The sequence below is a fragment of the Oculina patagonica genome, chromosome 10, assembly GCF_052425735.1.
Source record: "Oculina patagonica isolate OP01 chromosome 10, crgOcupat, whole genome shotgun sequence".
Classification (NCBI taxonomy): Eukaryota; Metazoa; Cnidaria; class Anthozoa; order Scleractinia; family Oculinidae; genus Oculina; species Oculina patagonica.
This window is the reverse complement of record NC_135767.1, coordinates 19,812,263-19,934,158: the sequence shown is the minus strand read 5'-3', so window position 1 is coordinate 19,934,158 and position 121,896 is coordinate 19,812,263. Positions and strand designations below refer to the sequence as shown.

At 38.8% G+C, this 121,896-nt stretch overlaps 6 protein-coding genes and 2 long non-coding RNA genes across 8 annotated transcripts; 2 read left to right on the top strand and 6 right to left on the bottom strand.

The window, feature by feature from the left end:
* Positions 1-8,957: 8,957 nt before the first annotated feature.
* Positions 8,958-23,697, bottom strand: LOC144628777 (uncharacterized). Its single transcript, XM_078486894.1, has 8 exons — positions 23,639-23,697; positions 20,536-20,662; positions 19,843-20,004; positions 16,737-16,814; positions 16,169-16,236; positions 15,161-15,289; positions 10,903-13,892; positions 8,958-10,366 (listed from the first exon to the last, which is right to left on the bottom strand). The coding sequence occupies exons 2-7, from the start codon at positions 20,627-20,629 to the stop codon at positions 10,935-10,937; spliced, it is 3,489 nt and encodes a 1,162-aa protein (XP_078343020.1). The 5' UTR covers positions 20,630-20,662; positions 23,639-23,697; the 3' UTR covers positions 8,958-10,366; positions 10,903-10,934.
* Positions 23,698-25,665: 1,968 nt separating this feature from the next.
* Positions 25,666-34,645, bottom strand: LOC144629247 (uncharacterized). Its single transcript, XR_013566320.1, has 4 exons — positions 34,574-34,645; positions 29,075-29,190; positions 27,177-27,306; positions 25,666-25,802 (listed from the first exon to the last, which is right to left on the bottom strand). It is a non-coding gene; the product is annotated as an uncharacterized LOC144629247 (long non-coding RNA).
* A 2,087-nt stretch (positions 34,646-36,732) lies between these two features.
* LOC144628774 (uncharacterized) lies at positions 36,733-64,944 on the top strand. Its single transcript, XM_078486893.1, has 11 exons — positions 36,733-36,902; positions 37,284-37,335; positions 37,551-37,649; positions 48,445-48,605; positions 48,748-48,769; positions 52,436-52,550; positions 58,609-58,965; positions 59,530-60,934; positions 61,339-61,594; positions 62,203-62,239; positions 62,890-64,944. The coding sequence occupies exons 1-11, from the start codon at positions 36,733-36,735 to the stop codon at positions 62,949-62,951; spliced, it is 2,736 nt and encodes a 911-aa protein (XP_078343019.1). The 3' UTR covers positions 62,952-64,944.
* A 17,184-nt stretch (positions 64,945-82,128) lies between these two features.
* Positions 82,129-83,695, bottom strand: LOC144628096 (carbohydrate sulfotransferase 1-like). The gene has a single exon (XM_078486154.1). It carries the CDS (start codon positions 83,650-83,652, stop codon positions 82,318-82,320), a length of 1,335 nt encoding a protein of 444 aa, XP_078342280.1. The 5' UTR covers positions 83,653-83,695; the 3' UTR covers positions 82,129-82,317.
* A 1,672-nt stretch (positions 83,696-85,367) lies between these two features.
* On the bottom strand, positions 85,368-97,844 carry LOC144667484 (transmembrane protein 209-like). The gene is made up of 18 exons (XM_078528905.1): positions 97,629-97,844; positions 96,927-96,985; positions 95,634-95,765; positions 94,544-94,689; positions 93,657-93,742; positions 93,032-93,063; positions 92,418-92,504; positions 91,792-91,894; positions 91,507-91,573; positions 90,744-90,806; positions 90,101-90,197; positions 88,875-89,000; positions 87,816-87,913; positions 87,349-87,463; positions 86,762-86,820; positions 86,232-86,267; positions 85,933-86,006; positions 85,368-85,448 (listed from the first exon to the last, which is right to left on the bottom strand). Exons 1-18 carry the CDS (start codon positions 97,766-97,768, stop codon positions 85,391-85,393), a joined length of 1,578 nt encoding a protein of 525 aa, XP_078385031.1. The 5' UTR covers positions 97,769-97,844; the 3' UTR covers positions 85,368-85,390.
* A 6,884-nt stretch (positions 97,845-104,728) lies between these two features.
* Positions 104,729-105,319, bottom strand: LOC144628773 (BTB and MATH domain-containing protein 36-like). The gene has a single exon (XM_078486892.1). It carries the CDS (start codon positions 105,317-105,319, stop codon positions 104,729-104,731), a length of 591 nt encoding a protein of 196 aa, XP_078343018.1.
* A 1,704-nt stretch (positions 105,320-107,023) lies between these two features.
* Positions 107,024-111,768, bottom strand: LOC144629194 (bcl-2-like protein 1). Its single transcript, XM_078487413.1, has 3 exons — positions 111,595-111,768; positions 110,821-111,457; positions 107,024-109,158 (listed from the first exon to the last, which is right to left on the bottom strand). Exons 2-3 carry the CDS (start codon positions 111,337-111,339, stop codon positions 109,042-109,044), a joined length of 636 nt encoding a protein of 211 aa, XP_078343539.1. The 5' UTR covers positions 111,340-111,457; positions 111,595-111,768; the 3' UTR covers positions 107,024-109,041.
* An 862-nt stretch (positions 111,769-112,630) lies between these two features.
* On the top strand, positions 112,631-113,839 carry LOC144629264 (uncharacterized). The gene is made up of 2 exons (XR_013566332.1): positions 112,631-112,911; positions 113,270-113,839. It is a non-coding gene; the product is annotated as an uncharacterized LOC144629264 (long non-coding RNA).
* The last annotated feature ends 8,057 nt before the right edge of the window (positions 113,840-121,896 follow it).

The following is a 121,896-nucleotide window of genomic DNA, read 5'->3' as shown; positions in this document are numbered from 1 at the left end:
GCTCCTCTGACCAATTTAACGCTGGACTACCCGACGCTCTCGTCGTGCACACAGACCACCCAGAGCTCCTCTCTCGAGCACAGGCTTCACAAACGCTCTTGTAACTGTCACGTACGCTGTTTCCCAGACGGTGCTGTCACGTACACAAGCCTCTTACACGCTCCTTTCACTTCTACTGGAGATGCTGAAGATACTCCGAGATGCTGCTACCACCAACACAAAACTCCAGGAAGATCCCATCCCATTCACAGAACTCACCCGCAGCTGTCGTGAATACAGGACTCGCAAACGCTCCTGTCACGAGCACAGGACTCGCAACCGCTCCAGTCTCGAGCACAGGACTCGCAACCGCTCCTGTCACGAGCACAGGACTCGCAAACGCTCCTGTCACGAGCACAGGACTCGCAAACACTTCTGTCGTGAGCACAGGAATCGCAACCGCTCCAGTCATGAGCACAGGACTCTCAAACGCTCCTGTCACGAGCACAGGACTCGCAAACGCTCCTGTCACGAGCACAGGACTCGCAACCGCTGCAGTCTCGAGCACAGGACTCGCAACCGCTCCTGTCACGAGCACAGGACTCGCAAACGCTCCTGTCACGAGCACAGGACTCGCAACCGCTCCAGTCTCGAGCACAGGACTCGCAACCGCTCCAGTCACGAGCACAGGACTCTCAAACGCTCCTGTTACGAGCACAGGACTCGCTAAAGCTCCTGTCACAGGCACAGGACTCGAAAACACTCCCGTTGCGGGCACAGGACTCGCAAACGCTCCTGTCACGAGCACAGGACTCGCAAACGCTCCAGTCTCGAGCACAGGACTCGCAATCGCTCCAGCCTCGAGCACAGGACTCTCAAACGCTCCTGTCACGAGCACAGGACTCGCTAAAGCTCCTGTCACAGGCATAGGACTCGAAAACACTCCCGTTGCGGGCACAGGACTCGCAAACGCTCCTGTCACGAGCACAGGTCTCGCAACGCTCCTGTCACGTACAGAGGTCGCATAATCACTCCCGGCAAGTAAACTGCCGCTCCCGTTTCGAACACATCACGTACGCTGTCTCGTAGACGATGCCGTCTCCCACACAGGACTTTCAGACGTTCCTCTCTTTTTTACTGGACTCCGAGATGCTGCTGGCTCCACCACAGGACTCCAGTAAGCTCCCTTCGCATACACAAAACTCTCAGCCACAGCTGTCGCAAACGCTCCTGTCACGAAAACAGGACTCGCACCCGCTCCTGTCCAGCACACAGGATTCGCACCTGCTCCTGTCACGAATCCAGGTCTCGCACACGCTCCTGTCACGAACATAAGTCTCGCAAACGCTTCTCTGTGGCTCACAGGATTCGCAAACGCTCATGTCACGAACACAGGTCACACAATCGTCCCCGTCGCGTACGTCGGACTTTCAGACGCTCCCATTCCGAGCACGGATCTCGACCTTGCTCCTATCTCCTACGTTGGCCTCTCAGGGCACCGAACTCACAAGCGCTCTAGTAATGAGCACGAGTCTCGCAATCGCCCCTGTCGTTACGCACGACTTCCTACGAGGTTGGCACGCACACAGAACTCTCAGATGCTGATTCGAACACTTCTACTGTACTTGCTTGCTGTCGCGCACGCAGGAGTCACAGACACATCCTTAGCCAACACAGAACTCAAAAACGCTCCTTTCGCGTACAAAGGACCCGCAGTCGCTCCCGTCACGAACACAGGTGCACACCCATCTATTACGAACACGGGACTCGCAAACTTACGTTATCGTACGTTTGTCTCTCAGATGCTGTGGTCGCATACCTAACTTGCAATCGCTCCTTTTACGAGCACAGGACTCGCAAACGCCTCTCACAAACACAGGACTAGCACACGTAACTGTCACGTACGCTGGGCTCTCAGTCGCTCCCGTTACGATCTCGGCCCTCGCAAATACGCCCCCAACGAGCACAACACTTGCAAATGCACTGGTCACAAATTTAGCACAGGCAATCTCTCCTGTCGTCTACGCGGGACTCTCCGACGCTGACGTCCCGCTCACTGGACTCTCAGGCGCGGAGATTCGAACACAGGACCCACAGGCCTTGCAGCCGCTCCTGTCACGTAGTCACGTACTACTCGCGTACACAGGGCTCATAATCGCCCTTGTCACGTACACAAGACCCGTGATCACGGCGCTCCCATCACGTCCGCAGAATTACCAAACAGGTTTTGCAACTGCAGTTGTTTCTTGTTGGAGTCGTAGTCGCTGCAGTCACGTACACTCGACTCGCGGGCGCTTTTGTCACAAATACAGGGCTCGCAAACGCTCGCGTCGAGTGCGCCGGACTCAGACGCTCTTGTTACAAACAGGACTCGTAGAAAACACTCGCGTTTGCAGATGCGCTTGTCACGGACACACGACTCACAAACGCTGCTGTCAAGATCTCGTCTCGCAGTCACCACCGTCACGAACACAGGACTCAGCGATGCTGGTACCCAGTTCAATAGGCGCACGCGTCACGAACACGACCTTTCGCAGTCGGAGTCGCAGACGCCTCTGTCACGCTTAGTGGCTTGGCAGACGCTCCTGTCACTCAAGCGGAACTTGCAGACGCTTTGGTCACGTAATCGAGACTCCTAGGTGCTCGCGCTACGAAAATGGACTTCATTTGCACAGACGCTCCGCTCGTCACCTTCACTAGATTCGCAGACTGATCATCGCCGCGGTCGCAAATACTGCACTTAATTACAATGGTCTCGCAGACGCTACGGTGAGGACTACTGCACTCGAATATCGCAGCTACGCACTCTGGACTCGCACGCTGTAATGTCGACTACCGCTCTCCGCCGTTGCGAACACCAGGGCGGCTGCAGTGTTGTTCACTGCACTGGTAGTCGTCGCAGTCACAAACACGGGATTCGCATGCGCTGCATTAACGAATGCTGTTCTCGTAAACGCCACAGCACGAATACCGGACTCGCACATGCCGTACTTGTAGTGATGATTACCGCCCTCCCACACCCCCCAGTTACGAACACTGGTCTCACACGCTCCGTAGTGATCAACGCCGCACTGATAAACGCTGCAGCTACGAACACTCGCACGCGCCGCTATGACGAGTGACAGCCGGCGGCTGCTTATCGCTACAATCAGGATCACTCAAAGACTTCACCAGACAGCTCGGCAGCGTGTCTGGCCGCCGTGGCTGCTGTCGTCGCCTCGGAATACCATTAAAGTTGTTGTTATCTTACGCCCGCCTCTGTCGCCGATTCTACTTGCGTTTCCGTTGCGCGCTCTCGCTCCGCGGGGAATGCAAATCCCGGGCACCAGGTCCTACCCCCTTTGTGCTGCTTGGAGCCTTCCTCTCCTTCGGTTCGTCAGTTTGGAGTCGGTTTCCATAGCAACCGTCCAAGCACCTACCTCTCAGTCGGGTCCCCGCCTTCGCTTCGGGGGCTACTCCGCTGGTGCCTCGTCCCTTTGCATTCCCGGCCAAACCCCGCTCGCTGCGTAGCGTAACAGACATTAATTGGAGTCAAGCTTTGATTGGCATAAGTTAATGGCGTGTAGCGTAACCTCAACCTGGCGCAGCCTCGCCCTCGCGCACCACGTCTTTCGCGCGCTGTCGTTTCGCTGACGCGTACATTCGCAGTTTGCTCCCTCGCTGCAAGTAGTTAGTTTTCCGTCTCCCACCCTCCCATATAGACCCCCTTTTCCTGTGTCCTTTCTCCACTGGCTTCGGCCAGTGTGACTTATGCAAAGGGCCTCGCTGTGGAGTCGGTTTCCATAGCAACCGTCCAAGCACCTACCTCTCAGTCGGGTCCCCGCCTTCGCTTCGGGGGCTACTCCGCTGGTGCCTCGTCCCTTTGCATTCCCGGCCAAACCCCGCTCGCTGCGTAGCGTAACAGACATTAATTGGGGATTTTGGGATCGCATTCTTGGGGAGCTTGGAAACCACGCTTGATTTGGTAGCCGTGCCTTCTCCTCACAATATGAGCTCGTTTACAGAAATTAAAAACAGCGAAATTTTCGCAGAATATCCACTGAAACTTCTTGAGAGTATCAGATGTTTGTTTAGAAATGTCAAGCGATTCCAAAAATTATATTTGTTTTCTAGTTGACGAAATATCCGAACTTCGGTATACCATAAAATCGCAATGTTCTCGACACTTAGAAAAATTTTGGCTCTGACAGCCGGGAAGCAAGAAATATTGAAACAGCAAACCTCACGCAAACGAATGAATAGATGAATATCAGCCTCGTCCCCAGTCGTCCCCGGCGAATTTGGATGTGACGTCACCCGCCAAGCTTGTCGGGGAAGTTCGCCTAGGACGCCTGGCAATAAACGGCAAATCCAATATGGCGGAGCCTGTCCAACGATTGAACTTCAGTCAACTTCTTGAAGAACTTAAAAACGCGTCAGAATTAGGCTGGGATTCCTTCATCCATGTCTGCCAGCAAACTCGTGAAGTAATTGGAGATTTTTTATTTAAGGTAGAAAAATTAAATGACGATTTTTATGCGCAGCAAATTGTACCATCTAAAGAGCACTAACTGTAACTGGCGATGGGAGCTGTCTCTATCGATCGATTTCTCTGTTGGTGTCTTGGTGAACGGAGATAGAATGGTGGTCGTTCGTGGAAAGTTGTGATGAGTATTTTTGCTTCTCGCTAACACAACAACAACAGCGGTGAAAATAAAAGGCTCAAAGCTGATCAATCCATCAGTGCTATCAACTGTGCTTTCGTGTGTGCTTTGTTTGTTCCTTTGCCTTCGCTTTTTTCGAATATTTTTCGCAGTTTTATCCAAGGTAAGTGAAGTTGTAACTATTTATTCGAAGTATCAGTAGCGAAATATATGGCTAAAGCTACTTATCAGAAAATTAGAAAGCTGTGTAGTGGTTTGTTTTCTGGGAAACAAACGCTGCAATTCGCCTACTGTTGGTGACGATACCGAGTTGTAATGTGTCAACTCAGCTGCTTAACAGATTCAACTTCTCTCTTGTGAACTTCAGACTTGTGAGACTCTATAACATACCAAATTCCCTTCGGCCACTAAGCATTGACAAGATTATGATTGTAAGGAAACAAAAAACTGTTCTGAATGGACTGGTATCAAAATGTTAAGAATGGCTTCATTTCAGTTTAAAAGTCGTTTGTTACTGTTAGTTAATGTTATATTTATATTGTTACTATACAAACATTATCCAGAGTATCTTCTAGATATACAATGTACTCTATTTGGATTCATTAAAGACCTTTAGCCACTTAGCTTGGCACAATCAATCAAAAGGCTTTATTCTTCTCTTATGCTTTAGAAAGATGGGTTGGTACAAGCAGATCAGGTTTCATCAGCTGGCAATGTCATACATTTTCTATGGGCTGACCTCAAATATCAAGAGAATATGAAAACATAATATAACACTTTCCACTGCCTACAGCTTTCCCTGCCTCCTCCCCAAATCACCCCACCCTACCAAATGCACTCCCCTAAATTCCAATAACTACTAGTTTTAGTATATATTGCAAGAGTCGAATACATGTAAATACTTTTGTATACTGTACTGTGTTTATGTGTGTGTGTCAGTCAAGCTCAGTTTAATATCTCTGCAAGTAGGAGTTAAAAAGGTGGTAGTTTAAGGAATGGGAAAAATAGCCAGTGTACCCATGTGAGGAAAAATACAAATATTTTTGGGCTATCAAAAATGCAGAATGGGGCTCACAAATTAAAAGGAAACTGGTCCAAAAGCCCCAGTAACCAGCTTTTTTGGAGCGGTTCAAACAATATTTAAACATATATTTTGATATTTTAATTTATTTGCAAATAAACATATAAACACAGTATATATATATATATATTGTGTTTATATGTTTCTTTGCAAGTAAATGTCAGAGAGAATAGCAGAAGAATCATACTTTGTTAAACGAGCTATGTCTACAATGATGCAGTATGTACCTTGTCTAAAGGGGAAAGCAGTGCACTTCTGTTTCTTTTTGATCTCAGCAGGTAAATTTGTCAAAACTACACGAAAATTGGCAGCAAAATATATAAACTTCAGCTGAAATGCTAACTCTGCAACTGAGGGAAATTGAAATAAATTTCCACACCTTTTGGGCTGACAAGAACTGTTGGCTATTTAGTGGTACTACACAATGGAAATGTTATCAATTCACACTTGGAATCTGCAATAAGTCACGACCAGCTGTAATTTTTATTTAATAAGCTCATTGAATTGACGAAAATGATTGAAGCATACTTGTTATATATAACCTGAACAGGGCCCAGGATTTGGATTAACATCTCCTGCTAATGAAATGAGCCAGAGTATACAAGAAAAAGACAGGCTCAGACAGGCTACATCAAGATCAAATAAAGTTTTGGTTTACGAGAGTTGGATTTTTTTTTCTTTCTCTAAAAAGCTAAATAAAAAATTACAGGTAATCAATCACAAGCTTTAATACATGCATCGGGGGATTAGTCCTCTTCTCTCAAGTAAGCTGAATTGTTTCTTTGTTTTCGCACATAAATTTGTAAACAACAAAGGTCGAAAATCCCGACCCTAGCTCTATAAACATTGAGATCGACGCCTTTCAGGTTTAAATAAAACTAACACAGTTACTAGTACCTGGCGAACGTAATTTGCTTACCACTAAGAACTTCTAGATACATGTAGACCCATGTATCACTACGAGTAGTGAACGAAAACAATGATAACAGAATAATTTTCTTAACTCTATTAAATACGACCAATACCATTCTGCAAGGCAGGAAAAAACGGCATTACAGTTCGTCTCCGCCATCTAAAATAGTCCACAAATGTTCAAAAGGGATGCAGTTTCCTCATGAACCAGAAATATTTTCTTTTCCTCGCAGAAAAACGTATATTTTCGTCGAGCTATATCTGGGACTTTTTCTCGCTAAACTGGGACTTTTTTGCCATTTTGTGCCAGGCCTCGCGCTATCGCGCTCGGTTCCAGTCCTCCTCCGCTCACTCGCATAGCGCGGTATGGCCTGGGGACGAGGCTGCATGAATATCTATATTCACTTTAATAACCCAATGAGAATCTCGATGTTTGTCTAGAAATGCCAAGCGATTCTTAAAATTATTTTGGTTTCGAAGTGGACGAATTTTTCGAGGTTGTGCATCTTTCGATGTGCTATAAACACGAGACGGATCGAAATCCGCCAATCACAGCCCACTAGCATGACCTTCTGAACTTGTGGGCTCATTTGCATGAAACCAACACCAGTTTTCAAGCGATTCTTTTCGCTGTTGTCTGTAAACATGCCACGCGATTCTTAAAATTATTTTGGTTCCCAAGTGGACGAATTTTGCAAGCTTGTGCATTCCATAAAATCGCTTCGTTTTTGACACTTAAAAACCGGTGTTGGTTTCATGCAAATGAGCCCACAAGTTCAGAAGGTCATGCTAGTGGGCTGTGATTGGCGGATTTCGATCCGTCTCGTGTTTATAGCACATCGAAAGATGAGCGGGTGTAAGTGTCATGAACGAAGCGATTTCATGGTATGCACAACCTCGAAAAATTCGTCCACTTCGAAACCAAAATAATTTTAAGAATCGCTTGGCATTTCTAGGCAAACATCGAGATTCTCATTGGGTTATTAAAGTATCTATTCATTCGTTTGCGTGAGGTTTGCTGTTTCAATATTTCTTACTTCCGGGCTGAGCCAAAATTTTTTTAAGTGTCGAGAACATTGCGATTTTATGGTATACCGAAGTTCGGATATTTCGTCAACTAGAAAACAAATATAATTTTTGGAATCGCTTGACATTTCTAAACAAACATCTGATACTCTCAAGAAGTTTCAGTGGATATTCTGCGAAAATTTCGCTGTTTTTAATTTCTGTAAACGAGCTCATAGTGTGAGGAGAAGGCTCGGCTACCAAATCAAGCGTGGTTTCCAAGCTCCCCAAGAATGTGATCCCAAAAAAAAAATTTTGCTTGGGGATAGGGGAGTAGGAGTGAGGCTGAACCAAACCCCTCTACGCCCTAATCCAATTAATCCAACATGGCGGTGAATCAACTCGATCGCGAGCTTATACTGCTAATACTCTCGCGCGCCCACGGAAAACACCTCCACTGAATTAAGTCAAGAGGTGAGAGTTCACGCGCTTGAAATCTCTCTTTTAAGTTTCCATATTTCTTTTAATGTTAGTTCTAAGAATTTAGTGGTTCATCAGGATGATGACTTACTAGTTAATGATTTTCTTTATTCTCATCACCCAGATCACCTGTATGCTTGACAAGGTATTCTTGGTTTTCATGTTACGTCATAAAATTCTGAAATCAAAATTCACTAGGCCTGCTAAATTTCCGTTGTCATTAGGCGAAAGATAAACAAAAAATATATATTTTTGCAAATTTCCAGATCGATAGTGTCATTCGTTTTAAAACAGAGCATTTTGAATATTTGAGTTCTCCGTCGTATGTGACATCAAGCTGAGTGCCGTGACAAAGCTGTTTTGTTAAAAAAAAGGCCTTTCCTTCCCATTTTATGCAGATTGAACATTTCAGATATAATAAGTGGTGTTTATGTAAAAGTGTACTGCAAGGTACTAACCGTGAAACGACCAATGGTTGTAAGTATTGTAAAAGGAATTGCACGATTCCTATGTTTCATGATTTTTACTAGGACATTTCCGAGTTGCCTATAAATTTGCCTCTGTTTCAAAAAGAAGTCCTTGTGCAAATTTTTTATATGGAAATGAGTTTGTTTCAAAGTGCGTGCAGGTAAGACATATTTTCATATGAATGGTTTCGCAGAAAGACTCGATTTGATACAGAGGCAATTGGTTTATCTTCAACCAGCCACTCTGAGGTTTTCTTTGCGCGCTTTTCGTCTCCTATCGTGGGCAATCGGCCGAGTGCCGACTGGAACCAGAAGAGCGCGTAAAAAGCCCCTGGCAGTCTGGGTATAATCACACAAACCAGTTAACTTCGAACTATAATGCACCACAACTTTTTAAACAAACTTGTTTTGCTTTATTCGAAAACAAAACTTGCTATTTCCCAAATGGTTTTACTACACGTATTTCGTCGGAACAAGATGGTCGGAACTAACAAACTATACCATCATTGCCGTAGTTTCGTGCACACTTGAATTCTTTTTCTTAAAACTAACCCAGTAAACGCAGTGAGTTGTATTTCCTTTTTAAGTGCAATGAATACATTCTACTATAAGCTTTACAGCAGTCTAGCCCATTACATATGAGGTCAATTTGAACTATAACAACTTTTATCTTATTGTGAACAATTAGACTACAAGCCTGAGTTTTCTATGAGCGATCAGTACCTTTAAAGGATAACAGTCTAAAATCTGCAATATTATATTTTTTTAAAGCCTGAAAACTGTAAAATCAGATTCCCTTACAGGGTAAATCAGGTGTTGTCGTGTGGCTGTCAGCGATAGACAACGACAAGGGAACCAAAGAAATTCGCGGGTTTATGATCGATCAGTTGCGTGACATCAATTAAATAACATTTCAAATCCTAGCATTAATAACTTATCTATCATAAAGTTACTGTGTAAAATGGCTTAAACTAACCTTCGAAAATACTATATATTGCCACGCTTATTAGATATCTTGTAATTAGCTTAATTGGTTTTGCGTTCAATTAATATTATATGCATATGTAAAGAACAGGCTACCAAACACACTGGCAAGTACAGTGGAACCTCTCCTTTCGGAAACGTTCATAATACTATATTACGGACAGTTCAGTTGGTCCAAGAAAAAAAAAATAGGATTCATACAATCGCTTCCTCTATGAAAAGGACACCTCCATAACACGCTTTGCCCCTTTAGCGTCCGTATTAAAGAAGTTTTACTGTACCTGAAAATGCTCAGCACAGCCAGGGAACAATACAATGCGTTTTACTACATTTTCAGCGAAGTACTGAATGAGTCTCGATCCGATTCTTTTCCTGTGCGAATATAATACACGCGAGAACTAAAAAAAAAATGCACACAAATATGGTACAACTGGGATACTTCATGTTGCTTTAGCAACGCTGGTGACGAACAAGGCACGTTACGAGTCAATCCTCGTGGTTCTATTTCCCTAAGTGGACAGGCGTCAAAAAAGTAACGACAAAACGCGGATGACGCTTGAACGCTTCTCTAAAAATTGCTCTGACAAGAACTACACTCGACTTTTGAAGTTTCAACGCTCCTATTGATGCTTTAAAACATACAATATATATTTACAGTCTTTCTGATGAGGATCCAAAACATTTGGGCTTTTCTTGGAGTCTTCTTGGGTAAAGACTGTGATTTCCACCAACAATTAGGCGAAAAGCTTTTGAACACTGACTCAAAACGCAGCAATGGGTTCCCTTCAACTGCAAACAATTCTTCAGTTCATCATCTACAAGACAGAAACGGTATTCAAAATGTGAGAAACACCTACGAACTAGCCAATGCTTTTTCCAATTAATTACGCGGTATTCAAACAGGATAAATAAATTGAAATAATGTCATCAATGAAATACTGGATTACAAAGTAATATCCCACTGGTTCACAGTCTCGTTTCTTTATATGCAGGCTGCTGCAAAAGAGGCAAAACATAAAATAACTGATGAAATAAAATGCTTTATAAATGTACTTTTAGAAAAAATATAATTTCAAAATATGCAGACCTATTTTTATAGTCTTTAAAGCCCGTATCTCAAAATGACCTACGCCGTTGATTGGTCAGAATTGTTTTAACAATTAAAAAGACATGTGTGACGGGATTAAGTCTTTGTTGTTTCAAAATGAATTCGGCTTGTTGTTAAGTGATTATTCCGTATATACGTCATATCTTACTTTACAGCCACCTTTCAATGGATAAGAGCCCAACTCTTTCAGTACATCTGAAAAGCCTAGCTATAAAATCAACTACACTAACTATAAACTCTTACCACAGGCCTACGGTAAAGATCTTGGAATTTATCTACTCGGCTCCACCAAACTCCAGCGTGACGTCATCTCCAATGAGAACAAACGGAGCCCAGTGTTTAACTTCACTGAATAATTCATTTTCAGATTCTCTCATACATTTCATGGCGAGCCTCAGAGCCTCACTGGCCTTTCTTCCATCCAACAAATGTTGATAAAAGAACTTCATGAACTCCAGAGTGGCCTCGTCATCAATCGCCCACAGGGAAACCAAAACAGAACGGGCACCCGCACCAAGAAAAGCACGCGCGATTCCAACCACACCCTCAGCTTTAATCTTTCCACGAGCACTATGACAGCAGCTCAGCACAACCAGTCTTGCTCGTAGCTTAATTTTCAACACATCTTCCATTGTCAAAAGATAGTCTTCCTCCTGCACCTGTGCGGATTCTGGTACAAGGTTTGGTGCCAAGACAATTTCTCCTGTTTCCATACGACCATGTGCCGCAATGTGTACTAATGCAACAGAGGAGATTCGTTCCAACACTTTATTCTTTGTTGCCTCCTTCCCAGTCAGGGGAGCACAGTTGATTATTCGTCCAATCATTTCTACTTCCTTTATGGCGCTCGGCAGCTGATTTAGCTTTTTACCATCTACGTTGGAAAGTTCTTTTACACAGGGATCTCCAACAAGCAGCGCCCCACTCTTACAGTGGTGATTTTCTGGGCAATCAGTGATCAATTTCAAACTGCTGAGAGATGGAATCACTCGGATTCTGAAAGACTCCCCCAGATACTTCGATCTTGGGTCCATTAAGGCAGCATAAGGAACCAAACACAATGGACCATCAGGAGCAATGGTAAGCTCGTCACTTCCACGAATCAAGTCTTCAATAGGGCCAATGACTACGTCATACAATGTTCTTAAGGCGCTTGTCCGAATTTCCAAAGAATAGCAAGCTGTCTGACCAGACCTCTCGTGTGACTGCATGTCATATTTCAGCTTATCCAGCGAGCGATCCTCGAATCTTACACCAGCTCTTACACCAAGCTTCTCGCAAGCATTCTCTATTAAAGACTGAAGGAAAGTGGTCGCATCTACCGCGGAGTTATCGTCGATTTCTTGTCTCCTCACCTCAACATCTTTTTCTTTTTGAATGACCCAGTAAACGATTTCTCGCTCGTGAACTGCCATAAAAACTGTATTTGACGGAAGGCAGCTAAGTATCGCATTCATACTTTTTTCCTCTGGACTTGATCCAACGCAAGGCCTTTCATTCCCGAAGTAATTTAATTCCAGAAGATCAATCAGAGCTTGTGCACGTCCTTGTTCAGCAGCAGACAGGGCCTCCACTACTTTGCCTTGTTCTAACAATAGACTCCATAGACTATTGTACACAGCTTGGTACATATGGCGTAAGCTGATTTTCCACTCATCTTTACTCTGAAGACGAGCTCTTAAAGCATTGAATATTTCTACACTGGACTGAAAAAACTCAAGAGCATAAGAAAGAAAGCCTAGTGCTGCACAGCTACACCCAAGGTTGTAACTAGTTCTTGCTTCTCCATCCTTGTCTCCCACTTCTTTGGCAATTTGTAAACTTAGTGCATAGTACTCAATGGCTTTATTGAAATTCCCGAGACTCTGATAAGCGACTGCAAGATGGCCATAGGCGTATCCTTCTTCAGCCCTATTTTGCAATTCTTGGGCATCTTTTAAATGCATTTCATGACACGCTATGGCTTTTTTAAAATCTCCAAGAGAATGATAGACATTGCCAAGATTGCCATACGCGACACCCTCTGCGGACTTGTCGCCCAGTTCCTTATGAATTTCCAGACCACGTTCAAGGTTGTCTTTGGCTTTTTCAAAATTTCTGAGATTGTGATAGGCAATGCCAAGATTACCATATGCCTTGCCTTCTCCAGCTCTGTTTCTTATTTCTTGGTCAATTTTCAGTCGTCGTTCATTGTAATCTATGGCTTTTGTAAAATTTCCGAGAGTGATATATGCGTTGCCAAGATTACCATATGCGTTGCCTTCTCCAGCTCTGTTTCTTATTTCTTGGGCAATTTTCAGTTGTCGTTCATAGTAATCTATGGCTTTTGTGAAATTTTTGAGACTGATATATGCGTTGCCAAGACTACGATATGCGCTTCCTTCCCCGCCCCTATCTCCTACTTCTTGAGCAATTTTTAGAAGACGGTCGTAGTAGTCTATGGCTGTTTCGGTTTCCCCGAGGTCTTGATAACAGCCGCCAAGATTACAGTACGCGTCTAACATTCCAGCCTTGTTTCCCAATTTTTCGACAATTTTAAGATGTTGCTGATGGCAGTCAATGGCTTTCTTTAAATTTCTGAGTTTGGAATAATCGTTGCCAAGGATGGCATACGCGACTCCTTCAGATACTCTGTCTCCAATTTCTTTGGCAATTTTCAAAGCACATTCATGGTATTCAAGGGCTTTTGCGAAATTTCCCTGCCTTAAGTCAATGTTACCCAAACTGAAATACGCATTTGCTTCTCCAGCTCGGTCTCCTAATTCTTTGACAATTTTAAGATGGAGTTCATGGTAGTCAATAGCTTTCTCAAAATCTCCTAGATGTTGATAAGCAATGCCAAGATTGGCACGCGAGTTTCCCTCCATAACTCTGTCTCCCACTTTCTGGGCAATGTTTATAGAATTTTCATAGTAATGTACGGCTCTTGTTACATCTCCGAGACTGTAATAAGCAATGCCGATATTTCCAAGTGCGCGTCCTTCTCCTTTCCTGTCTCTCATTTCTACAGCAATTTCTAGATCACGTTCATGGTGGCGAATGGCTGCTTTGAAATTTCCGAGATCAAAATAAGCATTGCCAAGGTTAGAATATGCCCGTCCTTGTCCAGCCCTATCTCCCAGTTGTTCGGCAATTTTAAGATAACGTAAATAGTAGTGTATGGCGGCTTTGTAATCCCTGGAGTGGATAAAAATGTTTCCAATTACTTCATAGACATTGGAGTCTTCACTTTCCTGTGAAGCGAAAAAGAAAAGTTGGTATTTTTCTTGTTTCTCTCTACGTGTTTATACTATTGCATAAATATTGAGCTGTTTTAAAGCCTTGTTACACGAGGCAACGATGATGGCTGATAAACATTGCAGGTTGCAAAGGTGGTGTTACACCTCCGCAATTTTTGTTTGCAACTTGCAACGCGAGCGAAGGATGCGCTCTGTTTGACTCATGTTAATAAAATTCCATTGCAAGTTGCGCTTGACTAATCAAGAGTACACATTGCAACATTGCGAAAAGTAACGAATAGTTATACAGGATTCAAATGTTGGGTGTTACACATAAATTATGTAATTATTGAATTTATGCTTAGTATCATATTGTTGCTCCTAGTTTAAATCTATTATTCTTGAGGTTTGTTGGATCGAGTACGTTCCTAACGCTGAAGCTGTACAGAAAGTCCCTCACCCTTTCTCTCGGAGACTATAAAAGCCGTTGTAATCAGTTGCACCATGGTACATAACATGCCTGGCGAGACCAAACGAGATTTACGAACCACTGAAAGCTAGCTAAGAACACAGTTTAATGTAATTTATTTCCAACACTTTATGATCTTAAAATCGAAACCTTAAACTAATCTGCACTGCGGACAAGTGAGGAATTTTGGCTCACCGACCCCAGCCACCACTAGCTAGAACTCTACGCACGACTTGATTGCAAGTTCGTATTATTGACTTGCGAAGTTGTAAAGTTAAAGTCTGCGTTCGAGCCTAGTGGCCCATCAGGCGGGAACTTATCCCAGTTTCTGTAGCACGCAGCCACTAGGAGTATTTCTACCCCCCCCCCCCCCACCCGGATGGGATGCTAGTCCGTCGCCAGGTTACCCCCAGCAGTAAATTTGTCGATACCCATTTATACACCTGGGTGGAGAGAGGCACTATAAGAGTAAAGTGTCTTGCCTAAGAACACAACGCAGTGCCCCGTTCAGGGCTTGAACCAAGACTGCTCCATTCAGAGTCCAGCACACTAACCATTAGGCCACCTCACCTCTCACTAGCGAAGCTCTTTGCCTTTATATTATTTTTTGCTTTTTGAAACTTTACGAATTTTAAAGCTTTACAGGTAGAGAATAAACGCACCGGCGTTCTTCTACGGTATTTATTTTGCTTTTAGTGAAAGTTATTTTTTCCTGTACTTATGAAAAGAGACTAGGAAGCCCCGTTGCAGGGAAAGTGTTAACGGATTACAGCGCTGCATAGTCTCTAATACAAGTAAATTTAATAAACCTTACCTCTCTTTCGGCAGTCTCCCTTTCGGAATTGCTGTTTGCTTTTTCTTGGTCTGTCAGCTCCGGGAATTTCCTAACTACATCAACAGACCTCTTCCTTAAATCCAACAAAGTCCTGTTATCCTTGCTGATCTTTTTAGGGTCAAGTTAGTAACACATAGTTGACAAAGGTTACTTAAGTAAATGCTGAATTATCTCGAGTCCAACACAACATTAAAGAAACCAGAGAGCCTTGCACGATCTTATGAAAATACAGTATAACCTCGGTAACTCGAACTCGGATAACTCGAAAACCCCGCTAACTCGAACTAAATTTCGTTTCCCTTGATCAAAATTTACCCTGGCCAATAACTTCAATTCCGGTTCTTGCAACTTGCCACGGTTGCTCATTGATTAGAGCAACGAACAGATCACGTATTTGACAGCCATTTCCACTCATATCATAAGGATTACTGAAAAGAGAAATACTGAAAAATCAGTTCAAACTATTCGCACTGCATAAATTATGGATATAGCATATAAGTGACACAGATTATGAATAAATTGGCATTGCTCAAGTGCAACGCCGAAGGAAATATACCAAGTGCGATAAGTAACCAGCTAGTTGTTTGTAGAATGTTGTTGGGAGTCTGTTAGGGGGTGTTCATTCCGCTTGAGGGTGTTATGGCAGGTTCAACATTACCCACCCACCCACCCATAATGTACTTAGCTTGCGCTGCGACTCTTGTCGCGTCGCTGAATTTTATCCCCAATCTTAATCCAAACTTAATGCGATGCGATAATTGTTGCAGTGCAGAATAGTATACTATCAATTATTAACTTGGCAAATTAAATACTCAATCGACCCCGATAACTCGAAACCCCGCTAACGCGAACTGTTTTCGTTTTCCTTCAGAGTTCGAGTAACCCGGGTTCTACTGTATCTATACTTGAATCCTTAATGTTGGGATTTTTTTCTGCCTTGTTAAAAAAAACACGAAAAGCAGGTGTGTGTATCAGTTAAAAGGATACTGCTAACCCCTTGTCACACCAAGTGATGGCCTCCTCATAAAGATGCAGCTCTACACAAGAACTCGCAGCTAAGAAACAATGAAAATGCTTCAAAACACATTACATCACAGCATTGTGAAAGCAACAACTTTTACATTGTATAGTGCGGTGGGGGCTGGGCTTCGGATCGAGCGGTCTGGGTTCGAGCCCTGGCCGGGGTCACCGTGTTTTATTCTTGGGCAAGATACTTTACTCTCACAGTGCCCCTCTCCTAGCAGAAGTATAAATGGGTACCGACGAATTTAACGCAGGGTTAGGGAATGGGGGATGGGTGAGTAAGAAGCCCTGTTTTATATTAGCATCTCATCCACGGGGGGTAGAAATTATCCTAGTTGCTTAATGCTACAGAAACCGGGATAAGCTCCGCCGGTATGGGCCACTAGGTTAGAATGCAGACTACAGTACATATAAGTACAAAGGAGTTTTCTTTCAGTTGCCACAATTAACAGGTGTCGCTTATAGCGTTTTATGTAAGTATTGCTTCAATGTCTTGTCAGCTAGATTTAATGAAACGTTGAGCAAAACTTACCTCTGTCAATGGCTTTAACGTAAGCTGGTTGCAACTCAATGGCAGCTTTTGCATCGTCAAGTGATTCATGATAATTTCCTAACAAAAGAAAAAAGGTTTAAAGCTATAGAACGAGTAAATTAGTTTAAGAAAAACTAACGTGAAAACATTTGAATTTGAACTCCGCGAGTCATCAGGTTAGTTAAACAGTATGAAGCTCCATAACGATCCATTTAAAGTGCAAAAACGAGGTGTCCGAACGCTTAAGGTCATTACCCTGAAATAGAACTGAACATAGATTTTTAACCAAACCTCGCCTACTGGTTAATTACTTTAAGGGAACTTAAATTTTGAAATAAAAAAGGGGGGTCACCATATTCGTTTAGGAGCAGGAAGACCTTGTATATTCCATGTAATTCCTTTGTAATTCCTCTGCGAGTTCTGGCAAAGTACACGTTTTTAGCGATAATTTATTTTTCAAACATAGGAATTGATCAGTTTTCATTTTACAGAGGGAATTTTATCGCTACACCCAAAATATGAGAAAAAATTGATAGGTCACCATGCTCGTTTACGAGAAAGCGACAATTTACTTCTCTCGCGGACTAAGCCGCATAGAAAAAAGCCGCCATTTTGTTTATGTGCGCGCGCTAATTACGTGTAAAATTCTGCGCAGTAAGGATGCGCAATGCAATACAGGGCAATGACCTTTAATGACTAAGGGTAGTTTTAGTGACCTATAGTTAATTATTGAACTCATTATTATTCTTTTGTCATCATCATCAACATCATCATCATCATCATCATCATCATCATCATCATATGGATTCCTTTATTTAAACACGATAAGGATTTTAAGCACAATGCTTAAAATCTGGTCGTGTGCTAACTATAATATATTACTAAATACTGCTACTAATAATTATTACTAAATACTTATATATTACATTGGATCATAATCACTATAAAAATAAACAATTTTATAACAATTAGTAACATTAAAAGTCGTGGTAATGTCTGGGGTGCGACTGAACTGACTGGGCATTACAATTAAGCTCCTCAACATAATTAACCTTCTTCACTTTACGATAGAAGGCAGGAAATTGGAGAGAGGTGCAGTATTGCGTATTATCATTATATCAGGACTAATAATCAATTATGATATATCACGTTTTTTTCTATATGTTTCTTTTAAAGGATAGTGCTATTATCATGATATATCTTTGGTGATATAAGGGGTTGATTTTTTGATATTCCGCAATGGGGTTTTCTCTGATTATAAAGATATGTTATCATGATATTATCAGAATACTTAAATAAGAAACTATATTTCTTTTCCCTGTGATACAGTGATTTATCATGATATTATCCGAATATATAATTAAGTGGTTTTTTCTTCTCCTCCCAGTGATAGAGTGATAAATCATGATATTATCAGAATATTTAATTAACTAACTTTATTTCTCCTCCCAGTGATATAGTGATAAATCATGATATTATCAGAATATTTAATTAAGTAGTATTTCTTCTCCTCCCAGTGATAGAGTGATTTATCATGATATTATCAGAATTTTTAATTAAGTAGTATTTCTTCTCCTCCCAGTGATAGAGTGATTTATCATGATATTATCAGAATTTTTAATTAAGTAGTATTTCTTCTCCTCCCAGTGATAGAGTGATTTATCATGATATTATCAGAATATTTAATGAAGTAGTATTTCTTCTCCTCCCAGTGATAGAGTGATTTATCATGATATTATCAGAATATTTAATGAAGTAGTATTTCTTCTCCTCCCAGTGATAGAGTGATTTATCATGATATTATCAGAATATTTAATGAAGTAGTATTTCTTCTCCTCCCAGTGTAAGAGTGATTTATCATGATATTATCAGAATATTTAATGAAGTAGTATTTCTTCTCCTCCCAGTGATAGAGTGATAAATCATGATATTATCAGAATATTTAATTAACTAACTTTTCTTCTCCTCTCAGTGATAAAATGATAAATCATGATTTTATCAGAATACTGCACTTACCCTAAACCCTAACCCTAACCCTAACCTAACTTAACCTAACCTAACCCTATTCCTAACTCTAACCTAACCTAACCCTAACCCTAACCCTAACCCTAACCTAGCCTAACCTAACCCTAACCCTAACCTAACCTAACCCTAACCCTTACTCAAACGCTAACCCTGAATAACATTGCCTCTGAACTCTAACCCTAATTTTAAACGATAACTTACATTAACCCCAGACAATCCCAATACGTAAATCTTACCCGCATCTTACTAAATACGTATTTGAAAGTTGCAAGAAAAATGACGCAGTACAAACTAAATATTTTCTGGTTTGTGAATGACAGCCATTAAAATGTTTAAGAGTGAGTTAAAAAAAAGCCAAAATCGGGTGTTACGAAAGTTAATCTTGCCGTGTCTAAAAGGAGTAAGTAGCAATGTGATTATGTAGTTTTGTGGACAATTTTGATATTATCACGATATATCATAATATCATTGTGTCTGTTATTGCTTGAGTGAGATTTGAAAATGATAGTGATACATGATATGATTTTAACTTGATAATGAGACCTTGATAATGATAATTTAAAAATTTGATAACAAAAAGTATTCTAGCAACTATCGTGTAAATACGATATGATAATGATATTTTTGATATTTAAAACGGAAAAATATTTTTTGATATTATCATGCAGTTATCACCAAAATATCACTGAGATATCAAAATATCAGTTATCAAACTAATGATATTCTATCATGATATTTTGATAAACCGCAATCCTGCACCTTAGTGGGAAATTGGGAGCCCGTATTATATGAAGAAACACAGCGTTCCATAAGATAGCACCTCTATGGCCAATTGAATTTTAAACAAAGCACGAGTTAAATCTAGGGACCGTGATCTTATTGCTTCTTCTGAGACTGTAAAACACACAGGCTTTGTTCGCTAAGTGAGACAACGCAGCTGGTGCTTCACCGTTAACCACCCTGTAAAATAGTTTAATTACCGGAGTTTGTATATAGTTTAGTGTGCTCCATTTCGTATACTGAAAGACTTTTTCCGCCTGAAATTCTATAAGTAAACTTAAAAGAACAGATAAGAACCAACCTAAATAGAAATGAGCTGTTGCCCTGTTGCTGTACAGTTTGGCATTCAGGTCGTCATCCTTGCAGTTAATCTTGATTCCTTCCGTGTACAGTTTCTCGGCGTTGCTGAATTCTTTCTTTCTGTATTCATCGTTACCTTTATTCTTGTACTCCTCTGCTTTTGCTTAACCCCAAACACAGACAAAATAGTTATTAACTACTATGCATATGTATAGTCTTCTCAGGTAGTGACTGTTCATTTGTGATTATAGGCAAGCCAAGGGAGGTCGAAATTGAAATTGTGGCTTCAAAGAATTAAGGGGGCGTAGTATTTAAACAGAAAATTGCGGCAATAAATTTGTGTAAATGACCCCACAAAAGTATGGAAAAAATTCCTAAAGCGGTAATTTTAGGTTTGTAGTTTTAAATTGTTTCATGCCAAAAGATCGTTTCAGCTTCAGGTTTGTTTATCAATAACAATATTACCAACGTGCGTGCTATGACATTTTTCAGTATTGTTAATTAGGGTGTGTTTACATGTAAAACCTTGTACCCGTGGAGTGAAGTTCCATGCTTTTGTTATTTCCTACCGTGGTCACGTTAACGATTTTTTGCTCATTTCTGATTGGCTGACGAAAACTGCTCTCGGCGCTACCTGTTTTCTCAGTCTACCAGGAGAAACGCGTGTATAATCATCTATTCATGTTTTTCTTACCTCTTAATAATGCGTCTTCATCAAAATCAAGACTTTCTTCAACGCGTGGTGTAACGTCGCTCTCCTTTTTGGCTTTGATTGGACTTCTCGCCATGAATGATGGGAAGTGGCCTAAGGAGGCCGCCGTCTAAATTTTTTAGGAGAAATGTGAAATAGGCTATTTGATAATTGAGTGTAACGTTTGTAAGGTTTCATCAATTTTTTTCTGCATGGGCTTTTGATTGCAGTTTGCACATCACAAACAGACCTCAAATATTAAGAGAATATTAAAACATAATATGGTACTTGCCACTCCTTGCACCTCATTACCTCTAGCTTTCACTCCACCCCCCCCCCCCCTCCCTTATTACCCCTCCCTGCCAAACGCACTCATCTGCAATAATTACTACTATTTACAGCATATTTTCCCTCCTTATACAGCGAATGCATACGCTTGCTCTTAAAGTTTTCCTCAGTTGCCTTAGCAAGGTTTTTGAGTAAAACCGAAATATAGGCATTTGTGGAAAATGGCCCGATGATAATTTTGAACGAGTCTTAAATATTATTTTACGGACAAAGAGTTCAATGAATTGACCTTCTGTAGTTCAAAAACAGGATTTCAGCGACAGTGTCTGATTCGGTTGAAATACAAATACAAAGGATTGTTTCGATTGTACAACTGTCTAAAGTATCACTTCAGATCATGATGTTTGCACGCAAACATCATGGGACATTTTTTTTTCCTATAGCGGGTTCCCCAAATTCCCAGAACACAGACATGTCTCGTGACCTTAAATAAAGTTGCGTGAAAAATGCAGTTGACTTAAACTTGAACAAGAACTGCAAGCAGTTTATAATCGTGCGGGTAATTTTTGACCACCTGACCTCTTTCAGTGCTTTGGCTTAAAGGCACGGCACCGCACAGTAAAATCTTTAGAAAAGCAGTCACTTGAGAAACACACAAGTCGTGTTTGCGTTAGTCACGGAGTGAACGTGACATGAATTTCCTTTACCACGTCATAGCCACATGCCTAGCCGGAAAAATGCCTGCTTACGCATGCAAATATTTATTTTGTTCCGAATGTTCAATAAAATAAACCCAAACCAGTTCATTTAAAAGAAAGCCAAATCACGCCAAAATAAAGAGTAGACTAAGGCCATCCCATTGTGTTTCTCCTTTTAGCGTCTTCCGACAAGCTTTTGGTAATTCCCCTGGCGCGATGACGTGTACCCCGTGCTTTGGCACATTCTTGCTGAGCTTGCAACTTACGTTTCGATAACGTTTCGATTCTCAAAATACCGTAAACTCAAAACGAAAATTGGGCTATCCAGAAAATAAGTCGTCGTTTTGCAATATTTAACACATTCCGGGTAAATTGTACGACTTGTACTCGCTCCGAGCCAAACGCTTGAGTAACACAACAATAAATATTTCACACAAACAGAGCGCAGAGTATTTAAACAGAAAATAGGTGAATGATTATTTATAGCTACAAGCGAGAGATCGCGTGACAGGGGTCTGACGTAGTGGTAGTTTCAAATAGCTTGGACATGTCCAAGCGGTCTTGGTTTTCGCTATGTGATTATATTCAGCCTTCTCTTCTTGTAAAATATGGTATGAAACAAAATTATACATTTCAGAGAGCAGAGTGTTCGTGTTAAACGCGAGTGATCGGCTGATCGCTATTAAATATTAAATCTTGCGTGACCGTGACAGAAGAGCCGGCTGGGCCGCGTGGGTCTGGATCGATTTACCGACAAAAAAAAATAAAATTCCGTGCAGATTATGAATCGGGCCCAGGCCCCGCCCGATTAAAAAATGGAAACTGATACCATAGAGTATTTATAAGTCGATGTTAGGCAGCATGTCTGTTCATAACGACAGAAAATTTACCGCTTTTTGACAAAAGGATTATTTGGGTGTAAAAGAGATAAACGACTTTTGTTTTGATACAAAACATGTACTCGACAAATGTAAGGAACATGTTTCCTTTCATTTATACTTTCCAACATTTCAATGAACTAAACTTATCAAAGTTGAAAGCCTACTGCCGTGAAATTATAGCACAAACGTTGACTACAAAATTAATTTGGATCGTAGCATGACTGCCGCTTTCATTTAGTCTCTATTTGGAATGTCACGCAACGCTCCCCCAAAGCGTTGCGTGACTTTTCAAATAACAGCTGCGAAGGAGACTTGCTTTCATTTCGCTGCCATCAGACTATCACAACTGAGTCACCACATTTTAAGAGCCTCAACGTACATCCTTAGAACACGCGGATACAATGTTACAGTAGATATATCAGAGACGAAAACGTTACACTTTATAACAGTAACTCGTACCTCATGTTCAATCTTGATCTCACATTTGCTTCTTGACGATCACTTTATTTTACCTACAGAAAAACATCTTTCTCAAAACAAGACTGTCCATTGCATTAAGATTTACACTCACTGACAGTTCTCTAAATATAACTTAAAAAATCCAGGGCGCGCCTATCAACTGGGGGAATTCCCTTATTATCCCTGGAATGGAATGAAATGTCACAGCAATGATTCTAAAAATTTACGCCTCTTTCTTTGCTATAAGTCATAATGACAACAACTTTTACATGTGACGACCTAAAAATATAGTTTTCAACTGATTTATTGTATTTACACTACGCGATCTCAAAGATGGAACTTTGTTGCACGTCACAATTTAGTTATAACACACACGCCTACTGCGAGTCTACTGATTATGGCGTGTTCACAAAACGAAACTGAAACTTTTATTTCCCCCTTTCATATGACAGTGTTCGCAATACAGTTTTGTTGTCAGAGATCATGTTTCTCCACTCACACCTAATGTCATTCAAGGGCAACTATATCTTGGACTAAATTTCGCAATCACTTTTGCTGGGGTGCTTCGCTTATAACGATAAGTTGGTTTGCATAATAAATAAGATCCATTGGCGATAAAGACCATCCCCAGCGAAAGAACCCCAACGCGCTGTTGAAGGCTGCCGGTCTACGCTGGCCAAACACGACTACTGTTCGCAGTGTAATTTTTCGGGTGCAACGATGCCCAGCATAAATACTACTAGTTGAAATATATTCACGCAAACATCCACCAACACATACCTGAACGGCTGAATTCCGGCTACATTTCCGGTTGTTTTGCTATGTTTGGCCGCCACATTAACCCACAAGTAGCACACTATCCTTAAAATGAGTTGCACATTTAACCACAGTAAACCTGCAACAGCAACAGCAACAACTAACTGTCCACTGTACGTTTACGTGGCACTAAAATGAACCTGATTGGTGTGAGTTTAAATATATTTGTCAGAAATTTAGGGGGTTCCCCTCATTCCTGAACACCAGACATGTCTCGTGACCTTACAAAAATAGCGTGAAAATTCGTGTGGTCGATCACGCAACATTTGAAAACCGTTAAGTCAGCAGTTTATTAAGAAAATCACTTCTCTATCTATGGTAGCGTAGCGAAGAAACTCAAGAAAGAAAATCGGAATTTAGAAGATACAGGAGCCTCCTTTTGTGTGGAAACTCTTTAGAAACTTGTTTTCTTTTTCACAGGTTCGCGTGACGTTTGCTTCCTGCAATCACAAGTCACGAAAATTTTAACTCTAAAAATCTGCACCCCGGCATTGGCATACAAGTTAACTGTTAGCCTACTAATGAAATTAGCTCAAGTTTTTAAACTAAAAAATACTGTGATCATTTGAACGCAAAGCAAGGCAGTAATGTAACAAAACTCGACAAAAACATTGCTGGTGACCTCAGAGACCGATAATACATTCACAACCAATGGCAACCAACCACCGATAATCTTCTTGGACTTACTAGAAAATATGTTGCTCGGAACAAATACACTGCCATGCCATGTAAAATTATTTATCAACGGCGAAACAACTCTCAAGAATGTGCTTTTATTCATAACAGGAAATGTCCACGAGCACACCTATTGTCTGAGGGATATTCCCCAATATTCCCCAAATATTTTCCCCTTCCGAGAATCCTCCAATTCCTGGAAAATCCTCAATTACTAAAACTATAATCAATGTCTTTCTTGATAATATTACACATCTACTCCATGAATGTGGCTACAACGACAACGCTACTCCCAACTCCTTCTCAGCCGCTGTTTGGGTCGTCACTAGCCTGACGACGTGCAAAAAATGACAATACTGCCTTACAAAGCTAAAACTGTAGCTCTAGGTACTTGAAAAAGCAAATTAATTTTCGCGCGTTCTAGACATCCGAGAGAAAAACTTTGGAATGTTCGCTGCGTATTGTTACGTTGAAGCTTAGAGTGTCAATTACCGTGTAAAGGAGGAATCTTAGGGATGCACAGGACCTCTAAGTAGCCCCTGTTTGCTCGAGAGGCCAGTTGGGATAGTAGAGGCCGGCGTTCTTTTCAATGACATAGCCATGCCAAAAATCCGCCCGTTTCTCACACGTTCCACACCCTTACCTAATCTTAAACTACACGCTTCAAATGGTTTGAAGATTGGCTGACTATGGAAACGCCAAAGAGCAAAACTTTGCATACCCGAGATATAATTTTTTTCGTATTGTTGTCAACATTTTTAATTTCATTATTATGTCCGTTGTGAGAATTTGGTCGTTCATTAAGAGAGCTGGCCTCAGTTAATTGATTATTTTCTTTATTCTCATCATTTGTTACTTAGCAATGCACTGATATTGTTCTTGGGAGGTGCGGTGGCTTAATGTTTTGTGCGCTGGACGCCGGATAGAGCGGTCCAGGTTAACGTTCGAGCCCCGTGGCCAGGGTCACTGCGTTGTGTACGTACATGTGTTCTTGGGTAAGACACTTTACTCTTACAGTGCCTCTCTCCATGCACCCAGGTGTATAAATGGGTACCGGCAAATTTACTGCTGGGGGGTAACCCTGAAATGGACTAGCATCCCGGCTAGAGGAGAAGGTGGGGGGGGGAGAAATACTCCCAGTTGCTTCATGCTACAAAAACGGGATGAGCTCTGGCCTGATGGTCCACTAGGCTCGTATGCAGACTTAACCTTCCCGAATCTGTGATAGTTGTAAGACCAGCAGTACAGATTGTAAAGTTTGATCATTAAGACCTATATGGTCGCGAACACTAGCACGAAAGCAAAGGTGACATTTTTTGCTGAATTGCCTTTATTTATATCACTGTTTACTGTTTACATTATGTGTTTTACACGCTTGCAAATTCTGCATTTACTCCGACAATTTCTTCGGCCCTTAAACTTTGCCAGGAATTCTGTTGGCACAGTCTACTCCCTGGAAAATAAAGAAATAACTGATAAATCCCTTATTACCTTATCACTGATTATGATATAGGTCGGTCGTACTTGGGAAAAGTTTGGTAGTTAATTAACTATTAATATGATTTAATAGTATGATTCAATAGTTAGTTATGTTGTATACAAGCTTATATCAGTAAATTTATTAACTTTAAAGGAGCTAAGTCACAAACAACGCATCTTGAAAAAATGGCAATTTGTTTTTCAAGTTTGTCATTCGTGATCCGTCTTAATCTTCGTCAGTTGAAATCGTCCTTGTTTATTTCCGTGTTTATTCCGTTGGTGTTTTAATTTTCTACGTGAGAAAACTATTATTTTGATCATGAGGTTCCCATCAATTTGAAAGTAATCAGAAAAAATGACTCAAAATACCGTAACATAGCTCCTTTAGGAATGTACAATATAATTTGCGCGCGGCTTGTACTACCTTCGAATTGAGGAAAAATGCAAAGATTTTTTGCAGTTTTGGTTTTTAAATTATGGAATTAATGCTTTGCCTCCGAGAATTAGAGATGAACAGGCCGAGTGATTGTATCATTCAAGCCATCACTATATGGCCCAAAGTAAGCTTTTAATGTGATATTGTTGTCAAATATTTTTCATTTTTATAAAAGTCTTATAAATTGTAAATAATTTTTGTCGACGGGTGAATGTAAATGTTTAGCGTTTTGGTTCTTAATTATGTGTTATTGGCAGATTAGTTTTATTTTCTCCTTGAAATCAGTTTTATTTAGTTTTTTACATACACGTACACGTTTTAAGAGTTTGTAGGAGCTCCTCGATGTTTATGTTTCTAAATTGTTTGATTGATTGATTGAAGGTGAATTCACTACTTGTCTTCACACTAGAGCTCGTAAGTATAATCTAAGTGCACTTGGAACCTACTTTGAGTGTGAAGGGGTAAAACGTACTTACTTAAACTTTACTTGATGACCATGGAAACTTTCGTAGTTCAAAGAAGCCGAAGTGCGCCGCCAAGTATGGTCTACACCACACTTGAGAACGCACTTGACGAATGGGAAATGGAAGCCAAATAAAAGCAGCATGCAGCATTGTCACGATAACACGATTCTGAAGATGATTGACAGCTTGTACCTCAAGTTATATACTTTGTCATCAAGTGTGAAGCCAGATTTTGTAAAATGCGACTTGAGATTCTCAAGTGCACTTGAGTCAAGTGCTTACTTGAAACTAACTTATATATTAGCTTCTAGTGTGAAGCCAAGTACTGCCGCAGTGAATTTGGAAAGCTGACGTTTCGAATATTAAATAATCATCATCCTCTTTTAGCGAGGGAATATGGAATACAGCGTCCGCAATCCCGACATTCTCCTGTTACTAGTGTTCATACCTGGGGCAGCAACACCGTCTAGCTCCTGAGGTACCAGCTGAGCAGCTATACCGCGAACTGCAATCCACAGGCCGTCTATGATGACAAGTGTAGCGTACGGGCACGCAAATAGCCGGATCTTGACATTGCGCTAGAAACGGAAGATATTGTTCATTCGTCAATTCGCGACTACTACTTATACTAAATCCACTATCACTACCACTAAGAAGCAAAAGTAATTGGACTAAGCGTACGGAGTGCAATTCAGGGAGTAATCGGGCTAGTAATTTCAAAATCGATCGAGCGCACGGCGTGAGGCAGATTTGAAATTACGAGCACGATTATTCCCTGAATTGTACAGCACAAGCTCCAATTACTAATTATTTATTGTACCAGTTACAAAATTCGGGGTACGGAGTCTTTTTTAAGGTTAAAAAAACCCTGTCAGGATTGTTTGAACTAAGGCCGAAATTGGTCTAAAATGTTTTGCGACTGATTTTAAGCTTAGTGTTTTGATTTTAATAACACATTTATGCTATTATCTATTATTTCGATGCTTTTTTTTCTTGTGTGTTTTGTGTCTATGATGAACCCGTCCGTGAGTGCAGTTCATTTTAGGGTAGCTATTTTATTCCGATTTATAAAGGAAACAACACTCTGCGATAACATCGATCATATTCACCGATCATCCAAACAGAGATTTTGTGACTCAATCTTTATGCATGGGTTTCTTTACCTGACAAAATAAAGATGATAAAATAAAAACGTTATTTGCTGGCCTTGGTCGGTTCGTATAAGGAAAAACTGTACCCTGTACCCTGGCACAGTTTTTCACTATACAGAATTCCCCCCCCCCCCCCCCGCAAATAACGTATACATCTTTTAGCCTCGGGTATTATCCTCCAGTATACTGCCGCCTAAAACCAGTGTTAAACCAAACATTATGTCTTGATAACCCGTTGGGAGGTTCCGTACCAGGTACGAAGTAAAACACTAAGATTTTAGGGCGGAGTTTGCTATGTAAAAGCATGCAGGAGCAATCGCTTAATTCGTCCTTCTATTCCTTGCCATACAAGTGTCGAGAGCTCAAAAGAGTTTATTTGCTAAATATCCCGCGGTTTTGGCTGCAAAATATGACGTGTCTAGACCAATCGCATGCGCGAAAAATATTTGAAGGGTTATACTAGTTACAACGCTTAAGACCACAGGCTTCTGATTGGCTAATTCCAAAATTGAGTAAGATAATAATAGTAACAGTTACAGCAAAGGTAATGAAAATGGAAATAGTACTAAAAACATTATTATAAGAAGTTAACGCTCCATGAAATTAACTCGAATTCTCAAAATTGGAGCGTTAATTTAAGTCGCGTTATTTTTTTGTGAGCGTTAATTTCCGCGACATTCGGAGACCTTCATTTTATTTCAAATTCTGAATACTAACCGAACACTTATAAAAACTAGACTTTTTTTGTGCACTATTTTTCAGTCTTTTCAATATAAAAGCCTTAGAGATATGTCATCTGCAATATTTCCAGTTCATTCTTGCCTTTAGAAGAGCAGTACAACAGCCAAAATATCTTTAGAGAAATCAAGAATCTCTTTAATATTATTCAAAAGAAATTCCCTTGCAATTCGCGTTAATTAACCCTTTGGCGCCGGGATTTTCTTTGATAAAAGCACATTTTTTGGACGGTATTGACATTTTCTAGTCAGATATGAGCTAAACCTGCTCCAAACAACTGGAAACGGAAATATGCCTTTCTTTTCACGAGCATCACATTTTATGACATTTCTGCTCGGGTTAAAGCCGCCTCAATTTCAAAGACCTTAATTTTCGGGAGCGTCAATTTCAATACTAATAAGGTAGTAGTATTTTAAGTAGGATCAAAGGTTGAAACTGAAAACATTTGACAACTTACGAGTGCTGCGTTTCACAAGATTCTTCATTTCGCTTTCTGCGCATGCTCCCTGCACGGTAATGGCCGTCAACATGATCACCAACAGGCACAAATAAAACTTGGTATCCATGGTTGAACTGGTGATGGAATATTTAATGTTCAGAGCATAAAATAAACTGTCTTCTTCGAAAGAAAGCAGTATTTTGTTACTTTTATTAAACAGTTAAAATGACAAATGATAAATCAGCTACTGAATAAATGTTAGAGAGGTTAATAATAATAATAATAATAATAATAATAATAATAATAACAACAACAATAATAATAATAATAATAATGATGATGATGATGATGATACTGGGCTGGAAGTCATCCGGCAAACTGAGCCAGCCCTACTCATGTAATCAATCAGGCCCTTATTAGTAGAGAGAGTGGCGCGAGGTTTTTTAAACCAATCACTAAGCGTAGTAATGCAAAAACAAAGCAAACGAGAATTACTTTCGACAGTCATGTGAAAATCGCTCGAAAGCAGTCAGATCGTTTCTAGCAATAACTGGTACTAATTGAAAAGCGTTAATCTCCGTACGCATTTACGAAAACGGGTGCCATGTATTTCACGGTTCACAGTTTTAAACACTCTTATTTTTAGTGAATATGAAATTCATATTTGTTAAATGTAAACGAAAAGGGATTGCGTAAAATTACTAAGATTTACTTTAATAAATATATTTCGAGTTCAAGAAAAAAGATTCAAACTAATTTCGAGAGAAAATTAAATAATCAAACTGTTCCCAGTTACCTATTATAGATAATTTAACCTCGTGTTTATCGACTAAAGATCAAGCGACAATAAAATAACACGAATGAAAAGGCAAAGTCGTTCAAAATAAAGAAAATTAATACTAATGAGAATATTATATTTTCTGATAAAATAAATGAGTGTATCGAAGTTATGAGTTCGAGTTAGAAATTTCGAGTTCGAGTTATGGGGTAACATTTTCCCAGTTGGTCAGGCATAGTGTCGCCCGGTGTCACCAAATGAAAGCTAACCGCAAGCAAATAAGAGTGGAACTAACCGCAAGCAAATAGGAGTGGAACTAACCGCAAGCAAACCAGAGTGGAGCTAACCGCAAGCAACTCGAACTCGATATTTTAACTCGAACTCGAAATTCTTACTCGAACTCGAACTCAACTCGAAATTCTAACTCGAACTCGAACTCATGAAGCCTTCATGAAATGGACAGACCCAAAATAAATCAATGTGAATGACAAAAGAAGCAACAGAGAACAAGAAACAAGTAGCTTAACCAGTGTGAAGTACAAAGATACCTCCGAGAGCAAGAATTCGTGTACTTTTAGAAGAAAGTTCATGCCTGGTCTATAGAACTCAAAGTTAAAATAAAATAAATTGCTTTATTTTTTTCCAAGAGGGCAGGGTAACGAATCCTGCAATCTGATTGGTTATTAGCGCGGGCAAGATTCTCCTATCTCTGCCCACGGGCCACGGTAACGCTTTCGTGAGTTTCATTTATAATTTCGCGGCGAGACGAACGAACCCATGACAGTTTTTTTTGTAGTTGCTCACCAACCGTTGTAAATTTGAAAGGGAAAATTAGCAGTGGAATTAAAGGCCTTGAAGTTCTCCAAAAGGCGAGTATTTATTCTCTTTAGTGACAAAATGAAGTTATAGTTTTATGGCCGTGGTTTGCCGATCGTTGTTTGTGCATTCGCACTGATTTTCACGCCATTGCGGTTAACTGCAAGTCGCCGGTTTACAGACTCGATTTATCCTTTCAAACACCTTGCTTCTCTGCTACTTTTCTCCAAAACCGAATACTGCTTATCGCCATTCAAGAAAATGAGATGCTTTATTAAAAACAGTCAAATTAATTCTCGCAATATTGTGCCGTCACTGTGCAGGCGACCAAACTACACATTTCAGCTTCATTCAGTTTCACTTTCGCAAACTTTTTGTCAAAACAGAAAACTGTGGGAATCAACACAGAGGTTTTTGACTCGTTAAATACAAATGTAAATAGCTAAGTGCTTTCCAGTCCGAAAAGTAAGTTTAATTCCTCGCGAAGCGAGAGCCGAAGGCCGAGCGTAGCGGGGTGTATAATTTTGTCCCTCAAAGGGCTCAGGCGGGATGAAATCTCGTGTGGAGTTTACGGTCATATATATACTAGTTATGCAACGCTTTCGAGTGGTATACTATGGAATATCCCACGAGTCACTTGTATTTTCTCGGTATACACACGAGCCTTTAGGCGAGTGTGTATACCAAGAAAATAGTGAATGTGAATGTGAAATAGTGAATGTTACACTGGAGCAGGGAAAGCCTGGATTTCTCTCTAGATGCATAGAAAATGATTGATTGTAACTCGAGAAGCTCATTCTTGGCCTTTCCGGTCACTACTATTGAATCATATGTCTGAATTTATCAAAACCAGGTCAAGGAAATTTTCACCGTTTTAAGCGAAATCGCTGTAAACGCGTTTTTTTCTCTCCAGAAACTATCTCCAAACTCGATGATATAAAAACTAAAGGGAATGCCAGTCCTTTTTTTCTCTTCTCCTCTCTCTTCTTCACCTTTCAGCGCTGTATTTCTTTTTTTTTTTTTCCCTTTCTTGTGGCGTTTTAAGCCAATTCGCGCAGTAACGTACTTGTTCAAGAATACTGACGTCACTTTTCTTTGACCCGGTTTTGATAAATTCAGACATATGATTCAATAGTATGACCGGAGAGGCTAGTGAATGTTACACTGGAGCAGGGAAAGCCTGGATTTCTCTCTAGATGCATAGAAAATGATTGATTGTAACTCGAGAAGCTCATTCTTGGCCTTTCCGGTCACTCATTCTGGAAGGTCAATGTCTCCAAACCAATGTAGTCTATCAAGCAACAGTGACAAGCGAAACTTCCACGGAATCATACGTAGGACTAGCAACAAACTTTAAAGACCGCTACAGAAACCACAACGCATCCTTTCGACACACCAACAAAAGAAATGAAACTGAACTATCAAAACACATCTGGACTCTTAAAGACGCGAAAAAAGCCTATCAAATTAAATGGAAAGTGCTAAGAAAGTGTCAGCCATACAATAATATTAGCAAGAAATGTAATCTATGTCTCCACGAAAAGTTTATTATTATCTGTAAAAAAGATCTTTGTAGCTTAAACAAGCGCAACGAATTAGCGAGTTCATGCCCCCATAGAAATAGATTTGTCCTCAAGAACTTGAAAGTAACGTAATCTACACAGCTGCTACCTAGCAACCATATTTTGTATATTTTGTATTTTGTATTTAACCGCCAGCATTCAAATTAACGGTCATTCGAAAAAATTGCCTGAAGAGTGTGGTCATCTTTTGACCATACGAAACAGAGCTGTTGCAATAAATCGATGGAATACTATTGAAGCCTGGAACCTTTTTAAATAATTTAATACCGCTCCTAAAAAGTTGAGCGCTCTCCGAAAATCGTTCCACACAAGAAATTTGAAGTTATATATATATATATATATATATATATATATATATATATATATATATACAGCTATTTCAATTAACGTTGTCCGGATCAAAGCTTAAAGACAAGACTGAAAGGCAGTATGGGTAGAAGAAGAGGGCAACTGCACGTACTGAATACTAAAATATATAATGACATGACAAACGCGAATTTGCACGTTTTCTATTTCTTCAGACATGTGAAACAAGGTGGTTTTAGCTACACTGAATTTAAGGAGAATTTTCAAAACTCAGAACCAAGCAACAGTGAAGGTAAAGCTACAGAAAGGCCTCCCGAGAGAAAAAAACAAACTCTTGAATTCTCCACGTGCGATGATGCTTAATGAAGCTTATATGCAAATTTGTAGTGAATACCCAGAACGCCACACGGTCTTGCCTTTTAGCTTTAAGCTTTGACCCGACAACGTTTATTGAAATAGCTGTATATATATATATTTGTGAGCTTGGTGTCTGGCGAAAATGGCGTCACACGGCCGCGCGATGGTGGCGTAATGGTGTGAGCGTCGAACTTTAAATCAGATCTTCGGGACTGAGGGCGGGGGTTCGAATCCGGCTAAGGTTTTTTTTTTTTCTTCTTTTTTTTATATTATTTTTTTGTGTAGGTTCGAATCCTGAGCCTTTTATTTTTATCGTTTTTCTTTTCGGATTAAAATAACACTGATTTCCACATAATACTCCCTCAACGCCTATTCAGGCTTATATAAACCTTTCATGGCCATCAGGGGCGCGCGGGCGGAGGGTTCGAATCCTCCTGCCGTTCGTTCTTCTTTTTTTTAATGCCCTGAAATAAATGTCCAAAATGCGAATATCCAATAATTTGTCGATGATTTTGAAAATAGCCTGCGCTTCCCAACGCTTTATACCTCTTTACGAGCCAGAAAGAGCCGCCATTTTCAAAGCGGAGTAGACCCTGGGAACGAGGGTGTCGCGGCCATGTCCGTTACTAGGCAACAATAACAAATCACCGGTTATCACTCCTTATTTATAACACCCCCCTCCCTCCCCAACCCAGAGCTTCGCGAGGCCCTTCGAGTCACGTATTACTAGTTAACTAAAGAACTCACAAGCCGAAATGGAGTTAAAAGTGTTTCGCAACTCGCTGATTGCTCTGTTCTACATTGTGCTTTTCTATTATTTCAGATGCTTTTTTTCTCTTTTTTTTTTCAGATGAAATTTTCCTTAAGTACTGTTCATTTTAGTGAATTTATTTTGTTTGGCAGTAAGCTCTTATAGCGACTTTATTGACTTTATCTTCAACTTGAAGATTTCAGTTCCACAGGACTACAACAGAATACACTTAATAACTAAACATTAACATTAACAAGCTAACAACTAACTCTTGGTCGTGAGGGAAAAATTCTCCTCAAGTTCTTTTAGTGATTCATTATAACAGTTTAAAATATCACAGATAAAGTGGGCGCTTAGATTCAAGATATTTTCAAATATATAGCAAACAGATCATTATTTACTCTTGCCGTAGCTCATTTATGGCGATCGACTCAACATTGGATGCGCGCGTATATAAATACAAACACATTTGGCAAGAAAGTCTTTGTAGATTTTTTAGGTGTTTTTTAATCAAACACATTAAAGTAGAAAAAAAATAAATAAGTTATTTACCGGCTTAGAGTCGGTCCGTATAGTGAAAACTGTGACCTTGGCCTTGAAAATGCTGCCCTCGGCCTGCGGCCTCGGGCAGCATTTTCAAGACCTCGGTCACAGTTTTTCACTATACGGACCTCCCAGCCGGCAAATAACATATATATATTTAGAGAAGAAGCCACATCAGCTCTTGCTGGTTTTCATCCGGGTCCTCTGTCCAGATCGAATTGGAATTTGGAAATGTTCGTTTTTCAGAAGGGAGGAAACTCGGAGTACCCAGAGATCAACCCTCGAAGCAAGGCGAGAACCAACATACTGTACTACGATAATTATCTCAGGTATGAATACTGCTAAACATCATTATGACACTACATAACTTGTATCAACCAAACCTTGGTTTTGCAATGGTTTCTAATCTCGGCCTCGCTTTTTCTTCTTCTTCAACGACTAGTGCTGAATTTACGCGTGTGACCAACAAGAATATCTCTGCCACGTCTCGATACGTCAAAGCAGTCAGATCATTTCTAGTAATAACAGGTAGTTGTTGAGAAGCTTTTAACTCAATATGCATTTGCATTATCAGGTGCCATGTCAATTTCACGGTTATGAAATTCAGTTTCTAAGTTTTGCGTAAAAAAATTGAACATTTTCATGTTTTATGTGTATTTTTCTATTCAGTTCTATTCACGAAAATAATATTTATGCCCATAAAAGTGAGACAAAGCAGAATCTTGACGAACACGACTTAGCGAGAGTACTTGCATCAACGCAAAACCACTGTTTCAGTACTTTCAGGAACACTGTTTCGGAAGAATCGTCGATGAAGACATACCAGGAATCGCGCCGAAGACAAATGGAAATACCAATGGTTTCACCGTTTTAGCGAATGTGTGGGATCGCTCATTACCAAATGCCATTCTCGAACAAGGGGCGGAAAGCATTCCACACACCCCCAATAATAACGTAGATCCATTTGGAGAAATTTCAGTTGTTCTTTTCAGAAAAGCTTTAATAAAAGATACCATTTGCATGCTTGGTCGCACTAGACCACCAACAGTCCAACATAGCGGTCTGTAAGCGCCCACCTGGAATAAGCGCCCACCCTGTAAGTAGGAAAGGTTAATAAGCGCCCAGCCTCGAACAAACGCCAACCCCTACCCCCTAAAAAATTGACATGCACGAGAGAAGTAAAATGAGAGGTGAGTAATTGGCTAAGTGCTACCAAGAGACTACCCCGAAGACCAAGCTTTCTCAATAATGTACAGAAACATTCAAGGATCATAAAAATTCGGCTTTCGGACATCTTCACGTCCTGTTATTATTAACATTTTTCTTGGAAAAAAAGCGCACTACTTGCTAAAAATGGTAAGAATTTAATAAGCGCCCAGCCTCGAATTAGCGCCCCCTCTCAAGGTCCAAAAATTTAATAAGCACCCAGGGCGCTTAAACGAATAAATACGGTATATAAGCGACTTTTGTTGACTGACCCTAAGCGAGACGACGAGCATCCCCGTTCCTCTCTCACTCGAGTCAAATTTCGTAAGACGGCGACGAACATAGTGTTCAAAAGTTCCCCGTGATGAACAATAGGAATCAGAAGCTTATAAATCACAGGAATTTTATATCTAGTCAGTCGTCATTCTATATTAAATCAGTTTAAAAATAATTTTTACTTTCCCTTTACAAGAAACGATTAAAAATTTGTATTTATAGGTATAGCACTTGTAACCCGCTTACGACTTCATTAAGGTCAAATAATGCTCTATCCCTTGGCCAGTATATAAATGCTCTGTCCTAAGAAACCAGGTAGGTCAGGTATGTAGTAGCCTGCGTTGCAGACGAACAAAACCCCGGTATAGTGCACACTTTACCGGGGTTTCGTTCGTCTGCAACGCAGGCTAGGTATGTAGAAGAGGGAGCAAGCAAGCAAGCATTGCTTGAACATCACAAAAAATACGTGTATTTGCAGGCAGGCATCACAAAACTACACGAAATAGAACGTTAAAAGGTTGTTGCCGATCTGTTATCAAAATTAATAAGCTTTTTAACAGCAAGTCCAGAAAACTGAAAAAATTGACCGTGTAGCTAGTCGAACATAGCGCGCGCAAAACATTAATTGTCCCGCGATATATCGAACCGCGATCGATACTTTTAAATTTGTTTTAAAGATTGGGCGAATTTCTCCCCTTTCCTTCCCCCTTCTTCTACTACACGTCTGTCTGTAAATCGCAAAAGCAGACTGCAGACCGATTCCAAAATGCAAATGGCATCCTCGCAAAACAATCGTATTGTAAGCACTGTGAAGCGCGAGCTGGCTTGTGACTTCCAGTCACGCTATCAGCCATTCCGCGAACGCAGACGTATTACGATTACCAACTGTCGTTTCTCTCCGCCGAAAAATAGCAAAGATAAACGACAGCCGGAAATACGTCTGTGTTCGCAGGCTATGATTGGACAAGAAATGACAGCGTATCAAATAGGATGCTTGGTCACGTATGCCGGACGCGCTTCCTGCAGTTACTGAGAAAGAGAAAGTGATTTTTGAAACAAAATGGCGGAAGGCGGAAATGTACCAGAGCTTGGCGGGTACGATTACGAGTTTACCAGTAGAGTCCCTGACGATTTGGAATGTCTTGTGTGTCATTTAACATTGAAGGATCCTGTGCAGATTGTAGAATGTGGACACAGACTTTGTAACATTTGTATGGAATCCCTGTTGAGGTAACACAGCAATACGGCAGCAGTGTTCCAGAAATCTAAAAATATCTAGAAACATCTCCGACATGCCAGTTCACCTAAGTGAGAGTGAGAAATGTCTTTAAATAATGTAATGGTCAAGAATTGATGAGCTTGCACTGCGTGTTTCAATCGGAGCAACGGATCTGTTTTGGTAATTTTGGTATTTGTTGTATGTCTTGAATCAACTTCTGCCATGTTTGTCCAACGCGTATTTAACATTTATGTGTTGTTGTTATTACTTATACTTCCAGGGTTTTCGGGCTCGCGTGTCACTCCAGCGATATTTCTTTGCATGCTTTTCATGAAAGTATACGATGGGTGTAGATTTCTATAAAATTTATATGCAAATTTTTCTTTGTTCAGACGCCCTTCACCGACATGCCCAGCAGACAGACAGCCTTTGTCACGTGAGAAGGTATTTCATTACTCTTGAGTCACGCAAACTCGTGCTAGCGTGCAGTTATCTAGTCACCAAGCCTCCGAAATGATGCAAGTGTGTCCACATATTGAATGTGTCAGCTGTTTTCGTATTTTACAAACTGTTAGGTTAGAATGACCTGTTATGTGTTTTTTCTAGTTATATTTAACTTTATAAAATAAAGTCTGCTTGCCATTCTTTTAAAACGACAGATATTTCCAGATTTCGCTTGTCATCGCCAAATTCAGGGTCTTACCGTGGAGTGTCCCCATTTTGGATGTTCGTGGACGGGAGAACTGCGTGCTGTGGAGGTATACTATACTTTTTTCTCGGACCTTCTTTTTATGTATCATGTGTATGTGCCGCCGAAATATTCCATTACTTACGACGTCATTGCTGGCACTAAATTAGCAGAGCAGCTAAGACTTGATTTACTGAAATAGTGTTCTTTTGGCGTTCGTTCTGTCTGTCACAAAATCGAATATCATACCTCCTCCTCCGTAGGCCCAACATTGTTCCCAATATTAAAATGAATTGGTGTGATTCAAAAGCATTTAATGAAGACTATATTTCAAGCAACGCTGCTCATTTCGAAACGTTTTTTTTTTTTCCTATTTTTTTTCCTTCAGCTGATGAGCCCCCCCCCCCCCCCAGATATAAGCCCTTCCTTTTAAAAGCCCATCCGAAACCAACTGGAAGAGAATTAGCAACTTTAATTACACATCCCCTGTCTGGAAATGGCCGGACAAATCGTCTGAGAAGAACAAGTCGTCTTAGTGTGAAAACGGGACGGACATGATTTTGGACGTAAAAGTCGTCTGATGAGTCGTACAAATGTGCGAGGCAGCGAGGCGTGCGAGGCAAGGCAGCGAGGCAGACGACGTTCGAATAGTATCCCATGATGCATTTCGTTTCATCTTATATTATCACTGCGTACGTGACCTACCTTATTATAGGAAATTAACGCTTGTGTTAATTAAGGTATTTGAAATTAACGCGACTTAAATTAACACGAATTGAAGGAAAAATTACTTCCCAATAAAGGAAATTAACGCGAAAGAGTGGGTAACATTTTAAAATGAAGGAAATTAACGCGACGCACACAAAGAAAAAATCTTGTTGAGACAACAGGAACAAGTTTATTTCAACACTAGGCGTATAACCCGAGACGGAGACAATGTTCATGATACTTTACCGAAACGTATGGGCTAAGCGATGGAATCTGACAGTTTCAGTGACACTGGTAGATTTCCACCCTGATGAAATAATGCTTCTTCCTAGGAGATTAGAACGTCTGGACTGTATCGAGAAATTGGGACCAAAATAATGGAAATTAAGGTCGCGGAAATTAACGCTCCACTAAATTAACGGCGCGGAAATTAACGTTAACAAAAATTAACGCGACTTAAATTAACGCGAATTTTTGAAATTCGCGTTAATTTCATGAAGCGTTAATTTCCTATAATAAGGTAATCAGTATTGTTCAGCTCTCGCGAAGTGAGAAGAAGCGTTCGCCATGGCATGTTTCCGGACTAGTTTTGATTCAAAAGCTGCTGCTTTCGAGGAAAACGACTTATTCTACGTTCACTGCGTTTCAAAGGAGAATTTCAGTGTCACATTGAAGGACTTGAAGGGATTTACCTGTGTTTCGCTAGTATACAGAGAAATACATGTTAGTGTTATTGAACAATTGGACGAACGTTGAAGAGCTCTCATTCCTGTGACAGTAAAAAATTCGGCTATAGATGAGCTTTTTGTTGCTGGAGTGTTAATAAAGAAGTCCTGTGCTGATCCGAATCGGTTTTCTTACATTTCTTCTTACATCTCTATCGATCTCTAGTCCGTCCGCTTCGCAGCCGGCGGGCTCGTTCGGCGTTGTTTACATAATCTGTGAATACATATTTGAGCTTATTATTACGGTTATTTTTCACCACTTGTAAGCATTTCACTTATTTGAAGAGTACGGATAAGATTACTTTCGAAATTAGTCATTTTGAATGTAAATATGAATGGCAATGATGACAAAGCGCTAACGAAAGAGCCCAGCGATTGTTGCCTGAAACAGACATCACACATGCTTCGCAGCACGCGGCGCTGGTTTTCGATCGAAATTTCAGTCATCTTTGATCGCTGAAAAAGTCATTAAGATGCGGGTACTTCTGGGTACTTCTTTGCAAGTACAATAATACGGCCTTCATTATGCTAGCGTGAGACCCATATTTAGTAGAAACCTGCTTATTATCCGAAGAATCGTGAATATTTATGACCTCGTTGCGGGTCAGTGAACACTTTGTGAAGGAAAGCTAATCAAAATAATCAAAATAAAGGACGTTTTTTAACAAACCACGGTCATAGGACAATTGCAAATCAATGAAAGTATGACAAACAACAAAATAATACGATTTTCTTGCTTTTGACTGGAAAAAAATACGAAATGTGCCGTAAAGAAAGCTGCGTTATTTTACGGTGGAATCCGCCATAACTTCGATATTGTGTGAAGTGCGCGGAGAATTGCACCATGGGATACTATTCGAACGTCGTCTGGCAGCGAGGCATGCTTAAAGCAGCGAGGCATAAAATCCCTACTTATAGTAATCAAAGGTCTCTATGAGTCTACGACTATTTTGCTATGGTCTATCTGTTGGCTGTCAATTGTGGTATGTAGTAGTCTTTTGCTAAAGGGTGAAAGAGGCTTTTCATGTTGTTTAGGAGTGGAAGTCTTGAAAACTGATAACTTAGCTTACCTGAATACTTTACACTTCCACATCACATTCTAAATTAAAACTGCAACCTAGAAGTCAATAACGCGCTGTTTACAAAACTCAACCGCAAATTAAGGAGCCAAAGAAAACCCAATCGAAAACACATTGAATATATATAGATTACTTCATAGAAAGTGCGCCGTACGGATTTATATTCACGAGTTGCAAAACTTTGGGAAAACGAACGAGTGAGCGTAGCGAACGAGTGAGTTTTCCAAAGTTTTGCAACGAGTGAATATAAATCCGTACAAAGCACTTTCTATGCTGTAATTTGTTTATTATATATATAATGAGAATTCAACCATTGAACACTTAAAGCCGATTTTTCAGTTTAAAACTTTTGACATCAGTACAACAGCTGCAGTTAACGGCGCGAGAAAACAAAGCTGCAAATGCACATAGCTCTACAAGCGAATTCGCTATTTCAATAATATACATGATATACATTTTTTCTCCCAGACAAAAACTTTATTTAAATAAACACACTACGTTACATTTACGTTGAAAACTTCGTATCGCATCGAGGAAACTTCGCCACAAGCGAATAAACTACTGGCGAATTGTGAACAAATTGTGGCAACACAACGAGTCGGTTAATTAAACAATAATTACCACGTAACTCAAGATTAAAAATGCAGTTTACTTAACCAAGACGATCCCAAAAGTGCCTGAATATTCTTAGAAAGTCCGCGGATGTGTTGTTAGTTCCGATGAAAGTCTTGTCTTCGCTTTCACTTATCGACACTTCGCCTTCGTCGGTCTTCACTTCGCCTTTGAAGAATGATTTTTTATCACTGCTGTATTCTTTAGGTTTTGCTTAGCGTGTTTCTGTTGGCTTGCATTTCCATAAAGTTCTTAAAAGGCAAACTTGTAAAGGAAGAAAACGTGTAGCCATGTTTTCAAAACATAAACTGACGTCGGGAGTAAACTTGTTGCTCGTTGGAAACCATTTGAATTCTCGCGCTGTGATTGGTTGAGTCGTACTACTCTAAATGCTGATTGGTTATATTTTTCACATGTGAAGAAAGCTATACGCGAAGCTGATTGGACGTATCGCTTTTTTCACATGTGAAATATAGCAAATATAGAATTCTATTTGCAAGGTTTATTGCTTAAAATTCTCGCTATATATGTGATAAGCTGTAGTACTCGTGTCGCGTATACGCTTATTCCGGCCTACTAAAGCAAACAAACAGTTCAGCGCTTCAATACATTCTTCATATATACCCACACCCCCGGCCCACACCGAAAAGAAATCCCTAGAATTGAGAACGCGAATAAATGATTATTTACTCGTGTTTAGCGAGACTAACGCAATCGATTGTCGCGAATGTGAAAGACTTGTAAAAGTACAAATTTGCGTTCTTAATCGTTTTAGGTTAAAAATTAGCGCTCCTTTAGTGTGTTAGACGCTTGTACCAGTCCAAACTTGCGTTCTTACGTTCTTGGTTACATATTAGCGTCACTTTAGTCTGTGAAAGACTTATACATTGCCTTCAAGTGTTGAATGACGCTTTGTTCACCCACACCGAAAAGAAATCCCTTGAATTGAGAACGCGAATGATTATTTACTCGCGTTAAGGTCGCGGGGGACACCTTAGGCTCATCATTATGCATTTATTTAAAGCGTATGCACGAAGTGCAACGACTGACAAAGTGACATCGACAACTTTACGAGATATTCATGACTGAATAAAAATATGCGGGTGCGTGCGCGTGATTTTTTTGAAAAAATAAATTCCTGTTTCTTTGATATTTTAACCAATTTAAAACAACACTGGCGATATACGTTTATATAGATTGTAGCTAATATTTATTCAATTTGTTTTTGTTTCTGCAACTCAGAGTAATCACAATAATATTCGGCATTAACAATCATAGCTAATCATGTCCTTCATAAAAACGCATTGTTCTCACTAAAAAAGCGTGGAATATAATTACCATAATTACATCTTTCCTTTAGTAACTGATCGTGTTTTGGTCGGGACACCTTCGGAAAACTCAAAGTTTGGACTTTTCCGACAATTTTGTGGCAGAGAATACAGCGCAGATACAGACCTTTATGACTTGCCACTGCAGATAGGTAAACTATGGACATTGTAGTGTGTCATAACAGAGGCGGAATTTTAAAAGAGCTCTTTTAGAAAGAGGTAGAAGGCATTAAATTAAAATTTGCGCATTTAAACCGCCATAACTTGCTGGCAAATTTTAAATTAAAAAATCCGCTTCTGTTATGACACTCTACAGATATCGACTGATTATTTTTTGACAAGATCACAGTGTGCTGTCTCCTGCTCGTTCCGTAAACTCTGCCACAAAATCATGTTCTTCCCAATTTGGCACTAACGTGGCTATAACATCGCCGTTAAGTAGAATCTACCAAATAAAAGACGACACACATAATCTTTTATCATTTCTTTATGTCTCTGCAAAATTTGAGCTTAATCGCATCCATACCAGCCGAGAAATAAGCGCTTAACAAGATGCAGATCAAGCAAAATTTCGCTTCATGAATTTATTCATGCTGTAGGTATCCCCCGCGACCTTAAGCGTGACTAACGCAATCGATTGTCGCGAAAACAAATCCTTTAGGTTAAATATTAGCGCGACTTATACGTTGCCTACAAGTGTTGACTGACGCTTTGTTCACCCACACCGAAAAGAAATCCCTTGAATTGAGAACGCGAATAAATGATTATTCACTCGTGTTTAGCGTGACTAACGCAATCGATTGTCGCGAAAACAAATCCTTAGTTGTGTCATATCTGATTTGAGGTACTCACGCATAAAAATAATTGTTATATAACGTTTATACATGTGACAAGTCACGTTTTTAACACGAGATCGCAAGTGTTGACGCAATACTAATGAGAGACCCTTTCATCACCCACAGCGGAAAGAAATCCCGTGTGAATTTATACATTGCCTTCAAGTGTTGACTGACGCTTTGTTCACCCACACCGAAAAGAAATCCCGTGAATTGAGAACGCGAATAAATGATTATTTACTCGTGTTTAGCGTGACTAACGCAATCGGTTGTCGCGAAAACAAATCCTTTAGGTTAAATATTAGCGCGGCTTTAGTATGCGAAAGACTTGTATTAAACAGTACAAATTTCCGTTCTTAATCATTTTAGGTTAAATATTAGCACCCCTTTAGTGTGTGAGACGCTTGTACCAGTACAAACTTACGTTCTTAATCGTTTTAGGTTAACATATTAGCGTCGCTTTAGACTTAACCTGCGATCAGGCGTTATTTTTCTCGCGGCGGAGGGGTCAACGGAAAAATGAACGCCTGATACAATTACTTGTCGAGTCGTCTGTAAAAAGTCCAGAATCTGGACTTTTTTCTGATTGGCCAGAAAACAAAAGGCAGCATTAGAACTCTATCCTGATTGGCTAATGGAGTTCAAGTCTTATTTCCGGTCCAAAAATATCGCACGTAGACAAAAACACAATGGTAGATGATTGTTATCATGGCGGGTGTTGAGCGCAGGTTGAGCGTAGCCAAACTAAAAACTACACAGACGCCTGCTACGCAGGCTAGTTGAGCGGAATGAAGTAGAAAGCGAGTTCTTCTAGGTTTTAGAAAATCTCTCAAGAGCTTTGTTCACAAAACATTTAAAGACGAACAAAGGGAGTGTATTCGACGAATAGTTTGTGAAAGAAAAGATGTTTTGGCGGTGCTTCCGATGGGATTCGGTAAGAGCGTGATCTATCACCAGTGGTGTCGAAGAGTATTACATCACACCACCAAAGACGCCAGACGATCGTGCCAGTGACGAAAACTACGACCTTTAAATGACTGACCTGAGCCTTACACAAAATCAGCCTTTGCAGAAATCAAATTTTAAAAACCATCCGATCAGCTCGTTCAAAAGGGTAATTCAAACACATGTTCGTGAAAGCCTGATCGCAGGTTACTTTAGACTGTGAAAGACTTATACGTTGCCTTCATGGGCTGAACCACTTACATTCTCGATTAGTTGTGTCATATCTGATTTGAGATACTCACGCTTAAAAATAATTGTTATATTACGTTTATACATGTGACAAGTCACGTTTTTAACACGAGATCGCAAGTGTTGACGCAATACTAATGAGAGACCCTTTCATCACACACAGCGGAAAGAAATCCCTTGAGAAATTAAAACAGTCCCTTGAGAAATTAAAAAAGTCCCTTGAGAGTTATCAAGAATGTGGTTCCAAATTTTGCCTCACATAACTGCTATTCTCCTACTTTCGCTTGTAAACAAGCAAAATAGTCGAAAAAAGGCTAACCTAACTGCAGGCTAACCGGAGTGCCATTTAGGCTAACCAAAGGGCTATGTAGGATAACCCGAATGGGTCGCATGCCTCGCTGTCTCGCACTTTGTGACGACCCGTTCGCAAATGACCCTGAAAAAAGCGAACTGGGGCCTTTACTTTAGAAACGCTGGCTCTAAAAACTGCAAATGAGAATTCAGCTGATTTAATTTGTGACCAGTTCAAAGCGAGTATGAGCGCTGAAGTTTTAGATAATTCTGCTTTCTCTGTAGACTCAAGTAGACCAGTTTAGATGGTAAGACAAATGGCACAAAGCAAGCTCGAAATTAGTTTTTACCTAAAAGAAGAACAAAATAGTTAGAATAAGGCACAAAAATACTCAAAACAATTTATGAAGATGTACATCAACAAAGATGCACATAATGAATTGTATAACACATACCAATATTAAAGCTTTCTATAATTCTCACATTTGTTGCCCCCGCAGGGTTTTGGCCCAGAGGCCAAAACCCGAGGAGGCATCATTGTAATCCGCGCGAATATAGAGTATATATGGTATTACCAGACAAAATCTCGACTTGGCCAAAGTGCGACCGCAAGTAGTATCGGTAGGTGTGATAAAATTGCCTGTACGGTGATTGGTCAATGATGACGCAAGTAAACGATGATTAGGTGATGATGACAACCCAAAGCGTGAGCACGTGCACAGATGACAACAAGTAAACAAACAAGCTTGTAAAGGTTGATTGCAGTTGGGCAGAATTTTGAAAAAGATAATTTGAGGTTTTTTTCGAGGCCTATTCATTTCACAATGTCTAAAAGCCGAAAGCAATGCAATTGTTGAAAAGACTTCGCGATAATTAACTAAGTAACTCGCAGAGAAGTAAGAAAATCCACATTTTTTACATCTGAGTGGCCGAAGAAGAAATATGTCTAGGAACACATACGAACATATCAAGCCATATCTTCAAATTTGTCTGCGATTTACGATAAGCAAGCCTTAGTCCAAAACCGCGATTTACCAAGCGCAAACTACTTGAACGGAGAAAAGCCGTGATCAGTCTATCTCCGGACGGGATTTACAAGAAATGAAAAAAAAAGATCTCGAGATATTTGTTTAAGACTCGCGGCAGGCGAAACCGGAAACCAGAAGCGAGCGACTTTTAGAAAGTCAAGCGTTTTCATTGTCAAAGGTGAGAAATTCTTTCGGTATCCTTTCCTTTTAAAAAGTTGATCGTTGTCATGAAGCGTGATTTACGATAAGAAAGCCTTTGTCTAACTGACCGTGATTTACCAGGCACAAACTACTTGAATGGAGAAAACTTCAAAAGTCTTGATCGGTCCATTTCCGGACGAAATTTTAATTTTACAAGATGATATGCGGCATCAAGAAAAGAAATTCAAAATAGATCTCGAGATGCATTGTGATTATTTAAAACTCGCGGCAGGCGTTTGCTTTGACAGAGGTAAGAAATTCTTTCGACATCCTTTTCTTTCTAAAGATTGATCATTTTCGTGTCATTCTTCATGCTTGGGCTCTCAGCCCATATATTTATAAAACAATTGGGCCGGCTCAAATGGTAATTTTAAAACGTTTTGCTGTTTCTAAAGTTTATCCTCGCTGAGATCAAGACTTTCCCACAGTGAAGTGAGTTCGATTCGAGCCCGCAGAGCGGCCCATTCAAAGCGACGAAGTCGCGAAAACGAGCCACTCAAGTCGCGATAGGTCGACCGTCCCGGCGTGTTTAATTAATAAAGACGACGGACTTTTTTTAAAGTCTAGCTTGAGTCTAGTTGAGATCCCCCACCACAGCAAAACATGACAAAATGATGCCAAGATGCTGTTGCGTTCTTGTAATTAAATGATTTACCGTATCATAATTAATAATCATCCAAAATAGAAAATTAATTTCCAATCAAATGTCTGAATTGTAGAAAAGGATGAACAGCAAAAGAAAAACCGATAAACATCGTCGAAACTTCGGGGGCAACCTAGTGTCAGCTATTTCTAGTTTTAGAATTGTGACATTGTTCAGTTTTGTCACTATTTTTCCTTGCCCCTTTCGTGGGATCAAGTCCCTTCAGGCGGCTGGTATGTTGGAAAACAAAGCCCGAAGCTGAAAGATTGTCCGAAAAATGAACAGTTGGCCGAGAAAGCAAGCTTCGAGGGCAACTGCGACGCAAAGGTGATGCGTTTTGTTCAATGAGCGCGCGCAAAAATTAATTGGTATATATGTTACAATTAACAATTATCCTGCGAAGATTCAAGCAAGCTTCGAGCTTCGAGGGCAACTGCGAATTCAAACGTCTTTCAGTTCAAGCATTTTTTTTTTATTTTCGCGAAGGAAATGCTGTATTTGTCAGTCGCGACGGCTGGGTGCTTTGCGACTCATATACTTTGGCTTGGTTAAAAATGGTAAACTTTGACGCTTGCCTTTAATCGAAATAGTTGTTTCCTTTCGAGTTAGAAAGATTTCTACTCGGCTTAAGGTTTCCCGATAAAGGTTACGCACGACAGAGTTACCTTTTGTCTCGTCACGCAATCTTAACCCCACATTGAGAAGTAAATTTTCTTTTGGATATTACCAAAAGCCGTTTCTCCTCGCGTTATTCTTTACCTTACGGCTACACATGCCATTTCTAACGTCTACATTTCCAGTAAAACAGTTGTTGTTTAATTTTCTAATGGCGATGCATTAACTTCTGAACAGAAGCAAAAACTTTTAGTGTTTACTGCTTCCACCGGAAGTAATTTCACAACAGGCTACAAAAAAAACTGTAAATATCACTTCACACCTGCATTGAATGATGCAATTCTAAATTGTGCAACTCAGCAGAAATAATCAATTGTCACGAAATGAGTTCCCTTTGGTTAACTATTAGCAACGTTTTAGTGTGTGAAAGACTTGTACCAGTACAAATTTGCGTTGTTAATCGTTTTAGGTTAAATTAATATTAAAATATAAAAAATGTTTAAAACGGATCTAAAAATATAAAAGGATACTCTAAATTTTCGATCGCCTTCTGCGGTCTTCTTCAGAGAATGATGGATTTTGCAAGGTTCGCAGAATTCTAATAAGCCCCCTGGGGAGCAACTAGCGATGCGTAAACCCTTGGGAAGGGCGCTCTTTCGTTTATAGTGTTTTTGTCGAGAAAAGAATGTAAAAACTCCAGAAACAGTCTTTTGCTCTTGCTGCTTACACCTGTTTCAAGAATTTCGGCGGAACTTGGATGTATGTCGTGGCCGATTACTGCATGATGTTTAATCGCGGAGTTGATATTTCCGTTTGTTCCGGGCTTGTGTTCGGCCCCTCGCGATTTCCAGCTTCTTTTGTTTTCCCCAACGTACGCAAATGAGCATGTCCTGCAAGTCACTTTGTATACGATTCCTTTCAACTGCTCTTTATTCGGTCGGTTCTTGGGCTTTTTGAAGATATTTCCTAACGTTCGCACTGGTTTAAACGCTGTCTTGATGTTTTCGCGGCTCAATTATAAATTAATATTAGCGCCTCAAGACTTGTACCAGGACAAATTGCGTTCTTAATCGTTTTAAACTTCGCTGCCTTCTTCACATTCTTAATTGGTTATGTCACGTAAGATTTGGGCTACTCACGCTTTTAATTGTTATATAACGTTTGTAAATTTGACAAGTCACGTTTTTTCGACAAGAACGGAAGTGCTGAAGCACAACTATAGAGTGACACTTTACAAGTCACGCGCTTTGATCACCCACAGCGGAAAGTATTCCCTTGAGAAATTAAAACAGTCCCTTGAGAGTTAACCGCTATTCTCCTTCCTTTTGCTTGTAAACGAGCAAAAAAGTCGAAAAAATGAGCGGCCTTGTGTTAAAATATTTGAAGAATAATAAACAGAGTAGCCTCCATTTGGCTTAAAAAATGTGTACTGATCGATATTTGTCCGCGGACATTATCTGTTCCTCGAAGAACACAGTTTTCCTCGAGCTTCGCGCTCTTGGAAAACTGTTTAATTCTCGGAACAGATAATGTCCGCTGACAAATATCAGTACACATTTTCGCGCCAAATTGAGGCTATTGTTTATATATTATTTTTATTTGAAGATACACCAATCGGAATGCCCATTCAAGGTGGTCAAGTGTCCACACTCAGGTTGTACAGAGAAACTCACCAACCAAGACCTGTTAGGTCACATTGTATTTGAATGTTCTTGGAGGAAAATACACTGTGAATATTGTCAAGAATCGTTCATCTTTAATCAGACGTTTATACTTTGAAAAACAATGGTTATCTGTTGCTTCCTTAGCTTTACGTTTGTATGCTGGCTTATGTCAGTCTGACTATATGACGTTATGTGGTGTGGTGTTGTGACTCTTATTCATTAACTTTTGTGTGTTTTACTTCAGGAACATTTTGATATTTGTCAAAGTCAGTCAGATATTCCACGAGAAAAGGTTTGGCTTTTATACCGTTATAAGTTTTATAATGATCGAGCCAGCTTACCCCAAAACCTTATAAACTCTTCAAATGTTTATCAGTTTTGTGACAGCTGTAAAATCCTGCCATGGACCTACCATTTGAATTCACAGAAATCATAAATATTTTAAGAGTGTATATGGTTTTGTGGGACGCACAAAAGAGACGTTTGTATGGATTTTGAACCATGTTCTAAGGTCCATAACTTCGTCTCTGTTCACAAACGTAGTTAAATGACCAATCTCACCATGATCTTTTATGTGGTGCATGCATGGTGTCATATTTTTGATAACTTGAAATTTGAAACTCGCCTCAGTTTCCTTCGCAACTTCGGAAGACATCGCTAAAGAATGCGATCGAATCCTTGACTCGGGGTTTTTGCCCGAGTAAAAAGGTGCTTAGCGCATCTTAATTAGCACCTTACGCCGTACGCCACTGGACTATCGAACTTACCGGTAAACAGCATTTTGTATACAGCTTGCAGTTATAGTATTTATAGGGCTTCATTGTGCCGTTGGTGGTAAGTATTTTCAATAATACGTTAGTGGCCTGAAGATGGTAGTTGTGTTAAGTGGTGTTGGGATAGACTTGCTCCAAGTCGACCTCGTATAAAAAGATAAGCCAGAAGCGATCAGAAGCGATCGATAGCGAGCACGGCCGCGAAGCGACGGTGCGAACGAACGAGGTTGCAAAGCGACCTAGCATTTGCAGGGCTCAAAATAATTTTTGGATACTGAACGGTCACGTTGACCGGCCAAATCAATTTTTGCTCGGTCATGTCTCGTTTTTGACCGGTCAAAATATTGAGTATTTACTTTGAAGCAATAGCCTATTCCGCCAAAAATTTCGCCTCATAAGCTAAAACACTCGTTGTTAAAGAGAATAAGCTTAAATGTTTTGATCGCTAAAAGTGTCATTTTATTATGTTCGCTTTTTGAATTTCCATTTCTTCTGCGTTCTACTCTACATAAAACAAAATGCCCAGTAGCCGTAATGTTATGTTACTCTGCATAGTTTTACATTAGTTAACGACTTACGGGTGAGGCGATCTTGGTTGTAAGCACTTTACTGGTCTTTGCTACACTAAATAGTAATAGGACATATGCCCATGCTACAAGTGAGATGACTGTGCCTTTGCTCGGCATGTAGGAAGAAAGGAAACGCCAACGGCTTCATGTCAACTGTGTCCAGTAAAAAGGATTCACGTCCTCGACTTTTAGATATCTTTCCTGTATCATGCGATACCAATATCCCATTTCAAGCTAGGGGATTAACAAAATAACCGCTGAGAAGAGATTTCACATTCGTCCACAACGCTAAGCAACCAGGCCTTTCAGTAAGGGTGTGCCGGAAGTTTAACATATCCGGGAACACGAGAAGTACTCCTAAGTGAATGCTGTTATCTGAAATGGGGAAACCTTTGCTCTATCTTAAGCCGATGCAAGAGAATTGATGTTTTTATGGCACCGTGGATCGGTCATAAGAAAGAAGTCGTTCCAGACTTCACTCAAACTTTGAAGATTGGGTACTTGCGCTATTTGGATTTGAGTCACTGCAAAGTTACGGACTCGTTGTTCATCGAGCTTCCTATAAGATGCCCTCTTTTAAAAGTTCTTTTTCTTCAAGGCTGCCAAAAGATAACCGAGAAAGCCTACGTCACTTCTTATTTCACAAATCATGGATCTCTCCAAGTTTTCAACATCGCCTACAACAGAGAAGGCCGTTCTATGCGGTGCCTGATTGAGCTGCTGAAATATACTTACGGCTCTGATACGGCAAAGTACTTTTAATCATAGATATCCGCGGAAGAAGCCTTACACAAGAAGACCGATAGAATTGGCGAGAAACACTTGAATGCCGTGGCTAGAATAAAAGATATCGAGAGTTATCGTTTTAATCTGTAGACGCCGGACGCGGAGACCATTTTGTTTATTTTGTACAGTACGAACAAACGTTTACCGGAACTCTCTTGAACAATTAAGCAACACCATTTCTTAGGTGGTCAACTTGTCAGCACACATGCGGACACGTTCAGTTGCGAAAGTGGCACAATTTAAAGAAACATTGCTGACTTAACATTCAAAGCGTTATGATTTTATTATTTTCTCATGATCTTGCTGGTAAAAAACACGCCACGAACTCGTACTTTCTAAAGGTGTATATAGTTTTTTAAATCCACTAACGAGCGCTATTTGTTTCGGCCTGCCTGACAATTGAAACCGTAATTGCGTACGCGTGTTAATAGCAGACGTTGATTGATGCGATGTTCATTGTTGTCTGTTTAGCGTATTTACAGACGTGGATGTTTGTTTAAGCAAACCGCTAACAAATCCGCAGAGCGTGACCGTCTCATCTCATCTGTAAATTTGTGACTGCAAGCTGCTATGATATTCTATAATTTTACTGTAAAATTTCAAGAAATACTGCAAATAACTTTTGTATGTGTGTTATTTATTTGAAAGCCGTGTACGTGACCGGTCAAAATGACCGCCTAACCACAATTTTGTCCGGACAAATCGTCATTTTGGCCGGACATTGTCCGTTGACCGGCCTTTATTTTGAACCCTGCATTTGAGAAAGTCGAGTGGTGTTATGTAGCAATTGTATATTGTATTTGAAAAGAAGGGTCAGATACCACAAGAACTTAATTTCTAATACCATACATGTAGATCCTAATTATTATGTGTTACATTTTAAAGCGGACTGATTATCGCTTAATGTCGGCATACGAGTTGGGGTATGTCCGGATTACAACCCCGTTCCCAGGGTCCTCTCCTTTCATTCACTGAAAAACTGGTTTATCTGCAGTTAAGTAGTATCTGTTCAGTAGTTCAGACATAAGTGCTTTTTCTGATCACAGACTAGGTAATTCACACCCCAAAAGCAACGGTCTAGTAGAGCACCACCCACGATTTCGAGCCCAAAATTTCAGCAAAAAGGTGCAGCTTATACATGTACACGAGTCTTTATGGTAACAATTATTGCAATTGCTGTTTCAAGTTATTTGTTTATGTTAGGCCATGCACATGTACCTTTGCACGTACAAAAGAAATTGATAATCTAAATTGAAAACAGCAATTTTGCATGATGGAATAATGTATAAAATGTATAATGTATAATAATATAAACACTATCAAGACATACACGGAAAGGTCCCTGAAGACCTACTGAGGCGTTTTAACGTTCTTAAGAAATGCAGAAATAAAAAATTTGATTGCTTAGTGCACGAGAGGTTAAATATTCATCAGAGAACTAAAACCAACTCTCAAAGTGCAATCAGACTCAATACGTACAAAAGTATTTCTGTAATTTGCCTCGCATGCCTTATTATGTTAATTTACGTAACAAATTTTTGAAATCGCATAATTTGTAATCTTTTTTAATCCTACCTTGACAATGGCGAACGTCGGTTACTTTCGCTTATTTTCACTTGTTTGTGTTTAATCCTATTTATATTGTTGTTGGTTTTTTTCAATCCCTACAACATTTATTGTGACTGGTACTTGTACTGCATACTTAAGTTGCTACAACAGAATCATAAATAGTTAGTAGTAATTAAGTATTGACCATTGTTACGTTTTACACTGTCTTATTGTTCTGTATTATTGTGTGTTTCAGGTGGAAGTGAAGAGAGCAGAGAAGCGTGACTCCAAGTCTAGTGGCATGGCTGGCGGCATGCCTGGCATGGGTGGCTATCCACAGCATTCTGGAGGATATCCTGCATACGGGGCAGGTGCATATCCACAACAAGGTGCCACACTTTGATTTTCTTTTAACTTTGAACCTTTTTCCTTCTTGGCTCTTGGTGTTACAATACACAGCCTGGCTTGTAAAAACTAACTATTTTATTTATCAATACGACTGAGAAAATTATATTACATGTGTACTTTAAATGACCTGTGCAGTGATTGTCTGTTATCAGGTAAATTTACCATTAAAATTATATTTGCAGACAGTCACTGTGCAAATTAACATTATTTTGTGCGTTCATAGTTTTCTCAGTCATATTATAAATGAGTAAATTAAGAATTTACATTACAAGTGACATTAGAAAAGTCTATCAAAGTGCTCCTGCAATTTGACAGAATTTTTAAATATCACTTGTAGTTTTATCCTTAATTGTACACATTTAGGCAACAGACCTCTTTGGCTTTATTTGTTTGTTGTTCCATTTCAGACCACGTGAAATGGGAAAAACAAACAAATTCACGTGGAAATGAATGAATAATTTTCAGATAGACAAAGGGACAATTCTCTGGAGAACATCACGTGATCTCAAATGGGCAATTTACATACGAATTTAAAGAGGTGTATTACCAACACAAGTTATGTGGAAAACTGTTTAATCAAGAAGGCAAGTTGTGTGTTCTACGGGAACTCGAAAATGGGTAATTTCTTTCTCATTCGAAGATACGATATATAGGTATTCAAAACCTTAACGGTGTGGACTAACCTTTTGCTTACTTTGAACATTTCTGGCTTTATACAGGTATTTCTATGACTGTTTAAGGCTGGTTCTCATATGATCGCCTCGATCGTCTCTGTCGCTTCAGTCGTTTGCAAATTCTGAGGCGATCGTAGGCGATCGAAGCGATTGGAAGCGATCAGGGGGTTCTCATATGATCGCCCCGATCGTCTGGTATATGCAAAATAGGGTTAATCAACCAAGATAACAATTCATGATTTTTTCTTTGTTTCCGCATATGAATATTCGATTTTATTCCGATCGACGCACGTGTGTTTTTTCAAAACTCCGATATCGCTTATGGTAGCCTTCGATGTAAAGGCAAAATACGTGGCCTCCTATCTTCTCATTGTTGCCGTTTTACGGCGAAGAAGCAAAAGGGAGGCCAAACGGAAAAGTAGTTCTGGGTTATACTGATGCATCATGGGACAGTTTGGATCGCTTCGATCGTCTCCCTCTGCGGCAGTAGTTCTCATATAATCGCCGCGGTCTGCGACCGATCGCCCGGATAGAACACGGGCGATCGAAGCGATCGCGATCGCCCCGATCGCCGCTGACGTCTGTGTAATGTTCTCATATGATCGCCCCGATCGCAAGCAAACTTTTTGAAGCGACAGAGGCGACAGAGACGATCGGGGCGATCATATGAGAACCAGCCTTTATGTTACACAAAAAGTATGAACTTGGTTTGTTGAATACTTAAGTTTCTACCTGGAAAAACTGGGACCTAAGAGGGCGATGGAGGGTGGATATCGTATCCCCAATACCATAACGATTGAGGAGCTATGTTTAGTATATTTATCCATAAGTCCACAAAACCTATCTAGGGTATTAGTATGAAGCAAATCGGCCGACCCCGACCTTTGGCCCCCTGTCCGGGTTTCTGAGAAAGTCGCACTTAAATAGTCAGTAAGATTTGGTCAAGAGTCAAAGTTACCTCAAATGCAAAGGACAATAAATAAAGATTTTAAGAAAAACGACAATTTTTTTAAGTTTCAAAGACATGTTTCGACAGAGCATCTGTCATCTTCAGTTGAAAGGTTTACAAAGCACAGTGAGTTGAATAATAAGTAGAAAAAATGCTAATTAAGACAAGTAGTAACAACAGAACGTGAAAATGTGTGAATTAGAAGGATAATTTTAGATTTACATGGTGTAATTGCTGATTGAGGCAAGGTAGTTCCTTTTGAATATGGATAGCCTCCTTTATCTTTATCTTATCCTTTATCTTTATCTTTATCTTATCTTTATTCTGAACGCTGTCGCTCCTTGTGTTCAACAGATTGCTTTCATATTTTAGATCACGCCTCTACCAGCTTTCAACTTAAGATAAAGGAGGCTATCCATATTCAAAAGGAACTACCTTGCCTCAATCAGCAATTACACCATGTAAATCTAAAATTATCCTTCTAATTCACACATTTTCACGTTCTGTTGTTACTACTTGTCTTAATTAGCATTTTTTCTACTTATTATTCAACTCACTGTGCTTTGTAAACCTTTCAACTGAAGATGACAGATGCTCTGTCGAAACATGTCTTTGAAACTTAAAAAAATTGTCGTTTTTCTTAAAATCTTTACGTGTCTGCTGTTCTCAAGACAATAAATAAACTAGTATACCTAAATGGTAGAAGTGCTGCCAAAGGGGAAGAACGATTTAGTAGTATGCTTGCAGTAACTGATTTAGTTAAGGCCCCTAGCAAAAATATGGTATTATGTCGAGAAAAAACAAAAGAGACAAAAACAAGAACAAATAAAGAAAAGACAAAAAGTTAAGAAACTATTTACAATTTTACATCAAATAACGCTAGCGTTCGCATTGTTTCGGGGATCAAGTTCCACGCCTTGGCAGCAGTATATCAAGGAAGTATAAACATACGGTAAAGGAGACTAATGGAAACTGATACTCTTTAATAAAAATATACTAGTAATGGTCAAAGGTTAGGAAGTGCGGGCGAGATCAATGCAAGGTGTCGTAGGATTAATAAAAGTTTAACAGACGGGTACGAATAAGAAGCGATTTTTCTAAACATTTAACTATAAAAAATTGCGTTAAAATATTTCGAAGCATATTAATCCTATTCAGACCGGGGGGGGGGGGGCTTTTGAGGCCCGCGCTGACATTGAACTCTTATAACTTTTTAAAGATTTAACCAAACGCTGCTAAACTTTCTGAGTTTTCCTAAAATTTATCTGGCAATAATTTGGTAGGGTTGGATGATGTGTCATTAACTTTACATCACCATGGCAATGGCATTTTGACAGGCATGTTTTCCCAAATTTTTTAATTTTGCGTGTTTCTGTTAATAAAAATCAACTCAAATGGAACTATTTTGACATTTTTACGGGTTAAAAGCACATTTTTATTGATTTTGAGTACTTTGCAGTAATTTTGGGTGGTTTTCTGGCATTTTGGAAAAATTTTTAAATGTAAGATGGCGGATCCAAGATGGCGGCTGTTTTGACATCATGATGTAATTGTCACGTGATGTGACGTCAGCATCCCACGCGACGTATACCAAAAGAAAGTTGTTCGGACATACAATACATCCTATAAGTTTCATTTTGATTGCTTAAATATTCTAGAAGTTACATGGGGGGGGGGGGGGGGGCTTCGCTGAATAGGGTTAAGACAGCTAAAAAGTTTGTTAACAAACGACGACGTTTCGACGTTAGGCTAACATCATTATCAAGTCAAAATGAAAGCTAAGTTGATAAAAAAATGTATAAATAGTAAGTAAAGACAATAGATGTGTTAAAATGTTTAAATCAAACAAAGACTTTCGCACGGATGGAGTCCGTTTGCGTGTTCAAGCTCGGATTCCGTTCCGGCAATCAAATTTCCCTTGGCACTTTCGGAGAATTCGAAACTGGCTTTCGTTTAGGAGGCTTTTGTCCCCGTGGGCTTCCAAAAGGTGTTTTCCAATCGCCGAGTTTTTATGTTCAGCAATACGTTGGTGAAGATGTCGGGCTGTGTAGCCGACATAATCTGCATCGCACAGATCACATGAAAATAAATAAACCACGCATTGTTGATTTACGATCGGAGGCTTGATTTCTTTGGGCTTGAGATCCTGTTCCAATTTCTTGCTAATAAATACTGGTTGTAGGGTAGTGCCAATCTTGTGACCGAGATCACGCATTTGCCTTCTAAAAGCGTTAGCTGATGTCTGGTCCTTGAAGGGGAGACTAACTCGCAAGACACGGCCGTCTTCAATTCCACTTGTTTTTCACGTACACTGGCTGAAAGGTTCTGGATAAATCTATTGTCTTTACTTACTATTAATTTATACATTTTTATCAACTTTCATTTTGACTTGATAACGATGTTAGCCTAACGTCGAAATGATGTTAGCCTTATGTGCCATTCTATCTGCACTGGAGTATTTTGCTCTTGTGTTCTACGCGGCGATTTCTTGTTAACTGAAGTTAAACTTGATTTCTGTTCGATTACGCTAAACAGACAACAGAATAAAAGATCCTGTTGATCGGTTGCCTGCATAAAGCGATGACGTCATCAGTTACACGTCATCGCTTAAAAACACACTTTGCCATATGTGGGAGTCTGATGCAGAGAACCATTAACTAATTCTCCTTTCTGAAGTGGCCTGTTAGACAAGTATCAAAGTGGCTATAAGCCACTGAACTCGGAAAATGAATAAGAAAATAAATAGGTCCGTAATGCGTACACGTGTCTAGTGCTGGCTAATTGAACCTTAGCTTTTAGTGCAGAATGCACTATTGTGACGGTTTGTTGGGGGCTGTCGGGGGCCCCGCCCTAACGCGCTAAGGTAAAAACTTTAATAGTCAATTAATTAATTAATATCAATCAATTAATTATTCCTTGTGAAGGGGGTAGGGGGTGGGCAGCACCTGACCATACGCCCTAGGTAAAACCTGGAACATATCTACGTTACTTTCATATGAAGATATCAAATGTATATATTTGTTTCAGAAAACCCTTTACTCTCCTTTTGGTACTATTCTTTCTAGAGCAAAGAACTTTGTGCAAAACGCATGCGTAGATTAGTCTACGTTATGTTCTCAGGAACATTGCGTGTATCGCGTGTTCTGCGGTAGGTCTCATGCAGACTCAGTGGAGCCAAGTTGAAACCGCAAACTAATTAAATTAGATTTTGAGACTTTCACAGCGCTTTCATAATTAAGCATGCAAAAATTTGCACCGGGCTTTTCGGCGCGAAACTCTAATAACCAGGAAACAAATATCTTAGCTGTACCGCGCTTTAAAAAAGCCTTTTGAAAACCGCAACTTAATTACATTAAAGTAAAATAGTTGGCTTTATTATTTTAAAAAGAAAAACAACTGCCATCGATGTAGCTGTGAAAAACAAAAGTATCATGTTACAGCATTTGCAAGGAAAACAAAAGTGTCTTGTTACAAGCAAATAACAATCGTGTTACGGTTGCAAAGATAAGCGCAAGGAACTCTCGGGAAGGAACACAAGTGGTGTTTGGTGGAGACATACTAAACACATTTAATGCACATTTTCCTTGGTCAGAACTGTTACAACAAATATTTTGTTTCGTTCACAACAGAAATCAGTTCATTCAAATAAAAAACAAACTAATTTAATTGTCAAATTGTCATGAAATGGCACGTTCTTATTCTGTTGCCGCTGTCGATCGTAGTTCATTCGATTTTAACCCCAAAACATACCGACATACCGATTAAAAGGTGACCTTATATCTCCCAATCTGAAAAGCTATTTCTTGGATTTATCGATAATATCTGTGTTATAATTGGTTTTATTACTTAAAACAAAACAACTTCCATCGATTGGTGGGACTTCAACGATAATGAGCTATTATCATCTTGGCATATCTGGGAAGACGTAATTGGGCATCCAGACAAATGTCACTGGTCCTATTGTGGCCTGGCATTGTTGCCTTCTCCCGGTCGGATGTAGGTTGTCGCGTGATTTAGTTGTCACGTTTGGTCTTTCAACATCTTACAAGTACACATGAAACAGCGTTTCAGACTGAAAGGTGAACTCATTTGACTTATTCTCAAGTGAAATTACCCTGGAAAATTATTATCATGCTGTCAATTGATTGGTCATATTGCATTCTGCACTGTCCTTTGAGTCTCTGAGTTTAACTGGAGAAGTAAGAAGGAAAATCCAACTCTTGTGTAATCTTTTCTATTTATATACAGTTGCTGTGGATATTTCTGTGGACAAATACTTACTGAAGTAAAATGGTCCCAGGAAAATTTAATATGACTTTTATAGGGCCCCTTGCTCTGCTCCCCTAGTCTGAATAAGGTTAAAGTTCAAATTAAATAACTTTTTACTTTATTCCTTAGCTCAACAGTATGTTTCAGCCAAAGGAGAGAAATTTGAAGCAGCATACCAAAGAGCTTTGAAGTCTGGCAAAACAACAGACAAAAGGGTGAAAGTTCAAGTTATTGGTCAAGACCGTGTTGGGAAGACAAGCCTTGTAAGATCACTGAAAGGTGAACCATTCCGGGAGGATGAGATCAGCACGGATGGAGTGGAGATGAGTCAGCCACTCAAAAATGCTGGTAAACAACCATGGAAAGATGCTGTTTTACCTGAAGATACAACTGTGTATCATCACAGAGTTGCTGAATGCATCAACAGTAATTTGTTTACTGAAATAGCACCATCAGTTGAAGAATCACCAACAGCTGCCGAAACAGGTTTGTGTTATTGCTATCTGTAGTAAGACCTTCCCCTTTTCTCCATTTTGCTTATATTACGCTACCATGCACCACGCGAAGTTCCAAGAGTCCGCACTAAATTATTATTGACCATCAAGGACGTCAGTGCTTGTTTTGGCTTTAAACAAGCAAGAAAACCAAGCAACTAGGCCAAACTAGGCCAATAAATACTTCAAGCAAACGCTACAGTGCCCTTACAGCCCGCCTGCCTATCAAAAACTTTGGTCACCCAAATAAAAGAATACCCAAAAGGTTTCTGATTGCATTTATAACAGGGTGGGGGTTGAGAGAGGGATAAACTCAAGTATATCAATTCTCAGGTATATCAATGACAACAATTACAAATGAGTGAATTTTCTGTCCATTTAAAACTGCTAGCTACTGTTTTTTGGAACAACACATACAGAAAATGCAAGCTAATGCAACTTTAACAGCATGACTTTAAAAATGTGTAAAACGTAGCCCATGGAGGTCTGCCTTTTGAAATTCAGTACATTAAGTGAAGGTTTTTTTTTGTTGTTGTTCCATGTTTCTCCAATAAAGATGTCGCCGGTCCTTCTCAGGCTTTCTTTAGGGATGACAGGGATGAGGGGGAAGAAGATCTAGAGGAGAGAAGAATTCCACCTAAAATTGCCAAACTGGTGGAAGTTCCAGAGCAAGGAAGTTCTGGTAGCTCTGATGGAATATGGCCTGTCATTTGGGATTTTGCTGGTCAAAGCGTTTTCCGTGCCATTCATCCTATCTTTATGACACTTGCCGCAGTTTATATTCTGGTGTTTGATCTAACAAAAGAGCTCTCCACCACAGCGCAGTGTCATGTAAGAGAGGAAGGTTATGATAATGTCGAGATTCCGGCCCCTGACAGTGAGGACACAAACTTAGATCACATCATGAGGTGGCTAGACTTGGTGCATTCCTTTTCTGAGAATAATCAATCTCTACCTGCTGTCATGCTTGTTGGAACACACGCTGACGGTGTTAATTGTGACCCAAAGGAAAGAATGGATGCTGTTATAAATACTTTTGTCGATAGCGCAGAAGTTTTTCACAATCATATTGAAGACACGTTTATAATAGATAACACCACTGCTGGTCAGCTCGGTGAAGAAGATCCGATTGTTCGCTTGCGTGAAGAGGTATTAAATGTGGCTGAAAAGTTGCCACACACAAAGGATGAAATTCCTTTAACATGGTTTAAAGTGGAAGATGCAATTTACGGTCAAGTTACCCAAGGAGGAAAATATATAACTACGCAAAAATTCAAGAGAGAAATTGCTGAGAAAATTTGCAAGTTTGATATGGAGAGTGACGATTTTGAAGTGCTTCTGCGATATTTGCACGATCGTGGCACAATAGTATATCATGACCGTGCCGATAATCCTGATGGGCTGGTCGTGTTGGATCCACAATGGCTAATTGAAGTGTTGTGCAAGATAGTAACAATAAAAACACAGCGAAGAGAAAAGCCACGCATTCGTCGAGACAAAGGAATTCTACGCGCAGAGCTTCTAGAGCATTCATGCAAGGACCAGCAAGTTGAGGATATCCAACAACCCCTTGTCTTCATAATGAAGAAATTCAATCTGGTTTGTGAATGGAAGCACAAAGATAAAAGTTCGGATTACGTAGTACCTTGTATGCTGACGAAGAACGCAGAAGGAGATCTGGTAGACCCAACATTAAACCAACAGGAACCTGTGTATATCATATTTAACACCAATTATGTTCCATGCGGTCTGTTTTCCAGACTCCTTGTTTTCCTTTGGGAGTGGGCAGCATCGAAGACCAACTGCGAAGAGCAACAGTTGTTTGTCAATGCAGCTCGGTTTATTATTGGAGAAAATACTTGTGCAGCTTTTGTTTGCAGCAAAACTGTCATCAAGATCTACATTTTGGTGATTGACAAATCAAAGCCGGTTGAAAAAGATGTTTCTTTAGATTTGATCCGGTTAGTATACAGTGTACGAAAATATACATGTACTGATTTAGAACATTAACATTGTGTGGATAAAAATAGATAGTTTTTAAAATTTAGGGATGAAAAGTTATTCAACGTTCAAGTTCCAGTTCGAGATTAATCAAAATAAAAAAATGAAATGCTTACAACCAATTTACAAAAATTAGTATTGACAGTTTACATGAATAAAACTGAACTGAAATTTGCCGTTTATCCTAGATTAGCTTAAGCAAGGAAACATGGCTCTAAAGTAAGCATTGTAATTCCTTCTGCAATACTATGGAAAGTAAACTTCAAAGTTATCGATTCATCATGTTTGCAATTGAGAAATCACATTACAAGCATTTGGAAACCTATAATCTTATTATACTAATAAGAACGATTCTCTCTTTAAGTGTTTTGAAATGTAGATTGAACGAACTGCGGATGGAATGTCACTGGTTGCGTTCAGTAACCTGGGAACTGTGCGGTAAATGTCCGTGTAAGAAGTGTTCAAAGCAAATGAACATCAAGACTGGGAAGTGCTTCCGGCATCAAGAACAAGGATGTTCTCAGGATGACTGTGCACACTATGTTCCTGTAAAAAGGTCACCATTCGCCTGCAATTGTGCCAAAGGCCGCGTGTTACCAGTACCTCAGACATGGGTTCAGGTCAGTGGTCAGTTCTAATTTAAAACTACACGTCATATCCTGTTTTATACCAGTACGTTACTGTGAAAAACAAATCAGTTGTTGTAATATAGAAGTCCAGGGCAGGTAATCTACCTGCAGTAAAAATTCCTATACTTTGTAATTTACAGTAGTGTTAGTGGTGCGTTCGCTAATTTGCCATGCAGTAATGTCCGTAAATAAAGCAGCTGATAGACAAATTCGGCTAACGTGCTTACATCGTTGTTGCCACCCAATTCAGACCATGTGATGATTCCTTTGGGAAGTTACAATTGTGCAATTTGTCACACGTAACTGAGCGCATGGGAGTATAAACGAACAGAACAATTGTAACCTCCGAAAGGAATCATCACATGATCTGAATTGGGTGGCAACAACGATGTAAACACGTTAGCCGAATTGGTCTATTGCCAATACACTTTGCCTGGTATCTTTCAGTGCCCGACGGTTCACCTGAATTCAGATATATCAGTTCCGATAAACAATATATTAATCAATTATTATACTGAATTAATCTAACCATAAACTTTGAAAACATAACTTTTTTCCTTGTGTTAATATTAATAGCTCCGAATTTATTTCTCATTTAGGCCCTGCAAGTGGAGACTACTTCTGAAGAAAAGAGAGGTGAGACTTCGAAATTGTTATCTCTGTTCTAGAATCCAAGTAGATCTTTCTTTTTCTCAGATTTTTTTAAAGAGAGAGATTTTGTCTATTGCGTGAAAATGTAAAGATAGGTTGAGATTTTTTTTTCAATTACCAGACAATACACGGAATCGGCTGTTACCTTTCAATTCAGACCACATGATGATTCATTTGGATAGTTACAACAGTAACTGTACAATTTCTTACGCGCAACTGCGTGGATGGGTGTACGAACGGAACAGTTGTAATCCCCCCCCCCCCCCCCTCAAGCGAATCAACACATGATCTGAATTGAGTGACAACAAGGATGTAAACACGTTAGCCGCTTTTGTCAATATCGAGTGAACGAACGAACCAATGAACGAACGAACCAATGAACGAACGAACGAACGAAAGAACGAACGAACGAACGAACGAATGATTTTATTAAAGTGTCAATAGTATTTAGCTTATAAAAACTAATTGGGGAGACTATTTCTTTAAAAATGTATCTTAGCTACATCAGGTAAGGTTCCTTAGAGTTTTTCATTTCTCATTAAATCTACTCACAAAATGGGGGCCCAACGCGTCTGTCAAGACGACCTGTCAGTTGAGGCCTTTTTCGTATAGAACATGGCTGTTTCTCGTTCCAGATGTTGTCAAGCAAGGCACTCCTTCTATGGAAGAATTGGAAAGACTCCAAGGAAATTGGTAAACACTGGATTTCTCTAGGGCGCCGACTAGAATTTACAGAGGCAGAGCTGATTGCGTTTGACAAAGAAAATGACAACTACGCTGAAAAGCCATACAAAATGTTGTTACACTGGAAACATAGAGACGGCGACAAGAAGGCAACTTACAGGGTTTTGTACGAGGCCTTGTGTCATGACCTTGTTGAATGTACACTTTTGGCTCAAAAATTTTGTTGTGTCAACACTAACCTGTCATGCACTCACTAGGTCTGTCGATTTACCTCTCTTTCATTTATTCTCTTCTTTTAAGAAGGAATTAAAAATCTTTATTGCATGATATAAATAAAGTAGCTCCCATTGCTGAAGTCTTCCAGATGTTTTCTAACACACTATTGACCTATGGATCATTTCTTGACCGCCTTTAGTTACAAATACCTTCAGCTCAAATATGAATTGTTTAATATGCTTTACATCACACTACATCACACGCTTTGTATTTGATAGAAACGGCGAGCCCTAACTGATATATCAAACACGAGAGACAGTTTTTCACAGGAGTAGGAGGCAGCGTGGCCGAATAGTTTAGGGCGCTGGTGTTGTAATCCAGAGGTTTTCGGGTTCAAGCCTTCCACCCTGCCACGATTTCCATATTATCGCCAACTGATCTGCCTCTCCCAGTTGGGATTTCAAACCATGTTATGATCATTTAAAATATTTGTTTCCTCTGTTTCAGTGGCATGCCTGGAAACTAGCTTTCTCAAAGCTAAGTGCATGACCGCTATAAACAACATTTACGTTTGTAAACGACGAGGGGGGAGTGAAAATATGACGTGCAGCGAATTTTTTTTTGACGCAATTTGAGGTCTTAGGTAACGTGATGAAGCATTGTCTCGATTGTTTGATATATTTTCTCAAACTAAAACAAAGGATAAATACCCTGCGAGCCCCGAGAAGAAAGAGAAGAAAATGTCTGTGAAGGCTTTTCTTTGGGGATGAGCGAAAGCACAAGCATGTGCGCACAAGAACAAACATACTTCTTCTGCTCACGCCGCCATCACGTGGCATAAGCATCAGTACAAAAAAAACAATACTGTTTTCTTGTGCTTGTTTTTGCGCTTGTGCTTATAACGAACAACTTGTCTTAAGAAACAAGTAGGAACCTCTGCTCGACCGCTCACCGACGAAGTTTGCACACGCACGGCAAATCGAGCGGCTGCGAGCGGAGATTCCCTTTCGTCTTTCCCCCAGAAGAGAAAGAAGGAACTCTGCCTGGCAGGTCCTTGAAAACAAGGAGTAGGACGAAAAGTGAACGAGGCGAAACCGATAGAAAATGATGGCGAGTAATCTAATTGTTTTCGTGGACGCTATAAAGTAAAGAAGTCCAGAATAAGATAATAATCAAGAGAAGTCCAAAATAAGATATTAATCAAGAATTGCTGGGGTAGAGAGTACCTATTATAGATGTATCAAAGACTGTTTTTTCCCTCCCAAAGGCTTTAAGAAAGCCAACTTCATGTAACATTTTTAAGAAAAACATGAAAACTTTGGTAAATAGTTTTTATGACATGTAGTCTTCTTATACGGTACACCATTACTAAAGTTTGTATATAGATATTTTTGAAAGTTCCTATATTTGTAACATATTAGGTTTTAGCATTTTGTACTTAGAATTTCTAGTTTCTAACATTTTTTAACTTAATATTGTCTTTTTTTATGGAGGACCGCCCCGAAAACCAAGTGTTCAGCGTGACGGGTGCTTCCTCCTATATTATTATTTATTATTTATTATTTATTATTTATCTTGCTCTATCAAATTGTGTTCACCTATAGAGATATGAAGCAAAGTGTATGGCCACTAAAACAACATTATTTTTTACATCCAAACAGTGCCGGGCTTGAATGTGCTAAAAAAAACCAGACGGACTGTCTCAACTTTGCAGTTCTGTCTAGCTAAAGAATGAGGCATTTGTTGGAATTTGTTGCATGAAATAAAAGTTACACAGCAACGTTACCTGGTATTTGTTTTCTTTGTGTTTTTATCAGACACTGACGACTTTGGGGAGACTGAGCACTAGCCATCGACACTTGGATACTGCCGGTCTCGTCCCCATAGCCCTTTCGTTTCTCTTAGCCGGTTTGGCACGAGAAAATGAGAGGCTCTGGGACGTAGAATTTTTGAATTAATTCGAATTTTTTGATTGGCTGTTTGGAACAAAGAATTCCTAAACGGAAGTCGAAAATGTAACGACTCTCATACATTCTTTTAAAACGTCATGACTGCGTACATGAAGACCGGAAGTTATAGAATCTAGGACTGGAAATCCTGTGTCCCCAGAACCCTCCGTTTTCTCGTGCCAAGGCCTCCACCGCGGTCAAACGACAGAAATATGCAAAAAATAAGAAAAGTACTGCAAAGATAAGGTTTTAATTTTCACAGTTCAAAGCTCGATACATAACCGGTATCCTAAGGGTTTACTAAGTTTTTTAAAGCTTTACTAAAAAAGTTCTACGTGTTTGAAAATAGCGATATGTGGACTTGTCGGCGCCATTTGTCAAAGCACCTTTGGTTCGGATGCGAAACATTTAAAAGTAAAAACACTGGTTTACCTGAGGGAATGGGATTATGCTTTCACTCGACAACTATTTTTATCTATCCTTGCTCGTAATAACACTTCAATTTGAACAAAAAACGGCGAAATGGAAAGAAAACCTGCCTGAGACGTTTGACCGCCGTGAAGCCAAGGCCCAGCCGGCTAAGAGAAACGAAAGGGCTATGGGGACGAGAATGGGATACTGCGTGGGAGGCTATGGGATAGCCGGCGACCAACGAGAGCTATGATTGGTCAGTGGTTTCCATTGGAAACCAACGTCCAAACTTAGCAGAAATGTAGAAGGTAACCCGCAAGCATTAGCTTAAGCACCAAAGGCAACTCATGCGGGATAGCAACTCATGCGACGCGCTATCCGCTGTCATAAGATTATTCGAAACTAAGATTATTCCAAAATTGTTATAAGCTTTAATGTTCTTATGATTTTTCATTTCCTTAATGCATTTGCCTACGAATGAAAAACTTCATCAGTTTAAAAGGTTAAAAACTTGTTTTAAAGCCGATGACAAATAACGTGACTTGCTATATGCCGCAAACCAGTGATCCTGAGGTCTAAACATCTTAAAATTTGATATTGTCGTTACAAATGTTTTGTGCTAATTTCTGAATAATAAGAAGCGGCTTTTCACACCTATTACGCCGGTTCGAATGAATTCGAAAAAAAAAGCTATTGTCTTTTCGGATAATACAAAAAGATCTGACAGACCGGACTATCATTTTAAAATTTTAAGTTAGGAAGGAATGAAAAACACTTTTCTTGTACCTTAAAGCAAAAACAACTGCTTGTGTATGCCAAATAAAACAGAAGTATCGATTTTGAACTTAATTTTTAGAAAATATCTAATTCATGATCTCTGCTAATTAAGATAAAGCGATTTTACGAAAAAGGTCGGATAACACAGTTAATTTAAAATCGTTTTTTTCTATTTCTTATATTTGAATTTTTTTTTACAAATAATAAGAGGTGAAAATTAATTGTTTTCAGTGGTCTTTCTGTCAGATGAATCGCTGATGACTATTGCTCATCTTTTTAGGAGCTGTTAAACCTTTAAAGGAAATAAAAGTATATGATTTATTGTAATTACAAATTTACGCGGATATTCTTTGAGTAAGCAAGCCGAGCCAATGAAATTTGTTCGCTTAACTGCGGACTACAATGAAAAATATACGTGCTTGATATGCTTTGTGAGAAATAATTATGAAGTAGTTTCCCCATTGGCTCTCTTTCCTTTCTGCATCCCTTTGTGATATTTTACTTATCACCTTTTCAAAAAAAGTTGTTTTCAGCTGCAGGACGACAAAATGCAAATTATTTCTGTTTTTTGGTTGTGACGCTGTTACGCGGATATAAAATTCTCTGGTTTGATCACAATTGCAAAATTTCGAACATGGCAAGTTTGATTTATATGTCTATTGCTTTGGTCAAAATGTGGATTCAACATATTAACCTGGCGAGTAAATAAGCGGTCTGCTCCATAAATAAGCGGTCTGAGTAAATAAGCGGTCTGCTCCTACTTGTTATTGGACCGGTAAGTTTATTTTTCTTTCTATTTCCTCATTATAAATCTGATCGTTCTGACAAAACTTAACCTAGTTATCATTCTCGAATATATAAATAATTCTTCAAATAAGCATAGGAATTTTAAATTAGAGCATTTAAAAAACCAAAAAATATATACACTGTATATCTTTATAGCCAAAAGCAAATATAATTACACTTCACGAATATCGATAACGTATTTTTTTTATCAAAACGTTTACGAAAAAATACATTGTTTATTCGAATTTAATATTTTTACAGTCTTTTCACGTACTCGTTCCTTTTTTATCGATAGAACTCGTTCTATTCCATTCATTTAGCAACACAACGGGCTTTGGTTTGTCCACCTAAACTCAGCGCTAATTAGATCTCATTTTGGATCACTGATCATCAATAAGATCCCTGCTTTCATAACGATCATCTGAGCATTTCCAAATTGCTTTATGTTTAAGCCTTCAGCACCGAAAGCAAAATGTCCAAGCAGCATTCCAGCGTTGCGCATGACCTGGCTTTTGCAAGTTTGGCTTCGCTGTCAGACGGTTCTTGGTATGACTGGCTCAGTTCGTCGCCGAGGATCGCAAGTTTGTTGGCGACAGATTCAATCGCTCCCATGGTTTGTTCATTTACTGAGTCCAATGCTATTGCTGATTCTTTGCAATGGGAGCTGTCAGTTGTTTGATCCATAATTTGTTCAGATTATCACAAGTTCTTCTAATGGTACGTAGATTCTGCGAAAGCAAGCATTCACATTAAATATTTAAATATTTTGCTATAAGGTTACGAGCAAATTTTTCTGGCCCAAAGGAACACGAGTGCCCATCGCAGACCTAAAGGCTTCTCCCATCCCCCGGTATCGGATTATAAGGATGCTCGACATATGTAATAAGAAGTTGATGTTGAATAACTTATTGCTTCAGGCAAAATCTGAACAAGGAATGAAATCCAGGTATTTGACCTAATTTGCAAAACAAAATATTCTGACAGAAAAGTCAGATTCTACTCATGGGTATGAAGCTTTCTGTTTATCTAAAAGGGCATATTATGATAAAAAATACATCAAACTTTCAGTAACAAATTAACATCCAGAAAGCGAACTTACCAGGCTAAGCAAGTAAATTGCGAAATTTTTTTCAATGTTCCAGTGTTTAGGCGTTCTAGTTCCTCTCCTCGCCGGAGCTGGTTATAACTGTTATGAACTTAGCGGGGTATGCTCCCTTTTATTGGCCACAACATCCAAAAATCACGAAACACGAAACAAATAGCACGAAATATCACGGAACGCCAAAGCGTGTTTGTAACCCTTAGCAACAATACCTCACGAAAGGACAGCACGGGACGACATCACGAGGGATGATTTCAATAGAAAATAAATTTAAATTATACCATTAAACCTTTCTTTATTAAAATGTTGCTTTTTATGCACAAATGTTTTAAACATGAAAGATCGATTTTCTTATTTCGTGTTTTGGGACACGCCGCGTTGTTTTGAAGTAATGAGAGGGCGCAAAGCTTGACCTCTCTTAAAAGACAAGCGACATAAATACTGGTTCATTATTACTCACGGTATGTTATGCATGAAAATATATCTGACAAATAATATGATTAGAATTCTGAGGACCACACAATTAACAAAAGCAAAACACAAAAATTGGACTGAAGTAATGTCAATATAAACTTCAAGGAATGATGCATTGTCTTTTTAGAGTAAGCACCAGTGTATATACAAATCCTACTGGAAATGTTAAAAACAAACGTGACAACTGTAATAAATCTATTTCTTTCATGTTCAAGAACGTAAAAATAAACTCCTGGTAAAGACTTATTTTTCCTGTACGAAATCAATGTAAAACAATGTACATTTTGAGAAGTTGTCAATAACAAATGGGGGTACGAGACATGGGATCTCATCACTTGCAAAGCAATCAATTTTTTATTCTGTTCAGCGGTGTTTTAATTTGCTTTGAAATCTTTTTGAGGTCAAAATTTGTCGGCAACCGACTGCTACACAAGATACAAAAATCAACTATCGCCTTTTATGTTCTACCAAAACCTAGAGTTTGGTCATTTCATTTATTAAAGACAATACAATGACTCGATGTCTTTTTATGTGTCCCTAGATTACAACTGAAATATATTCAGATTTAGAGAGAGCGGTCGAAAACCCGCTCCATTCTGTTGTTTTTTTCTCTGAGCGTACTTTGTTTCCTATTTTTTGAATCCGCCACAAAGGAGTAAGTCCATTGTTTACTTAGTTTGTTATATCGTTTACAGGCGTTTCAGTGAGAAAACAGGAAACACGAACAAAACATCACGAGATACCACGTAACACTTGTAACAATGGATCACGAGAGGACTGCACCAAGCAATTGCAACATCATGAAAGAAAAATAAAATAAATTGATCAAGTTTGGTCGCGCCGTAAATTTAAAGCTGACCTTCCAACTATAATGTTCATATTTGTTGATCGTGTTGAAGTATAATACTGAAAGAATTTCTGTACAAATTTTATTCTGTGGTCTTCGATTTGTTGTAACTGACATTGACATGTCGAAGAACCAACAACATAAAAAAAAAATTTTTTATTAGTAATGTGAAAAAAAACTGACGATTTTTTTTGATAACAACTAACACGATATTTGCAATTATAAAAATATTGAGCTGGCCGATTAAGCTCATTTTAAATTATAAAACACACAAAGTAGAAGTATACAAACTCTGGATTTACAGAAGTCATTGAAATCGTAAACGATAGTCGGTTAAAAATTTACCAATATAAATTTGTATTTAATTCAGAAAAAGTGATTAGTGAAAGTGAATTCAGGATTACGAGATACTTAAATTCTAAGTGCTTTTGTCAATTTTATCTCAACACGATAATATTCAATTTTAATTTAGATTTAAGATTCATATACGTGGTGTAAGCTACATTTTCTAAACCTTTTTTTATCTCAGTTGGGAAACATTTGTTTTTGCAGTTAATTTACGTTTCCTTAATAATTGGAGGATGGACAATTTTTAAATTTTACCGTAATGTTTTCAAACGAGATCAACATGAAAATTTACTACGAAAGATAAAAGCACTACCACAGCTAAACTTTTATCAGACATTTTGAATCAAAATAAATGCTTGAATGTTTTTCTTGTCTCTAAAAGATAAACAGTTGACTTAAAATTACTAAAAGCTTTCGTGTTCTTAAAGATTTAGCGAAATAGTGAGCTCTGCTCATCATAGTTAGTAATTATTGTCATTCATCTTGGTTTTTTGTTTGGTTACATTTAAAGAGAAAATATATTCTTTTTATTTTCCATTTTCGTAAATGCATTTGCCTTTGAATGACAAATGAACAATATTTAACAATGAGGTATAAGCGGAATTGGTTTTTCAAATATCAGCGTTTGAAAATGTTCCGTGCAACTTTTGAGATAATATAAGGAGTGTTTGTGCGCCTATTACACCAATTTGAATAGATTATTTGCCGTATTTAACACTCAGAAAAATACGGTTTTGTCTTTTCCTTCTGATCAGTAATTTTAACAGATCGAACGGACTTGACTGGCTTTTAAAATTTGAAGTTAAGAACAAGAAAAACATTTCAAAAACATCCCTTGTATATTTAAAATAATTCAGATCTATCAGTTCAGAGCTTAAAGATCAGAAAATGTATAACATTCACGCATTTATTTTGATTCAAAACGTCTGATGAAAGGTTTAGCTGTGCTTTTATTTTTCGTAGTAAATTGTCTCCCCCCCCCCTTGATCTCTTTTGAAAAAAAGTACGATGATTTGGTCTACTCAACTGGGAAATTGAAAATTGTCACAACCTCCAATTATATAGAAAATTAGAAAAACAAATATTCTTCAACAGAAAGAAAGGTTCCGGAAATGTAGCTTATATCGCGTATGTTTATTTTAAATACGAATTAACAATCAAAAATTATCGTGTTGAGATAAGAAACCTTATGAAAAAACACCGCTGACTGCAACAAAAATTGATCGCTTTGCAATTGGTGAGTTCTCGGTCTCTTGATCCAAGCCCCTGCCGTTATTCCCATTCCGCAAAGTAAAATTTATTTTTTCTGTGAACACGGAAGAAAACGATTTGTCACATTTGTTTATTGTTAACATTTCTAGTAGGATTTGAACATATGTTTTCTTTATAAAAAAAAAAAAAAACAATACATCGTCTCTTGAATTTTGTATTGACATTCTCGCCTCTTTCGGTGTATTGCTTTAGTCAGTGTGGTCCTCAGAATGCTAATCATATTATTTGTCAGATATATTTGCATGCATAACATATCGTGAGTAATAATGATCCAGTATTTATGTCTCTTGTTTTTTGAGAGAGAAGCTGCGCGGCCTTACATTACTTCAAAACAACGCGGCGCGTTAGTCCACGGTGCAAAACACGAAATCAGAAAAACGATCTTTCGTTTTAACTATAGCGCATTTTAAGCAAAATTTTATTATAGAAAGTTCAAATGGCATAAATCTTAGTCTTGATAGTATAGTTTAAATTTATTTTCTATTGAAATCATCTCTCGTGATGTCGTCCCGTGTTGTCCTTTCGTGAGGTTTTGTTGCTAAGGGTTACAAACACGATTTGGCGTTCCGTGATATTTCGTGCTATTTGTTTCGTGTTTCGTGATTTTTGGATGTTGTTGTAGCCAATAAAAGGGCGCACACCTCACTAAATTCATAACAGTTATTACCAGCTCCGGCAAGAAGAGGAACTAGAAACGCCTATAAACTGAAATATTGAAAAAAATCGGTCGCACTTCACTAGTTTAGCTTGGTAAGTTAGATTTCTGTGTTGTTACGCCCGTTTTTCGGTATTTCCTTTTAAGTAAACAAAAAGTTTCGTACCCATGAGTAAAGGCTGACTTTTTTGTCAGGATATTTTTTTTGTTTTGCAAGTTAGATCAAATGCCTACTAAAATTCATGCCTTGTTCAGATTTTGTGTAAAGCAATAAGTTTTCCAACAAGTACAACATCGACTTCTTATAACATATATTTCGAGCATCCCTATAAACCGATACCGTGATGAGACTATATGTTTACAGAAATCCACTATCCTTAGGTCTGCGATGGGCACTCATGTTCTTTCGGGCCAGCAAAATTTGCTCGTAACGTATAGCAAAACATTTGAATATGTAATAATATGAATGCTTGCTTTCGCAGAATCTACGTACCATTACAAGAACTTGTGATAATCTGAACAAATTATGGATCAAACAACTGACATCTCCCGTCGCACAGAATCAGCGATCGCTTTGAACTCAGTAAATGAACAAACCATGGAAGCGATTGAATCTGTCGCCAACAAACTGGCGATCATCGGCGATGAGCTGAGCCAGTCATACGAAGGACTGTCTGACAGCGGAGCCAAACTTGCAAAAGCCAGGCCATGCGCAGCGTTGGAAGGTTGCTTGGACATTTTGCTTTTGGTGCTGAAGGCTTAAACATAAAGCAAATTGGAAATTCACAGAGGATCGTGATGAAAGCGGGGATCTCATGGATGATCAGTGAACCAGAATGAGGTCTAATAAGCGCCGATGAGTCTTTTGGACAAACCAAAGACTGTTGTGTTGCTGTATGAATGGAATAGAACAGCTTTTATCGATAACAAAATTAGAAAAGACGAGTCAAGAAAAAGACTGTAAAAATATTAAATTCGAATAAACAATGTTTTTTTTTTCGAAAACGTTTTGATAAAAAAATTAGTTATCGATATGCGTGAAGTGTATTTATATTTACTTATGACTATAAAGATATATATTTTTTAGTTTTTGAAACACTTAAATTTAAAATGTCTACGTTTATTTGAAGAATAATTAATATATACGAGAATGATAGTTATGTTAGGTTGAATTGTATGAATGATCAGATTTGTAATGAGGAAATAGAATAGAAAAATAAACGTACCGGTCCAATAACGAGTGGTATATACTGGTCATTTGATGGAGCACACCGCTTATTTACTCGCCAGGTTAACATGGTTAAATCCACATTTTGACCAGAGCAATAAATCAGATATGAAACAAACTTTGCAATAATTTTTTGTACCCTGTTAATCGTGATAAAAACAGACAAATTTTACTTTGCGAGGAAACATCGCAACTAAAACAGACATAATTTGCATTTTGTCTCCTGGCAGCTGAAAACGATTTCTTTTGAAAAGGTGTTAAGTACTAAATATCACAAAGAGGTCAGAAAAGATAGCGAGCCAATGAGAAAACACTGCTTTTTAACTACTTTCATGATTACTTTTCACAAAGAATAAAAAAGACGTATATTTTTTTCATTTTATTCGGTTAGGGAACAAATCTTATTGGCTGGGCTTGCATATCCAAAGATTATACGTGTAAATGTGTAATTAGAATAAATAATACACCTTTATTACCTCTAGAAATTTTGCGGTAGCTAACTGAAATCAAGTCATAATTCATGCTAAAACAATACCAGTATGAACAATTTATTTTTAAACTCTTCTGATTTGTAAACATTTTTGAAATATACGGAAATGAGAAATAAAACGAAGATTTCTGTGTATTCCGGCCTTTTTCGCTTAATCGCTTGATCTTAATTAACAGGGATTGCCTCGCCTCACGAATTAAACATTTTCTGATCTTTAAGCTCTGAAATGATAGATCTGAATTGTTTTAAATATACAAGGAATGTTTTCGGAATTTTTTCTTGTTCGTATCTTCAAATTTCAAAAGCCAGTCAAGTCTGTCCGATCTCTTTAAAACTACTGATCACCTGGAAAAGACAATAACGTATTTTTCTGAGTGTTAAATACGGTAAATAAACTATTCATCTTGGTGTAATAGGCGCAAAAACACTCCTTATATTATCTCAATAGTTGCATGAAACATTTTCAAACGCTGATATTTGAAAAAACAATTCTACTTGCATGAGGAGGACTAATCGCTTTCGACTTTAAAAAGTAAATAATGTGATCCTCAAGATATTGTTCAATTTCATTCATAGTCAAATGCATTTAGGAAATGGAAAATCGCAAGAATATTGATTCTCTTTAAATGTCACCAAACAATACAAACGAGATGAATAGCAACAAATATCACCATGACGAGCAGAGCTATTTCACTTGATTGCTAACAACACGAAAGCTTACAGCAATATCAAGGCTGCTGTTTATCTTTAAAAGACTAGTACATGACATTCAAGCATTTATTTGATTCAAAAACGTCTGATAAAAGTTAAGCTGTTGCAGTGCTTTTATCTTTCGTAGTAAATTGTATCTTGTTGATCTCTTATAACAAGAGTACGAAAAAGTTTACTAGTTAGACTCGACTGGAAAATAAGATAGAAAAGACAAAAAAATATTCCTCAAAAAACCATGAAATTGCTTGAACTTCACAAGCTAAGGTTTAGAAAATGTATCTTATATTTATATTCGTATTAACAATTGAAAATTATCGTGTTGAGATAAATTGACAAAAGTACTTATGATAAATTAAAAAATATCTCGTAATCCTGAATTCACTTTTACTAATCACTTTCCTGAACAAAATGCAAATTTATTGTGGTAAATTTTTAACCGACCATCGTTCACGATTTTAATGACTGCCCTAAATCCAGATTTTGTATACTTTTACTTTAGGTCTTTTTCAATTAAAAATGAGTTTAATCGGCCAGAACACTAAATATATTGATATTTGCACAAATCGTGTTAGCTGTTATCATAAAAAAAACCGTCATTTTTTTTTTCGCATATCACTACTAAAAAAAAATGAAAATAATACCATCTAGGTCGTCTGCCCGGCCTCGTTTACAAGTCTGCTTTTGTTAATTTTTCAGCACGCCAGTTTCTAATCAGTTAAAGCAAATCACGACTTGAAAGAAAGAAACTCAGAAAGTCACGCCAGTTTAACCCTGTTTTTAAGACTAATAGATTTAGAAATAGTTTTATTGTCTCTAATGTACTTAAGTTTGGATTTTAATCACTCTTGTATAGTTCTTTAAATATTTTTACATTTTATCGTTAGTTTTTATAGCTTTATAAATTTGTAAATATGACATAATTCAACCTTTTGGGTTGCGAAGTTGTATTAATAAACTATCTATCTATCTATCTATCTATCTATCTATCTATCTATCTATCTGTCTATCGACTTGAGGATGAGGTTTGTGTAAAAAAAAAATTAGCATCGTACCAAAACACGATCGACATATATGAAACACTATAGCTGGAAAATGGACCCTTTATAGCTAACGGTCACGTGGTATAAAATAATACCTCGCTGGAGGACAAGCTACGCGCTGGAGCATCCAAAACAAGCAACTTCAACCAGTCATGTTTGACTTTCCTTTGTTTTTTAATGTCCCAGAGCGTAGCTTGCCCTCCAGCATGGCGGATTTTGTATTTTGTAAGCTGCAAAGGGCCCATTGGTCAAATTTCAATTTGCGTCGTGACCTTACTCCGACAATTTTTTTCTCGTGATGTTGTTTAGTTCTATCCTCTTGTGATCCATTGTTACTAGTGTTACGTGGGATCGCGTGATGTTTTGTTCGTGTTTCGCGTTTTCTCACTGAAAGCGAGAAAACCTCGAAAAAAAAAAAAAAAAGTAAAAGCTAGGTAGTTGCGGCGAAGGTGTGACCTCGAGCCATAGATGTGACCATCTAGAAAAATTTGAACACCTAAAAAATTCCCTGAAGAAAGGGAAGGGGCGTATCCTTAGCAAACGCTCTGAATCTGAATATATTCAAAAGAGTAAACAGCGAGACACACAAAAAAATCATTGTATTGTTTTTAAAAAGTGACCGAATTCTGGATTTTGGAAGAAAGTAAATGGCGATAGCCAATTTTTTTAATCTCATGTGACAGTCGATCACTGACAAATTTTGACCGCAGAAAGAAACCTTATGAAATCACCGCTGACAGCAACAAAAATTGATTGCTTTGCAATTGCCGAGTTCTCGGTCTCTTGTTCCCAGACTCTGCCGTTTTTCCCATTCGTTATTGACGACTTCTTAAAATCTGTACATTGTTTTACAAATATTTCGTTGAGGGAAATGATTTTATTTGCCAGGAGTCTACTTTATGTTCTTGAACATGGAAGAAATAGATTTATTTCATGTGTTAATTGTCAACATTTCTAGTTGGATTTTCACATAATGTTTCCTCTATAAAAAACAATGCATCGTCCCTTTAAGTTTTGTATTGACATTACTTGCCTATTCCGGTGTATTGCTTTAGTCAGTATGGTCCTCAGAATGCTAATCATATTATTTGTCAGATATATTTGCATGCATAACATATCGTGAGTAATAATGATCCAGTATTTATGTCGCTTGTTTTTTAAGAGAGAAGCTGCGCGCCCTCACATTACTTCAAAACAACGCCGCGCGTTAGTCCACGATGCAAAACACGAAATCAAAAACACAGTCTTTCGTGTTAACTATACCGCATTTTAAGCAAAAATTTTACATAGAAAGTTCAAAAGGAATAAATCTTAGTATTGATAATATAATGGGATTTATTTTTTATTTAAATCGTCTCTCGTGATGTCGTCCCGTGCTGTCCTTTCGTGAGGTATTGTTGCTAAGGGTTACAAACACGATTTGGCGTTCCGTGATATTTCGTGCTATTTGTTTCGTGTTTCGTGATTTTTGGATGTTGTTGTTGCCAATAAAAGGGCGCATACCTCGCTAAATTCATAACAGTTATTACCAGCTCCGACGAAATGAGGAACTAGAACACCTAAACACTGAAACATTGAAAACATTGTTTGCACTTCAAAAGCTTAGCTTGGTAAGTTAGATTTCTGAATGTTAATTTTTTACTGAACAGTTTGATTTTTTTTGTATTATAATATGACCTTCTAGGTAAACAGAACGTTTCGTACCCATTACTAAAGGCTGACTTTTTTGTCGGGATATTTTGATATTGTTTTGTTTTGCAAGTTAGGTCAAATGTGTGCTAAATTTCATGCCTTGTTCAGATTTTGCCTAAAGCAATAAGTTTTCCAACATTGACTTCTTATCACATATCTCGAGCATCCTTGTAGACCGATACGACGTGATGGGCCTCCCTTTGGTCTGCGATGCACACTCATGTTCTTTTTGGTCAGCAAAATTTCCTCGTAGCTTATAGCAAAATATATGTAATAATGTAAATGGTTGTTTTCGCAGAAACTACGTACCATAAGAAGAACTTGTGATAATCTGAACAGATTATGAATCGAACAACTGACGTCTCCTGTCGCACAGAATCAGAAATCTCTTTGGACTCAGTAAATGAACAAACCATGGAAGCGATTGAATCTGTCGCCAACAAACTGGCGATCATCGGCGACGAACTGAGCCAGTCATACGAAGAGTTATCTGACAGCGGAGTAAAACTTTCAAAAGCCAGGTCATGCGCAACGCTGGAATGTTGCTTGGACATTTTACTTTCGGTGCTGAAGGCTTAAACATGAAGCAAATTGGAAATGCAGAGAAGATCGTTATGAAACCAGGGATCTTACTGGTGATCAGTGATTCAAAATGAGATCTAATTAGCGCTGAATTTGGAGAACAAACCAAAGCCTGTTGTGTTGCTGTTTGAATGTAATAGAACCGGTTCTATGGATTAAAAAAAAGAGACGAGTACAAGAAAAAGACTATAAAAATATTGAATTGGAATAAATTTTTTTTTTCGAAAACGTTTTGATAAAAATTACGTATCGATATTCGTGAAGTGTAATTATATTTGACATATTTACCTATGGTTAAAGATATATAATATATATTTTTTAGTTTTTAAAATACTCTAATTTAAAATGTCTACGATAAGTTGTACAATGATTTATTTTTGCGAGAATGATAACTTGTCACAACGATCAGATTGTAATGAGGAAATGGAAAGAAAAATAAACTTACCGGTCCAATAACAAGTGGTATATGCTGGTCATTTGATGGAGCAGACCGCTATTTACTTGCCAGGTTATTCCCATTTTGGCCAAAGCAAAAAAATGCCATTCAAATTTACAAGTGATCAAACCAGAAAAATTTTACATCCGTGCGAAAGCGTCACAACCAAAAAACAGAAATAATTTGCATTTTGTCTCCCCGCAGCTGAAAACGACTTCTTTTGAAAAGGTGTTAAGTAAAATATCACAAAGGGGCGCAGAAAGGAAAGAGAGCCAATGGGGAAACTACTTCATAATTATTTCTCACAAAGCATTTCAAGAAGGTATATTTTTCATTGAAGCCCGCAGTTAAGCGAACAATTTTCATTGGCTCGGCTTGCTCACTCAAAGAATATCCGCGTTAATTTGTAATTAGAATAAATCATATACGTTTATTTCCTCTAGAGGTTTAACAGCTCCAAAAAAGATGAGCAATAATCATCAGCGATTCATCTGACAGAAAGACCACTGACAACAATTTATTTTCGCCTCATTTTATTTGTAAACATCTTTGAATTCATTCAAACATGAGAGATAAAGATTTTAAATCAACTATGTTATCCGGCCTTTTTCGTATAAAATCGCTTCATCTTAATTAGCAGAGATTGCCTCACGAATAAGATACTTTCTAAAATTTCAGAATCGATATTTCTGTTTTAATTGGCATACACAAGCAGTTGTTTTGGCTTTAAGGTACAAGAAAAGTGTTTTTTTTTTATTTCCTTCCTAACTAAAAATTTTAAAATTACAGTCCAGTCTGTCAGATCTTTTTGTATTATCCGAAAAGACAATACCTTATTTTTCGGAGTGTTGAATAGCAAATAATGCATTCGAACTGGCGTAATACGTGTGAAAAGCCGCTTCATATTGTTCAGACAATAGCACCAAGCATTTGAAGCGGTAATATTAAATTTTGATAAACCGATTTTGTTTAGACCTCAAAATTTTTTAAACAAAAGAACAAAATTTGTAATCTTTTAAATTGATGAAGTTTATTTTTCAGTCGTAGGCAAATGCATTAGAAATGAAAAATCCTAAAAACATTTTTTCTCTTTTGATGTCACTATATAATACAAAAAAGATGAATACAGTCAACTCTTTCTAAAACGGACAATTTCGGGATCGACTCCAGCTGTCCGTTTTAGAGAGGTGTCCGTCTTATAGAGGGTTTAGTTACAGTAAAATGACTGAAAAACCGGCAGGGACGGGACCAACACCAGGTGTCCGTCTTAAAGAGGTGTCCGTCTTATGGAGGTGTCCGTTGAGAGAGAGTTGACTGTACCAATTAAGACTGCTGTGGCGAGATCCAGAAGTTATTTCACTTTAACTTCTAAGAACAAGAAAATTTATAACAATTTTGGAATAACAGTAATTCCGAATAATCTTATGACAGCGGATTGCGTGTCGCATGAGTTGCTTTGACATTTTGCCTTTGATGCTAAAGGTAATGCATTGCGGGTTACCTACTAGAACTTCTGCTAAGTTTGGTTGTTGGTTTCCAATCGAAACCACTGACCAATCATAGCTCTTGTTGGTTACCGGCTATACCAGTTCCGATGGCTAGTGCTCAGTCTCCTCGAAGTCGTGCCTGATGAAAACACAAAGAAAACAAATAACCAAGTAAAGTTGCTGTGACTTTTATTTCATGCAACAAATTCTAACAAACGTCTCATCCTTTAGCAAGACAGAACGAGTTTGAGACAGTGCGTCTGTTTTCAACACAGTCAAGCCACTGTTTGATATAAAAACAATAATGTTGTTTATAGTGGTCATGCACTTAGCTTCCCTATTATCGAAAAATAATGGTCTAGCTTTGTTAAAAATGACTATTACAGTCCACTAAAAGTAACAAAAGATGTATTATCCTGAGTTATTATTCAACAGATGCGCGCGCTGCCCATATATGGTCAAACTGTTAACAATATCTGTCATCCGTACATAACAGATATCCTGCGATATTCGTAGGTTGCGAAGATTCGTCCGAAATCTTGTAAAGCGCTGCACAATTACAGTTTTTCTATGTGCAAAATGTGTTTCGTTGACAATTTGTTGAATAATAATTAACAATTATCCTGCTCAATCTTGCGGAATATCGTCTGATTTTAGCCAACTCGGTCTACGGCCTCGTCGGCTAAGTATCAGGCGATATTCCGCGCGATTTCGCAGGATAATTGTTAATTATTCAGACATGAGATTTCAATCAAAAATTGAAAACGTCTGGCAGACTCTGTCCTGGATAAATCGTGTTTTTTTTTTACTTTTCAAAAAAAGCATTTCACTTTGCTCTCCTTCATGAATTATTCACTAAATATCTTCAGCTTGGTGTTCTAGGTGCATCTTGTGAATGAGCGAAGCTGTTTAGTCATAATTTTAGCTCCGTTATGGCCACAAATGCATCAAAATCCCCCCACCCCCCTCCTCCCATGATACTGCCCCTTTAACGGAAGGTTTCAAATGTTCTCTAGGATATATTATTGGTTTTGAAGAGGAATGAAATTTGAAGGATACAAAAAATTCACCTATTTAATCTGTTTCGTGGCCTGTAAAAAATGTTTACTTCAAAAGTTCTATAAAACGAGGATACTTAAATATTGAGTCAGCAGGACTCGAGCTAGGACTCGTGCCAGGATTCGAGCTCAGGATTCCAATAGCACTTCGGTTAGCCTCCGTGAGAGGACCGGTTGGCTTTCACTCCAGCTTGTGTGCGGTTAGCTTCGCTTTGGTTTGCTTGCGGTTACCTTTCACTCCGGTTAGCTTTTATTTATTTGTTGGTTGGGGCAATACTATATACTATTTACTAAATATAGTGTAAAAATTATGTGAATATCACAGCAACAAGGACTTTACAGTTTCACACTAGTCAAAAACAAAAGGACTTGAGTCCTGAGCTCGAGTCCCGCGTTTACGTCCTAGCTCGAGTCCTGGCATTGACTTTAATTATCGTTTCAGCTTAAAATTAAAAATAACAAAACTCGCCAAGTATAGCATGACTTGCTCGTTTGGTCTTTTTTCAGACCGGTAATAACAGAAACAGTTTTTAATGGGTTTTCCTGACTAGAGCTTTTAAAGGGGCACTGTCAAGAGCTTCACTTAAAAAAAAAAAATTTGGGGGGGGGGGGGGGGACTTATTTATGGTATTAACTTATTTATTGTATTAAAAGAGCTTTGTCGCGTTATTTTAAGCCAGCTTGCAGAGGTGCAAAATTACGAAAGTTTTACGGCACAAGCAGTAAAACGCAGTTAATGGAGCGTGACGTGCAAATCCCTAATCAGTTTATTAGGTACTGTATTTCATTACGTTACATGTTTGGCGGCAATAACACGATGTCTTTGTTTTCCTGCTTAGTTTAGTTGGGTACCTTGAATTAGCTTATTGTTTCATCTATATTGCACAACACTGTCTAGTCTTGTCACAGCATGATCTGCAAGATGGCAATTTTCTATTGGTTGCAACCATAGCCATGTCTAGCTATAAAAGCAGTATGATTCAATGTAAAAGCACTTCCCTTCATGGTGTGCTGTAATCAGTAAGCATTTGTTGTAGAAAAGAAAATTTTCCCACCCTCCCTCCCTTTATGGAGGTTGCTTGTTTATCAATAAACTTGGGGGTCACCTCCTTCGGGGTTGGCGGTTAAGTCTAATGGTAGCGACTTCCCCCAAGCTTTGGGCATTGTTTCTGCCCTTTCATTTGTGCACCTGCCAATATCTTGTCCGATCCGGCGCTGGCTTACCCAGTGCCGGGGAGATAGGTGAGGCTTAGAAGGTCACGTGTTCAGTTTGACCGTCAATTTGACCTGCCAATACTCTTGTCCGTCGCCAGTGCGGTAGTGCTGGAGATAAGTGAGGCTTTATTAGGTCATTGTATTTGAGGTCACGTGCTTTTATTTTGACCTGCCAATACTCTTCTGATCCCAGTGCGGGGCTGCACTGGAGATAAGTGAGGCTTTAAAAGGTCATGCAACTCTAAGTCGCTTGGTATGCCAACCGCAGGGATGTGTCCCCCCACATTACGCCAAACATGTGTGCGTCTTTTCTCTAATTATTGTTTGTCTTTATGGCTGCAATAATATTCGTTTTTAATATCTTACCAAACAAGCTGTCAGGATACACAGCAATCACGGAACAGGGACATTAATTTCAAATTGAAGGTCCTCTCAAAAAATATTTTGCTAGGGTATCAAAACACACACACACAAAAAACAATGGCGGTCACGACTAAAGAAGATTGAGGCAAACAAACGGGCAAATTTGAAAATAATTGGTCAATTCTTTCAAAATCAAAAAAAGGCTGTCCGTGACATGACAACTCAAAAATAATTGCAATGTTATCCGTCTGATAGTGATACGTCGAGGTCATACTGTGTTTTGTCTGACCTGTCCACTGGTTTATAACCGAGTAGTCTCATAACAGAATTACAGCTTTCCTCAATGACATTTACAATGCACGGGTCCATATCAACTCTCCATCTATCGACAACAGCTTTAGAGTTTCTTTTAGTCGAGAAGTGGTTTTTTTCCTCCTTCTCGCTGCTTGTGCCTTCGCCAGTGTGAGCTTTAATCCATTCGAGGGAACTCTTTCGCATATCAAGGCCGGCTATTTTATAAGCTTTCCGTAGAATTTCGACGGGGTTTCTCGCTAGGTCTTCGTATCGAAGCATGTGGGACCGGCTTTTCATCCAACCCGGCCGATTTTCAAATATCCTCACATTCTGTTCAATTTGTTGGCAAATATGTTGGCTGTATTGTCTGATAATTGGTTGTGGTGAACTGTCCTTTGTATTTTGATTACCCCAAGCAAAACCAACCTTCATATGAGAAAAGATTAGTGAGCGTGGATCCCGTACTAGATAGATTATCCCGCAATCACTCGAATTACAAAGCGGGAACAGAGAGTCGACCCGAAAGTTCGGGATTCTAGCGGTGAGTATTTTCAAGACCGTTTTACTATACTTGCTGCAGACTGATTCCATATTATACGGGTTTAAGTGAACGCATTTCAGTTTTTTCTGGATTGGAGTCTGGTTTGGTGTAGTCTGGTTTTTCTCGGCGCACATTGGCGGAGACGACAGCGCTTTACTGGAGAATCTCCGGAAATTCTCAATTTCTTGAATATATTGTGGAAATTCGAATTTGCAGCGTAACATTCCCTCAAGAAATTTCATCGGTCTTGGGTCGCTGGCAAGTTTTGGCGGTGCTACACCATACAGTGGTTCAAACAAATAAAAAACGTCAGGATGTTGATTAAAAGCATCTCCGAGAAACGAAGATCCCGTACGAGCCTGCCCTACAATGATAAGTCTTTGCACTGATGTTTTCATGTCCGCCTGCCAAGCGCCTTGAATAAGAGAAGATCTTGACTGTTTCACGTTCTCTAGCCGTGTAGTTTGAAGAACGGGCAGCGTTGATAGTGATTTCGTGTCAGCGTTCCCTCGCACAACATTTTGCGGGAGGACAGCCGCAAAAGATTTTTCGGCGGGGTTAGTCACGATAGGATCTTGTTGCCTTGACCTTTGCGAAGCAAACGATTTGAGCGCTGTTTCGCCGCTTGTGTGTACACGTTTATGCGTTAAAGTCCATGTAAATAACAATGTAGAAAACGCAACAGCGAGAATACCAATGGTGCGAATAAACCATTTCTTTCTGATCACGGCAGGCGCCATGATTGTCTATAACTAAATACTTCCGATTTCTGTCATTCAGCTTGTATAATTAGCCGGCTAAATTCCTAGCGAGGATTGTTGTAAAGGGGCTTTTTGTTTGCCGCCGTGAGGTTGCATTTTTTGTGGCGCGAATTGCGAATAACTAGTATCTTTTTTCTTCCACGTTTAAACGGGATCACTCGGGATCACTAAATAGTCCTGTTTTATTTCCATAAAAAATTTTCGTGAAACGTGTTTTTTTTTCCTTTTTTTCCGTGACCTGTGATTTTGTAGCCCTCACGATTACTCAAACGAGTTTCGTGATCTTGTGAATTCGGGCTCTGCGCGAGTCAAATTTCACTCCTTTTTAAAAATTCCTCCTCTATATCGAGGTCCCACTTACTTTGAAGACGTGGCTCGACTATTGTAGGACTGCAATGGGTAAATTTTGATTCTCGACTGCAAAAAAAGACCAATGTTTGAACGTAACGACTTCCCGCTGCACCAATTCGTCTAAAATCATTAAGGGTAAGAACATTTCATTAAATACCATAAAATTCCATACATAAGCCCTAGGCTATGTTTACTCAACGTCCCTTCTAGGTGGGCTTATTTTCTGAGAGGGCTTACTGTTTTTGGCGGGCTTACCTTTTTGTGCAGGGGGTGGGGGTGGGGGGGTCTTATTTTCGGAATTTTAGTGTTTAGCTAAATTTAGAGAATTGCCATCGGCAATTTTTTTCCCCAGCTGCGATCAAGCAAGACTACTTCATTAAGAGAAATTTATTGTCTTGTTTTTTGAAACAAAAAAGGTACAAAAAAGTTTGTCACTTAAAATAAAACTTGCATTACTAAAGTACTGAAATCTGCTAAAAACAGTTCAAGATCCAAGTGTTGTTTGGCAAATCTCCAGAGAACCACTCGATAATTTTCCGATTTTGTTATCCAATCAGAAACGAGCGCGAGCATTCACGAGTATTCCCGAACATTGTTACACATACTTCGGAATGACGTCATGTCCTCCGAAGCTGTTCTGAAGCTCTTCCAGACCTCCGTTTTCATGGGACCTTGAAACCTTTTGCCAGGGGTGGGGTCATTGTTTTAGTCGTTTATGTATTGCCGAGTGAGCCAAAACCCAAACCACTAATCTCATAACAGAGCTCGCTCGGACAGAGAGTGTGAACTTCGGAGACTCCCAAAACGACAAAAAACGCTTGATTTCCTGACTGTTTTTAAAACAAAGAAAAATGAAACAAAATCAAAAGAACACGTTAGTCTACAATGCAAGTTAAAATCTGAAGTGGTTATTCTTAAAATATAATCTTTGAAAACTGACTGTTTCGATCTCAGAGAATTCGTCCATTCTACCCGAAATACGTTCTCTGGTCCTGTATGTACAACACTCTACAACGACATGCAATTCTCCTACAACAAATGTATTGTGAAGGTTTAATTATCCGTAGCTCAACACATTATCGCTGAATCTGCTCTTCTTTCAAGAAAAAAACTTGATGTATTCTTCCGGCCCTTTTCCCAGATTCCCCCCAAAAGGGAAAAAAAATTTTACACAGATCTTCACGCTTCCTCTCCAAATTTCGTGCGCCGCATAAGATGGCAGGCAACCACGATCACGTGATAAAGTCAAGACTGCCGCTGGACAAGGATACCGCAACTCATCTCTTCACGGCGATCGTGTTACGAACGTGAATGCTATGGTTGGATTAAGGTCTTTCCTTCACCTTTTCCAGTTTGGTGGAGTGATTTATTTCTTGTTCAGAATGCAAAGAATGTTCACGCCAGACATTCCTAAGTTGACTCGCCTGTAAAGACACGAAGGTGCATTACATGTCAAGTCGGACACAGCGAGTAGTCGAAGAGGAACTTACAGAAAACCCGCGACACAAGACATTATAAATTTATGTACCGTTTCCTTTAAAATTCGCGTGCTTAATTTCGCGCGCTCTTTTTCGCGAGTAATTTTCGCGAAAATCGCGCAATTAAGTACGCGCGAAAATTACTGAGAATAAGGTACCTGACACAAACAATAGATACCTCGAGCTCGAACTCCCCTTCTCCTTCCCCTTTGAACGCCGGCCACGCAGGCTAACACTCGGTAAAGTTACGGTGAATCCAAAGTACTTGCATAAGTCCCCCGACTTTCGAATAGTGCCAAACTTTATCGTGTGTTTGCACTAGGCTATTTAAACACGCGAGCCATTGTGTTTCTTATAACTGCAACTAAACATAAACAAAAACAAACAAGCAAACAAATAAAAAAAAAGAAACACGAGAAATATAACATACCCTAACATTCCATATTGTTTGGTTTTCACGTGGTGAAGAAAGAAGATGATGGTGTGAAACAAGTTGTTTTGACCCTGAAACAAACGGAAAAAATGTACATATTTTTTTAAACAAAATGAGGTAATATATAACATTCGCTGTTATTGGATCGTTTGAATTTGGAACGAGCCTTTGTAAGACAGTGCGTCGCAGCCCCATAACCATGGTTACCTTTTTAAAGTGCATATCAGTTTACCGCAGCAAACAACAGACACAAAATTCAAGAGATAGAATAAAAAACGTGATTAACAATTTGGTACCTTAGGCATGTCATAGACTTCATCTTCGATAATAACCTGTGGAAAGAAAAACATTTGATGTAAAATAAAATTCTAATCTTACCGACTCTTCCATCACTAGTTATAGCAACTTCGTATAATTTTCCTTAATTTGGAACAAAATCAAACAATTAAATGCCTAAACGGTGCGATGTCGCTGAACAAACCAGAATACTTAATTACGATGAAACAACAACGTAAGACACTCGTTTTCACGCGCTTGTCATATGATACACGTTTTTCGCATTTGCCATCGGTTGGACGTTCTCCCGCGCTTTGCGAAGTTTACTACAATTTCCCGCGCTCCCACGTCATCCCTCGTTTTCTACTGGTTACAAGTTTTCACGCGCTTGCCAGTGGTTACATGCTCTCCGCGCTTGCTATTCTCGTTACACGTTTTCCCGCGGCTTCTGTAGTTCTGTATACATTTATACATAGATTTTAATAAATATAAAAAATAACAAAGAGAAACACTATATTTCTATTTTATAATCTCGTTTCTGTTTTAATACCTTGAAATGCGGGGGATGGAGGCGAGACTGGTAAATACACAAGTCACTCTTACGAGCATCTGCAAAAAAAAAAAAAAATTAAAATGAGCAAAACAACCAGAAATGCGTTACTGATAGAGTTACTATGTAGCGTATGTACTACGTATCGCCGGTATTTATAAGAGTTGTATAACATCTTTATATCTTGTATTATTAAAAACTAGCAATGGTATATTGCAATTCCTGTATATGAGCTCATATTCCATTAGTAGCCGATACGCGTCAACGAAAACAGCTGGGCATCTCAAATATTGCAATTCTAGGGCGTTTTTAATAAAACAATTATTCCACTCGCGCTTGTTGGATATGAGTTAGTTATATACCATCTCATACTTAACGCGCACTCGTGGAATAACGGTTAATATCGTAGCTTTTATGTTATACACTTAACATAAAGACATATGAATACATACTCATATAAATTAAATCATCTGTTTAGTTGTTTTGAAATCAAAGTTTAAACCAACGAAAACATGGGCCTTTATAATCATAAATGCAAATCTCTTAATTTCATATAATACAAATTGCGTCTGACTTAGCACTATTACCTGGTTTATCCGGGGTCTTGAGGAAGTGACGCCCAGTGAATGTCCTTCCATCCGGGAATGTTGGGTCAGCGGGCAAACGGGAATCCATATATGTACAGAACATATGGAGCAACAACTGGAAAACATAACGACTTGCGTAACATTCAAAATACCAACAAGAAAACAAAAGGGGTTTCCAAATTCAGCATAGCAGTAGCAGTTATCGCTAAGTCGAAAAAGAACAGAAACAAACAGTTTAAAATTTACTTAAGTGTTGGCAACCCACCCCCTGACGTTTTCCCGCGCTTGCATCAGTTACACGTTTTCCCGCGCTTGCCTTCTTAGTTTTTCATGTTTTCCGGCGCTTGCCACGGGCTACAGGTTTTCCAGCGCTTATAAAAACTGCGAGTACAAACGAGTTGACTTCACCAGCAAAACTACGAGCAGATTGTTCCCCTCAATAAAATAATGTATCATTTCCTACAAACCTGTGAATCAGCTAAAAGATCTTGTTCCCATAACTTCCCTCTGTACTGTCCGCCAGAATTCCAACGGTATAAACCCATACAGCCACCTTGCGCCAGTTCTACAAAATAACAATAAGATGTGAACGCTTCAAGAGGTGATCAGTTTATCTTCTTTTTATTCTGTCATAAGCGAAATTACTTCACTTTTATGGTTAGTGGTAAGGAGAATTCTTATGTTCATCTTACCGTTTGCTATCACAGCTCTAGCTGTGAAAAACCGCTGACAATCAAAATCAGCTACTGTAGTTAGTGCATGTAAATTCAAGGGGCTTGATAAATGTGGCGTAGCTAAAAAATACGCCATTTTTTTTGCAATCCGATTTAATCCTCCCCAATTTGAACCATCCTTGTTCCTTTTTGGTTTAATATTAATTTATTACCTCTTTCGACTTTGATGTTTTCTTTAAGAGTATACCATTATTCAGACAGAGGTTTCCTAGCTGATAACCAGCCATGCCTGATGGGCAACAATTTACTTCTTCTGGAAATAACTGGCATTTTTCATTAAATACTAACCAGCACCAACACTGAAGTTCCTTAAGTTCTACTCAAAATGCAGGATGCACAGATATATACATTAAAATATAGGATACATACATGTAGAAGGCAACAGTCGGCGATAAAAGTGCATTGTAAAGAAATTCTTGAAAATGTTTTTATCTGAATCTAAGGGGCTTTCCATTTGTCAGAACTGGCCGGCCAGCCCGGTATATTCGAGAACAGAATTCTGTTATTAGTCAGACTTGTCCTGTTAAATCAGTCAATACGTAAATATTTTACATTGTTATGGTGGATTTGTGGGAAAATCTCTTGTAATGGGCCCACTTCACATTCAAAACCACCAGACGGGCCGGCCAGTTTTGACGAATGGAAAGCACCATAACTGTCCAATTGCAATGTAGAAGGTGAATGATCAACACCCTGCAAGCTCAAGCAATTCTTGGAGACATAGTTCCAACTGGAAACAGTACTTATTCCCCTGTTAAAAAGATACAAGCTAGAAAGATGTTATGGACAAACCTGACAGGCGCTGTACAAGGTATTCCTGGTTATTAGAAGCTTCTAGGTATGGAATGATGGAGCGTAAGGTCGGAGCCTGATCAGCTTTAGAGACTGCTACTTGCCGCACAGCACTGAGACTTATAGCTGAATAATAAAGAAAAAAGGTAATGGGAATTTAGGGTATTACACCAGAAAGTGACAGTGATCTAAAAACTACATGTTTATTCATGATAATTATGTTTGTTTTGCCCTCCTTCTAAACCCCCAAAACTCTACCCCCATGCCGCCTAGCCTATGCTTCACGATTGTGAACAGCACCAATATATCAGTGCAACTGATGTCTTCTCCAGGAGATGAAGGGGGGGGGGGGGAGGGGGGGCGACTTTCATAAAATGAATGGGGATGCTCGTCCAGCAGAAGCATAAAGGAGACCAATCTGGGAAAGGCTTGAGCTTTTTTGACTCCTAAATGATACTGTTTTTCATGCCTGTTCAGTGTAGACTGCCAATCGAGTATGATGGCGTGTTTTTTTCCTGCGGCAACCTTAAACAAGACCTTTCCCTGATGGCTAAAAATACTGGCGTTTTGTCCTCACACCCAAAGTGAGAACAATATCCTTATGTCACAGATTTTACCAGATTTTTTACTAGCCAAAATTAAAATTTGGTCGCATGAAACCTAGCAGTATTAGTCCATTTTTATTTAAAAATTGCTATATTAGAGCACTGAGACTGTTAGCGAGCATTATTGGCTGCAGATGACGCGGATGGAAATGGATTGCAATTTGAAAACGGTAGGCAAACGTTTTCAAATTGTTTCCGTACGTCTTTAAAAAATCAATATTTATAGCTGTAGCTTGATTTCTATCCACAAATTAATGTAACGTTATAATAATTTATCTTCTTTTAGATGTTCAAAGGTAATGTTTTTTATGGATTAGGTTACCTTCCACTAATTTCTGAACAGCTAAGACCAAAACTTTGCGAAATCTCTGTGACATAGTCCCTTTAATTTTTAATATTCAAAGCATTGATATACGCTTTTGATAATATTTTTATGGAAAAGGTGCGTTATAATTTTTTTACTATTATTATCTTAAATTATATTCTTATTATAATTTACACCCCTAAGCGAGAGGATGAGTTTTGCCATCCCTTTGATATGGGAGTCCCCCCACATCCCTTGGATGCCTTCCTGTAAAACGAAGACTTTCATGCACAAAGAAGCATCTTGAAAATACTCACTCCCTACTTGAAGCTCTGAACATCCAATTCTACAGAGGGTCTCATTGACTGCTTCAATCTGCTCCACAAGTCGAGCCAATATTGTTTGACAAAGCCACTAGGAGAAAAAATATTCTTGTCTTCAAATTGATCTCTAGCTGCACAGTTCAATCTAGAAATTACTTAATCCCAATAATATTTTTAACTTCCATTTTAGGTACACTGTAAGACTTCTAGCAACTTTTTACTTTTTACTAGGACCCCTAATTGATAACAGTTTTTATTGTAAAAGCTGATGGAGTAACCTTATTAAATAATCTCGAGAGAAACAAATTTAATATAAAAGTTTTTTTTTTTCATTTTTTTCACACTCTAGTGGGACGCACGTGGCCTAATGGTTAGTGCGCTAGACTCTGGGGTCACTTCATTGTGTTCTTGGACAAGACTCTTTACTCTCACAGTACATCTATTGAATAAGGAGTATAAATGGGTACTGGTGAATTGTTAGGGAAGCCTGACAGAATGCTGGGGAGTAACATGCGATGGACTAGCATCCCATCCAGGGGAAGTAGGAATACCCCTTGTTGCTTCACACTGCAGAAGCCAGAGTCCAGAGCTATGAGCCAGTTGGGCTCAAAAGGCTTAACTTTTTACAATCAAGTACCTTTCTGCAGTTTTCCGTCCAGTGGTCAAGGTTTGCCCTTGTCACAGCAAATTTGGTCCAAATCTAAATAAATAAAAATTGTATTTATGTTACATAGAATCACATACCTCAAGAAATTCTCACATTTTGATTGGCTTACAAAGTAAGGGATTTTGCATCATATCAATCGCAACTTGTCAGCACGTACAGGAGATAAACATTGCACTGTCACAATCCAAAAAAGATATATCACTGGCTTGTTTCAACTTGTTACAACTTTTGAGTATTTCAAAGCTTGAAACAACTGCACACTCACACAGCTGGAAGGTGAAACACATATTTAGCCCTTTGAAACCCACACGATTTTTGATCAGTCAACCCCTGGCATTGACACGGTTGGTCGCAACAAAAAAAATCAGCAAGTGTGCAGCAAGCTGATGGCTCAAGAAATTTTGACCCAATTAAACCCGCATTCAGTGTTACATGCATAGCTATCTTTCTACATCAATCTTTTGACATCATCTTTCGACGTGCTTGTTGGAACGAGCCAATCAAAACCGATACATACCATTGTTGGTTTCATGCAATTGAGCACACAAGGTCAAAAGGTCATGCTAGTTGGCTGTGATTGGCAGATTTTGATCTGTGTTGTTTATTTAGCATGTCGAAAGATGGATGTCGATAGAAACCTGCTATGCACGTAACACTGGAAGCGGATGTAAACCCCAATAAAAAATCTCCTGTTCCACAATGAAAAAATCATGACAAAATATTTATACATTACTTCATCTGCTTTTGTGCTGTTGTAGCCTGAGTCATCGTCATCCCTTGAAGAACTCAGATCAGGAGACCTTTAAAAATGAAAACAAACTGCAATCAAAATTTGATTTCTCCCCATGAATACAATACAATGTCAAACAGCCATGTGATGAGAATTTAGAAAATCTTCAACTCGGAGATATTTTCTTGATATAACACCAATTTCTCAGAATTAACATTAAAAGGTAAGTACAGTAATAAGTTATGAGAATTTACATTTCAATAAGCTTGGGACAGGGTCCAATTTTACCTTCGTGCAATTCTGTAGACATTCAGTGGAGGAGTGAAATCCAATCTGTAACCTGACCAATAAGTTTGTCCTCGGCCTGAGGAGAGTGCATCTGGGGAGGCAACTGGTCAAAAAAAAAAGAAAAATTAATACTTAGTAAGAATCCAGCTTCTGGCATGTTTTTTTCAGTAAACACAGTCACATGAAATTATTGATGAATGAATTCTTAACCTGACTAAAATGGAGAAAGCATGAAGTAAAAAATCAACACCCGATGCCAGAAAGTACATGTACCAATCTATCTAGCCTCCTATGCAGATGTTCTTTACACTTGTCACACAATCTTCCTCCCCTTTTGTTAGGGGGAAGATTGTGTGATAAGCCAAAAGAATATCTGTGTAGGAGGCTGTAATCTCTCAATGCAACAGAAATCTTGTCGTTTAGAGTAGTTTGGAGTAGAAGCAGTCCCAGTTGCTCAATGCTGGAGAAACCAGGATGGTTTTTTACATGAAATGTAGCCAGTGACTTAAAACAGAATACCCACTGGGTCTTCCTGGGTCTTTCCATAAATACATGTGACATCAATTTGCATGCACATGCTTAGATAGAGGGTCACACATGTAATGCAATCAATGCCTGTAATGTACCTCTTTGTAGTCTCTGTTCCTCTTGTTCTTGTTCTCTGATGTACTGATCAAGTGAAGTGAGATCTGTCATGTAGTCACTGGAGGGAACTAGAAAAACACCACAACAATGATTAGCTGGGTGTTATAATTATGTGCACAGATCTTACATGTAATTGAATAAATTAAGCATTTTTAGAACTACTGAATTACTGTGGTTTTCAGTGATATGCGAACTCTGAAATTCAATCCTCAACCAACGGTTATGCTTTTTGCTGCTGTCAAACATCTTAGCGGACCTCTCGGGGAACAGAAGTTCACTTCAACCTGGTAAAAAGGTCACATCCATCAGTTTTGATTTATCCATTTTGCTTGTTCATGTTTTTCATGGTTTGTTGGCTGTCGCCATAATTATGATTGACAGCAGCAAAAAACGCAATCTGTAGTTGGATTTTGAATTTCAGAGTTCGCATATTACTGAAAACTGCAATAAAATGTTAGCAATGGATAAAATAATAAAAACAAAACTCAATTTTGGGTTCTTGATGGCAGAAAATACATAAAATGAAGTCAGTGGTCTATATGATGTCTGTCTGCTCCTTGGCTGTCTGTTATTGGACAAGTTTGACTGTACTTACATGGCGACCTGCCAGGAGATGAATGCCTGGACCTAAAATTAATGTTTGAAAAGAGAGAAAAATTATTTTAGTATTGATCCTTCCAGAAAACTCACCCACATACTAAGTCCTGATCTCCTACAAAAGCTGTCAATCATTTCATATATGAACTTTATGGCAAGTTTAGGGAGAAAAATAATGACTTACTGACCTGACCCAACACAACCCAACCCAACCTGCCCGATTACAGGCCTTGCAAAATTTACAATAAATAATATACTTTAAAAACACACCCAAACCCACTTAGGGTAGTATCCAAAGTTGAATAGGTCCAGGGCTTATAACCAGGATTTTAGAATGGAATAGGAATGAGAAGCATTCTACAAAATAATAAAATTAGTAGTCGCATTGAGTATCAAAAATAAAAAATAATAGCCTTAAAGAGTCAAAAATAGGTATAAGTGGGCAAAACATCACCAGCTACTTCTGGTTTTGGCTGACCACTCTGCTGGGATATACTCTGATTTTTTAGTTAAAGATCATTGGCAAAATCAGCTACATACATTTACTTCAATAATAAAGTGGCCTACTTTAAATGTTTCTGACAACCCTGATATGTACTAACTTGGTGTAAACAAAATGGTACCTTGAATCAGGACTGCTTGCAACTGTCTCAGTATAAAATGAAGGTGTACCAGTCAGGGGAGATCTTGCAGGAGAACTGCTGTTTGACTGAATAAACAACAGTACTGTTGCTCAGTAGTAAGTCACCTTAATGTACATAATTTATAACACACAGCACAATCTGACGTTTTTTAACTAAAAGTGTTCAAAGGTTTATTGCAAGATTTTGATTATTTTGCCAGGAGACAGTGTTGCTTTTCTTGGGATTTAAAGGAGCTATGTCACAGGGATTTTGCGAATTTTTGGTCTTGACTGTTCTGAAATCAGTGGTAGGCAACTAAACCCAACAAAGAAATAAGCTTTTTAATTTGCAGAAATAAAACAAAGGCTATAAATATTGACTTTTTTGAAGACACACACAAACAACTTGTATTGAAAATTATTTTCAAGATAAATCTATTTCCATCCTAGCCTTCCACAGCTAAAGACATTTATTAACAGTTTCAGTGCACTAATATAAATAGCAATTATTAAGACAAATGGACCACTATTTTTAGGTTTCCTATTACACAAATACCGGGTATTTATTTTGGCCGATCAAAAATCTGTTAGAATCCAAGAAAAAGCCCCTTTTAACACTTTATATAAACTGTGAGATATCATGAGATATTTTGTACTCTAATAAAATAAATAATCTCTTTCAGCCTCAAGAGTGTTCATTATAAAATCTTTTCTGACAATAACAACACAAATCATAACGAAAAGTCATGAAAATTAACAAAGTAATCATCAAAGAGAACTTGCCTTGATTTTTTAAATGAATTCTCCCAACTAGTAAATGAAAAATTCTAGAGACCAATAAGGAGAATTTCTATGTTGATTTATGAAGCTTCATCGGTTAACACTCACCCTGGGTGGTGTTCCAAGGAGCCGTGGAGGCGTGCCAGTGATAGTTGTCGACATGCCAATGGCTGGGGATGATGAGGTTACGATAGTGGGAGAGGCATTTCCGTTACTGGTTGGGGTGCGGAGTGGAGCCAGTTTGAATCCGGAGTCTGTTGGTCATAAAAATTACTATTCTTAAAAACAAAAATATTTATTACATTGGTCTTCATGTAGTATCTCTGACTGGTTTCTGCTGCAAGTTACTAACAACAACAATCAACAAACAATCTTTTATTTTTCGTGCCCAGAAGAGTTTTACAGTAAGTAGATACATGCAAGAGAAAAAAATTAACAATACAGTACAAAAAGAGCACAGCCACTTAGAAATAGCTAAGGCTAATTGAGCTAAGTGGCTGGAACAACAGAGACTTTTCATACCCCAACAGATCCCTAGTCACAGACAACACACAATTTGCATTTTGGTGCAGAATGAAGTTTATTCAGAAAGTAACAAATCAAAAACAAACAGTAATAACGATAACAGTAACAAACCCTATCTGCCACCCTCGTGCAGAAATAGGTAAAGTGGTGGGTGGGAAAGTGGAACCAGCAGGAGTTGCATAATGTTAAGGCAACTAGGTAACTAAAAATAAAAAATGAACCCTTTGAGCACTTGAATACCAAAAGGGGGTCAAATGTTTCTTAGGCTAAAAAGAATATTATTGAGGATACAAACTGTTAGAAAAGGTGAGTTACTATACATGTACACTTCATATCAAATAAGCCTCAAGCCAAGTGGCCCACACTACCAGAGCATATCCCGGCTTCAGTAGCATTTAGTGGCTAGGAATATTAATTTTCTACTCCCCCCTGGATGCGATGCTAGTCCTTTACAGGGTACTCCCCCAGCATTATTTTGCTGGTACCCATTTATACACCTGGGTGGAGAGAGGCACTATAAGAGTAAATTGTATCGGCCAAGAACACAACACAGTGAGCTCGTCGAGGGCTGAAACCCAGACGGTTTGATCCAGAGTCCGGCACACTAACCATAAGGCCATCACGTCTCCCATATACACTTCAAATATCAATATGACTAATACTCATGCCATACCTGTTGGGCGTATGCCAAGTAACTTCCTTTGGTCTGGGGAAAGCAAAACACTGTTTTGTCCCAGAACAGGTCTCATGTAATGGTACAGATCCACAATGAAGCAAAATGTGAACCAGATTGCAAGACCACAAACTACAGCAGAGAGCATTTTGACACAATTATTATTTTGGGACAGTATTTCGCTAATTAAATTCAAATGTAATTAATGCCGAGTCCTAAAATTAGGGTCACCCAGGGTTACCAGCCATGTTCTTGGTAAAAATGAAAAAAAAAAACTTCATTGTTACTCATTGTTAGCTGGTTAAAAGTCTAGTTTCAAATTTACCAAAACCAGTGAATAAAGACTTACATGCAGGGACCGCGCAGAGGGAGGTGTTAGGGGGGCTTTAGCCCCCCCCACTTTTGTGCAAAAATAAATAAATAAAATGAAATAAAATAATAACGAAGCAAAAAATTTGTTCGGTCAGTAATAAGGGACAAAAGTTACTGGCAAAGTAGACGCGCAGATAAGTTAACAACAAACATTGTCATAAATTAGTTATAAGTCGCTATAATTATCGAAAATTTTTTCAGTTGACCACATTAAACATTGTATTGTATTGTATTGTATTGTATTGTATTGTGCTAGTACAGGTTTATGTCTTTTAAATGGTTTTTTTTTGCAAGCGGACCTCTCATGAAAACGTAATTGGTTAATTTCAATCCGAACTCATGACTAGCTTAAGTTTATAAGGCTCCCAAACAAATTGTTCAGTTGATTGCCGAGTCCAGTTATATAGGTACGATTATAACAGTCCCGACCTTGATCTTTTAACAATGAGCATAAAATTATTTCTCCTCTTTTTTATATGTGTCCTGGTTTTATCTCAATCAGCGAGAAGTTTCACAGATTGGTGAGCAATGACGGTCCCATCGAAAGTTTTGTTGAGCAACGTTTCTTTATGGAAATGAAATTTAGTTTGCTATTTATAAATGTATTTTTGGTCATTTTAGAGGAATTAACATCAAAATTTTCAAACATATACCCCCCCTCCGCTAATTTTGCTCTCGCGTCCGTCTTTAGCCCCCCCACTCTAAAACTTGCTGCGCAGGCCCTGATGTAAGACCTGTAGATCAGTGTTGTGATAGTCACAAATTTGAAATAATCTGACTCTGATCTCTAATGTCTCAAAGTTCAGATTCAATTGAATGTGCATGTGCACGTAACTCATGCATGTAAAATCTTCAGACCTTTACATTTTCAGCACACAAAAAAACATATAACATATAAAATACAGTGTAAAGAACACTCACCAACAAACCACAGTAAAGGGTGTTGAAATTCAAAGTAGTCAGCAACAGAACCAAAAATCCTGAAAATGTTACATTTTTTTAAATAAATAATATTAATTAAGCAGATGCAGCTTGCAACCTGCAGCTTCTATATGGATGTGAAGGATATTCGCTTTTGTGATTTCCACTAAAAATTCATGCTCTTAGTTAAAACTACCATAGCGTAATGCGAAGCTAAACTGAGATCTCTTGCATGGATGTCAAAAGCATGTGTCATACTTGTCTGGTAAGATGTTGCATTTTTTTAATTTGGTACATGTATATGTGTTCAAGGCAGCTGGAATAAATTATACTAGATATACATGTTTGTGACCACCCCACCCCACCCCCCCCCCCCCAAAAAAAAAAGGTAACTGGAAATTCCAAGGGGAAGGGCATAGTTCTAAGGTTAAGGTTTCATACATGTAGATCTGTCTTATTTAGCTGCTTGATATAGCATTTCAAAGACCTTGGCGAGTTTTTTTTGTTGATTCATTTAGTTTCTTATTTTGCACTGAATTTTTAAATCCACAGCATATGCACCCACTGTAGTTTTTCCGTATTATTGTATAAAACTAAACCAAAAAAGCTATAAGAGCAGTGAATTGCAGCATTTTACGCTCAAGCTACACTACAAAAAGAATAATCCACTTTAAATGCGTTTCAAAACATAACTGTACTCACAGTTCTGCAAAGAAAGTTGCCGCCAAAATCACGTTGACGAAAACCCATGTGAAAGCCGCATGAGATCTTCTTGTCATTTGCTTTCGCTGAAAGGAATTTTCCACGATAGGGCTTTCACTCTTTACTATCCGTCTTTGCATTTTTCTTGTCGTTAGGGTTCAAAAGAAATGACAAAATTACGAAAATTTGATAGCCTAAAAACGAGAGTCGCGAGAGATCAAGCCACCATTTTGAATTCAAAGATCAGGAAGGGGACAGATAGTTACTTCTTACTTGAGGGTATAGTGCCCAGTTTCCCAGATGATGCTTCAACCCTGCCAGTCTCGTTTCTTCGAACCAGCGAAACCAGCTTCATTGGAGTTCCAATGGAGTTGGGTGGGCATGGGGTGAGGGGCGCTGGACAGCCTTGACAAAATAAAAATGTACCTCACAAAACGTGCATGGCAGAAAATAAAGGGTTTACAAAAGTAAACGAGGGAGATAAGGTGTTTCTTTATGAGATATCGAGCTATAGACCTCATCACGGTTTTCGACGGCATCTTGACGAGTAGACAATGCGGGTAGAAGATACTGGGCAAAAGTTTTTATTTGCCGAGTTTGAAGGATGTAGCTGGGCTAGAAAACCTTCAGTTACGTTTTTAATTTTTCCATACATTTGTCTTTATTTTTTTCGCATGATTGACGCGGTTCGCGGGAAAGAATTATAGACAACTGTCTGGGAAATTAAAAACGTTACTGACGCTTCCTTCAAACTCGGCGAATAAAAACTTTGCCTAGTATCTTAACTTTACAATTCATGAGTTGTCTAGAATTCAATTTTTGTAAAAGGTAAAGGTAATTTATTTTACGTCAAAAGCACGGGGAGTGGTTGCCCAGTCTCCCGAGCCAGAGGCTCATGATAAAAGTGTTTGACATACATGAAAAAGATTTAAAAACTATATATTAAAAAATACAATATTATTATACTATTAAAATCTTAAAAATATGCGTTAAAAATACAATATTAAAAACCGATAAAAATACAACATGTCTATAAAAAATCATTTAAAACAAGAACTGCATTGGCAGCCACTAAAGTTTGTTGTATTAAAGTGCCTATGAAGTAAAAAACTTTTTTGCTTTTTTTGGTAGCTTATTATGTCTACTTTCCGAAAAGTTAAAAAAAGAATAACGTCAAAGAGAGAGAAATCGGACTTTTTGCCGCCTAAAGTGCCCTCGGTAAGACAAAACAGTGGGTCTGGAGACTGGACACGAATTTGGCTCGAATGACGTAGTTAGTGGTTCCACGGATCAGTTTACACTTAGATTTTGTTGATACACAGTGAAGTTCACTACTTCAGCTGAGATTGTTGCTGCTTTTTCGATGATAAATCGAAATCTTGTCCGACAAGAACGATTTGTTGCCATCTGCGGACTTGGCAGAGCGTGTTTCTAGCAGAAATGAATCGCACAACGAAATATCGTGACACTAAACAGGGGCGTAGCCAGCTTTCTGAAGAGTTGTAGGCCTGGCCACTTCTAGAGGGAGAGTGGGCGGGGAGGGGGGGGGGGTTATGCTCCAGATAAAGGCCCTCAAATGTGCTATCCGGCAGCACCTAAATTTTGGCATTTCATTGCAGAGAATGGTTCGGCAATTTTCACTCATTGTTAAATATATAAACGCACTTGTCTTTAACGACACATACCTATCACTTTGTAAAATAAAGTTCTCGAGTTCGAGTATAAAGTGCCAATTTAACAATATATCTTTCCAGGCGTTTCGAGCTTAGCCCTTTATCAGTGGAAGTCAAGTTGCTGTTTTGTTGAGAAATTTGCTAAGGCCACGAAAAAAGAGTTAAAGTTCCAACGCAAGCTGCGCGCGCGATGAGCGCGCGACGACTAACATTCAGTCAGCGCGGCTGACTTGTTCACAGATTGAAGATAAGTCGCTTTTCCTGACATTTTCGTTGTTTGTTCCCATCGCAGAACATGATGCTACGGACTTGTACATCTTGAATAGTGTGGCCATTTTAATTGAAATGCTTTGCGACAGGAAAGCTTGGCAGGTTTTTCTCGATGCTGCAGAGGCGCTCAACGAAACGTTGCTGTAGCGTGCGGCCAGTTTCGGCGATGTAGATCGCAGAACAACGACGGCAAGAGATGCCATACACTGAGCCGGTTTTTTCGCAGATGAAAGTGTGCGTGCATGGAAAAGTTTTCACGTTAAGACCAGACTGGCTACTATCGGTGGTGTGAACTAAGACGTCGTGCTATTATTAAAAAAGCCCGAAACGTTTGGAACGCTATTTTGTTAAATTGGCACTTTATACTCGAACACGAGAACTTTTTTTTTACCTTTTTATGCTTTAAAATACAAGTGTCACGCGGCCAAGAATTTCAACTTGCTAGAGACTTGATCAATCGAGAAAGGGTAGTTGCGATATTTATAATGCATATTGCTTTCTTTTTTATTTTGAAAGTGCTTCAGCCACAATTACTCTTGATAGCACATTTTAAAAATACGAGTGGGCTAAAAAATTTGTAGGCCCGGGCCTACGGGCCTATAGGCTAGATACGCCCCTGCTAAATGGACTGAAGTAGCTAGTTGGACCTGTCCAACCGCCGCAAGCACATGTGCAAGCCGATCAAGCGCTCTTTCACACAAGCGCTGGTCGACAAGCACGATCGAACTTCGGCGAAGCAGATTCAAATGAGAAATTCCCTATAAAAAATGAATAACTAGAATTTTTATTGTTTCCAAAAGCACATACATCGACGGCTTTGATTTTGTGAGTGGTTTCACAGTGTCGCAATGTGACACGAGCGCTGCTTGCCGCGCCGAGCTTGCTTGTCGAATGTGTAAATTCAGGTTACAGTACGCCTACCCCGGTGGTTATTCGGTATTATATAACGATTTGGTGATTTTAATACAAGAAGCGATCAGTTGCTCGATCGCTTTCATTTTGATTGTGTTCCTGTGTGGGAAAGTACAGTGGACTGACATATTTCTCCGAAGCGCGAGAGTGACATAATTAAACTTGACAACACGGCAAGATAACACTTCTTCAAACTCAAGATTAGCACTTTTTGACTTCAATGAACGATACCAAAATTTCCTCTTCAAGAATAGACAGAACTGCAGTTTTTGCTCTTTATGGTTCGTTAGCTCTACGGTATATTTTCAACCGTCGACTTCTTTATCCGGATACGATAAATCCTGATTACAGTGCGTGTTTATCAGCAAATAATTCCGGCGAAGGCAGCCGTAAAATTTGTCCAAGATTTTGCGAGATCTCAGTGCATTCGCCATAGAATACTACCGGAACTGCAGACGTGAGTGACAACATTCGAAGCGCGCTACTTGAAAACAAATTAGCATTTCTAACTCACTCAAGTCGAATTTACATTCCATATTTTTGCTTCTTTCACAGATGCATTCGTTTGCGTCTGGCGATCGATCGTTTCGAGTGTTTGGGAAAGGAAACGACTGCTACCTTACGAATTGATAAAACGATCTACTAACCATACAAATTAAATTTTGAGGAACGAAGTCTCATAATAAAAGAATAACACGTATACTGTACCCAGCTGTGTAACATATTGTAAACTCCTGGCGCGACTGCTAAATCTTTCTTCGGCTAGTCAGGGCAGAATGATATAGAGAGACACCATACCATATCCTTTACAGAGATACTGACTCTTTTGATAAATTTCCTCTTCGCTTCATGACTTTATCGTTTCATTTGTGACAAGGAAGAGCTTGTGCTGAGAACAGCGATCCTTGAACTGCCGACGGAACAGAATTCGTTTCTTCTTGCGTTTTCATCAGAACGAATAGCTTTACTATACACATGGAAATTTCGCTTCCATTTACTCTGCGAAGCTTCACCAAAGGAAATAAGTGTATTTGTTGCAGTTTCGTTTGCGCAATTGCCTTTGTTTGACTCAAAAGCCGAAATATAGCTTTCGCCAGCCTCTTTGCTCTCTTTACGCCATAATCCTGGTGTCTTTAGAACCACTAAGTACGTCATTTCCGGTGAAACCGGAGCGTTTGGCCGCGCGCGAAAAGGACCCACTTTAAATTGCGAAATCCAAACTTCGAGGCTCAAAAAATACTAGAAAAAAGCGCTTTTGATCGCTTAAACACGCATATTCGTGCTAACTAAGACATAAACAGGCAAATTGAGCAAAGTTATTTTTTACTTCATAGGCACTTTAAGATGATTGATAAAAGCCGGAACGTTTTCTGCATTTTTTGCTGCCGGCGCTAACTGATTCCAAATTCTAGAGATGATATAAGAATACGAGGCGTGGAAAATTTTACTATTGTAAGGGCATTGTTCTACGTTTAGCTCGCTGCTTCTAAGATTGTATGGCGTGACCTGGGGCTTGAATAAGTTGGTGATATAACGTGTAGGCCGTTTTCTTGTTAATCAAAACTATAACAAAATTCTCGAACGTTATTGGTTATCAGCAGCCCGATTTGAGCACTAATAGGACAGTGTACGCGTCATGCTTGTAATTGGACAGTGTAATAGGACAGTGTACGCGTCATGCTTGTAATTGGACAGTGTAATAGGACAGTGTACGCGTCATGCCTGTGTAATTGGACAGTACGCGTCATTTTGCGCGCGCTGTTGTTGTGCATTTCGTGGAGTAGACTGTTATGTTTTTCAATATTTATAAAGGAGTTTAACCATTAACCGAAGATTAGTTTAATTTGTTTCTCAAATTTTGTCATAGTTTTGATTAATTGGTAACTGGACTTCGTGTCATCCAATTCTGTCTGTAATCATACTCGTGATTAAACAAATCGGACTCCCGCTTCGCGGTCGTCCGATTTTGTTAATCACTCGTATGATTACAGACCGAATTGGACTCCACTCAGTCCTATTACCATTATAAAGCACTTAAAAATATTATTAGAGATTGTTCAATACGTCTATGTTCTAGCGTTCTCATGCCCAGCAGTTTGAGTAATGACTCATAATTAGAAGTTTTCCCCGTGTTCATTACTGTTCGTAGACCGTAGTTCGTAGTTCGTAGACTGTAATTTCTACCCGCTTTGCCTACTCGTCAAGACCGGCGTCGAAAACCGTGATAAGCCCTATTAAAATGCGCGGAAAATTGACCTACATACGTGACTGCAGTAGTAGTGTTTTTGGGAAAGTAGTCTCGTTGAAACTCCCGCCAAGCACGATCCAGATAATGATAAAACGATTTGTGTCTCGACAAACCAATTTTATGGTGAACTAGCGATACTTTTTGCACTGAAATGTGGTGAGGCTCAACCTCCCAAATTTTTGTTTGGAGATGCCCCCCTGCTCCACCGCTTATGTATTATTAGGGGGACGAACCATTATTTTTTGGTGAGTGGGGGGATAAAAAATATCGAAAAAATTGTTTGCATGGCCTAGAAAGACAAAATAATTTGTTTGCAAACACGATATGTATAACAAAAAGAAGTTTGCATTTCCAAAAAAAAATGTTTATAGAGGTGCATATAAAACTAAAAAAAGTTTGCAGAGGATAAATTATCATACCCCCTCCCCCTCCTTCAGCATGTGTTCAGGAAAATAATGGTCCGTCCCTTATCTTACTTTTTATGGGACTAATAATGAGTGTGCTGAATGTTTCTATCAGTGATTAGGCTTTCATAGATTGTGCTCCTAAAAGTGGCATATTATGCTACTAGCAGTGCTCAAAAATTTGCCAAATTATGCAAAAATTATGCCAGAATTCCCAAATTATGCTTCTGATTTCCGAAATTATGCTCACAAAATGACGTAGATTCTATACATAGAGGTGCGCAATAAGGTCAGCTTCGAGCCAAAGTGGCGCATACTGCCGGAGCTTATCCCGGTTTCCTTAGCATTAAGCAGCTAGGAGTATTTCTACTCCCCCCTGGATGGGATGCTAGTCCATCGCAGGGAACCCCCCAGCATTATTTCGCCGGTACCCATTTATACACCTGGGTGGAGAGAGGCACTATGAGAGTAAAGTGTCTTGCCCAAGAACACAACACAGTGACCCCGGCCAGGGCTCGAACCCGGAACGCTCGCTCCGGAGTCCGGCGCGCTAACCATTAGGCCACCGTGCCTCCCATATAGAGGTGCGCAATAACGACACCAAATTATGATGTTTTTTAAATAAACTGTTGTTGTAAATTTATTTGTGTTTATGGCAGTTTATCTCTAAACCGTTTGTAAAATGCCTCCAACGACTTAACAATCACAATTGTATAGCTAAAACACGCATAATTTGCAAGAACAAACTACCTAAATTTCATTTATTTCTGTAGAAAGTACACCATATTTACTACATTTTATGAATTTATGCTCCAAAAAGTGCTAAAAATTGCTAATTATGCCGTGGCAGTGCTCGTTTCACAAATTATGCTTTTTAGCTCCAATTATGCCAAAAATTATGCTAGCACAATCTATCAAAGCCGATCAGTGATTGCTGACCACTGGCGACGAGAAATAGAATTTATGCTCAGGAAATTTTGATGCCAGGTATTTTTTGGGGTCAGTAAAATTTCAGGCTTGTGTATTTGTTTGGGTTTGCAATATGGAGCTCCGTCGGACCCCAACCCCCACTGTCAGGTATACTTCGAGTACCCCCTGGGGGTTTCTCATAGGAGACGGGGATGCTCGTTCCCATGCTTAGGGGTGTAAATTTCCGAATTTGCAAATATAAATTCTTTTTGAAACATCTTTTATATTATTATGGGTCACAAAAAACTTTAGCCATGCCCAAATTGGTCTCCCTTTATAGAGGCCCTGTCAGGGTAAATTCCGACAAGCGACATGGCCCAAAAAGTAGCGACAGCATACTAATAAAATTGCGACAAACGACAACCCTTATGGAAAAAACTTAAATTCCGACAAGGACAAGCAATTTTCCTTCAATTTAATTACCGACAGCGACATGAAGAGCGATAAAACAGCGACATGGCACATATTTAAATTTAGACAAGCAACACGGGAACCCCCCCTGGCAGGGTTTCTTTATAATACGGGTTTGATTTAATGAGTCAAGAGGTTGGTTATATTATATCTATTGAACCAGTTGAACCACGGATTGCCTGTATCTAATTGCGTGAACATGGTTTGATAAACCTATTTTATACGTAACAAGGCCTTATACCTATCATTCTCTTTCTCGAGTCGCTCTATAATTTTATCTGTGATCTGTCGATAGTTATCTGGTTCAATCTCATCACGCTTGGAATTTAATTCATGCAATTTTAAAAGACGTGCTTCATGTAAACACGTTTTTACCAGTGTTTTTAGTTCGTACTTTTGTCCAGCGATCAGCCCAGCTAGTACGTCGTTCCCCTTTTTTTTCACCGTGTAAACCAAGAAATCCTCGCACTTCTGAGTAATGGAAGCTATCTGATACTCGTGAGCAAGATCCAACAGAAAGTAACAATTACTTTCAGTCACCACATTCTTGTCCAAAGAAGTATCGTACATTATTTGCAGCAGCTCTTTAATTTCGCTTGCTTTCTTGCCTGGAAGTGAAATTTCGTCACTGTTCTTTTCTTTGAAGTCAGCCGTAAACATGGTCTCAAACACAGGCGACCATATTGCCAACGTGCTTCGATGAACATGAAATCTTTGTTCTTCAACTACAAGAATGACATCGCTAAACTTCCACTGCGCTGAAAAATCTGGTGAACCAGCTGAACTATTACCTGTAGAAGCCATTGCACGTAGCAACTATAGAGAGTGAATCCGTAAAACGTAGTTCAACTAAATTGTAGGGGCACAAATGGTGAATCAACTGACTCCGGAAACTTTCCTGGAACAAAGGCAGCTCCCTTTCCTAGAACTTGCATTTTTACTTCCGGTATTTTTCGACTTTACTTCCGCCAAAGAAATGCGAAGATGAATCACGGGAGGGGTGGGAGAGAGAAGAATTCTCTCGAATCGGTCATATTACGGAGCCCAGTAAATGCCATGGTTACCCTTCTATAATCTAGGCTAATACCAACTTTTTTGTCGACTATGTGGTCGAGATTTTTTGTCAACTTTTTGTCTACCTGTTTTAATCCTCCCCTTCTTACGCCTGTTACGCAGGATAATGTCGACCCATTTTGCCAGACTGCTTTGCACTTTTTTTAGCAGCTGGGCATCATTCTCTTGGACGCCTGAATATAGCATGGATAATGTCAGAGATATACTGGTGATAACCCGAGTTTCAGGCTTTTCTAAAGGGGAAGGGACTGGAGGTAGTGAAGAAGCGTGAAATTTTCTTCAATTTCCTCCTCTCCTTTCCCTTAGAAAGGTCTTATACTCAGGTTATACTTGTACTGTAAAGACAACTGCCTTTAAATTGCACGTCCTATCACTGAAGAGACTATCATCATGTTTTGCTATATTTTTAATAGTTTCAATTTTTATAAATTGGGGGGGAGTCTTTTCGCGTCATGTAGCATAATTATGGGACTCATAAACAATGTCATGTGACAGAGCACTTGGAGACTCATTCGCAAGTAGTTGATCCAGCAAACGAAGATCTTTTTCTAGTGTTAGAGCCTTGTCAGCATTTTCTCGTTTATAAGTTGAGTTACAAGTTGCATTACTTCATTCTCATCTTTGTCACTTTAATAGCCCCTGCAAATACATGTACATCTACAAAGGGGGGGGGGGGGAGTTAACTCAACGCATAATAAAGGAAAAACCAAAGCAATTGATTAACATTGAAGTGAAAACCACTCTATAATAGTAAGCAACAATTCACCTCAGTGTCCATGGCAAGTGGTGGACATAAACCGAGCCGCAAAAATTAATATCCATCACTAGCCACAGACACCGAGGTGAATAGCTGTTTTAGTACAGTGTAACTCACTGTTTTAGTAATATGTTGTAATATAGCCTAAAAGCATGATTTTTGACTGATTTATTCCCTTCAAATATTACAATTTTCTCGCGCATGTTGCTTGAAGGTAAGTAATTAACAATTATCCTGCGAAATTGCGCGGAATATCGCCTGATACTTAGCCGACGAGGCCGTAGGCCGAGTTGGCTAAAATCAGACGATATTCCGCAAGATTGAGCAGGATAATTGTTTTATTATTCAACAAATTGTCAACGAAACACATTTTGCAGATAGAAAAATTGTAATTATGCAACACTTTACAAGATTTTGGACAATTCTTCGTAACCTACGTATATCGCAGGATATCTGTTATGTGCGGATGACAGATAACGTTAACATTTTTACCATATATGGGCAGCGCTCGCATTTGTTGAATAATAACAGAGGATATCTGGAGTTTGAGTAGCCAATCAGCACGCACCAAAAAGGCTATCCACTGTTTTATTATAAACTGAAAGAGAATATCAAATACCAAACTTTCACTTACAGTAGATTAATAACAACAGTTCACAGTCCAGCTGGTGCTTATATTTTCTTCTTTTATTTTTTTCTTCATTCAAAAACAACCTTAACATGCAAGGATGTTTCAGTGAATGCAATCTTCTGCAACACTATAAATGCTGTTCAAAGTCCACACTTTCCAAGCATGCAAACAAAGAAGTGCGGACGGCAAGTGTTAATATAGAATGCTGCTAGAGAAAGATACTTTCATAAGATATGGGGCTACGTCTTGGCACAAGGGGATACAAGACGATCTTCCGCAAAAAGGCCAACAGAGGCCTTGACATTAACAGCCTTATTAACAGGGTCATAAAGAGGTCTGCTTTCTACCTTGAGCCTCAAAGCTGATGGAATTGCTTATGCATCTGTTGCACCTTTGGAAAATTATTTCCAGAAGGAAGTTAGGACACAACGCTTCTTTGCTTCATTTTCCTGAACTTCTCATTTCGGTAAACCTCTGTATAACCCTGCTGATAAGGTGTTTACAAAACTCTAATGAGATCATTTGCATCTTACACACATTACACAGAGTAACCCAGTTTCCGTTATCCAGAGTATATCTTTAAAGACATTAATACAAGCATCAAAAGTCCCCATAAAATTGATCTGCTTTCAACTAAACAAAGGGTATACAGTCAAACACAGTTCGGATTTATATGGCTTTCTGTAGATAAACACTCATTTACACTCTCATCGAACTCAAGATAATACTCCTTCACTTTTGTAAATGTAACCGAACAGTGGCAATAAATCGATACAAGTCTATCGGGCAAAGCTTGATGTCCATTAAGGGAGTTGCAACTTGCTAAATTCCCGTATTCTAAGCAAGGTCTCCTTTAGGTCAAGAAAGCAAGTATTTTCAACTTGCATTTACATGTAGCCAAATATCCTTGGATAGTCAAGCATAACATAACTTGATCGCGACTGGAAAATACAAGTCCAAGGATTAAGGCAAGTGATCTTTTAAGCAACTCAAACAACAACTTGTACATGTATCCTTCGCAAATCCATTGCACTGTTCACAAGCTTGTATGGAGTACAAAAAGACAGTTTTTTACTGTCACCAAGTAGAAGTAGTCCAATATTTCACACATGTTCCCTTTTTCTGACGCAAACCAAGTACTCTCTTGGGAATAATGTGGTGGGCAGAATAGCTGCACTGGCTTATCATAAGCGATAAATGGGCGTGATCACATTCCTGCACCAGTCAGTCTGTTTTGTGCCCTGGTTTTCCATCTTTAAACAATCTTTTGAAGTGGAAGGTTAGCTTTGACAGAGCGTGATTGCAGAGAACTAGCCCCCTCAAGGGTTGAAAATTTTCAGCAAATATTGCAAAACAAGGCTTTCAACATGAAAGTCCACTTTCAATGTTAATTCTCACCGTACAGATTGCGGGACTTTCTAAATTAGAAAGCTAACCGACAACGTCCGTACAACAATGTAAGCAATACTTGCACTGTCCACGGCATTACTTCTTTCATATCCGAAAGGAAGCAAGCTTTGAGAAAAGAATATGCACATGTTTACAAAGAGACATGCATGTCTTGTATCTACATTGTGACTGCTAATAATTTTGTGCTGCACATTTTAAAGTGCAATGATAAAATGATGATGACAACTGGAGGGAAGGTGGGGGGGGGGGGAAATTTTCTGTTATCCAGCAGAAAAAAACAATAGGTGAATTAAGGGGGTAAACTATAATGTACCCCAGAAAAAAATTACATGAATATTGTACAATATTTTTTTTGTTCTGAACAATGAACACTGATTCAATAATTGAATGATATTAACATTTGTTAGACTGCTGTGATGCAGTAAGACATGAACGTGGTTGTACATTCAGGTGAAAATACACTGTATACAAACTGTACTTTGCAACACACAAATGCTACAAAGAAGACCTACACTGATGAATTTAATCAACAATGGCAAAAAATGACGACCTAACAAGGGGTAAAAGAGTAGTTGAGTCCTTAAACTTGGTCCCAATGCAGATACAATGAGAGAGCAACAACAGGCAAGTGCACAAAAAGAGCAGATAGTATCTTCACTTGTTTAATGCCAGAAGAGTTAAGCCAGCGGCACAAATACTTCCCACTGTGAATAAGCTTTTCCACATGTTTTGGGACTGCGAAGATTCCGAAAAGTGAGCAACAAAACCATCCTGCAAAAAATTAAACAAATACAATGTTAAATAACAGAAATTCAATAACACATGAATACATGTATGTAGGTTTGCAAAAGGGGAGGACAATTTAATTAAAGAGTGCATTGGAGAGAAGGCAAAAAAATTGTTCTAGATAATATTTTTGTTTTTAAATTTTATTGCCTTGTAATAACTGCATCTAGGATAACAAAAGATTACTACACTACTTATTATCCAGGGGTGCAAATAACAGTCGGGCATCAGACATTGGCTGAGCAAAATATTCTCATGTCTTACGAAATCCCAAGTGTGGTCGGACATGATGTCCAGACAATTTTTGATTTTAAATCATTTACAGCATGATGAATAAAAATCTGTCCGACCACAATTTTGTTTTGTCCAACCAAGATGGTGTCTTAGTAGGACATACCAGGCATGCCCTTTAAGTGAAAAAAATTATTTGCAGCCCTGTATTATCTGTTAGAGAGTTGGGTGAAGGCATTAAACAAAATACATGAAGAGTTCCAATAATATATGTATTGCAGATGTACAATCACTAAATCCTTGACTATTTAGATCCTCTTCAGGCAGCTGTTCTTAGGATTATCTACTTGTCTGAAGTTTAGAATGGAATTGACTTAGATGAGTGACGGTCAGTGACAGTCTCTTGACGAAACGAAATAAATATTAGTTTTCCGTCTCAGGACATTCATGCCAAAGACATGTTCAGTTTAGGAGGAAACAAGTTCATGTTCAATAAGGTTAAAAGCGTCTGTGGTTAATGTAAGACATATCATTCATGCAAAAAAGAATAACATTGGTGACAAGCTAATATCAAAATAATTATATAGCTGATGCAAGAATTTATCCAGAATTTTCCTGATTTAAAATAACGCTACACAAAGAGCTCTGCCAATACAGCACTGTTGCTTGGAAAAGGACATTTTTTGACCTTCGACGGAAAAAAGGATCACTAAAAAAACAGACAAAAAAACTGAAACTGACTCCACGTTTTATTTTGTTGAATACAGGGTATGATCTTTTACGTATACTATGATCAATGCAAAATTCACCCAAGAGGCACTTGAACGTTGGAGGGTGATCAAAAATGCATGAATGGAAATTAACACCCCCGGGGCAATACACTGATGTCGTATTTGTCAAACGGAAATATTTTCACGATTTTTCCCGCAAAAAATATTTTTATTGCGTTAAAAAGATAGAAAACGCTGAAATTTTATTATTCACAGGCACTAACAAAGATATTCACTTGAACACGAAAACAACCAGACTGTTTACGCAGCGAAAGGAGGAAAACAACAAGCAGAAGAAGTGTCCCGCTGTTAAGAGAAATTTTCATTTCACATGTTTACATTATCTATGGCACTAAAATTGGTCTCAGGATTGAAAAATGTTTCTTGAATTTGCATCAAAATAAAATACGTAGGTGTTTTGAGACAAAAAAGCAAACGAAACATCGCCAAGATAAATGAATGTCTGACTCATATCCAATGTAAATACAGACTGAAATTTGCATTCAGTAAATTACTACAGCACGTACAGATCATGACAGCTGGTAGGCAGGATAAAGAGAAAAATAACAAAAAATGTTAAAAAATAATATAAAATAAATAAAAAACCCTAAATGAATTTAAGAAAAAACTCAGAGTTACAACTTACCCAGCCACCATTTTCTCTGATCCACGTTAATAAGTTATCGGCGATAAATGAGACAATCCATTCGACAATGCGTTGAACCATTTCTGGTCGTTGTGTTTCAACGAAATGGTGGGCCACTACGCCACCGAACGTGAACAACGCCACTATTCTGCCCCAGTTTGTTCCTGCCTGGAAAATCTCTTGCGCCACACCGACAAACGTAGGATAAGCTGTAACCGGTGTAATTCCTAACGTTGTACACAATGATTCAAACAAATCAGGGTGTTCTGCCTCCATAAGAGTTGCCAGTTTTCGTAGAGTACTCGCTGATGTGTTTGTTGGCGTCTGAGGAATAAGAAACTGTCGTGGTAAACCTTTGAGCCTGCTCTGTTCAAATTTGCTCCTTAGCCGGTAAGAAATATAGTCAAGTGTGAGGGCAAATGCTTCCTCGATGATGTCCTTGTCGTACCTTGACATTTCAGAGGTATTGAGCGTAGGAGAAAGGTCCTCGTTGTTCAGCGCAGCTGTTGCTCCGGCCATATTGGGTGATCGTAGTTAGAAAAGTGAAAGTGTTCGCACGCAAATTCCTTGTTTCGGCCCTGCAGCTTGTTTTCGTTCTTCAAACAAGGATTTAATCGAAGGAAATGGTATCTTTGCCCTAAAAAGAGAGAAAACATTAAAACCAAGCATCGTTGAACGGTTGCGTACGTACTTCCTCGCTGACGCATCAACCGCACTAGTAGTGAAAACACAACCGAGTGCTCCAGTTAAAATAATAAAAAAAATACTACTCACAGAAGTTAACCAATGTTCAAAACACTTCGCATAGTACTTGATTCGGCAATTGAAAAAGCAAAAGCAAAGGAGAGGTAGAGAGTAGAAGCAAGCCTTGGCGCAGAAGCACTAAAAAAACTACCACCATCAAACGAGCCTTGCAGTGGCGAAGAAAAGTAGCCAAAGAAGAATCTCTTTGGCACGCCGCGCTCTTTTCTGATTGGCCAATTTGACAAGCTAGTGTTTTCTGATTGGCTGTGACTAATGACCTGTCAAACACTTATCCAAGTCATCTTCCGGTGATTTTCATCATAGCGATGAGGTCACTCGCAGATATAAGAACAGAATAATAATGCGCAGGGAAAATTTTATTTGTTCTGCTCTTGATATCTGTCAATTATTGTGACTGTAAAACTCAGTGCTTAAAAAGACATATTGCAACGAAGTATGAGTCGAAAAAGGTACAAATTATCAACTGAAATGTTCAAAGATCTTGCGAAATGAAAGTAGGACAAAAAGTACTTATGTCAGCGAAAAGTAAACATGCACAAATGTCTTTTGATGAATGCTTATCGCCGCATTCGAAGAAATAGATATTTTCCGCTCTGAACTTTATGACGCGTATAAGATAAAATAACAAACATGCATCAGAAAAGCTTTGAAATAGAAAATAAAGATTCGATAAAGATTAAGATCTTGAAATTTAGGTTGAACTGTCAAGATCATCACTTTGATGGAGAATTATGCAAATCCACTTCGAAATGCAATTTTCATGAATTATTTATGTTTATACAAGGTCGAAACTAAAAGAAAACGTGGTTTTGGTGTGCTCTTGTTTTGAAACTTGAACCGCAAGCTTGTGCACGTGGACAACGGATTACACATCAAAAAGAACAACTTTGATTGGTCAAAAAACAATTGCGATAACACGCGCGCGAACTATTGTTCTCAACACAATAGGTGAACTGACAAATATCAGCCGCGAACCAATCAAAAAATACAAAAATATTGCAACGTATTATTTGGCAAAATATCAAAAATAGGTGAATATATTTATACGCAGTTAAATATTTTTTTTCGCGGGAACTTTTTTTTGGCGACGCAGAGAGAAGCGGCAAAGAAATTCGTTGCGAGAAGACCGACCGCCAAAGGTTCGGTCTTGCCATGAATTTCGCCCTTCCTTAAGGAAGGTTTACAAAACACTAGAAGTAATTACTAGCGAAGGGGACGAAACAGCGACCGTTTTTGTCGAACAAGTTGGCTTCGAGGGCGAAACTTCAAGCAACAAGTTGTTGACTATAAAGAAGCGAGCTTTAAAGATCACTTTATATCGCCCCGGTAAGTGGCATATTGAAAACTTTTCACGGTCAAAACGTTAAATTACGAACGTAATTTTTCTCAACAGCTTATCCAAGCTGTCTTTATAAGCCATCTGCTTTCGAAGTTTTTTATTTTGATAGCCCGAATAGGAAATGAGTTTGCTAGCGGCTCTTTCTGTCCCGAGAATATATATATAAACAAGGGTAGTCGCTGGGCCTTACTGGGGTGCGAAGCATAAAGAAGCCGTTAATTTCAATTTGCGTTTCTAATAAGTCACAAAAGAACAAAGTATAACTGATGGGCTTTCCTCTTTAGCTAGCAAAATAACTTCGAATTTAACCTGTCTTCAGCTTACGTCCATCTGTTCAATTTTTAGACTGCTTGGAGGGGATATACGTAACTGGTATGGACCGCGACACGCCGGGATCAACCGGTAATATGCCACAGAGAAATCAAGCTTGCCCTTCCTGTGAATTGAGCCAAGAAACTAAAGAGTTATGCAAAGAGATAGGCAAGATGTTGGCGAGAATCGGCGATAGAATAAACACTTTGCAAATGACAAGAAACGGACACAATCTTCACATGAACTGTCTCAATGGTGAGAGGATAAACGATGATGATACGAGACCCCGGCCCGGGGTAAATAAACTTCCGTAAACACCGGAAGGTTTTTTATCGATCAATTACTTTGGAAAATTCTATTTCTACGCTAGAAGAATTGTATATAAGATGTGTAGATTCGGCTATGCCATAGGTGTACTTTGTTTTCAAATGTTTATAAAGAGTTATATAACTAAGCTGTAAGCTTTGTAATTTGCGTCGCTGATTTTAACGAAAACAACATTCTACAGACTTGCTTCATCGAAAAACTTAATCTTCAAAACGCATGTAAATATTTTTTGACAACAGCAGAGAGAAACAAATAAAATCAGCTGATGGAAAGCAATATTTTGGTACTTAGTTACTATGGAAACCTATTGTTCTTGCGGTGAAGACTTGACACAATGGTGCAAAAATAGCGAAAACAACAGTGACTTCGCACAATGGTTCTTTGTGTTTTGAGCAATGAATGACTCCATTGTTCGCAGTAAAAATACATTTCTCGTTTGTACGGGCATATTAGTGGATTTTCTTGCGAAATAGACCGAAACGCGGCAAGATTTTGGCCGCACTTCATTTTCGTATGCCGGGTAAATTGAAGGGAAAAGCCCTGAAGGCCAAGGTTTACTTAGTGGGTGAGATTGTGTTGAACTCGGGGCGTTACTTTCAATCCACCGTAACTGATTTAATAATTGTATTTTGACTACAGATGCAAAATAAAAGACAAGGCAAGCTTTGTTCTTCACTCGCTCAATCAGCCATGGCCTACATTACGAAATCAGCGCACAAAGATGGGAGTAAACATGTCTCATAATACAATGTCATTGCCGCTTTAATTTACATAAAGTCAAAAATCTGTCTTGTGATATCGCGGCTTTGGAGGGTCATTTATAGTGTTTTTCTGATTTTTTGAGGTATCAGATCGTTATTCTCGATTTTCTAAAGGAAAATCTTTTCTCCCAAGCCAGTGTTTGGTGAGTTTGTTTCCGGTGATTACATAACCACTCGCATATGGCCGCGCGCATTGCGAAAAGATCGCTTGACATTGAATTTGCGGTCAAATTTTGCCCCATCATATGAGTTTTGCAAAAAGAACATTCTCGTGATGTAACACAGTAAGTCGAATATCACAGAGTGCTTCAAATCACGCATGATGCACGTTTATTTTTTTTCTCACAAACTTTGACCCCTCATTGTAATATGATCCCATAACATATAAATTGCCTGCCTTGTGTACAGGGGGTTTGTTTTGAAGTTTCTTCTCAAACGGGTTCAAATGGTAAAAGGAGATCTGAAACCGTACTGGAAGGATCGAGATTTTGTGTTGATAAAATATCACAGCAAAAACAGGTATACCATAGCAGCTCATAGCGCCTGTTTATATAAATATTCAAAAACGTGTCAAGTAAACACTCAATACCAAACATTGCAACAACAACTGTGTGGATGCCTGCGTGACATGCGCAATGGGGGACAAGTGACGTGAGGATTTTCAGCGGAAGTCGCAAATAGACAAAGAGTCTGGGAACGAAGGATTGGCTGCCAGCACACTTGAACACATCTGAGATTGATCTGTCCGGTTAGCAGTATACCTTAAAATTCCGGTTATAAGCCCCCCCCCCCCCCCCCCACCTGGTTATAGGCCCATCTACCTGGAAACAAAAAAATACATCCGATTATAAGCCCCCCCCCCCTCCAGGATACAAGCCCACCTCTGCTAGATGACAGTACTGAACAGGGCTAAATGTTGCTTTCTAATACGTTTCACTTGAAAACTTATTTCGATCAATTAACACTCCCGTGGCTCGTTTCAAAACGTTTTTTTTTTATTCCACTAAAAAGCCCTCCCGGATATAAGTTAAGCCCCTCCGCTTATAAGCCCACCCAAAACCCCTTACGAAGTTGTATAAGCCCAGGGCCAGGAGATGGGCTCCTGCCAGGGCTTATATTATAATGACCGGAATTTAACGGTATTTTTATGCAGGCAGGAGAGTTGGATGTTTATCAGTCAACTCTGTAAGTTTTCCGAGCCAAAGGTCTTAACAATTTTATATTCTGTGGGGTATAGGTAGCGACTTGTTTCTTCCGTATACATCTGTTATGAACGCCGCTCTCTCCCCTCCCAACCTTACATTAGCTCACTCCCCTCCCCCCTGATATGCATAAATGACTACCTTTGCGTGCCGAATAGCCTTGCACGCAACCGTTATTTCAACTTAATGAACTAATGATCAAAAACACCTGCTTTTTACAGAAGGCTAGCGTTCCCCACTGAGGAGGAAATAATTAAAAACACATAAAACTGTCAGCAACTCATGGCCACCGACCACGAGAGATGCTGAATGAATTATCATTTGCAACCAAGAGAAACAAAGCTGTGGACTACAAAGACAAAATCTGAGCTCCTAACAGCTTTGGGAATAAGAGAGAAACATGTTTCAGTCGACGTGTCTTTTGAAAAGTACAAGATGTAAAGAAAATTCGTGTTTCTCGAATAAAAGCGTTTGACAGATAGCGTGAGGAATAAGCCGAGAAATTTGAAACCCTTTCAAATCCAGAATGATCGATTCGGGACAGGAATATACAGATTTTTAGGGATCGTTGAAGCGATCACGTATGAGACTGGAAAAGAATTACAAAGGCGCTTCTACCTAATAGAATCCTTAAATTAACTGGGAATCATTAGAACTTCCTAAATATTCCAGAATTAATGTAATGTTTTATTTTCTTGGACTCCCTTTAATCTTGTCGTGCTGGTTTTCCGATTTCGCTATACAGGTACCGACGGACCACCAGCCAAAACAAAATGACTCTTTTTTTTATGTTGCTAAATCTTGTTTTTGATACATAGAAGAAAAAAAAAACAGCTAAGACTCCAATTGTTTTGCTGGATGAGTCAAAAGTTCAACTTCATTGCTACACTTTAATCCGGCAACGAAGCAAAAAACAAAAGAACACGATTGAACAAAAATTTTAAAGGTTGTCTGTTTAGCCTCTTGAAACTAAATGTTTTGCCAATAAATACATTATCGGAAATTCGCAAACATGGTAAGATATTTCAAGCTCTTTTCGGGGCTAAGGCATGTGATATATTTGGAGTTTCGAAATTCGAGTTAGGAATTGCAGAGTAAACACGGTTTGTAATTCTTAGCAATCGCACTTTGACTGGTTGACCTTGAATAGCATTTTGCCCGGATGTTTGTGAAAAAACGGCTATTTTTAGCACCTATAGAGTCCTTGCAAAAACGAGAAACCTAAAAAAGACATACCAAAATTTCGCGTTTAGTAACGACATTTGTAAAAATAAGTTAAAATTCATGAAAACTTCTCATTGCTGCTTCAAGTTTCCACTTTCAACCTTTAAATCAGTTTATATATATTTCATTTTGTAAATTTAATGAATTAGACTGAAATAATCTCAGTTAATGGAAGCATATACTAGATGATCGCCTTTTAAAGAAAATGTAATTCCATTTTTTAACAGAGATTTTAAATACCTGTGGTTCCTTTAACTTGGCCAAATCTCCGTAATGTAACGGGCGAATCTTCACTGACTCCCTGTGGTGGAATGGAATGAATGCAAACCAAACTTCTGGAACACGTTGGAGCAACGTTCTACACAAAGTCTTGCCTCAAACAAATGCCCTTGTCGGATTTGCCCACGCTTTAAATCAGGATATAAATGTGAAGTTCAAGAGGACAAACAAAGCTATCAGATATCCTGACTAATAAAGGGGTGAATATCACGAGTGGTAAGAAAATATGGTGATTTGATCCCTTGGTCCACCCTACTTCCTGTGTTTCCGAGTAAGGGCCTAAATTTGAAGTTGGAGGCTAAACACATGTGTTTTCTGAATAGCTTTCGTTCTTTTTTCAGTGTTTTTCCTTATTTTAGAAACTTTTAACGCAAGGCTATCAAATATAACTGATGAAAGCTGCTAACAATTGTATCAAGCATACGGGACTTGACACTTTGTTCGTCATTTACTGATCGAGTTGTGATTTCTCGTCACTTCCCAGGCCATAACAAAGTACAGGTGGGTCTCTTAATGACCTTATAATCGATTCAACTGTGTATAAATGTCTATGAGACATTTAATATCAAGTTTTATATAAAATCTTAGCAACAAGAATCGTGACCGTCCTTGGATCGAAGGTGCAACGTCTGCAAAGTAAACCCATTGAATGCACGTCACAGGTGTGCTAAAGAACAAAGTGTTTCTTTTGTTACCAATTTGTAAGCGCTAAATTTGCATGGGTATTTTTTATGGAAACAAATAGATTCAGCTTTAAAACAGTTTGCCAGGAATAGATTCATGTGAGAGGAAAAAACTCTAACCGCAAACGCCAAACTCTGACCCAGAAATATAACATTTAAATGAAGTGACTGAGGATTGAAATGATGCTTAGAATTCGATATGTAGTTGCTAAAAAATCTCCTATCCAAATTTTGCTAGAATTCAGAATGAATCGTTAAGAATTTCATACATTTTTTAGAGTTTATTTCATTACATTTAATACTTTAACTATTTTCCGAATCATAGTTACAATAAGTCTGATAAGTTAAGGTTGTTTTTGCAAGCTAAACTCCCTGAAGCTAGTCACAAGATTTAACCACAACAGTTTGCCACACTGTCTGATGTAATGACATTGCATCATCCCATGATGTATTGGACACATCATGCGGTGATCATGAAGTGTGCGTCGCAGTCGACTGGTGAAAGCTTTTCAAAGTCTTGCCACAGATGTGTTCGCAAAACTGCTCGGGTGAAGAAAGGATTTTTTTGCCTAGCTATCCAAGATTAAGTTAGTATGACAATTTTAAACCCTATAATTCTGGAGGTTATCAGGAGACTCATATAATTTACATCAGCCCTTCGAAAACAAAATAATCTATAACACTTGCAAAGTACCCCTCTTCCCTTTTCTTCATGTGAGTCTCACCAGATCCGGGGGGGGGGGGGGGAGAGGGTGGTACTATCTCTATTGTCGGGAATGTTAGACAGTACCCATTTTAGGGGTTGGAAATCCAGTCTGTTTTATTACTTTCACTAGAATTCTAGTGAAATTAAGTCTACCGATCGCCACAGACAAAGTGTTTTATTACTATTTAGGGGTTCAATTTCAGTTTTTCATAGTAAATATGGATCTTGGTTCCTTTTATTTTGTTTCAGTTTGATTTGTTTTTGTTTCACAATTTCCGACGAGCGTCTCTCCCTGAGTCTCTCTCCTAACCCTTAGTGTACATCTGCATATCTGGCAAGGTTGTGTCTTATTTACAACTGTTGGTGTTATAAACAGATAAACAGGAAAGGCTGTTTCTCTTTTTTTTTTTTTTAGATTTCGAAATAGCTAGATCAACAGTTTATCACGCATGCATTTATTTGAAGAACATGGTCAATTTAATAATCCTTTATTCCATAGAGTGACCAAGATCTTATTTCTCCTTCCAAGATCGATACATTGTCAAGTAGATATGCGGTGGGAAAAACAAAATGATCAACAATACAAGAGGCAATGTGGGCTTGATGTAATAACATATCCTCCGATTAAAACGCGAAATTTATGAATAACGCAGATAACTCCATCTTGGATGGAAACGTAATTATTTTGTTTCATTGCTGTTAAGTCGTCGATGTAAGCTTCGGGGATTTTCGTTAGGTTTTCGGATGTTTTCGGGTGATGTCGGTTTGAGATCTTCGTGAAGCTACAAACACGTTCAATTTTTACACAGCAATTGCGTTACAAAATTCAAAACGATTTTGGAGGTAATATAAATGTATTCACAAGATTTCTCATTTACTCCTAGATTTATCTTTTTTAAAAGTTTCGAAATCATCGTCCTTTGCTTGTTTGTTTTGAGGTTTTGACTGGAATTCTTTTGATTTCCATGCATGAAAAGACAGTGAAAGAAACAATGCCCTCCACCAAAAACACGTGAGAAATCACGCGCGGTATCACATTCTGATCAGGTGCACAGCGGCTTGTTTTTGCCAAGAACTGACGATCTTGCTGAGGCGCATCTTTCAGTTCAAATATTTACCCTTTCTGTCAAAGCTGATATTAAAACCTCTGTAACACAAACATACTCGATGTAGTCCGGGGTTTAGTTCGCCTGCAACGCAGACTAGGGACATTTTGTAACAACGAGTTTTTCGCTCTACAATGTTGGCAACACGTTTCAAGTTTTTGACTTGGTTCAAAAACTCTCAACCTGTTGCCGAGTCAAAAGTTGCGCGAAAAATCGTCCCCGGTTTCCTGTTACACGGTGTTCGATTTTTCGCGCAACATTGTTGTGCAAAAAATCGTTGTTGCAAGTTGCCCCGTGTAATGCACCGCCTTAAACAGTGAACCCATAAATAAAGGCTCTCGGATAAGATCTTCAAGTCGATAATTTAGAGAATTTGCACAAACACTTGAGTTTCAGCCAAATGCACTCGCTCATGAACAAACCGGTGTTAACACAAACAAAAGTCTAAAAATACATTCTGTTTATAGAGCTCATGGTTGATTGAATTGATTAGTTCAAGGTCAAATGCATAAGGGTTTTCTTACCTTTGAGGAAAGAGCCAATCGCATGTTGGAGTCGTAAGATTGAATATTTACAATACAACTTCTCCAACCAAGGCCACCCAAGCAAAATTCGTGGTAAATTTACCAATCGTGTTCGAGTGTAATCAAAGTCTCTTCTCGATATGAGATAGTCTAATCGGCGCGTGTCGCGTGTCGCGGGTAAAATGTCGCGGGTCGCGGGTAAAATATCGCGGGTACCACAAAATTGTCGCGGGTAAAATGTCGCGGGTAAAAAAAATTGTCGCGGGTCCAAAAAAAGTTATATTTTTTGTTTTATAGTTTTTCTTAAGTTCAATACCTCATTAAAGATAATAGAATAGCGATAACAAGTGTTTGAAAGTAGGTGGACGAAAAATTGGACTTTACTTTAGCTTTCTAGTTTTTGAACAGCATATACCACACCAATGTTCAAGATAATAAAATAATAATACAATAGCAATGACTTGTTGACATTGTGTGTGTATCGTAATTTGGTTTCCCATCGCCACTTTTATAACTCTTTTTTGACGAAAGACTTGCATACATTTCTGTCAAACTTTAGCTAAGTTACGCAGCGAAAAGCGGAAGTGATGCGGGATTTCTGCGTTTGACCGCTGTAAAACGCCTTCAACATTAGTCACTCCTCCACTTTGCGACAGACTGTTCGCTCGTGTTTACAGCTCTATACTTCGTGGTACAAGCTCTATATTTCGTGGTACCGTTCAGACGTTTTTACTTTGATCACCGTACTCAAGAATCTCTCAGTGGAATTATTTCGAAAGGGCGAAGCCGGAGACAATCTTTCTTCAACCACGCAGAGTTGGCACTGTCTGGAATCCTTTCCATAACCTTGCTGTATACAACACCTGTATACTATTTCTACTTGGTCTAAAGCTGGTTCTACTTGTATTTTGTTTATTACAAATATAACGAAAATTCAACCATTGGAACCTCGTTTACGCGATATTTTTTTAGTTAATTAAGCTTACCTTTGACAGAGCTGTGCGCAGCGCGTCGAAAAAACAAAGCTGCAAAGGTGCACTCGCTTCGCTAAAATTAAAGACAATAAAAATAAATAGCTACGAAACCTCTACTAACAAAAAGTATGGAATAAATACCCTGTGTTACTTTTTAAAGGCATAAGTATTGGTATAGCACCGAGAAAAAATCGTTCAATCGAATCAACTAAATCGCTGGTAATTCAGAAAAAGTTGTGATGATACCGGTTCCCACTAGCGACGTACCGGTAAAGCGGAATCGGAAGCGTTTAAAAAATAAAATTTTAATAGTCGAAGTCAAAACGACGAACGCGATGGAAGATGAATCGGAATAGAAATGAAAAGGAGACCTGCACCCTTGAATGTGTAAGCCTTATGAATTAGCCACTAAATGTATGGGCTACTTGTGTCCTTGGCACAGGCAATTTCCAAAGCAGCGAAAATATCCGCACAATCGTAATTTATGAACTTTTATTTGAGAATACATTTTTCTTCCCAAATCTCTCTTGGAAATTTAAAATGATGTATCATAAAATCCAGAATGCGCATAAGACAAATTTAAAACCGCCTGTTAGTATCAGAGCGGACAGCTCGATAAATGACGCGAAAATAGCAACTCTCAAAGCGGATGGTTTGCCTTTGTAATTACTGTGAAGTGGTAAAAAAAATAGGGATCAATGTCCTTGACCGTAGGTTTTTGTTTGTTGAATTGAACGGTTGTGTTGGAATTATGTTAGTTTGTTGTTTGTCTTTTTCTCTCTTTGCGCGGTCCAGGGAACTTGGCAAAAACTATTTGGGAAAGTAGAGCTTCGCCTGGGAAAAGGCCTACCTGGAATCGCGATTTTTTACCCCA

Coding starts and splice junctions, on each gene's coding strand:
- LOC144667484 (XM_078528905.1), bottom strand. CDS start 97,768: ATGCAAAGACGGATAGTAAAGAGTGAAAGCCCTATCGTGGAAAATTCC. Junction 94,690..95,633: donor ACTTGGCATACGCCCAACAG/GTATGGCATGAG, acceptor TATGACCAACAG/ACTCCGGATTCAAACTGGCT. Junction 93,064..93,656: donor GCAAGCAGTCCTGATTCAAG/GTACCATTTTGT, acceptor CATTAATTTTAG/GTCCAGGCATTCATCTCCTG.
- LOC144628096 (XM_078486154.1), bottom strand. CDS start 83,652: ATGGCGCCTGCCGTGATCAGAAAGAAATGGTTTATTCGCACCATTGGT.
- LOC144628777 (XM_078486894.1), bottom strand. CDS start 20,629: ATGGCGAGAAGTCCAATCAAAGCCAAAAAGGAGAGCGACGTTACACCA. Junction 20,005..20,535: donor TGAAGACGCATTATTAAGAG/GTAAGAAAAACA, acceptor TTTGGGGTTAAG/CAAAAGCAGAGGAGTACAAG. Junction 15,290..16,168: donor GGTGTGACAAGGGGTTAGCA/GTATCCTTTTAA, acceptor GACCCTAAAAAG/ATCAGCAAGGATAACAGGAC.
- LOC144628774 (XM_078486893.1), top strand. CDS start 36,733: ATGGCGGAAGGCGGAAATGTACCAGAGCTTGGCGGGTACGATTACGAG. Junction 48,770..52,435: donor ACATTTTGATATTTGTCAAA/GTCAGTCAGATA, acceptor TGTGTGTTTCAG/GTGGAAGTGAAGAGAGCAGA. Junction 62,240..62,889: donor TACTTCTGAAGAAAAGAGAG/GTGAGACTTCGA, acceptor TTCTCGTTCCAG/ATGTTGTCAAGCAAGGCACT.
- LOC144629194 (XM_078487413.1), bottom strand. CDS start 111,339: ATGGCCGGAGCAACAGCTGCGCTGAACAACGAGGACCTTTCTCCTACG. Junction 109,159..110,820: donor TCAGAGAAAATGGTGGCTGG/GTAAGTTGTAAC, acceptor AATTTTTTGCAG/GATGGTTTTGTTGCTCACTT.
- LOC144628773 (XM_078486892.1), bottom strand. CDS start 105,319: ATGGCTTCTACAGGTAATAGTTCAGCTGGTTCACCAGATTTTTCAGCG.